This window comes from Zonotrichia leucophrys, chromosome 6, assembly GCF_028769735.1.
Source record: "Zonotrichia leucophrys gambelii isolate GWCS_2022_RI chromosome 6, RI_Zleu_2.0, whole genome shotgun sequence".
In the NCBI taxonomy this organism is placed as follows: Eukaryota; Metazoa; Chordata; class Aves; order Passeriformes; family Passerellidae; genus Zonotrichia; species Zonotrichia leucophrys.
In genome coordinates this window covers 18532244-18669687 of record NC_088176.1, presented here as the reverse complement: position 1 = coordinate 18669687, position 137444 = coordinate 18532244, and the positions used below count along the sequence as shown (strand labels likewise).

General features: G+C 45.7%; 6 protein-coding genes across 7 annotated transcripts; 3 read left to right on the top strand and 3 right to left on the bottom strand.

Annotated features, from left to right (window-relative positions):
• Positions 1 to 3972: 3972 nt before the first annotated feature.
• On the bottom strand, positions 3973 to 15867 carry WNT8B (Wnt family member 8B). The gene is made up of 6 exons (XM_064716637.1): positions 15809 to 15867; positions 9702 to 9735; positions 8610 to 8748; positions 7152 to 7277; positions 5035 to 5177; positions 3973 to 4641 (listed from the first exon to the last, which is right to left on the bottom strand). Exons 1-6 carry the CDS (start codon positions 15865 to 15867, stop codon positions 4084 to 4086), a joined length of 1059 nt encoding a protein of 352 aa, XP_064572707.1. The 3' UTR covers positions 3973 to 4083.
• A 23181-nt stretch (positions 15868 to 39048) lies between these two features.
• SCD (stearoyl-CoA desaturase) lies at positions 39049 to 60080 on the bottom strand. The gene is made up of 6 exons (XM_064716519.1): positions 59716 to 60080; positions 55707 to 55992; positions 48988 to 49118; positions 45443 to 45648; positions 43981 to 44213; positions 39049 to 42757 (listed from the first exon to the last, which is right to left on the bottom strand). The coding sequence occupies exons 1-6, from the start codon at positions 59740 to 59742 to the stop codon at positions 42558 to 42560; spliced, it is 1083 nt and encodes a 360-aa protein (XP_064572589.1). The 5' UTR covers positions 59743 to 60080; the 3' UTR covers positions 39049 to 42557.
• Positions 60081 to 75186: 15106 nt separating this feature from the next.
• Positions 75187 to 91416, top strand: PKD2L1 (polycystin 2 like 1, transient receptor potential cation channel). Its single transcript, XM_064716651.1, has 15 exons — positions 75187 to 75680; positions 79457 to 79570; positions 80913 to 81040; positions 82156 to 82412; positions 83266 to 83490; positions 83871 to 84099; positions 84468 to 84638; positions 85349 to 85530; positions 86502 to 86622; positions 87202 to 87300; positions 88016 to 88137; positions 88455 to 88572; positions 88800 to 88936; positions 89683 to 89830; positions 90801 to 91416. The coding sequence occupies exons 1-15, from the start codon at positions 75386 to 75388 to the stop codon at positions 90984 to 90986; spliced, it is 2532 nt and encodes an 843-aa protein (XP_064572721.1). The 5' UTR covers positions 75187 to 75385; the 3' UTR covers positions 90987 to 91416.
• Positions 91417 to 94973: 3557 nt separating this feature from the next.
• LOC135449961 (broad substrate specificity ATP-binding cassette transporter ABCG2-like) lies at positions 94974 to 120177 on the top strand. 2 transcript variants are annotated; one of them, XM_064717496.1, is made up of 16 exons: positions 94974 to 94992; positions 103362 to 103639; positions 104214 to 104273; positions 105529 to 105643; positions 107870 to 108022; positions 108728 to 108885; positions 109948 to 110099; positions 111248 to 111364; positions 112208 to 112473; positions 113027 to 113109; positions 113468 to 113557; positions 115007 to 115131; positions 115479 to 115633; positions 117056 to 117145; positions 118302 to 118414; positions 119289 to 120177. In XM_064717496.1, the coding sequence occupies exons 2-16, from the start codon at positions 103362 to 103364 to the stop codon at positions 119434 to 119436; spliced, it is 2103 nt and encodes a 700-aa protein (XP_064573566.1). In that variant the 5' UTR covers positions 94974 to 94992; the 3' UTR covers positions 119437 to 120177. The 2 variants fall into 2 exon arrangements, with proteins under 2 accessions (XP_064573566.1, XP_064573567.1); XM_064717497.1 differs by lacking the exon at positions 94974 to 94992 and adding an exon at positions 101706 to 101858.
• A 591-nt stretch (positions 120178 to 120768) lies between these two features.
• BLOC1S2 (biogenesis of lysosomal organelles complex 1 subunit 2) lies at positions 120769 to 124375 on the top strand. The gene is made up of 5 exons (XM_064717499.1): positions 120769 to 120909; positions 121695 to 121811; positions 122598 to 122717; positions 123211 to 123315; positions 123843 to 124375. The coding sequence occupies exons 1-5, from the start codon at positions 120858 to 120860 to the stop codon at positions 123872 to 123874; spliced, it is 426 nt and encodes a 141-aa protein (XP_064573569.1). The 5' UTR covers positions 120769 to 120857; the 3' UTR covers positions 123875 to 124375.
• Positions 124376 to 126999: 2624 nt separating this feature from the next.
• On the bottom strand, positions 127000 to 134650 carry LOC135449962 (cytochrome P450 2H1-like). The gene is made up of 9 exons (XM_064717498.1): positions 134350 to 134650; positions 133232 to 133394; positions 132218 to 132367; positions 130312 to 130472; positions 129917 to 130093; positions 129347 to 129488; positions 128875 to 129062; positions 128273 to 128414; positions 127000 to 127787 (listed from the first exon to the last, which is right to left on the bottom strand). The coding sequence occupies exons 1-9, from the start codon at positions 134524 to 134526 to the stop codon at positions 127606 to 127608; spliced, it is 1482 nt and encodes a 493-aa protein (XP_064573568.1). The 5' UTR covers positions 134527 to 134650; the 3' UTR covers positions 127000 to 127605.
• Positions 134651 to 137444: the final 2794 nt, after the last annotated feature.

Here is a 137444-nt window from a genome sequence, read left to right as displayed (position 1 = left end):
AAGGTTGGAGGACTTCAAAGGAAGCAAAGGCTTGAAAAGATTGTTTGAATGGTGAAAATTTGAAGGGCTGTTGCTGAGAAGGGCCCAGGGGTTTCTGAGAGTTGTGGGTGTTAGGGACATGCCACATGCATTCAAGGAAAACAAGCTTTAGTAGTTCTGCTGCTGGCAGAGGCAAATACCCAGTGTGAAGGCGTCTTGAAGAGCTTTTGGTCTGGAGCAGTTAACAAACAGCCTGGCCTAACAGCTATCCCCCCAGCAGGGACAAGCAAAGCGGATTTTTAAAGGTAACACTGGAGCAGCATCAGAATGGGGTTATCACACAGGTAGCCCAGGTGGCATACATTTGCTTAATGAGTATATAAGGGAAGTCCCAGCTTTCTGAGATCACTTAATAAGCCTGGCATTTCTTAGATTCTGCCTTTTTGGATTCAGTTACAGTACTCTTTGCAGTCCAGCCCTTTGCTCTCTTTAACTCAGGCCACTTCTACTGCTGAGAAATAAGCACAGACTTTCCACATATCTCTCACATACATATGACATTAGGTCCCTCCAGCAGGCATAGCTACTGCTACTTATGGAAAGACTGGCTGTTTATCCTGCCTTTGATGTGTGTCCTTCCCACCTGCCCCTCTGTTGCTCTTGTTTTGCTTCATGTTTACCCCTGTAAGCACCATCCCTGAAGCTCTTTGCTTTGAAAGCAAGCAAAGAGGAAAGTGAGGTGACTCGCTTGACAGGCTTGTGGCAGAGGCCCTGTCTCTGCAGCCCTGCTGTGGTATATTTCCCTTCAAACCCCGCTGGAAAGTGCTCTCCATTTATAGCACCATCTCTGCTGGCTGGCAATATCCCAGTCTGTGGGCAGTGAGCATTGCCCCCTCCCGTGTGGGCACATGGCTTCACAGCACCCGGGCACCAGAGAAGGCATTTCAGTTGGGTGAGAAGGCCTTTGGGTTGACAAAGAATTTGGGGGGAAGGGGGCAGCAGGGAAGGATCCCTGGGCACAGAAAGCAGAGCTCTAATCCTGTGGCAGATAACATCATGTCTGCAGGCTAGGCTTGTGTGTGTTTGGGGGAGCTGGAGGGGCAGAGATTGTTAGGCAGTATTTGTTTGTAAAGCCACTTGCTCTGAAGATAATGCTTGCACTAACTTCTATTGAGGGAGCAGTGTGAGTCCCCACAAAGTCCTTTCCCAAAGTGTCTTTGAAGCCAAGAACCCATTGAAAGGAAGAAAGGCCAAGAGAGGGGATTAGTTTGTTCAGCAGCTGTGAATTTCAGTGGGAGGCTGATGAACTCCAAAGTCTTTGTTGAGATGTTTTTTGTAAGGAGCCCTGCTGGAGGGAGAGACCCACACCGGGGCCGCGGCCTTAGACAAGAAGGAATCTGAAGCGGCGGGGAGCTGTAAACGGGCCACAAGGACTTTTCCCAAACACTTTTCGGAAAAGGTGTTGTAAAGAGATCGGAGGGGGATTAGCATGTGAAATGACACTTTCCATTGACTCCACTGAGGGGAGGGGAAAAGGGCTGGCTGGCTGATTTATTAGCATTTTGTTCCCTTCTCTATTCTGCTCGCCCAGCAGCCCCCCCTCCGCTGTCTCCCCTCCTCCCGAGCCCTCTAAAGAGGCTGGGATTGGAAAAGGGAGCGGGGGGCTGCCTGTTTGTGTGTCATCTGGGCGAAGGTGACCACCTGGGAAGCTGAATGTAAATATTTCTCCTCTGAGGAATGCGCCTTCATTAAACCGAAATGAATACATGGAAGCATCCAATCCTGCCCACAATGGCAGCAGGGCCTTTACCGCTGAGGGCTCCGTGCGCCGGGAGGGGGGACCCGCTGCTGAGGTCAGCACATTCTGCAGCTGCGGTGTCGCCGTTTCCCCGGCGGAAGCAGCGTGTGGCGGTGCGGCTGTCGCTGAGGTGCCCCGCATGTCCCCTGCGCCAGCAGCCGCCGCAGCCGGGGCTGCGTGGGGAAGCCGTGTCAGCCGGAAAGATGGAGTACAAGTGGGAGGAAGAGGGAAGCGGCTTCTACAGCTTCTACAGCTGACTGTGGAACGGTGGGAGCCAGAAGGAAAAGGGAGGCCTATGCTGGAGCTTTCCCTGGTGGTCGAGAGGCTCTTGCTTCCTCCTTCCTTTCCTGGCCACCCCCAGGGACATAGGGCAACTGCTGCTGGGGATGCAAGAGACCTTGGGCAGGGTCACTGTGCTAGTAAGAGCTTCTGTGCTAACAGTGGTGGTTTGTGTGTGAAGGAAGTGTTTCAGTTTTCCCTGAGAATGGGCCAAGGTTTCTTGCAATCTTTGAAAGGCCAGATTCTTGCTTCACAGGAATGCTCTTGCTCTGATGAGATCCTAGGTCCAAATTCCTGCTCCCTGTGAGGTAGTCCTAGAGTCAATGGACTAATTGATAATGGAGAGACAAATACAGGCTGCTAAGTGTCTTGCATATATCAGCTGTGTAGTGGGCAACTGGGCCCTGCCTACCCCCCCTCCCACTCCATTTCTTCCTGGCAGTTGCATTGTAGTTGGATGCGTCCTCAAGCCAGCTCAGGAGAGAGCACATCCTTTCCCCTTGTGGTAAGGGCTGAGGTTGTGCTGGCTGGAACTGATTAGGTCTTCCTGGGCCCAGATGAGTAAGCAGTGTGTTTTAATCTCTCAGGCAATTAAATTTCTACATACACATGCAAAATGGGACAAAAGAACACCCAGCCACTTAGACACAACAGCATTTTGCAAGCACTTGGCTACTGATTTATTGCATTGGCTATTGGTTTACAAATATTGGCTACAAGATGGGTCTAATGGCCAGAAACAGCTCTGCTGGCTTCTTGTCTGGCTAAAGGACACTTCAAACAGCAAAGTAGATGATCTTATCGCAGCACAGGGGAAGATTGCTGTGATGGTGCAGTGAGCTTCCCCAAGCCCTGCAGCTGGCAGCTTCTTATCTCCCTTCCCTAGCCTCAGCAAGGGAACAGAGATGCATCAACCAAATCTTCCTGCTGCTTGCTTAGCCTATAGAATATATACAATAAGCGGTAGAGGAAAAACTGTTATGTATACATCACAGTAACTGTGCAATAAATTAAACTTCAAAGTGCTTCACTTTCCTATTTACACCACCATTAAATAGCAACTGACATTATTTTCTCAGACTAGGAAGAAGTATTTAGTTAGTTAGCTGACAGGGTAAGAGTGCTTGGCAAGTACACCAGGACATGGGGAGGAGGCTCAGCTTGGCAGCTCCTCTCTGGGAGCAATTTGGGAGGAAGGAGGTAGTGGAGAATGTGAGGACATCTTTATGGCATCAGTCAGGGGCTTTGATAGCAATGCTGGCCCAAAAAGGGAGACCAGACCTGGAGAGTTGGAAGACACAAAGCATGTAAAAATCAAGTGATGGGACCCTTGTTTTGGACAGCTGTAATGGGCAGGTCAAGCAGCAGTTTCAATCTTGCTGCTGCCATTTCAAATGTAAAGTAAAGCACTGGAGAGCTTAGCAAAGCAGTCAAAAGGTGGGAAGCAAAGCTGTGGGGTCCCTGGAGGCTGGCTTGCTGAGAAAGGAATTGCATGTCTTTTGTATTTCCTCATAGTGTGGGCCTGAGGCCATATCTGTTTTAGTACCTATATTTTTTTTAAGCCTCTTCTCATTTACAGATTACTGAGTTGAAAATGAGTTGCCCAATTGTTGGTGCCATCTCAGTTTCCTTATACCTTTTATCTCACTTACTCAAAAGCCCAGAGCAGGTGCTTGTTTGGGGAACAGACCAGCTCAAAACCACAGGAGCCACCAAAACCTCCTGTGCTTTCAGAGATAATGCCATAGTCACTGGATAGAGTGACACTGAGTTGAAGGGACTGAGTCTCACCTTGTTTTGTGAACACTTGGAAGGTCTCCCCTTCAAAGGAGACATTGCCCGCTGCACTAATGCCCTGTATGGGCAAGGCCTGAGCACTCATACAAAGCTCTTTTGCCTTGCCTAAGCCCCAGTGAGGCAGCAGTGGGAATGAGACAAAACTATGCCAAAGAGAAATGGTGCCAGGAGCTGATGGGAAGGGCAGGAGAGGAGAGGGGCAGGCAGGACCGTGGAGGAGCAGAAGCAAGTTAGAGCTTTCTCTTGAGCTTGCGGCTGGCTCCGCCACCCCCGCTCCGCTCGCGCTTCTCCTTGCGGACACAGAAGTACTTGGTGACCCGTTTGCGGCACTGCTCGCAGCGCACGGCGCAGCACCAGTGGAACTTGCAGTTGCAGCTGGACACCATCTCGGCTCGCCTCTCCTCCACCGCCAGCCCGCAGTCCCCGCACAGCCGCCGGCAGCTCCGCTTCTCCCACTTGCTGAGCGCCTTGCCCCTCTTCAGGCACTCCCTGCCCTCCGTGCCCAGCAGCCCCAGCGTCTTGTTCTCCAGGCAGTAGTCAGGAGAGTCTTCCAAATGGACCAGTTCCTTCTTGGAGATGGAACTGAAGGTCTCAGCGATGGCACCCCGGCTGGCAGCGCTGTTCCCTGCTCCCTGCAGCAAGTCTACCTTCAGGGCTTTGTGGTACCTCTCCTTGAGGTAAGTGCCCACCTCCCGAAACTCAGGCAACTGCAGCCAGCAGGTCTGGGTGGTGCAGCTCCCTGACACACCATGGCATTTGCAAGTCCGCTTCATGGTCCCTTTCACTGCCTACAGGGTGATCAGAGAGAGGAGTTCAAGAAAAAAAAAAAACCCAGAGGGGCTGTTTCTGTGCTGCAATGCATGCAGAACCATGGCTCCAGGCCTGTGGAGGAGTTTGGCATCAATTCTCCCTGCACAGTAGTCCTGAAGCTCACAGATTTGCTTTTCCACAGGGCTCCCCTCCTTGAACTGGGAGGAGGAGGACTGCAGAAAGTCATTAACACTGTAACACAGAAGCTTTGCTACCTTAGAGCAGGCACCAGTGTACTGCTGCCATCCCCCCCAGGAAATTGTTTCTTCTAGACATGTGTTTTTAGCCACATCAAATTGTGACTCTCCACAGTGAATGCTCAGAGCCAATTTGGTATGCGCTGTAAGCTCTGGAGGGAGAGAGGTGCTTACCTTTCTACCTGCCTCGTTGTTATGCAAGTTCATAGCAGCTCTGGCATCTTGTCCAGTCTCCAGGGCATCCACAAACTGCTTGGAAATAGCTTCCCCAAAGCCCACATTATCGCTGCAGCCTCCCCACAGCCAGCCTTGTCCCCCTAAGAAAGGAGATGAGATGTGTGCTGTCAAAGAACCAGAAGAGGTTTCAGAAGTGATGGGAGGGAATGGAGGCTGTGGGGCAAATCCAGCCTTTCACCACACAGTACTCCCATATTCCCTGCCATTGAGTTCATGACATTTCTCCTGAGGCCTGGATAGTAAGTGGCTCAGGCAGGCAGCAGAGGGGTATGTCCTGTACAGCAAACACAGGGCTTTCCAGGTTTTCCGTAGAGCAGGATTTAGAAGCTGTCAGTTACCGTGCCTTAGCAGACATGCAGATAAGCCTTTGGGTCTCTAATCACTTCTCAAACCCTGACTTCAGCTGGTTCAGAGTGACTTACAGGAACAGCATCTTGCTAACTTGGATTAACAAACTGGTGGAGGCATCTTGGTCCGAGGAACAGATCCCACTCTGCCCAGAGCAGCCCAAACCTGGCACATATGCATCAAGGAGGCTGGGGTTTTGGCATACCCAGAATTCTGAGATGATGTTTGGCATCTTAGAAGGGTCTGATTTGCTAGTTACCATCAAGAAACAAAGGAGTCAGCAAAGAACTGTGAAATTACACAAAAATATGTGAAAGTACTTTTCTTAACTGAGTGGGAGCTGAGTGGGACTGGAAAAACATCATGCCGTATTTTTCCTCCTAGAGAAAGATGCCAAATTTTTAATGAAGATTTGAAATCTGGAACATTCTGACCCTGACATGCCACATTGGTACATGTTGGGAGTCATGGTTTAATGGCCTTGTGCCTCTCTGGAAAGGCCTGGCCTTTGCCTGGACTTCCCCAGGGCATCGTGATCCCCTCTCCCAGGGAGAGACAGGAGTGCTTCATGGGAGGTGGGTAATTGCAGTGGATGATGCAGTCCAAATCAAGAACTGGGACTGAAGGAATAGAAAAACCTTTCACCAGCTTGGATTCAGTCCAATGGCTAAATTGAATCATGCTGTTTTAGTCAAGCCCGAAAATTTCCTGTGCCTTACAAGGTTTTAAGTCCACAATGGAAAGTTTTGTATTAAAACCAGATATATTTGGGGGAAAGGAAATGTAGCATGACTAACTTGGTTTTCCAGAGAAGATAGAATTTGATGTGTTGTTACCCAAAAGTCTTGCTCTGCTAGAGACAGGCATTCACAAACTTTGGACACCTCTGCAGTAGTGTCTGTTTTCAAAATTATCAGCCAATAAACTAAATACTGGACACTCCAGAGGAGTTTGTCATAAAGTGACACATACTGACTGCCTAGTGTAGCTGGGCAGGGCATGGCTTTTACAAGATCTTGATAATTTGAAATTTGACCTCTTTCTATTCAAAACAAAATCCCTAAATGTCAATGTTTTCTATGAAAGCTGAGCAGACAACTGAAGTGGTGCAGCCTGGAGTTCCCTACCAGGGGTCCTTGGTGGCTGAGGGCCTGGAAATCACTGCCATGTGGAGGGTGTGATGGCTGTGTGCACCCACAATGATTCTCCTGTATGCCTGTCATGCTTATGAGTGCTAGAGAGGTTTATGAATGCCACCCTGCTTTTTCTCATGGTCATTCTGCTGTGGGGCCAGCCTGGTCCTGCAGACCCTGGGAACCCTGAGGTCTCTGACCTGTGCTGCTATACCAAGATCATTTAGGTGCATAGCAACAGATCCACTCCTCTGCCTGTATGATATAGTCATTCTCTCCAGCAGCTTAAATAGAGTTCTTGATTTGAACCAGGAAAACTGCAACCCCTTCTACTTTCCTGCTCATTGAGGAAGTAATGGAAAACATCAAGAGCTTGGCTGGTGTAAACTGGAAGTGACTCCATTAGCTTCCACAGAGCTACTTTGGTTTGAACCAGGGAAAGCTTTTCTCTGGGCATTATTCCCAGGTGTGGGGATCAGGATGGGGAGGTGTTTCTGCAGGCGTCAGTGGAGGAGAGAAGAGCTTCTCCTGCCACCTGGGATGAGTGAGGGGCAGCAGCTCATCCCTCCTTACCCAGCTGTCCATTGCGGGAGTCGTCACAGCCACAGTTGTCAAAATCGCCCAGGCTGCAGTTCCGGGTCAGCGTGTACATGACACCTGCAGAGCTGATGGCGTGGACAAAGGCTGTTTCTCGGTTTGCTGTCAAGGGGGAATACAAAGAGAGCAGATGTGCAAAAGATTTCATGGCAAGGGCAGTGTTAGTAATTGTTCCTGCCATGCAGGAGTCTGCACAGGACATCTGCAGTGGGGAAGATTTTGAGGGGTGGAGAAGAGGCCCTACATGTCAGATTAGCTTAATTTGGGTTTGAACTTCATGAAGATAGAATCTCCCAAATATGATCCAGACTGACTCGTCATTTGAAAGGGTGTGGAGGAGAAAGTACCTGGCTGTCCTTGTGGGAGCTCAACAGTGGTGATATAGCACAGACAGCCAATGTTCCCCACTTGTCACTAACACACCCCAATGGGAAGGGGTTCTCTCCAAGTATCAAAGAACTCTTTCCCCACAATCCCCTCAAGCCATACCTTCTGCTGAAAGAGCTCTGAGCAGTGACCATACCTACCCACCAGGATCAGTCTGGGAATCATCAGCTGACTTCCCTGAGCCTTTAGCTTTCCTTTAATATGGTGTGGATAACCTTGACAGGACTGGTTCCAGGACCTGCTTCTGGTCTCAGAGCAGGCCTTGTGCTGCAGCTGTCTCCTCAAGGCCCCGCTTTGAAACCTTAGTCCACCTCTGCCTGGGGCTCTGGTCTCTTGTCTGCTGCCAGTACCACCAGAGGCCTGAGGCTCTCCTCCACACCCAGGTCCTGCTTTTACAAAGCAGGTATATCAAACATAGGTCTAGAGGGCCAGATATGCACTGAAATATTTCTGGGCACCTGCAAATAGGTAAGGAATAGGATACAGTGACAATGACCACAGCCCCATGCTCTACAGTGGCCCAGGTCAGCGATGCTGGATTTCTGCCTAGGGTGTTCTGACATCTGGAAGATGTAGGAAGACTTATGTCCTGTCTCTTGGCCAGAGCACAGCAGCTGATGAACTTTCCTGCTCCCTTTAGCCTTATCCCTCTGCTTGCTACCCAGGCAGCCTGTGCTGGTTCTCAGCCTCCCTGGGGATACCCTGGGACACCATCTAGCATGGTATCTAGCAGACCATGTGCAGGTCAGGGGGATACATCCTTTTGGGGAGACTATTGTGTAAGGTTTGGTCCTGTGCCAGTTGGAGTTCAGCAGGTCCATGGGTAAGGCTAGCATTGCAAGGAGGCCTTGGAGCTAGATCCCACTGTATCTGGGAGCTGATGGGTGAAGGGGTCTCCTGGGGAGATCCCTCTGGGTGATTCCTGTGAGAGGCTCTTCTCAGGTGAGAATGGGGAAGAAAAGGAGGCACTTGGGAAGAGAGGATGAGGCCATGGGCTCTAACCTGTAGCAAGGGGGTCCCAGTAGTGGTATCCAATACTTTCCTTACCACTGCGCAGCCCGCCGTGGCTGGAGAGCTGCAGTGCCCTCTCCGGGCAGTTCCAGCGGTCCCAGGCGAACTGGAACTTGCACTCCTCGATGCCGCTCTGCGCCCCGGCTGCCACGCTGCTGGAGTAGATGAGATAGGCCTAGGAACAGAGCTGGGCGTCAGCACGGGAACAATGCATATTTTCAACTGAAAGTGACCTGTGTGCCATCTCACAGAGACAAGACGTACAGAGCTCAGAGGGTCTTCCTGGCTTGGCTTCCCTGGGAAGCTCACCACCACCAGCAGCACACCCATTTCCTGCTGAGCTGGGTCAGAGCCTGAGCCTCCTGTGGGAGAAAGCTCAGCTCTTGGCTGTTAGCCACATTAGGAAATGTGTCAGCCAGTCTCTGCCATGGGGAGCCCCTTATCTCTCCACCATGAGAGGAAACAGCTTTCTGCTCAGATCAGGGAGCTCCAGGCTAGCAGATGCCTCAACCTGCCTTCTTCTTCTTCACCACCGCCCATGGGGGAGAGCTAGTGCTTTGGGGAAAGGCTGCTCCACCAGTGTATTAGGAGCTAGATGGGCTTGGAGGTATTCCTGGGGAATAGCCAGAACAAAATCTGGGTAAATTTTACAACTGCTCCTGGCTAAGAAAAAAAGCCTCCGAAAGAGGAGTACAAAGGTGTGAGGGGTCAAAAATATGGAACAAAGTCCTGGCAATTCAAGATGTGCTCCTTGAGGAAGTATGTTTTACATATCCCATAGAAAATACTTCCCAGCTGTTTCAGTGTGGACCCTGATGCTAACCTGATCCTCAGGAAGCAATAGATGTCAGGTGAGAGCCTTGGCTGGCATCAATAGACAAATCTCCAGAATCTGGCCCCAACCTGTTTAAAAGAACCCCAGGTCAGCATTGCTCAGTGTTCATGCAGCCCAAGGAGCTCACAAGTTCCTGGCCTTTCTCTTTGCCTTATTGCTTGAAGCCTGGGGGAGAGAGGAGCTCTGGCCAAGGCTGAGTGGAGAGGAGTGGGAAGGAGGAGCCCCTCTCTCTCTCTCCTTCCCTCTCTGGGTTTAGTGGAATCAGGGACAGAGATCAAAGGGATTTCGCTTACCTTGGGGCCCGTCATCAGGAAATTATTCACTGACCTGGAAGATAGAGACAGTGTCAGCAGGGAGGGGGTGATGGTGGAGGGGCCTGGGGAATGCCAGGCATCCCAGGGCTCTCCTCTCGCTCCCCCACAGTCTGCCTGTCTCCTGGCTGCAGGCACCTCTGCTCTCTCCCCCATGTCCCTTTGCTGCTCCCTAAGGAACAGGACAGTGCTGTCCCCTTCCCTCCACCCTGCTCCCCTCAGTCAGGCTGTACTGGGCTGCAGTTCCTTCACTGCTCCCTCCTTTTGCTTTCCTCTGCTCAGCTACCCTTTGTACCAATCTATCCCTTATTTAGCTTTCTGGTTCCCCTAGCCTTGCTTTTTTACCTCACTTGACTGAAGTCAGGATACCATTTCTCTCAGCCCCCAGGAGCGAGACCGTGCTGAGGGAGGGAGGGCATCATGCCACTGCTTCTTTGCAATATGAGTCCAGATGCATCTCTCCACATCACAATCCCTTGTTTTCCTGTGGTGCCATTTCTTACTGCCCACACTCTCCTCTTGGTCAGGTTATGGTGATGGCTGAACACAAATATACCTGTCCTTCCCATCCTCCAGGACACTGTGCAGGGCACCCTGAGGGTTTGGGGTGGGTGGGAGGTCCTAGACAAAACTAAGCTTTCTGCTGTTCCCACTGAAGGTGTGGAGGGATCGTCTCCAAGGGTCAGGCAGTGTGGCTTGTCTCCAACACTATGGCGTTGCAGAATGGATGCTGTCTGGTCTGAGTCTTTCTCCAGTAAGAAAGACTGTTTCTGTGCAAATGGTCAGACAGCGTTGGGACTCCATATGGTGCAGTGACCACCTGCAGAATTTGGAGAATTCTGGGTGAATCCTGCTTAGCTGCATCATGGCAGAAAGGACTGACACTTTGAAGAAGCCCAAGAGCCAATTCGAAATATCCCAAGTCAGAAATGAAGTAAGAAAAGAGAGGGTCTCCTAAAAATACCTAATTTTTATAAAATAACATCATTTATAAACACACTTTGTATATTTTATATATTTTATATAATTTATAACATATTTTATAAACCTAAGGTTTATAAAATAACATCACTATTTCTGGTGAGTCTGTGGAACATTTTCCCTGCTGGAGCTCAACACTTCAAGAGAAATGAGTGACTGCTGTTATCACCCAGAGAGGACACTGGGACCAGAGAGGTAGAATGAGTGGATTGAGATCTTGCAATGAGTGAGTGATTGGGAAGATGACAGAGCACGCACTGATGGAAACTTGGTTCTTCAACTTCTCAAAATTATGTTCTGCTTCAAATGAGTCACAAATATTCCCACATAAGGGAGAGAAAGATACTGTCTTTTTGTGCTACAAACCCAGCACAGACACTGTGGGGGCATCCCAGGATGGGCTCCAGCACAGTCAGAAGCAGGCAATGTTGTCCAAAGCTGAAGGTCAAAATGCAGCCCTGCCATCGACATGGGACAGACAGGGTGCAGGACTGGTGCCCAGACATGAGACACATGAGAGATTGAGAGAGGATGCTGTCCTGCCCTGGAAAACCACTTGCACAGTTAGCAAGCCCACTTCACCTCCACCAGAACTGCTCCCACAGAGATCCTTTCCAAAGTACACCACAAAAGGAGGTCTCATTACTTTAGCTTGATCAAAATCACAAGAAATCTGATCTTTGCTGTTACAGTTTAGAGTTAGGAGAATGAGTTTGCAACATTTCATTCTGGCAAGTCTAGCTTTCTTTTGTTTTGCTTTGGTTTTTATGGGTTTTTTGGTGAAAATGTGTTTACATTTATGAAGCTTTCTTTGGGAAAGATTCCCCTGGGTCAAAACAGGAGTGGGCTGTGAGAACAGGAGATTCTTTCCCTTTGTTCCAGGCTTGGGATTCAGACCCGGCTGTGCTCCAGCCCCCATGGGCACTTTAGCACGAAGTTGATGGTTGTTTTTTTGCAGAGGAATTTTCCTTTGGAAGCTGCTTCTGCATTGTACAGCTAATTAAATATTTCCTGGGACTTGGAGAGACGGCATCTGTAGCCGAGTGATTAGAGCATCGGGTGACCTGAATCACACAGGGCCATGAACCTGGGGCTAATCAGACTGTGCAAGCTCCATGGGTCCCCATCCTAACGCAACTGGATAGCAGCATGAACAAGTCATTTTTCCATCTGGTTTCCCTTCTGTCCATTGCCTTGACCTTAAGTGCTTTGCTATGGGGACCACACTCAGGATGGTGTGAGTGTGAATCTGGGGCCCTGGTAGCAGCTGTGAGAAAACTCTGGTAAAATGCTCCTGCGTAGGCAAGAGCTAGAAAATTGCAAGTCCTCGCTTATCTTGTTTTTGTCACCAAAAAAAGAGATAAATCCCATCTGCATTGTTTCCCATGTGGGTAGGAAAAGCCAAATTCACAGTATATAGAAAGGATTTGCTTCCTAATCCAAACCGTTGGATTAGGAACATCTGAGAAATTGCAAGGACGGCTTTAGGAGGAGGATGGTAAGCCACAATGTCAGTTTACAGCAAACCAGCCTGTTAGCAGGAGTCAATTGACATGACTGCATTGAAGCAGAGGATCTGTTCCTTCCAGGATAAACCTCCAGGATAAAGGTCCACAAAAAGGCCAAGTTCAGGATATGCCAATTCTCCATCTGCAGCTGAGCAAATGATACAGTAGCATTTTCCCAGCAGGATATTCTAAACAGTTTATAAAGTCAGAGAGACTAAAGGCATTTTCCTTGAGCTCTCAGATCAACAGGCAGGCAGGCTGCTGGCTGGGTTTGTAGGACTTAAACAAGTAAAGGATTCACGAAGTTTCAAGTATTTTGTGCACTTGACACCCCAACATTTAACTCTTGCAGCTTCAGGTAGGTTCAGGAGAAGGGAAGATGGGACTATCCTATGACTAGAGGCTGGCTGAAATTTTTCTTACTTGTATTGAGAAGGAAGGAAAGGTAGTAATGGAGACAGAATCTATGTGCTTTTCTTTGCTCTTATAATTTAGCTAAGAAAAATGTATTTCCATTCTGTATATAGTCTCCACTAAGGGCAGAAAGCAATTAAGCCACTACTTACACAGGTACAATACAATAGTGACAGTGTCTCTAGAATCATCTCTGTACTACAAACAGGAATCACTACCAAAATCTCTCTTAATTGTTTTGTCTGTAGTGTGATTTTTAAAAAGAAATTATGTACTTCTACTAAATTTTCATTCCCTTGTAAAGGAAAGCAGAATGTAATACTAAACTAACTAAGTAGTTGCATTCATAGCTGGTGTTAACCAGCCCAGTTTCTATGACATTGGTGATTTTTTTTGTATCACACACATGAAAAGAGACATTTGAAGTAATTTCTGTTCTCAGAGAAAGCTCAGGGAGTTTCTAGCTGTGTAACCCCCTTTCCCTCCACCTGCAAACTGCAGGACAGCATTACACGGGCTGAAGCGGAGCAGGCTCGTAGCCAAGCGGGTCGAGGGGGGACAACTCCGAGTTCCTCTGCCCCCTCCCCAGGCTGTGCAGGGCCCTGGCCAGGACACACTGCTTCCCTCAGCACAACTCTATGTCTCCAGGTAAAAAGTAAATCTAGGGCAAGAGATTTTCATTGGATCCAATATTAGAAAATTATGTCAAAGCTAGTAAATATCTTCAGCAGGAGTTTTCTGTCACAGTTTTATTGAATCTGAAAACAAAGAACCCTGCCAAGCAGCTGTCCCATTATATTTTACTCATATCAAATACTAATAATACTAATAGCCTCTGATAATTCTGTCTCATTTACAACTTTAACCAATAACATCACACTCATCAGTTTAGCATCACTCTCCTCAGTTTAATATGCCCTGAGAGCCTTACCTAATCTCTCATTACAATATTTGTCTGATACCTTACCACCCACTCAGGCTACTGTGCTGCTGGTTCTGCTCTTTAGAAAATTATAAAGCTGGATTTACATCTTCACTGTCATTATTGTAAATAGAGAAAATGGATAGAATTTCCTTTTGGGTCTGAGTTTTGTTCTCAATATGAGCTCCCCGAGGTTATTAGAAAATCAGGGAGGCTGAAAACCAAAGGCAGTCCCACAGCTGAAGTGTAAAAATTACATTTAGGAGAAAACTACTGAGTTAGAGATCTTTATATTATTCCCACAGGAGAGGAAACTGGGCAGCAACTCAATAGCATTTGGAACTTTACTTATTTTTTCTTCATTTTTATCTATTTTGTTATATTTATTTTGAAGATTTTGTTCCTAAATGCAACCCTAACATTTTGATCACCTAGAAATAGTACATTGGTTGAATGATCCATTAAATGGTAAAAACTAATCCACATGCAAAGAAAGGAAGTGGCCACATATATATGTAAAAACTTTTTTTTGTTGTTGTTCTATATTGCTCCCCCACCATGTTCCCACTCCCAATTCTTGTGATTAAATCATAAAGAAAAAAATAACGTGTTTTAAGCCATTGGATCAGATAGAGAAAACCAGCACAAATTTCAAGCAGAATTATTTTATGACTCTCACAAATTTGTTTTTCTCCTAAAGAGTTAAGGGAGAGTGTCTGCAAAATGATAATTTCAATTAAAGTTGCAATTTTCCTTTCTCTATGGAACTCATGACCTATGAGCAACATGCAGTGAGAAGCGAGGTTGTCTTGATCTATAAACTTTTCTCTTAGATAAAAACTACTGAGAGACAGGAATCTAAACATCCAACTTTGGACTGAAAATGTCTTGGATTTCCATATTTAGCTCTACTTTGTGTGCTGAAATTTCTCTTTGAACTGTTTCTTTAAAATGTTGGGGTTTTTTCTTTTAATGTATTCTAAACCTGTTTTTATTGAGGAAAGCAAGACATACACAGGAAGAGCAGAAAAATAACAATAAAATCAGCATGAGCTCTTGCCTAGCCTTTCTGTAGAACATACATATTACCCTTGTTCCAGAAGGGAGGTTTATCTTGAGTTTGCTCTTTTATAGTATTTAGACATATACAAATTGTTGTGTATTCTTTTAATGAAAGGAGTAGAAAATCTCTGAAAGAACATAAATTTCATTTCCAGACTAACAGGAATGAGTTCCCATTTACTCTTTAGTTTCTCTTTTTGTAATTTTGATTTCTCCATCCATGGTAATAACCCTAGAGATCTGCTATGGAGAAGGCAGGGGATTTTAGTAATTGAATGGTAAAAGACTTTGCTTGCTGTTGGAGATAAATCTGTAACCCACTGAGCAGATTCCCCAGGGCATCACTGCAATTGAGAGAAAAAATTGGGTACTCAGTAAAAATCACATAGGAAAAATACCTGCAGAGATCATTTCCCTTTGGGAATGGGACTGATATATCCCACAAGGAACGATACAAGATTCGATGCAAACATAATCTCTTTCTGTTCACCCTTAAAGAACTTTTTGGGAAATAAATATAACACCCTCCTCAGGACAAAGCAAGAGGTCCACAGGAGATGGCCACAGATTTGTGCACAGCAGAACTGGTCTGATGGGACTCAGGTGGTTGAAAACCGAGCTGTAGCAATCGCCGTAGCAAAAGCAGCTGCCCAGGAAACCCTAATACCTGAATTTCTGACAAGAAATTCTGCCCCTGGTGCGTGCCAAGGAGCTGGGCTCTCAGGCTACTCATCCAGAGTGACACTCCTGTGGATCTAACTCACCCCTGCGGGCTCTGAGCTCTTAATCACAGACTGTCCTCTTTGGGGAGCGCGAGAGAAGCCCCACTTCATTTAATTAAGACAAGACAAGCTGACTGGGAGCCTTTGGAAAAGCAGAATTCTCTGGCTCTTCCATTGGGTTATCTTCCCACTTGAAAGTGAGGGGCTAGGTCTCAGCACCCACTCTCCCCTATTTTACTCCAGCTTACAATCTGGCCCCTAGTTATTTTTGGGAAGTGCAGGGAAAAAGAGGGACTTTCATAGATCTAACCTCTCTGCCAATGAGTGTGTAAGGACTTGGTTAAATATCTGATTCCATTAAAGACAGAACTTAGCTAAGTGAGAAAGAGGAGACATTTAGGAAGGCGAAGAGGAATTTCCTTAGGGTATCTGGGAAGAGCACCTGCCTGTGACACAGACTGTGATGCTCTTGATACTCACCAGGCATAGCAGGACTGGAAGAAGGGAGTGAGGAAGAAGATGCCCAGATAAGGGTCCATGTGAAATATAAAATCCAAATAAAGAGGGAGAAAGGAGATCCTAAAAAAACCCCAAACTTGGTTACCACCACCACCAGAAAAAAGGAAAAAAAAAAGAAGCACAACTAATTTAGGGAAGGGATGGAGTTATTTTCCACCCGGCAGTCCTGGTGTGATGAAGAGGCGGATGCCTCCTGAATCCCACCTTCTGCAAAGGATAACCAATCCTAAAGTAAGAGCTAAAGGGGGCTGGTGAAATGGAGCCGCAGAACTTCCTAAGAAGAGATTATCTACTTAATTAAAGATTTTTTTTTTCCCCTAAGTCCTTCAGCCAATCAGGACTCAAGTGCCAGAGAGAGATTGAACTGATGAAAAGAACACCCCAGGTTCCTCGAAGACAAATGCACCACGAAAGGGATAAGAGGGAGGGAAAAGGGGGGGAAAAGAAAAAAAAAAGAGAGAGAGGGATAAAGAAAGAGACAGCAAATCCCTTATAGTAATCACTAGATTCAATCTCCACTAGCACTGCTCTGGCTTTCCGTTCTCAGCAAAGGCAACTGGAAGGGCTGCTTTTGAAGTGTCTTCTCCTCCTCCTGCATTGGAGATACTGCTGAGCTGGGGTGCACTGGGTGCTCTGGGGTGGGGGGATTGGGCTCAGGCTCTCTGCATCTGCTGCTTGGGTCACAGATATGAGACCATTGTCTCTGCCTCAGTCTCCCCCAGAAGTTTAAGGAGGATCAGGGCCAGTTCCTACCTCCATCTGCTTCTCCTTTATCATGGTGACCTGCTCTTTCTTCCCACCTCCTGTTTGCATCAGGCCATCCTCACCCCAAGAGAAAGGCCTCTGGCTAAACCTTCCTATTCCCCCTTAATTTTTTGCTTTTGGCATTTCCTATAAAGTCCATGGGAGACAGTCTTTGGTTTGGAAGGGTTAGCAGTCTCCCACTAAGGGCTTATCCCAGGCTAAGTAGCTGCTGGAGCTACTTAGAAGTGCATCCAGTCGGTGGCATCTGGCCACATGGGACATCCCAGTTACTGTCACAGCACCCACCACAGATACCATGACTGGCCTTATATCAGCATTGGACCAGTTGTATCCCATGTCCCAAAGCCATAGGAAGAGCTTCTCCGCACTATGCAGTTGAATTTTGTGCTGTGGACATGATCAGCCAAAACATGGGCTGAGGCCAGTCAAACTCATTTCATCCAGGGCACAGCTAGCAAGCAGAAGTGCTGGACCCAGGCAGGATTTGAAGAGGACTGAGATCCTCTGGCTGAGCCATCAGGCAGGGCTGGCAGCCAGTTGAGCTTTGCTTGGGGACACTTCAGGTGGACCAAAGTCCCTCCTGGGTTCCAGAGTCTCAGGAAAGGAAAGCTGCTCAGCAGAGATTTGCTCTCTGATGGATTTTGGCTATCTCACACTGAGCCCAGCTGCGCTCAAGTGAGGGAGCCCTGGCCAGGCACAGCACATAGGACACTGCTGCCAAAACACTACCTTTGCCCAGAGCCCTGCCTGTTCAGCCAGGGCACTCCCTCACCCCAAGGGTGGCTGCGCAGTTTCTGGGCACCTAGAGGAGAAGAAAATGCAGTGGCAGCAATTTATTCCAGGGCCAGCTGTGCCCCCAGCTGTGTTCTATTACAGCAAGACTGATGGTATTTGCACTCATTAAAGCCCCAGGTCCTGGAGCCCCAAGCATTTGAAAAACTAAGATGTTACGTATGGTGAGAAAAAGCTTGAGAATTTACCTAGTAGAAGATAAAACACCAAAAACTGAAAGGTGAGGGAAACAAGCCCTTTATTTATTCTTAAATTAATTTTTTTAAGAATAATGTTTTTAATTATTAATTATGTTGAAACAAAATTTCAATGATGTGGTGTTTAGCACAGTTTAATGGTTTTGGTGGTCTAATTCAAGTAGTGGAGGTGGCTGTGCTCCCCCTCCCAGGCTGAACTGGACTCGGTGTAGAGAGCAGCTGCAGAGGCTGCTGCCGCCTCAGGGGAGCTGAGGGTCTGCCAAGGGGCTCAGTCCCACTGGGACAGCATTGCTGAGATGCAGGAGATGCCACCATCCTGCATTTGGCATCTATTTCTGATGGTAGAAAGGGGAAGAATTTTCAGTTGTGTCTTGTAAGTCTCCAACTGTCTCAGGATTCTTGAGCTGGAGTTTTCACATTTCTCAGGTTCGGCAGCAACAGCATTTTGAAATCATGCAACACTTCAGACATTTCTTGACCAATTGAAAAGGAAAGACACCATTGGGTTCTCTGGGGTGAGCTGTATTTGTTGCTCCATGACAAATTAAGTAAGAAGATTACAAAAAGTAGGAAAAAAATAATAGTAGGTGGATCTAAAATAAACAGATGCAATTAATTGTTTTTATTAACTGTTGCAAGAGGCACCCAGGCTGTTTTCCAAGCTCACAGAAGCACCAGCAGCTTTGGAAACATCAGCCTTCTTTGCCAACATCTAATTCCAATTAAATGCAATACTTACTTTCCTGGAAACAAGCCTGTTTTTCAAACCAAAGAAGCTGGAGGCAAAGTCTGAAACAAAACTGTCCCAAACATATTTCAAAGTATTTCATTACAATTCTCAAAAGCTATTAAAAAGAAGCACTATATAAAGAATTGAGATGCAAAATTGTTTATTATGTTCCTCAAGTTTTGTTATTGTTACTGACAAAAGCTCTGTTCATTTACTAAATGGATGCAGAGAGAAGTAAAAAACATTTTGTGGCCAGAACAGGTACCTCACTCCACTTGAGCCACTGGCCAATACAGATCTCTTCTGACCTTTGCACTGAGTACTGTGATGTGTGTTTGACTATTTGCCCATTTCCCAGAATGGCAGGCAGGGCTTGAGGAGAGCAGCAGATAGAGAACCTGCCACCATCTGCAGTAATTACTCCCAGTTTATTAAAAAGAAAAAAAACAAACAAGCCACTCCAAAACAAAACAAAAAACCCACCAAATTTGAATATAATATGTTGAAGTTTAATTTCCAGAGTACAGAGAAAATCTTAACTATCCTAAAATAACTTGTACAAGTTATCACAAAAGTCAGAGAAAAAGTGAAAAATAAGGCCTTTAACACTCCTGCTTCCTTCCACCCCAGTACCAATGGGGATGGATTTGAAAAAAGAGGTTAAGAAGTGGGGGTAATAATTCCAAGTCTGGCTCACAGATATCTTAAAAGTTTACTGGTGTCAATGCAAAGTGTCCAAAGAACAGATTTGTTAAAACAAAGTGGGCATTAAAAAGGTCAAGAAAGAATTTGAAATTTCTTCTGTTAAAAGATATATAAAAGGTATGAGATCAAAATAAAAGGAAATTAATCTTATGTAGGCAACATACAGAACTCAAACCTGGAACGGCTGAAATAGTCTCAGGAAGGTCCAGCTTCCAGTGCATTAAGTGAATTTCAATTGTTTTGACCATAGCTTTGCCTTTTGGACCGACTAAATGCATCTTTAATAGTGCCTAAAGTCTGTCAAAACATCCACCAGCACCCCCAGAAGGAGTATGTGCTGCTCACAGTCCTGTACTGGACATACCCTGTGCTATTCTGCTTCTTCAGTCAAGTGGCTCTAGAAACAAAGCCAAATAAAGGCTGGGGAAATGCTTTCATGAGATCAACTAGCATGCAATGGAAATAAACATGGAATTTTTAGCATTTTGGCTCTGAAAAGGCAAGAAAGGTGCTGGTGTGCCCAGAAGCCTCTTTGTTTATTTTTGTGTTTATCTGTACCAGTCTGAGACTGTGCCATTAAAGACAGTATTGACACACCAGCAGATGCCAACAGTGGTGCGACCTCTTTGCTGTAAGGTGGATTTTGTAACCTAGCACTGTTCCCCCACGCTGTTCTGTGCAAGGGTGACGCACGCAGAGCAGCCTCCTGTGAGGTCTGCTTGTGCTTTGCCAGTGCTGGGAGGATCCTCACATTTGTAGGTTCTCTGTAAGGTTCATGCAAGGACAGCTCAGTGGATCCTTGTCCGCTGCAGTGAACTGTGGGGATGGGACACATCCATCATACATCAGAGGAAGTGACTTGACCTGAGGAACCCAAGAAAAATCTACTTGGGAGCTGCTTAAACAGGCCCACTGTTGCACTGGAGACATACAATTTCTTTCCTTTTCAGGCTCTCAATGCCCCCTTCAGTATCATTATTATTGGGAATACTTGTAAACAAAACTACATTTTGAACTGTAAGAATGAAGAATTTAAAAGACTGCTCAGTGAAATGCTTCAAACTTCTTTAGCTGAAACTCTTTGCAAGCTCTGCAAGAGCCCTAAATAACTCCAGCTAACTTACAAGTGGATCTCCTTCACCCAAATCAGTTTGTTTGGCTCTAGTGCAGAAAGACTGACTGGTTTGGAGCCCCTTTTGTGAGGCTGACAGGAGGAGCTTTAGCTGAGGGATTTGTCCAGCCCTGTGATTTTTTCATCTCTGATTTGCTGTGCAGTCTAATGACTGTGCAGCTCTGGGTTACCCTGTAATTTGTCCCTCTAACAAGCCAGCCTGCCGTGTCAAAGCCGGCAGATGGTGCTCCCAGCCTGGCCTGCAGCTGGGCTGCGGCTCAGCACTCCTGTGGAAGAGAATCCCTGGATTGCAGGGGTGCAGGGAAATGCTGCTCTTCTAGACATGGCCATGTCCAGCACAGACAACAGGCTGTGCACAAGATGCAAGCATAAAAATTCTCCTTTTCTCCTTCCTGTTTCTCCAGACCAAGTATCTTGAGGCCTCGGAGTAGGTAAAGTCCAAAGATGAGTCAGACTGGCTGTGTCACGGCAGTGGTGTGGAGCTGCTGGTGGCTGTGCGCACAGCTGGAGGTGACAGCAGTGCCACAGTGCAGCTGCCACCTATGTGCTGCAGCACACTTCCCACAGCCAGCCACTGTGGTGGCCAATGAGACCCCTACCAACATCTGGCCTTAGCTCAGGGATGAGCAGATGCTCCCCAACTCTCAGCAGGAAGGTGGCTGTAAGGCTGTCAGCAGTATGCACAGATATGTGTCCACACTTTCTCACTGATGTGCCCCTTAACAGGTCCTGGGACAAACCCAGGATCAGGGACCAGCAAATCTGGCTCAGCTCTTTGCCCGACAACAGCAATGGAAACTGCACTGGGGTAAGTCCAGTGAGGTCCTTCCTCTTTGTCTACAGCTATCATGACTAACCTTCTGCATTTATCCGGAATGAGTCAGACCTGTAAAATCATGAGACCAGCTTGAAAATAATACACAGTGCAAGCTATTTGTGTCCAAGTCTTTAATGTACTCTTGGGGCTTGTTTCCTCTGGAAATGCAGAGCTGGGAACATGCTGTTCTCTCGTAAAAAAGGCAAGCTGGGCTCCAGGCAATCGGACTTTCCAATGAACACCTAATGTCAAAAGGCTTGCCAGATTATGGGGGTAGTGACACTGAGCAGGCATATAGGGCCTCTCTGTGTTGAGCCAAACTTGCTGAGTGTGGGTCCAGGCTATTTGCCTGAGAGATCTCACACGTTCAGTGTTTGTACATTAAAATACTGGATCCTTTTTGCTCTGTCCTTGGCCAAGGACTCCTCTTGACCTTGCATGTAATACTTGTTGCTACTCCTCACGTTGGGAGTGGCTGCATTTTAGTGGTGAGCATCAGATCAGCCCATGGGGTGCGGTGGCTCCCAGCAAGCTGTAAGGAAAGCTGAATCATTTCCCCATAAAACCCAGGGTGCAGGATCTGGCTCCAGCTCCAGCATTCCCCAGTGTCATCTGCATTGACTAGGACTATTTCTTTTGTCAAAATAGTCAGCCAGTCCCAATAAATGGTGATGATGATGATGATGATGAGCTTGGAGGCTGAGTCAGGCAACCAAGATGAAGAAACAGCTCCAAGATGGTCAGGATAAACTGGCACCACAAAATCTATCACCAATCCTTTGCAAATGTCATTGCTGACAGAGCCAATATCAGGCTTTCTGTCACAATCTTAAACACGAAGCACTTTTAATGATGGTTGTTGGAAAAATGTTACAGACAGACTGCCCTGACCCCTTTTATAAGTGTCGCAAGAAAGAGGCATAAACAAAAAACCAACACTTTTTTGCCTGTTTGGAACAAGCCCCTTGGCTTTCATACTGCCAGCCTGGACAAGGTTTCACCTCTGATGTGGCCACCACAAAGAGGTGCTTTATTGAAGCACAACACTCTCTGAAGGAGATGTTTCTTTTTCCATCTAAAATGAACCAGATATTTCAGTTGTAAGTTAAGAGATGGTCTGTGTCCTAATCAAGATTTTCCCTGAGTCCTAAAAACTGCAGATGCAGAGAATGAGGGAAAGAGAATTGTGGCTAGAAATAATAAGCTTTTTTTGAGTGCTTGAATCACAGGTAGGAAAGAGAGCTCTGTGCTGTCAGGTGCTGCTGAGGGGAGTCAATACTTGGTAACAAACTTTTGGCTTGTTATGTTCATTTGTCACAACTGACAGCAGTCAAGCCTACTTTGTATAAATCTTTTACCAAGTCATTCTTATCTCATCTCCATCACTGCAGCATCCCAGGACATGGGCTACTGAAACCTCTCAGTATACTTATGAAGTGTCAGCTGTTGACTAGAGGCTGGTAACTGAGGCATGACATAGATAATGACTTGCCCAGACTCAGGCAGCCCAATGGTGTCTCATATGGTACATCTGAGCTGAAAACAAACCAGGATATAGCCTGTTAATAGTGAGAAGAGGGAGCTGAGGATGCCCATACAACAAATTGCTGCTCAGAATGAGCAGAAGATGCAAGAACATCCTGGCTTCCGGCCAGAGGTTGCTGTGAGCTGAGACCCAAGTACGCTGGGATGGCACTGCCTCAGGAGTACAAGAAGATCCTGAATAAAGTCAGCTTTTCCCAAACACTGGCATTTATATGGGGACCTGTATCTGGTGTCAGAATGAAAATCAACATCAGAGCTTGCACTGGTTTCACATTAACATATGCAAAGTAGGAATGAGCCCTACTTTGTGGAGGACAAAGCCATGAGAGAAGGCAGCAAAAAACCCGAACCACCACATTAGAAGACACTATTTATATAGTTTCTTTATACAAATGTTCATATTTATCCATCACAGGGTGGTATTTTTTGGAATAAGGTACTTTTTGTAGCTTTATCCTTACCCATTGCCACTGTGAAAGACTAGCTAACTCCCAGACTCTGTCTTGTCAGATTGCAGTACCTGTTTGGAGACAGAGTCCAACCATTCCTCTCCTCAGTTTAGAGAAATATGGCAACATAATTCAGACTTCGTGCCATCTGGGTGACCGAAGGGCAATCTGTAGGGCAGACACATCGCGCCTGCAGTTCCCTGTCTGACTCCAGGGTGGCGATGCTGCCTCAGCTCTTACTCCGGCTAATAATGCACACTGCACTCTGTGAAAGGATTTTTTTATTAGCACCCTGGGTGTGCTGAAAGATGATTGCATATGGCAGGAGTCATTCTTACAACCACGATCTGCCTGTTTTTGCTGCATCCCAAGCCTTGCATGTAGCTGCAACAGCCCTTACCTGCCCATTGATTGTAACCAGAGGAAGAACAGAGTGTCCTAAGAAATTACATGTGTCTTGTTCCTGGGATGTTCTTATTATGAGTATTTACAGATGGTGTCAGTAGTTGGTTATGCTAAGAGGAGATAACAGATCCCACCCAGGACACAGGCTCTTCTAATTCCAGCTCAGCCTTTGATCATGGATAAATTATTCCTCTTTCACATGCTTCAATCTCTCTCCCCATTCAAATGTCTATTTAGACTCTAAGCTTTTGGAGACAGTGCGTGTCTCATAGCGTGGAAATACAGAATGTAGTACTGATACTGTGCAGCACCCAGAACAATGGTGACCTTGATCTTGATGGCAGCCTTCACTCATTATCTTAATAAAAGCATCCGAGTCTATATTTGAAACAATTTATCTGAACAATCCTTTGGCCATACTGACTCCAGATCAGACACATGATAAGAAGTGACAGAGGAAACTGTGTATGTAAAGCCATTTAATGTCTTTGAAATGACCGAAGATGTAACTTCTGCAGTCGGAGTGGAGGTGGGTGCCCTCCAAGAGGCAGCGCTGCACCTCAGACACAGTGTATGTGCCATTTCCATTGCCTGCTAGACGCTTGCTGCTGAGCAGGGAAAAGAAATTAACTCCAAGTCTTGGATCCCAAAGGGCAATTTTGTAGCAATTGTGGCTCTGCAGGGAGCAGCTCCTTAGAGAGCTGAGTAACTCACTGGCACCAGAGAAGGAACTGGTTCCTCCCTTGCAAGGGAACACTCTACCCATCTGAGGAGGGGCAAAAACGCAGGTCTGAGGAGACTGGACCCTCCAGCCCTCCAGTCCCTTTTCCATTTTTAAGTCCAGGCTACAAATACCACAGGAGATAGGAAGCATCAGTTCTTAAGGAAAACTCCCTTTTGACTAAAAAATCTCACAAAGGACATTTTAATGGAGAGATTTTGAGCACAAGTAGTGTAAGAACCATTAATGTTCTTGTTGATTTTCACTGTCATTAAGAGAGTGAACTTCCCATCTTGTGTGGCACAAGAGCACACCCCCAGTGTACCTCACCTCCAAGAGTGTCTTCCAGCTTTGCTGGGCTGCAAGAAGCAGGTCTGTGTGCAGCCTATACCAGAGAGTTTTTTCATTGGTGTACTACTACCTCTCTTAACCTAGATATCAGTCAGTCATTCAATAGACCTGGTAGTGCTTCCTTAGGCCAGTTTGGTGCCTTACGTGTCCCCTCCATCCCAGCTCAATACACACATATCCACACTGTGCAGGATCCTCCTGGCAACAGTAGGCATACCAAAGCAACAGTGAACCTCTGTTCCTCATTAGCCAGCCACTTTCTAATCCAAGCCTTGCTATTTTTATCCTGTTCAGATTTCTTCACTCCGTTATTAGATAAATAATGTGGCAATCTCTCAAATGCCTGGCCAAAGGCAAAGCAGTTTGCAGTCATTTCTGGCCCTACTGCCAGAAATCAAATGGCATTTTGCTTGCTAAGCTGACCCCAGTAACAGGTTCTCCTCTCAGAAGAAGTATCTGGATATCAGGACTTTATCAGCATTTCCACTAAACAAGGGGTCTCTTTCCCCTTCTCTCCCAAAACAACTGCATTAATGATGTAGTCGAGGAGAATTCAGCAGCATCCTGTCATGTCCACCATCTTCCCAAACACCAAAGGAGCAAGTGCCTTATGTGCCTCAAGGGAGGTTGTAGGACCTCCAAAAAACCATTCAGTCCTCTGAGATTTCTTCCCTCAATGTTACAACAGATGGAAAGAGTGTCCAGTGCCGTGTTCTCTTGTGACCTTACCTCAGTGTGCCCTCGATGTGATACCTCTCATTGAGAGCTGAGTGATTCTTCTGGCTTGGACCACCAGCAGACACAGCTGGGGCTTCATCTGAGGCGTGTCAAAGCACACACATTCAAAATGTGCTAAGCCCTATAATAACAGGGAGAAGGTGGCCCCAAATATGTTTGTAGCATCAGCTAAATGCTAATTTGGAGCTGGTTTTCGTCCCACTTTGCTGGGCTATCTTGACAGAACAAAAGCCAGAATTCCTGAGGAACTAGCAATTACTACCAAGTTTCCAAGGGCAAAACTCAGAAAACATCTTAAAAAAAAGAAAAAAACCACAAAAACCAAAATCAAAAACAACAACAACAACAAAAAAGTCATAAAAATCTCTGATTTCTGAAAAATAGAATCCCTCCCCTCTGAAAACTCTGCTTCACACTGTCTTTGGTAGGATTTCCAAAATCACCTGTATATAAAAGCCTTGGGCTGGGTGTCCTTTATGCAAGGCTAAGATGGTGGATCATTCTCTTATGGTCAGTCAAATATGTTAATAAATTTCTTTCAGGCCTAGTTGGGGGCTTAGCCTGTGCATTTTAGAGTTTGTACTGAAAGTGGCACAAGCTGGAAACTACAAAAAGTAGACTGACTCCCACTGAACTTCAGTTATGCCCTATCCCTCCTTTCAGGTGGGAGGATTTCTAGGGAAGAGAGGGCAGCTGAGCAGTTGGACTTTCCTATAAAAGGGGACTATGGGGATAGAACTTCTGGAAGACTGGGGGATGTGGGCATGTAGGGTATTGATGATATGTGCTAGGGAAAGGGTGGGTTGTAGCAAAACTGTAATGCAGGTTTGGAGATTAGGCCTCAGAAACTCTGTGGTTTAGGCCATTGGTTAAGGTTAAAGCAGCTGCTAGAGAAAAGGGGAAACAGATGAATTTGAATACTACTTATTCTAACTGGTACCGTGGAGGGGAAGGGGAGCAAAGCAATGCATGGTCTGCTCTCAGGGAGGGAAGCATACTTGGATGAGTAGAGCCCTGCTATTTTAAGTGCCTTTGTGCCCTCTTCCAGGGGCACAGGAAAGCTATGGCTTTTAGGTCTCTGAACGTCTTAATAGTTCGTTGGTAGGCTCTTCCCTATGCCAGAGCAGGTCTGCTGTGGGATCTCTTTGGGCAAGCCGGGAGTATTTCTCAGCTGATGACCTCTCAGATACTGGGGTGGAGGGGCAGAGCTCCAGGAAGTGCCATCAGAGGTCTGGAGACTGAGGCCATCCTTGGGTGAGGTCTGTCACTGACCTGCTGTCTTGGCTGGGTAATGTCATCCTGAGTGAAAGTTGGCGTGCTGGCAGTGCCTGGTCAGGACATTCCACTGAAGTAACCCCTTGTTCCTCACATGTCAGAGAGTGTGGGACTGCATCAAACAGCCATTTGCCTGGCACCACTCTTATCTGAGGGTCACTGTTCTCCAGTTGCTGTGCTCAGCCAAAAATTGCAACTCCCTGGTGCTTGTAGCCAAACAGAAAATCTGGCACTTGTGTTAGTGTGACCATGTCCCTGCAGGGCTTGACAGGAACTGGTCTGAGGGAAAATGAGAGTTTGATTTTCAAACAGTGTCCACTGGGACCCCTACTAGATCTGAACAGATATCTCTGATATCTGAAAAGCAGGTATTAAACTGGAAGGCTACCAGTAGCTATACCCCTGCTCTTTCATCCCTTGGCAAATAAACAGTTTGCAAATCTTTTATTACTTACTGATGTGAAATTTTTAAAGGTTTTTGGGACCACAATTGATTTTTTCTTCATTTGCACAAAAAGATCTTAATCAAGATTGCAGAATCAAATAGGCTATGGATGGTTCAAACCCAACTGCTCTGCCAAGCCTCTGGCCATATAGGATAGGTCCAGTTATTGCTTTAATGGGTGCAGCAGGATCACAGGCTGCAGCAGGCGTTTGTTGCATAGTGCTAGGTGCAGTGGAATTAGTACTTCTTGTGAAGAAGGAACAGGAAGATATGGAAGAGGTTGCTCAGCTGATCAGTGGCAGAGTGGGAATAAGCTTCAGTTCGTGTTTTATGCATCAGGGAGGAAAAAAAAATCACATTTTAAAAATTCTTATTAGACTTTTACAGGGGTAAAGGGGAGTGGGAAATTTCTGCCCTATTGATGGAGAAGCTGATATGCTCACCTTGTTGCATACAGAGCCAGACCAGAGACACTTCTCTGAGGGGAAGGAATTGATGTAACTGGGGTTTAACTTGAGTAGGTGTATAAATTACCTCATACAGATTCCCTTGCTCTGTAATTAATTTATGTTCTAAAGTGATGGGATTTAATCTTAGTGTTCTTGCTGGCTCCCCTCTGGCATTTCTGGCAATATAGCCTTGGAGAACTCTCACTTGATGCCCTAAGGCTTTCTAAATGCCACAAGAGGTGACTTCTGTTTAGGTTGCTGGCAGCAGCAGTGGGGAAGCTTTAGAGGGCACTGGAGCCATGCCATCAGCTGCCATACTTGCTGGTGCACGGGCAGAGGTGAAGGCATGTTGCATTCTGAAGCTGGGAGGCTTCTGCTAGAAGAGTGGGGATTTGACAATGTTTTGGCACTGGTAGAGAGGATTAGAAATTAATTCCTGTAGCTCTACAGGTGCTTACACCCCAAAGGCTTTCCTTAAAGTCTGAGGCAGAAGTGGAAGTAACAAAGCTAAGCAAAGTTTTCAGGACTGTCTCAGCAGGACTGATATCACCCATTTCACACACACAAAAGAGATTAGAGGAAAAAGGAAAGCAAGAATTGAGAACATTGAGTGAATAAAAATTCATTACTAATATCATTAAAGCATAGCTGAGCCAGCTCATTTTCCCTGTTCTTCGATCACACATTATTTGGCTTCTTTCACTTGAGCACTAAACAAATCCAACAGCTGTAGGCAATGTGTAGGCTCAGGAGGTCCCACAGCCTGGAGGGCCTTCTTTTGCCCTCAAAATGAGGTACTGGCCACAAGAGCAAACATTTCATTATCAGCCCATGCAGGCAGGTGACAGTGGGAAGTCAGCTGCTGATTGCAAATGTTTGCTGACCACAGCTTGCCAGCTCCAGCTGCCAGCACCCAGAAAACTCTCAAAGCCAGAACCTCATCAGTGAGGACAATGGTGGGGGAGGGAAAACACTGGAAAAATCTGTTGCATGTCTTAATAAATCATAATGTCGCTGATATCAGTGTGCTGGTACTGAAGGAGTTACTGGAGGCAATAAGCTCATCAAGCAGGAAGTTTTGCTTCAATGGCTGGGCATGAGCTAGCACTGTGCTCCTGCATGCTTGAAGGTCAGGTGTGCAAGAGGGATTTCAGCGATCAGGCTGAAACAGCCCCAGAAAATCTGAAAGGAGATTTCATCTGTCAAAGCTTTTGTTTCTTTAGTTTAATCACTCTTGTCATGTTTTGGACAGATAGTTTTGAAAATATAACCTAGTGGCAAGAGACTGCATTTGATTCTCAGCTTTGCCATGAATGCTCTGGGCTGCCTCTTGCAAGGAAGCTCTGTGCCTGTATTTGTAGATGGGGATTTTGCCACTTGGGTTATAAACTTTCTCTGGAGAGGAGCTGCAAGATTGTGTGATCTGCTCAAACCTTTCAGTACTTACATGGAAGGAGTGCTTCACAGAAGGTGAGGTTATTGGTAGTTATTAAAAATAGAGGTCCAGATATAATCTGGCTGTTCTTCTATAGCATCTTCAAAGCATCTGCTGCTGGCTGTGGTTAGTCAAAGGATACCTTTGGTCTGACACAATAAAGCTAGTTTTGGTGCAATAGGTAGTCAAACAACCTCACATTCTTTTTATAGATGGAAAAATCTGATTGTTGCTTAATTGGAGGTACAAACTTCAGAGCCCTGGAGAGATGGGAATGCAGATTACCTGGAGGCAGATTAAAAGGGAGGGTTATTAAGATAAATTGTCAGGGGTCCTCATTTATTTGCATCAGTGTGACTTCCAACACTTGTTACTTTTCTGCTTTAGAAGTGATGAGTTTGCACAGATTCTCTGGACATCTGTGGAGGCCACAAGGCATGTGGAGATACTTTAGTAAAACAGCAGATTCGAGCAATGCCCATGTTTTCAGAGTGACAAAGTGGCAGAGTTGGGTCTGCCAGTTCATGGTCCCCAGCCATGCATTCAAGCATGAAGGGAAGACAACTTGTGGGTGGTGGAGCAGAAAACCCTTAGCTGGCTCTTACGTGGGACCTTCTCCTTTTGAAGAGATTTTGCCCTTACAGACATGCACGTGGTTCCTGTCAAGACCCTCCACAGGGCTGAATTTGACTGAATTTCCCATAGTATATTTCTGGGGGAGGAACATGTTCCCCACAGCCACCAATTCTCTCTGGCAAAGAGTAGCATGTGTTTCACTGAGCTTTCCACGTGGTTTGTTTTGTTACAGAAGCTGTCCTGTGCTAGTACTCTCTGTCCTAGCTGGATCTGCAGGTGCCACCATGAAGAGTTATGCTTGCCACACTCCCTTTAACATGTTTTTCCCAAACAGGTAGTATAAGGTCCTATTTTCTTTTATATGGAATACTCTTGGGGGAAAACTCAGATTACAACTGCTATTTCTTAAAATATCTTTTATTCATCAGCTGCTGTTAATAGAATCAAGGTGTTATTAGTGAAGCAGATAGCTATTCACACAACACATTACTCATTCATGTTCACTTGTTAGTGGGAGCAGCCATCAGAAGGCCAATCCCAATATGAATGCTTGGAAGCAGAAGGTCATCCTGGCTCACCACTGCCTTCTGGGCAGGTCTTTAGAAATTCCTTCAGAGGGCACTTTGTTTCATCACCTGCATACATAACTCTGTATTCTTAACCTGCGTAGAGCAGCTGCTGCCCTCCTGGGTGTAATCCAAGTTATACAACCTGTTGCAGGTTCTAATGTGTGCTGGCGGCCTTGCAGAGCATTAAACACTGGCGGTCTAAGTTTATAATTTCTTGCATGAGGATTAGTTATCTCTGAAGCTTATCAGCACCTAGGAAACTTTCACATAATATCTTTTAGCATATATCTGTCTTGACTTTGTCCTGTGACACCTTTTTCCTGGTGACTATTTCTCCACCTGAATCTATAGAAGCACACAAACTTGTACAAAGGGGGCTTCTATGATACCAGGAGATCGCATTTAACTGGGGTGGTGGTGGAACATGTATGTCCTCTGCAGAGTATGTGGCACTGTGGCCTAAGGTGGGCTCAAATTCATTTAGAATAAGCTGGATGGATACCAGTACTTGAGCACACTGATGCTGTCATCTTTCCATGGATGGAGTTGACATTTACCTGCTCCAACTGGTTTAAGAGCCTGTATGTGACACATAGAAAGACTCTCTGCCACAGCTCCTCTTCATGTTTTGCAGGCTGGTTGGGGTTCCCCTGGTGTTCCAGCTCTCTCATCCATGGAGCAATGACCTCTTCTGACAGCTGAGTTGTAATGACCAGCATGGTGAAGAACAGAGCTCCCTGCAGACCCTAGAAGGGTTAGGGAGGAGCAGTGTAATTGCATAGCACCCAGTAGATACCAATTTACATCTCTGCCCTGCATGGGAACTTACCAGAGCAGGATGGCCCAAGCTTTCAAACCAGGAGAGAGCTCTGTGGATCCCAGCCATATGGCATGCAGTGCTGGTTACTCATGAATAGGTTTGCTTGGGGCTTTCCTATATGTGTGGTTAATGAGACAGTCTGCTCCTTTAGCAGGTCTCAGTCTGGCTCCTTTTTGAGCAGCGCTGACACACACTTATGCTTTTGCCAGTGCTCCGGTTGGCTTTCTATGGTCTTGCCCAGATGAGTCTTGATCTTCTGCTGCTGAAAGAAAAAACCCTATTCCTGGCTGCACAGCAAGCATCTCCAAAGAATTCTGAGCTGTAGATGGTTTAGAGATGGCCAGCCTGCATGTTTAAAGATGGCCAGCTAGCCTGGAGAAAGGAGTATTACCATCTTGGGTGCCCACAGTGAAGGAAAAGGGTAAGTGCTCTGACATTCTTCCTAAATCCAGCCTTCCCTTTTCACATCCATAGAGTCTGGCCCTCTGAAGAGGCTCTGGCCATGAAAAGCCAAAGTGGATGGGAATAAGGGTTGGGTTAAAGGAGCACTGAGATAATGAAGTTTTAGGGTTCTTGATCACAATTACATGGGCCCTTCCCTACTGCAGGATCCCTCAGATCTTGTTCCCTGTCTTACCTGGAGGGCTGGCTTTTAGTGCAGCTGCAGCAGACCCAGTGCCTCTGATCTATCAGCAGCCTGATGCTCTGATCCACATCACAGCCAGCAGCAGGGCAGCCAGGATGCATGGGGGAATCTGACTACTGTAACCAAGGAAACGGGAGAAGTGGGCTTTTTAGGAGGAACCAAAATGGAGAAACATTCTGAGCTAGTAAATTCATTCACCACATAGCCCAGTGAAGAAAACCGAGAGGGTTGTGCTGCTGTGTGTGACAGCTGACTGTGTAGCTATTCCTTGTGATGGGGGAGGTGAAGTTGGTGCAGGTGTGCAGGTTAGCATACATCCTATGTCTTTCCCTCGCTAGCATTTGCTGTCAGTTTGCAACAACATTCAGAAGTCCCCCACACAACTATAAATTTAAAACATGGGGTAGCTTGTGTATCATATGATAAAAAGTACAAACCAGGAGGAAAGTGTGAAAAGGCCATACTGACATGTCAGTGAAGCAGAGTCACTAGCTGTGGATTTAAGTGCTAAGTGAAGTGCTACAGGTTGTTTCACAAGGCTGAGTTTCTTACCCAGCTTACTACAGAGCTGTCATTTGGGAAATCAGAGCAGCCCTTCTTGACAGACCGTGCTCTGCATTGACTTCAGTGGGGGTTTGCAGTGCCAAGTGCCTCCGCTTCTTTATTTATTTGTCACTGTCATAGACACCCTGCCAGCCATGGCAACTGAAGCATTTGCTACCAGTCATGCCCTTAACTGGAATTAGCTTCCACCCACTTTTCCCTGCCGGTTCAGTCAAACAGTTCTATGGCAGCCAGGTTATTTCTCAGCCTCTGCTGCTGGTTTCTCTGCAATGGTACTCTTGTAATCGCTATCTTGCAGTAAGAACACTTTTGTATCAGTGTCCCTATCTCCCCCAACAGGAAGGGCTGCCTAACCCTGTCCTCTAAGCCATGTAAAAGCTATTTGCAAGTACACCAGAAAGGAGGCACTTTTTCAGTCGTTATACATCTGAGCTTTTACTGGGAGGTGCCTTATCTATGCCAGCTTGTCTACAGTGTCTCATACTTTACACTGAGGATGAGGGTAATTATCTTTAAGCTAACTCACTTTCTAAGTGAGCACTGTTCTCTTTTACTGCTGCACTGGGGCCTCCTCATGACCAGGAAACAGTTCTTTCTCTGCGGTAGTCTCCTCACAGAATGGAACTGAGTGCATTTAATAAGCTAATGTCCTCTGAAGGGGTTTGTGTTAAAGATGCAATACCTGATCGCAGACTGATTTTATAAATATTTACTATTTTATATGCTATTTTATATGCCTGGAGCAGTCTTATGCATTTGAACACTGATAGTGAACAGCAAGCACATTTATAAGGATGTGTGTGGTACCACCCTTGTGCTAGAGCTGATGTCATGAGGCCAGGAAAGCTTTCTGCCCTATCTCTTGGGCACCAGAAGAGGCTGGAGGCCATTGGCACTGATACCATACACTGTGCCCAGACAAACATTTGGGTTGGAAATGTCTGTATGTGCTGGCCACGTGGGAAGGAGGTGTATCTTGAGGGTGCAACTAAAGGGCAAAGAGGCTGAGCTTAGAGCTTTCCTGTGCCCCAGCTTAGTGGCTCTACTGGTGCGTGGCAGAGCAGCACTGGGCAGGAGATGCAGAAGTGTTTCTCCAGCCAAACAGAAATCTATCACAGCACAGCCCATACTGCAGCTCAATGAAAGTAACTCACCAGGGCAGGGAAAACTCAGCTAAGAGGTTACTGACAAAGATGTCAGGCAATTAGTGATCCTTGCAGTATGTCCTGTACCAGCTCAGATAGAAGAAGGAGCTAAGAATGTTGTTAAGAAATCAAATGTGTCCAGTTCTCATGCCAGAAGCATTTATTATCAGTCTGTGCTGTTCTGTTAGCTCAAGGCATCCAGATAAGGATGAGGGTATAGAACAAGCTAGGAGAGCTGTGCCTCAATCCATCAAATCATTCAAAAGCATTATGTATTTAAATGTGCAATTGGAACTGATTTGAGTCTCTTGAGAAAAAAAAAAAAAAACTCTACATGCATCTCCTGGGATAAACAGCTTCACTGTTTCAGTGTCTTTCATTGCAAAGGAGTTTTGTTATGGCAAGGGTTTCTTGTAGCAGCAAAGGATGGGACACTGTGCTCTGGTTTTCCTCAAAGATTGAGGGATGGCCTGAGGACCTGCCTTGTGAACTTTGGAGAAACAGGAATGGCTGAACTCTGAGTAAAGCAGGTAATATGAAAGATTTCTATGATAGCTCTTTGTCCTAAAACATCCCTCACCATGCTCTGGCTTCCCTGTTCTGGATGTGGAACATGAAGACTTTTGTCCACAGAGGACAGCAGAAAACCTGGGAAGGAGGAAAGCAGAATTTTCCCGGTTCCTGGAGGATTAAGAGACCTGCACATCATTACCTAGGAAGTCAACAGCAGAGTGGGAACCAAATAAATTCACTAGTAGTGATTCAGACTAGAGGCTGGCCCAGCCTGTATAAAACTGCATCATCCTTCTGACTGGATAAATTCCACTGAGAGAGCCACCTGCCTGCAGAAAATGTGGTCATCATAGTTGAAACACTGTTTGAAACCAGAAGGAGAAAAAAGATGTTCTGGGCATTTTGAAATTTCCTGGTTTCAATATTTTCAGTTTGCTATTACATGGAATGGACGGAGTCAAGTCAAAGACAAAGGAAGGCAAACACTTAAGGCTGAAACTGCCTCATGAGCAATCAACACAGCTGAGAGCTTTTTGTCTATTTTCAGATAAATCCAAAAAGTTTTTGTAAATTTTTCCTTCATTTTTTCACCTTCCTGAATCCAAATTAAAGCTAGTTGTGAAACAAAAATTTCCCTTTTTGATGCTTCTCTATTATAACCTCTAATGCTCTGCCAGCATATGACTCAGCTTAACTGGCATTGGAGAGACTAGAGACAAAAAAAAAAAAAATCTCATAAATGCAGAAAATAAATACCCCACAAATATTAAAACAAAGCTACTGCATTGTTACTTGCAATTCTAGAGATGTCTTTCCTGAAAACTCTCATGTCTGCAGAATCTTCCACAGCATCAATTCCAGTATGTTACGTGGCCATTAGTCTGAAGGACATATTCATTTATGAGTCTGAGATGGCTTTGTTAGTCAGGAGTGGCAAACTCAGTTATGAGCCTCTTTCCCAAAGATGCAGTATTTATTTTATGTGCCATCAAACATCTTGATAATTTGATGGCTGGCCTCCTTAGAGGCTTGGAGTGCTCAAACAAAGCCTGGGAAGAGACCCAAAAGATCTGGAAGGAATGACATAGAGGAATGGGAGTGCTGCCTCCAAAGCTGGGTGGGATCCTGGGATCCACAGTGATTCCAGCCCTCTGTGTCCCCATGCTGTAACAGGAGGTGTCATGAAAGCAGAATTTAGAGCAGGGTAACTACTGCCAACTATTCCTGATCCCACTGTACATGCCCGACATGTCATATTTTCCATCAGTGGCAGCCAGAGAGGCTGCTTAGGAGAGCCTGCAAGCTGTGTGAGGCTGTTCCATGTCTGCTCCACTCAGACCTGTGCCCATGAACCTTTTGTGTGTGTCAGAGGGCACATCTTTGCTTTTACCATCTGGTTATGGACCTTGTTTGCTGTGAGTCTCCCTAAAGCATTGGGAAGCTGTTGATGCTCTGGAAATTGGAAACAATTTCCAGAAGTTAATCACCACCAGCAGGAAAAAAACCAAATTATACTTATATGTCAAGTGCATTTCAAATTTCCAGTAATTCTTGGGGCATTTTAAAACTCCTTAGCTACAAACAAGGAGCTTAGTCATAGGCCAAAGCCACAAGATGCCTCAGATGACGTTTCTCACTCTGAGCACTCAGAGCCCATGCTTAGAGTTGAGGGCTCTCCTCATTAATATCCAGGCGTGGAACTCATTGCACCAAACTCATGATCTAAAAGGCATCCAAAAACTAATCCAGGTATCCGTATATAGAAGTTACAGATGCACCACCAGCAGATGATTCACCCTTTTCTAAAACAGGTGTCTCAGATTGCTGCTGTGAGTCACTGTGAGCACCACCTCCGTGTCTCCTCTGACTAGAGGATGCTTATTTAACCAAAGTGGATTTCACACATGTTTAAAATTGCTGAAGTTAATTGAAACCTGTCCCCACCATCTTTGCCCTGTGAAAAGAGACACATGATCTCTGAGTCATCTTGAAAGACTTTTGGCTGAAGGGGGATAGTGGACAGGTGAGTGAAGAGCAGCCTGATGTTTTGCACCTGCTTGAGGTGAGAAAACATCTTCACCTCAGTCACAGTTGTAGTCATTCAAGGCTTTTAAAATAATTATCTTTGTTTTCTAATGATGCACTTACCAGTGACCACCTGGGAACAACGTATCCAAGCATCATTTCTTTGGGATTCAGGATCAGGCCAAATCTATTTTAGCTGATAATACGGAGTAAAATGTGTGATATTTGAATCACCAGTATGTAATTAGGCAACTCAAAAAGACAAGGAAAGAGAGAAATATTATGATTGTGTAAGTCTCTTCCTGTTTCTGAACATTAAAAGTCACATGAAAGGGGTTACCAGAATTATGTTATTAGCTTAGAAATTTTTAATTTTATATAACTTTGTAAATGCGACAGAACGTTAGACCTCTCTGTAGATGAAAGAACACGTAAGGATCACGTAATTAGGATGATTTTGTCAAAATGATAACTTCACCTAGCATATAAGGTGCCTGAAGGTCATAGCTATTTTCAAAAGGGATAAGCATTTTTTTCTGTTTAAGTGATAAAGACCAGAGTTTTGTAAAAAGCTATTTTAGGATAACTGAAAAAAAAAAAGTAAAACAAACAGCTGTATTTGTTACAAAGCCAAAGTGGCATGTAAGAGCTGTCGTCACTGTGTTCTCTCTTATGAAATACTATTTGTTCTGCAAAGTGTTGTATCTTTCCATGCAGTTTAAAAAGAAATGCAAGACACAATTTTACAAGGGTTTTTTCCTTTAGTTAAGAATTAATTAATGAAAGTGAGAGAGGATTTGCTTGTTTTCATGTAATGCTAACTTTCAAAATACAGTTACAAAACTACCAGATTATAACACAGTTAACGTTTATCTGCATGACAATCGTACTTTTAAGCCTCTCTTCCAAATCTAAGTATTCTGCTTTATGAGTGATACTTTTATTTATGTATATGTACATATAGGTCCGTATTTGAGTGTGACTACATGCGTCCACACGCATACTGAATTACAATGATTTGCCTCCCGGATTTTTTTCTACTGTCTTTTTAAAGCTAAACCCAGAGCTCATTTTTAAACACGACTTGAAGTGCTCGCATTTCCCACGACTCCAGCATCTGGCGCTTTTTTTGAGAAAGTCCGACGAGGGTCAGGGGCGGGGCTGGGAGCTGGGAACGGGGCCGAGGCAGGGCGGCAGCGGGGCCGGGCCGGGCCGGGCCGGGCGGCGGGGCGGGATTGGCCAAGCGCGGTCAGGCGCCGTGGGCTGTTGCACACACGCGGCTCCGGGCCCCGCCGACCGGCAGTAACCCCGGGGAAGCCCAGCCCACTGCGGGTGTTCCCCCCGATCCCGATCCCGGCCCTGCACCGTCAACTGGCCCGGGCTGTGCCCGGCCTCCCCGCCTACGAGGGCGCCTGCCTGCGCCGGGGCCTGCGCCGCCCCCTCAGCGCTGCCGCGGCCCCCCGGGACAGGAGCTCCCTCAGGGGCTGCGCTGGGCCGATTGGCCCTTGAGCACATGCCGCTCCGTCCATCCCTCTGCTCTGCACGGCTGCTGTGGTGCCATCTCCTCCACGCGCTCTCCTGGGACTTTGTTCCCTCTTTCCGAAAGTCCCCACGGGCTTGTGGGGCCCGCATGGAGGGTCGGCAGCAGCTGGTGCTTTCTCGCTGTGGTTGGAGCGCATGGCTCGGAGCAGAGCTGGTACCCAGTCCTGCTCCTGGGGGCATTGCTGCCTCCCTTGGGCACCCTCCCTGGTCCTGCTCCCAGGGCCCTGGGCTGGATACACTGGGTTCCCCACAGCTGTGCTCACTGCATCCCACCCCTGGGGAGTGAGTGCATTGCAGCTGGAATCTGTTTTCTCCTAAGGATCACGTTGGCATCTTCAGCATGGTGTGTTCAGACCAAAAAGATGCAGCAAACTCTCCCCTGACAGCCTGCAGCCCTCCCTGCTCTCCCCTCCCTTGGGTCTGAACAAGCAGGCACTTGTTTGCCTGCTCTCTCCTACTCAGCAGAGCTGGCTTGTGCATTAACTCTTCCTTTCCCTCTCCTCTGGTGGGTGGGAGATTTTCAGAGGAGCAAAGTTGGAGTGCACTGGAATTGCAACCCAAATGTGCAGATTACATAGGAAACCAGGAATGATCATGCGTGAAGTCCTTCTAGGCAATGATCTAAAATGCTGAGTTGGCACTGCTGAAGGGCTTGATACTGTAGGAAAACATATTTTGGGCAGGGGATTTAATAACAGTCTTTAACGAAGAGGGAGAGGTTGCGATTGGAGTTGCACTCATGAAATCCAGACAGAGGGATCATTAACTTTATTTTTAGGCTTGGCTGAATAATCAGGAGTTTTGAAGACTTGCCTTCTCTGTTTCACTTGTTTTAGGAGGGGCTGTGCTGTCACAGCTGGGATCAAAAGTGCACCAGATTACCAGAAGAAGCACCTCTCTGTCACTTGTGGGGCCATGGTGCTGTGACCAGCTGATGAGCAGGAGCATTTGCTTTGCTTTTTTCTATAGCTCAAAGCAGCCATGTGTCAAATTGATTCGGCTGGTCACGTACCTCCATGTGGAAGAACACAGCTGCTGGAAGAGCCTCATCCTTCTGTCTTGAGTAATTCTCTTTTTGCCCCCCAGTCCAGTTTGCAATGCTGGCTCTGGCCTTCCCACCAAAGGGCTCTGCAGCAGCAGAAGCTGCAGCTGGAAACCAAAGCATGGGCCTGTTTTTCCCAGGGATTCAGCATGCCCAGCTGCACGGGTCTGGCGGTGCCAGCAAACATGGGCTGGACCAGGGGTCCTAGTGTGCTGCAGGTGGCAAAGATGCCACAAACAAGGCCATCCCCTCTGCCTGCCTGTGCACGGAGCAAGCTGGTGCCACACAGAGATGGCCTTACCACTGTGATCAAAACGCGTTTGGGTGGGGGTGCAGGGAAGCTACTGTCAATAAAGTGCTTCTTGGTCTGGGGATTTCCCCCTTTTCCTTTCACTTCCCGCCAGCTGCAGCAGGGGTGGGGATAAGCAGGGACACTCACTGCTGCATGAGGAAAATTCCCCTGCTGAGGCTGATGAACCCGCCCGACGGGCGGCTGCCGGTATTACGTGTTGTGCCGCATGTGTATCCGCCAGCCGCAGGGCCCTGGCAAGGGGCCCCGGCTGGAATTAACCTGCAGTAACCCCAGGCACAGGGGCAGCCTCGGCGGGGTGTGCCTGCCTGGCCTGCGCTGGAGTATGAAAGCCATTATAATCCACTCATTCATGATGCTTAAAGAGCCAGAGGCGTTTTTCCCCTGGTTCTCCTGGAAGAGAGAAGGGTTTGGAAGCAGTAAGGCACAGCATTCCGGTCCTGATGGAGTATCTTGTGCTTTACCAAGCCCTGCCCACCATGTCATCAGTCAAACAAGTTTTAAAGTAACATTTATCATTTTTATTATGAACAAATAAAATTTCAGATCAGCACAACCAGATGTCTGTTTCCATATTAGTAGAAATTATTTCAAAAAGGTTTTTTTTTCCCGTACACAAAACAGAGATACTACTATGCAGAAATCCCTAAGCTGTGAAAAATTGTATCCTACTCACATTTCAACAGTGACAGAGCTTAGACAATGTGCAGATTCAACTTTCCAATCTTTCCCTGAACACTCAACACTTAGACTTCTGCTCTTCACAATACCAGCAGGGCTGGGAACGGTTTTGGAAAACAAACCAGTCCATGCTTCTGCCAGCAGCGGTGTGTGTGGTTCATACTGTTCCTTCCTGTGCTCGGCTGGTCGGCAGCGAGCCTCACCCACACCTCTGGGAGGCAGGGTGTAACACCCCGTTACAGACAGGGAAACTGAGGCACAGAGTGTTTTTAAGTGACTTCGTCCCAAATCACGCAGTGAGCAAGTTGGTAAGCTGGGAGCGGGTCCCAGCTGCTTTAGCCATAAGGTCCCACTGCTGCTTTTTCTGCTTCCACCTTTCACAGACTCATTTAAGCTAAACATACAGACGATGCGTCCAGGACACAAACATGCCACCAAAAATATATATATATTTATAGGTATATATATATATATCTCAAACAAAGTTCTACTTAAAGTGTTGTATCTGTTTCTTAATCTAACAAAAATTCTAACTCAAATACATTCAAAATCACCTGCACCCACAGTTCAATGTAGGCAATTAAATAATTAAGAAACCCCTTGAATGTTCATAACTCAGAAAAAAAAAAAAACAAAACGGCAAATAGCTGTCAATACTTCTATGTATCTTAAAGAAAGATTTAAGGCACCCAGAGATATTTGCCAATCTACCTTTAAAGTGACTGGACAAACACCAGGACTGTTTGGTTACTGCTCCTCAACTTCCACTCTCATTCCAGATTCTGGACCTGAATCAGCACTTGAAATTTGAAAGGAACCCTTGATGTCAAGCCGTGCTTCTCTGCTGAGAGGATGTGAAATACTGCTGCATTTCACAGCACGCATCTCTACTGCAGAGTATGTCACACTACACCTTTAGGGCACCAGGAGCAAGGAAATCATTCTCCCCTTCTCCCCTCCCCTCCTCCCCTTTCAAATTACTGGCTGGAGCAAATTCATCCTCTGGGGACTTCCATGAGTTCAGAGGGGTTTACACTAGAGCAAAGTCAGCCCACAATTACAGAGCTAACAGTGTTTCTCTTTTTTTGGAGGGCTTTTTGGTTTTTTTCAAATGGTAGGATACAGCTCTAGCCACAACACCCTTTGCTCCAGCCAGCACCCAGGCAGTCAACAGCGTCAGAGCAGTAAGGACGCTGTTACCAGGAGCTGAAGGACTCTCTTCTCCATTTGTCCTTGTTCCTCTTGGCTGGAGACCACATCACTCCTAATGGCTCAAAAACTCAAAGGGTCCCATTGCTGAGCATAAACAAGGTCATGATGGTGGCAGGGAGGGGAAGGTGAGGAGACAGGCTCATTTTCTGAGTAACAAGCTTGTTCTTGTTAAGGAGAACATCACAGAGCTATCCTGGCTCCTGGCGAGTTTCACTGCAGCAGGAGGAAGCAAAGCTGCAGACACTCGCTCCGGTGAAGCTTCCCTGGCTGCGACGTGGCAGAGCTGAGGTGAGGAAATTGGCATCTGCACTGTCTCTGCCTTCCCTGGCCTGCCTGAATAAGGGAGATGCTGCAAACCCCACTCCAATGTCACTTTGTTCCAGCTACCTCTTGTGCTTTCCTCCAGCTCCGATTGATGCATTGAAGCAACAAAAACAGTACTATTGCTACAACTAATAACAATAATAGTAATAAAAATTAATAATAACTAGGAGAATTAAGGGGGAAAAAGCATGTTCAGCTCAGTGAGAGGTGTGATGCCATAACATCCAGAGTGTAACCAACTGCCTGAACTCAAGCTGGTCTCTGTAACTTGCAGGAAACAACACCCACATGAACTTTTTCCCCAGCGCCCTCCAGCTGCATGCCCACATGGCTCGGTGATGTAACTGCCCTTTCTGCAGGCTCAGCCGCCCTCGCTGCCTGTCTCACTGGCAAAGAGCGCGGTGGCAAGATGGCTCGCCGAGGGGGCTGGGAGGCAAGCTAAGGGACTAACAAGGAGCTCCTTCCCACTCCCTCTGGGCAGCAGGGAATGGCAAACCAACACAGCACACCTTGGGCAAGAAAGCACAGAGGTAGCTCACGCTGGTGGCAGTTTCTCACTTTGAGGCCTCAACTTCCTTGAGCCCCCTGTGCCACCTGGCCCCACATTGATGTTTCTCAGGCACTTGTTGAGTGGAGCCCCCAAGGATGAAAATACCTGGTCCTGCAGACACTTTCACTCCTTCCTACACCTGCAGGTGCTCCCTTGTCCTGTCTCTGTGCTCAGCAAAGATGTGGATCTGCCTGCTACCCAGAAGGGACCCTGTTTTTCCAGCACATAAAGCAGCTTAGCTCAGAGGTGGAGCTTTGGTTTACATCCTTCTCCTCCTCTCCATTTAGACAAAGTCCCATTTGCCAGCAAAAATCCCAGTGGTGAATAAAACTCACTATGGGCTGGTCCTCCCCTTGGCAGCCAATGGCACACCCTTCCATCTGTCCTCCTCCTCACTGTGGCTCTCCAAAACAGCTGTGGAGCTCAGAGTCATGCTCTGCCTTCAGTCCCTCGTGGCACAGAGGGCAGTGCAGGGAGGGAGGCTGTGACACCAGAGGGAGTGCAAATTAAGGCCACCAGCACTCCCTCTCCAGTGCTCACTGCTGTTACAGCATCCCCCGGCGAGTGGTGGGGATGTGAAAGAGTCTGGGCACTCTTCTCTCCCCAGCCAGAGTGGCTAGGTGGTGAGGAGCAGTGGAGAACACTTTCCAAGAGACATCTTGGAAAGAAACAACTCTTCTTTCTGATGACAAGAGCAAGGGATGGGTCTGCTTTTCCCAGGAAGAGCAGTTGAGCCATGTCATGTCTGTCAGCAGCCCTTGAGAAAAGAGAAGGGACAGTGGCAGAAACTTTGGGGGGAAGGTAGTGGGGAGAGGGTCACTGACTTTGGCTCAACTCTTCATCTGGCTGGTTCAGGCTTCCCTTAGCTAAATTGTACATAGCTGACTGCAATGGGCCTCCCCAGGCCACTTCCTACCAGCTTCTCTTCCAGGTGTAGACTGGGAAAATGTAAAGCAGGAGACAGGTTAGAGAGACTGGAGAGGAAAACAGAAAGGGAAAGGAGAGGAGGGAAGGGGTGGCCTTGTGTTATAAGGGCAGAGTCCTAGGTCTTAGATACATCCTGCAAAATGCAGCGTGGGAGGGGGGCGTTAAAACTCATTATCTTAAGCAAACTGGTAGCATTATTCAGTAGTTAGTTAACAGAACATTAAACTTTTGTCCAGCGTGTTTGGAGGGGGTGGGAAGGGAGAAAAAAGGAGGAAGGAGAGGTGTGGATGTGTGTGTGAAAGGGAGCGGGAACTCAGCCACTCTTGTGACTTCCATCTCCAGTCCGCAATTTCCGAGCCAGGATGACCTCCTTGGAGACCTTCTTGCGATCGCTGGCCAGCCCCAGGAGGCACATGAGGTCAATGAAGGCTGTGGTTAAGTTGAAGCGCCAGCCAAACTCACTGGTGGAGTAGTCATAAGGGAAGGTGTGGTGGTAGTTGTGGAAGCCTTCTCCTGAAAAACACGACCAGGGAGAGGATGTTGCAGAGCTCTAGGTGACAGACCCTTTATCTTACCCAAAGCACCATATTCTTGTAATAGGCTCTGGATTGAGTCCAGGTTCCTTTCTCCTCTCAGCCCAGTTTCACCCTTCTGCAATCTACCCCATCTCATTTGGGCATCACCCAGCATGCCAGGGCTGAGACAATGACAATCCCAGAGGAGTTTTGGTTCCTCTTGGCTTTAGAGGAAAGTAAGCATATGGCAGGGAACAGTGAAAGGCCCTGGTTCCCCAGCTGCACCAAAAAACCAGAGGATTCCTAATAGTTTTTCCCGTCCCATCACAAGAAATCTTCCAGTATTAATTCAGCTACCAGCTAGACCAGCAGCAAGCCCCCAACAAACCAGGCTAATGAATACTCTCACAACACTGGCAATCCTCATGTCAAATCCAAAGGACATTTCCAGATGAGGAAAAAAGCAGACACCAAACAGACACTTCTACTAAGCAATCTACACCAGTCAGCCACTATCTGGTCTGGACACTCTCAACACTGGCTTCAGTGCTCACCCCTTCAAAGACACTGCCTTGACTCCTGCTCCTACCCCTGAATCTCTGCAGTTCAAATCCCTCTCTACTAAAATTCCACAAGCAGATCCTTTGGTGGTGGAAATCAGTGGAGCCCCACTGAGATACAGTGGTGCAAAACAGATGAGGATTTAGGAAAAACCAATAAGAGCATATGCTGATCCTGGAATGTACTTTACTAGATCTCCAAAATTTCAGTAAAAAATATGAAAGCATCTATCTTGTCTTATCCTCAAGTACCCCCAAAATCACCAGCTGTCCAGAGAACGTGTCAAAATGTGAATCTGCTGGTTTTCAAGTTGACAAATCTCAGAGAGATATGCAGTGACGGCAGCACACGTTTTTTAGTCTAGTGAACATGGCAGAGACATCTGAACAGGGTAAATAAAATATTGCCATTGAGATAAGAAGGTGCTAAGTGTGGCAGAGTCCTTTCCAGCCGGGAAAGAGTCTGATGGGAGCTGATAACCCCACTGCCCTTATGTACTCACTGGCTAGCACAGGAAACATCCTCAGATGCAAAGGCCGAAAGGTGCAGGGGAAATAGGGACACCTGGACTGACAAAAATTCCTAGAAGCAGTTGCAGCCCCAAGAGGCAGTCCCTGTTCTACAGTGCCCCTGAAGCAAAGACACAGATGTTGGACATACCTATGGCCCCCAAGCTGACCAAGGGGTTCTCCCGCGGGTTGATGTTCTGGTCATACGGCCGGTTGCCAAACATGTGAGCAGCACTGTTCACTAGCCAAGTGCAATTGAGCCCTACGGTGTAGCGCAGGATGGCTGGAATGAAGAAGCTGATGATGATGGACTCATCCCAGAAGTACCAGGGCACTACAGATGGCAGTGTGAAGCACAGCAACACCACTGAAGGCTTGTAGTATCTGGAAAGGAAGGGACCAGGAGGAAGGGGTTCAGTGGCAGAGGCAGGACAGGAAGGACTGATTCAGTCCTCCATTTGAAGGATTCATGCTCAGCTATACAGGGAAAATCAAGTGCAGAAATGCCTCACTCCTGAGCCTTGTATCTTTTGCTCTGGATGTGCAGAAGCCATGCCTGGAGATTCCCAAGTCCTATCATCAGGCAAGAGACTCAGACTAAATCCTGCTCTCCTCACATCTGCACAAAGCAATGCTCCCATCACCATGGGGGTGAGTGAGAGTCTACACACTCAGACACCCAGAAAGCTGCTGCTTTTGGCTTCATCTGTCATTTGCTTCTCAGCTGTATTGGTCCCCATAAAGGCAACCCCGTGCTTTCAGAGTCCCACACATGGTCCTTTCTCTGGCTTTGGCCCAGTGCTGCAGCTCCTCCTTGCAGACTTGGCTCTGCCTACAAATACACCCCATCAACAAGTGCAAGCAAGTGGCACAGATGAGCATGTGGGCTCTCTCACACTAGAAGAGTGGGAATAGAGGAAGGTGAACCGCTCTGATGACCCACAAGAAAAGTCAGTCTGGGACTGTACTAGGAACTTCCTGACTTAGGCTGGTTACCTATTTGGGTTAAGTCCCACATCCCTGCAGCCTTTGTGATAGGCTCACCTTCTCTGCATCCTAGTATAGCTCCAGATGGGTGAGAGATACCCTACCCAAGAGGCACCAGTGAATGAAGACTGTTCTTCCCAGTTGCTGCACCTCTCACATCTCCATTTTCAACCCTTCTTTCACCATACTGTTTCCAATAGACTGAGGGAAGAGGGGCACACACATGGCCTGGAAGGTGCACAATCTCCAAGGATGTCTCAGAGGCACCTGTGTGTGGGCTCTGGGCCAGCCAAAGCAGCAGCTGGGCTGTGGGGTGAGCAGGTGTGGAGTGGCTTTGTGGTGGGAATCTCAGCCTGCTGCTGGCAAGATGCTGCAGGATAGGCAGGCAAGAGAAGGGAGTGGGAGGGCTAGAGGTAGCACTGGATTCTAAACATTTCTCATAGGAGAGGAACAGCTCATTTCTCACAGCTCATCTCACAGCAAAGCCTTGAGCATGCTGAAGAGTCACATTTCTCACATGATGCCCTCAATCCTTTCACATTCCATCAAAGCCATTTGAGTTCCCAGCCCATTTGTCTCTGCCCCATTCCCCATGGCTCCCCACTAAGGCTGACCCCACTACTCACCTGCGCTGGAACATCACCACTTTGTCAGCCTTGATGTCACTGAGGTCCAGCTTCTGTCCCTTCTCGATGACATCGGGGTGCTTGCGCACAAGCAGCCAGCCAATGTGGGAGAAGAAGAAGCCGCGCATGGCGTTGTGTGGGTCTGCGTCTGTTTCAGAGAACTTGTGATGGACACGGTGGTCCCGGACCCACTCGTAGATGTCATTCTGCAAGTCAGCAGGAGTGAAAACTTAGGGTCAGGGCTGGAGATGTTCCCTCTGAATTACAAAGTGGCCCGAAATGCTTAAATACGTAAATCCTGTTGACCTGAACTTGTATCAGTGGCATTATGTCTCAGTAGGGTTTGGGATTTCTGACCTTTAAAATAGAGGTTGAGTTTTGGCTGCACCTCTCCTGTTTTTTGGGAAGCAGCTCCAGGGGTGCCTCATTGCTGCTGCTCTTTGATTGGCCAACTCTGGGCTGGGGGGGGGGGGTGGTTTGCACCACACCCATAGTGCTGCAGGCTCTGATTGGTCAGCCTGTGCCCCACCCCTGCAGCAGCCACTCTCATTGGCTGGCTGGTGCCTCCTCTCCTATGCTCGGCTCCTGTCCCATCCCCATCCCTGTCCCCATCCCCATCCCTGCACAGTGCCAGGCGAGGCTGACCTGCCCCTTCCCTCTACCTGACATTTCCCATAGGTCATCCTGCCTTGCTTGTCCTGGGATTGCCTAATCAGATGTTTAACTTCGGGGGGGCAAGGCTTTTTTCAACTTTTTTTTTTCCGCTAGAAATCAAACAGTCTTAAAATTAAGGTCCCTTTTTAGAAGGAGCACAAACACACCCTTTCAATGACATTTCTCAAAAATACCTCTCTTCAGCCCCATTACTGTTCAATTTAAGCAGCAAAATCAATACCATTTGGAAAATGTAAACGCTTTAATCATTTGTATTATGAAATGATTGCTTTTGCTAGTTTTAAGATTAGATTTTCATAAGCCTGTGATCATTTATTTGTATCAAGATTTCAATGAGCTTAAAGCCATGTATTACACCATCCTAGAAAACATGAAATAGAGATCTAACCATGGCTCTATTACCTGTATTACACAAGAGGCTCCTTAATCACCTGCATAACCAGGACTTTTCCTGAAAACACTTTGAAGACAGGGAAATGGCATAACCATCCCTATTTCTTGCCTCGAAAGACTAATGGACTTGTACACACAGGGAGCCTGTAACAGAGACTCAACTCCTCAAGTCCTTTTCAGGTATTGTAACCACTCCTCCTTTACCTGAGATAAAATGATTTACCTGCAGGCCATTCAAGAAGGCAATGATAGACATGGACCAGGGTTAAAGTCTTGCTTGTTTCCTAATAGTGGGAACTGCCGCCTTCCTTCCAGCCAAATATCTCCAAGTATCAGCAGCCCTTGCTGATCATGGCCAGAGCCTGGTCACTCAGCATTCCCCCAGAAGAGGGTGGCCCAGCTGCCCTCCTTATCTAAGTAAGCAGAGAAACTCAACCAGTACCTATGCTGGAAAAGTTCCACCCGTGACCCAAAGTCTCTTTCACATCCCAGACCCTACACAGCACCATGTAACATGAGCAAGCCCAGTCTGAAAGTTGACAGACAACTCGGGCTTGCACATATCGGAAGGTTTTCCCTGTCCTGCTGGAGGCAGGAGGCACAAATTTGGAAAGAGACCATGTAACACAGCTGGATCATGGTATGACTTCATCTACCCCATCATCCTGTCTACAAACAAAATCAGGAGTCTCAAACCTGAAAAATCTGTATCTTGACCCAAACTTTAGCTCATTAACTTTTCTACAGCTCTTATTTTGGGCCCACCTCTAACTGCAACCCTGACTGAAAATCATGACTTTCTGAGAAGAGCAAGCAAAGCCAAGGAGAATGTCTTCTTCCCTGGCATATCCCAGCTACAGGCCATAACCATGAGACCTTCTGTTGTGCTGCAGCTGACAGGTCTTGCAGGTGAGTGAAAAAGCCAGTTAGATGCAGAATTCATAAATTCTCTGAAATTACAAGTCACAGGTCTCTGAGCAGCCAACAGATGTTTTCTGGAGGACCTAAGATAAGACAGTCCATAAACTTCCGTGATCTTAAAAGTTCCTGATCTCCTCTGCTGCCACTAATAGGAATGAGAGAAATTCAAAATAAATCTTCTCTTGATCTCACTGAAAGTAACTACTAAAAAAATCCATGGGGAATAGTATCGAATTTTCACTAAAACTTTGGATTAGTTCCTATTGAAGCGGAAATATCTCTCTGCCTCTCATCTTTGTCTGTTCCTATCCCCTACAGCAATAGCTCAGCAAATTCTTTCCCCCTCTGCCCTATAACCCTGTGAAAGATGGTCTTTGTACAGGACTGGCTAATACACAGCAACCCATCCTGCTGCCTTGCTGAGTGCTGGACCACTGGCTGGAATCAGCAGCTTGGTCCCTCCCCTTCCTCATCAAAGACAGCTGTTTGGTACTATCAGAGAAGAAGAAATTCATTGATGTTTTAGAAAGTTTTTCAAAGCTTAGAAAACTTTACTCTGTTTTGATTACATGTAAAAAAAAATCATATCCTCTGGAGAATTACTTAAGAGCACAGCACTGATATTTTTGTGTTCACCTTTTTATAGCAGAAAGTGCTGCATTCTTACACCTTCCTGAGTCCTTCCCACAGACAAGCAACCCTTCAGTACAGTTGGAGGATGGAGTGTTGCTAGAGCTGACTTTCAGCAGCACGCCTGAGAGGATTTATTTTTCTGTGCCATGCCAATCTGGGTTTTCACTCTGACTTCCACAGATTTGCAGTTTTGTTTGTTTTGGGGACTGTGAAGTACTCTCACAGTAGTTAGGCAATATCCTGAGTTAAGAGCTCTTTGGGAGGTGAAGCAATCTCCCAAGGTGCTTAACAGTGCCTGCAGTCACTTGTGCCACTGAATGGGCCCAACCCTTCTCTCCTTAAAACATCACTGACCTGGGACAGCTCTCTGGAAGCCAGTGGAGCGATTTGTAACATGATTAGTCCTAAATATCACTCTTCTGAATGAGAGAAACATCCCCTAAATCTCAACAAGTTCTTGGTCTTTATGAAGTAGCAAATTCTACATCCTGCAGAATTCTACAATCCTTGGCTTAGCAGATGTCTTCTCCTTTATCAGCCACACAGCAAAAGGAGAGTGAGGCAACACCAGGAAAACACTTAACACTTCCACACCTCTGTCATGGGACCTGGTGCAAGCACAGGGAGACCACACCTTAAGACAAAGGTACATTCCTGCTTCAGAGATTTCCTACCCCTGTCTTTGGCCTGTTGTCCTCTCAACACTGGGCTTGTCTCAGAGTCAGCCTCTGATGGGACAAGGTAAAGACAACGAGACAGACTCCAGCATTGCAGTGTTAGATGGAAAGGGCTGTCTTCTTCCTAACAACAGGTAGTAGATAGAATAGAGGAGCCTCTTCATCAGATTGTGTCCCCTATCTGGGACAGGGATTCATGGGAGCACCTCCTTCTGAGGAGCAGTGGGACACTGAGGAAATGCTTACCTGGAAGGCCATGGAGTTGGCAATAGTCAGGAAGATGCGCAGGGGCAGCGTGGCTTTGTAGGAGCGATGACTCCAGAGGCGGTGAGATCCAGCTGTGATCCCCAGGGCACTCACCACGAAACACAGAAGAGCTACAAAGGAAAAGAAGGTGTTTGAGCAGTTGGAGCAAAGCTTCAGGCAGGGCAACACAAAGGTGGGCCTTCCCCCAAAGCTGTATAAGCAAGAGAGGAATCCATGGAGAGCAGATTGCGGCAATAAAACTCCATGTGAGATTGACCAAACTACCACTGGCCTCCTAGGCAATGTGGACAAAGCAATTCAGTTCTTCATCTCTAACAAGGAAGGAGGCTCCCCCTTAGAAGACTCACAAGGGCTGGTTCTTCAGCATAGTGCCATCTGTCATAGTGCAGAGTAGCCAAAATTGTATAAACTGGCTACTTTCATAAAGCACTGTGGTAAAAGCACTGCAGTCCATCAGGGAACAGTTTCTCCCTTTTCTTCCACCCCAAATACTCCAGGCTCTTGCTTTCCCATCTCACCAAACCCCAATAAATCTCTTTTGCATTATTTCCACCCTGAGATGGTAGATAATCTTAGCATTCTTGAGTGGGACAACTCAAGCCCAGGGTTAGGTTTTTTTTCTGCTCCCTTTCTCAGCAGAAGCTGGCAAAAAAAAGATCTAACCTATCCTCCCACTGAAGTCTGGGTTTCACCTTCAGCTCTAGCACTGGTTTAAAAGCTGCCCAGAGGCTACTGTTCCTAGGGTCTTTTTGATCCCTCCCTCTGCTCAAGTCCTGCACCTTTCACAGAAGGAAACCCCAAGGCTAATGATTCATTGCAAGTTGTGCCCATGGCAGATGCAGATGTTGCTGTGCCCTGTTGAGCTTTGAGGCTGCTTCGTGTGTTCCCTCTTCACACAGGGCAAAAGGAATTCCTTGCCCCTCTGGCATCTAGTAACAAACCACATCCCTCTCCCAATACATCATGAATTATATTTGCCCTGGTCTGTGTGCCTGTTTGCCCTCCTGGGAATTCCGGAAATTAACCTCAGCTCCAGCACCTGATCCTAAAACGGAAATGGAGAAAAGATCCCAAGAGTTTCATAGCAGCATTACACTAGGAAAGTAGGGTAAGAAGAAAATTGGTTCTGCAAATTAACTCTTCCTCTAGAAGGAAGGGTCAGGAAGTTTGGTAGAAAGAGAGCATTCAACAGCTGGTTTGCTCTGCAAGCTCAGACACAAAGAGGGAAGGGTGCACATTTGTGAACAGGTCTACTGATCCACCTCTAGTCCTCTCATGGAAGCAGTGCCTTCTTACCAGTCCCCCAGGGCAAACTTTTTCTGGTATAAATTTGCATATTTCAGCCAATTGTATCAATCATGAAAAGAGTTCCTTATTCCTTCACATAAGTGCATGGATAGGAATTGCTGGTAATATGCTTGACATTCAGCCGTTCAGTCCAGCCAAATGGCTCTAATCAAGTTTGTCTTGAATCCAGAAAACCAGATACTCTGACAGAAACTTGTCTGGAATCAGAAATCTGAGACCTCTGCCAGGCATGGCCCGATTCTTTAATTCAAAATAATACAGGCTTTATTTCTGCTCATCTCCTGCTTCATCTTCCTTCTGTCACCTCCTTTTTGTTGTTCTACATTCCCAGCGTAATCACTTATCCACTAAAAGCCTGTCTTGGATGTCTTCTGGCCCCTTAAACTTGCATGAACTCTTCTCACTTCCATCCCACTGCACAAGAGTGTCTGCTGATCTGACTGTGATTCCCCATCTTCATCTTCTCCCTTGGTTCCCTGCCTGCTGCTGAGTGCAGCACAAGCCTTGGACCAGCACAACTCTGCCTTGTGTCTCCCAGCACCATGGCAGTCTTTCAGAAGAGCCAAGCATGCAAATACAGCAGGATCCAGCCTTTCCAAGAGACAACAGAGCTGAACAAAGCTCACAAAGCTGTCAAATGCAGACAATTATACAGACAATTCTCAGAATTTGCCTGTGGATACCCCTCTTGGGAAAAGATGACACCAGCAACAATGACATTATCAGCAAGCACAGGGAATCACAAAAGAGATGTGATGGGGACACCAACAGACTCCAAACCCAGACAACCCAGTATCTGCTTTTGGGTGTCCTGTCCTGGAAGCTTTTGTAAAAAAATTGGAAAAGTACCCACTGCTTTTGGGTGCCCTGGCATAGAACAGACTCAGCCTCTATCCAAAGCCTGTGAACCTCAGCAGCTCATGCTGACTTCTCTTGGACCTGCATCCCAGGTCACTACAATGGCCATAACTCTCTAATTATAATCTTGTGCTGCCTGGCCTCATGCCCGTGTACAGAAGCTGTAGTTTATCTAAGAGGCAGACACTTTCTGTGGCAAAGCAACTGATTCTCAGTCTATGCATTGATGGCACCAGCCCCACAGAAAGCCAGACCCTACCTGGAGACAATTAGATCCATCATATCTAAGAGTTTATGTGACAGTGACAGGACATGCACAATGACTGAAATCCTTGTGGAATACAGAAGAATCCAGTACCTTTATGATTCAGAGAGTTCACCCCCACAAACAGATACAGTGATGATCAATCATTGCATAGTCAGGGAATCAGCATCTCACAGGGAAGAAGAAAAACTCCTCCAAGATCATTCACTAAGAATTTAATTGAAAAGAGAGTAGAGAAGGTGAAATAAAGTAGCACAGATTTTCACACCTGCCCTGTGACGCTGCCCCAAACTGAAGGACTTAGGGACTCCATCAGCTGAGGATTCAAAGTCATTTTCCATCCTTTGAACTACACGAGATTCAAAATACTGGCAACTCACAGGTAATATTTCCAGTGACCCATTCAACTGGAATACAAAGAATTATGACCACTGACAGTAATAAGCACTCAATGCTCCAAAAATTAAACAGAAAACATTCTGCATTCAGTCATAGCTATGACTCATTAAGCTTTACCTCTTTAGGGCTCAGATTCAGACCCAAGCTATGATGAGAAACCAGGAATGTGCTGAAAGCATTGCCACCTGCAGTGAACACCAAGGATGTTTACATGTAAAGAGGTGCTCCTGATGCAGCATGTGTCCTTGGGCTTTTGCTCTGTGCACGACTGTTCCCTCCTTGCTGCCCAGTCTCTGTTAGCCAGGTGAGTCCTGCTACTCTCAGGAGAAAGATACCAGGGGCAATGAAATTTACAGCCTGCACAAAGGGAAGAGTGTTTAGGAGGAGCAATAGGATCTGCTGTCACTGAAACCTAACTTCCCTGCCACACTCAGAGAAGCACACCACCTGCTACTTTAGCCTGGAGGGAGCACTAAGTGGTAAGGTGTTGCCAGCTATAGTCTTGATGGGAAAGTAAAAAAACCACTGTAAACACTTTGCTGGTCGTATCTCTGGGGGTAGTATTGGCTGAGATTTTCTGACTGTCAGTTGCCTAAATTACCCAGCAAGGTTCACCTTGGTCCAAAGATAATACAGCAACAACAAAATATGGTATCAACCCATGCTCCTAGAGCCTCTGGCACTGCAGGGATCTGAGGTGTTGACAGAGCACCATGTCGAGAGGAACCATTCTTGTTTACAAACACTGCGTCCAGGCCAACAGGAGCTAGGACAATTACTGACAATTACAAATACTGCTGCATCCAAGGGCTAAAAAGCCTACCCACAAATCATGTTTCCAGCGAGGATCTGAGCAATTGGAGAAGAAACTGCCCATCACCTTTGCATCCTGCCCTTTAAGACGCAGTCTCTGTGCCATTTAGCAAATGACATAAAATGTGCCCATGATCCTTGAAAAGACTAAGCAAGACTTTGAGAAGTGCAGTGGAAAAGACAATAAATAAAAGGGGACCTGACTAGAAAGCCAGTGCTGGACAGGCTCGGAGAGCTCTTGTGATGGTGAGCTCTCACCTGATCAACAACCCGAGCTCATTCTGGGAGGCTCTGTACCAGAAAGAGATCAGGGGAGACAATGCACACAGCAACGCAGAACAGCAAACAATGATGAAGGCAGGGCTGGGGAGCTTGAGAGACAAAGAGGAATCAGCACACAGAGAAACGAAAACAAAAGAGGACAGTCACCAATATAACTGGTTTCAAAGGGACAGGAACATCAAGGAGATGGTGGCCTGGATGAAGTAGGTATAAACAATAGATAAATTACAGAAGGTAGATGAGCCACCAGGCCCCACAGCTGCCTGTTGCAACACAACAGAGAACACCCGAGACCATGCTAATTTTATATTATATGTAAACAATCTAAGGAAGAAATTATCTGAAAAACAAACAAAGAAACAAGCAAAAACTCCAGCAGCTCCAGAACTACCATTGCTAGAGCTGGCCTGCCATGAGCCCATGGTGTACTGCCACAAGCAACCCAAGTCACTGCTGCACTATCCTTGTGTGTAACATGGGAACTGTAGTCCTCTCCCTGCTACCAGAGGGTGATGGGAAAAAACACCAAGTCACTGACATGACATGACAGCCACAGATGCCTTGTATATGCCAAATAAAGGTATGAGCTGAGAAAAAGGCAATGCAAGGAGCAAGAAGCCTTGTGCTGAGAAGGTAGACATGTGGAGGATCAGAGTATTCCAGTTCCAGTTAGTGCTGGAGGACAATGGACTATAAGGGAACTCTGAATTGGCTGTAAGGTGCCACAAACAGTGGTACTTTCCTGGAACAGGAGTGCAGGACAGGGAGCTTCGTGGAGCTACTCCAACTCGGGTAAAGCCAGATAGATCTTCAGCCAGTCCAGAACAGTGCAGTTCCCCCAAACACCATGTCCTTCTCCCATTCCCAGAACATGTCACTCCAGAATCCACCATGGAATCTTGCAGTGCCTCATAGTGGCAGGGGAGCAACTGGCACTTCCCATCAGGGGACTGAGCGAAGAGAGCAGGAAAGATTGACATCAGATAAAAAGCAAAGCAGATGCCTGGGAAGTGCCATGAGATGCCATACAAACATCCTAAAGAGGTGCACAGTTGCAAAGACATTGCCTCAGAGACCATTTTGGAGTAGGGTGGGGTTTAGCAGAATGCAAAACAGCATTAACTTTCTGGATAAAGATGCTCAAGCCCTCGTACGTATCCCAAGGGCACTCAAGGGATAAGGGTTGGATGGATTTGGAAATCATGGAGCATATCAGCAGCTTGAAATGAAGTCAGTAAATTCAACTCACTTTTTTTCCTTCTCCTTGCCCAAACATCCTGAGGTTATCTGACTGGAGTTGGAGGACTCAGGCTGTCACTTCAGTGAGTGAGAGAAGCCAGCAGTCTTTGCTTAGCCTCCAGCCCAGGGATGGGACACACAGAACAGGACCAAGAGCCCTGAAATGCTCCTCCAACATCATGCTGAGGCTGCATGTTCTGCCCAGCTCTGACAGGCCAGGGGAAAGTACAGCCTGTCAGGTTTTAACAAGGGAAAGGCCCAGAAAAGTCTTCTTTCACAACATCCCCCTGAAAGGCCATGACTGCACAAGGGAACACATCAAGGCCTCTGCTTTTGCTGTAGCCAGGCCCTGGCTGTTGCCTCCAGTGAGGAGGCAGACCCCTGCCTGTGAGAGGCTGATAAGGATAAGAGGAACAGCCTGGCCATCCAGGAAGCCATCTCCTTCCCAGTTCAGCTGTGAAACTTGTTGCACACAGCCATCAGGAAGACAGACTTTGAGAGGGTGACAAACCAGGTGGATCGCCCCAGGGCCCTTCCATAGCCAGCCTGACCAGGAAGCAGGAGCACTACTGAACCCAAAAGCCATCCCAGCAGACCTCAATCTAGACTGCTGCTTTTTGTTTCAGGATGTTCTGTTTCACAGGGAGGCAGGGGCTGGATGCAATCTCTCGACCTCCCTACTGGGAGCCATTTGGTTTCTGGACTCCTCCAGGGGTCCACACAAAGGCTCATGGAAAGCAAAGCTCTCCTGCAGAGTGGGCCCTGGGCCCAGCTGTCTTTCAAGCAGTCAGAGGAGAAGTTTGGTTCCTACCCAGGGCAAGATCCCTGAGAAAGCAGAGCTTTCCCTAGCTACCTTCTGCTGGGTTGTGCTTTCCACTGGAATTTGCTGCCTGGAGAGATGCTTATTTATTTTCTGAAAGTCATCAGGCTTAGTTCCGGGATGACAGTGGCTAATCTGTGCTTTTTTAAGAATGATAAAAGACCTGAGCTTCAGACTTAATTCTTGACTTTTATCTTCAGCACAACTGTATTTTGTCTCTTTTCCCTCATACACACATTGAGGCTCTGTGGGATTTACACTTCCCTGGTAAGGACAGGAATGGTTCTCGTGTCTCATGCCAAGTAGTGCTCTGTACCTGGCCTCCCCAAAAACCCGTTCAGGTGCTCTTGCTAGCATCTTTCTTCCTAACTTTCTGGCACTGTCACAGTACTCTATCAAACAGTTTTTGTGCTTCACCCCAGAAGCAGCTACACATCCAAGGATATTTCCAATCCTAATGTCTGTGAATCAAGTTTGTTCTTTGAGCAGACAAGCCAAATCCCTGCCAAATCTTTCCCTCTCATGTGTGACCTTACAAGAGACACTAGCAAGTCCTTCCACAGCTTGCTACAAATCTGGCTGAAGAGCTGCTTCTAGAAGCCCCCTGCTTCTTTCTCTCTCATCCCCAAGTCTATGGCGCTGGAGGAAAAAAAACCCCACCCAACAGACTGGGGGGTTGCAGATGCCCAGAAACAGACAGAGGAATGTGCTTACCCCACGCCAGTGTCTGGATCTTTGCAGAGGGTATCAGCGTCAAGGCGAACAGAGCCCCGAGGTGCAGCAGGCTCATGAGGATAATGTTCCTCCAGACGTATCGCAGTGGGGGCTTGGGGCCCTCTTTCTCCCGGTAGGTCTCATCAAAGATATCGTCTACCATGCCCCGGTCTGCTGCCAAGTCCTCATGGTTGAGTAAGTCCTTCCCCGTGACGGCGTTTCCATTACTGGTCACCCGGGAGGTGACTGTGCCACCAGCAGTGGTGCTGGAGGTGGAGGAGAACTCCTTGAAGAGGTAGCAGTGGATATTTTCAAGAAAGGAAAGAAGGGAAAACAAAATAAGAAGTTGGTGATTATCAATTCAAGAAATATAAACACATGCATCTAGGCAGACAGTGTAAAGATTCACAGCCTGTAGTTTCCCTGGAAGGCTCCATTCTTTCAGCTGAGCCCTTGGCACAAAGATCCTGCTCTGGCCACATGGAGTCATGGCCTGAGAGGACGGGGACCTGCTCTTTCTGGAGAGGAGGTGAATGGTAGGTAGGGTGCCAAAAGTAAAAAAAATACTTGAAAGCCAGTCTCTTTTCCACCAGTGCCTTTGGTGAGATCATTTGCAGACTGCAAGGATTTTTATTTTCATTCAGTTTGATTAGTGGATGGTTTTAGGTGGGTCTGGGCTTGTGCATAAATGGACAACAAAAAGGAAATCTTGTGAATGAATAAAGAGGTGGAAGAGAAATATGGTCTCAAACACAGTTTTATAATAAATCAATGGGCTGCTCCTGAAATCCTACTTATTTGTCACCCCACCTGGGATCACAGGGGAACATCAGGAAGATCCGCAGGGGGATTCCTCTGCCTCCTTATCTTGCCCGCCTCACCTTCCAAGATGGGATGTGGCAAGACCAATATGCGTGAAGATCAGTGGACGGAAGCAGTCAGGTGAGGTACTTCTAGTTAGAACTGCAGCTACTTATCCTGTGCGTGCTGCTAAGACTCTTATCCCTCTCTCATTTCCCACCCACAAGCAAACTGAGGCAAGGGAAGACAATCCTCTGATCTATGGCCACCAGCATGTAGAGAGGAAGTTTTAAGCAGCAAAATTGGCTCAGCTTGGCTCCTGGCTCCCTTCTGTAACTGTGACACAACATTCCCTCAGAACACGCTTGTTTGCCCTGGCTGAGTGACAGCCTGCCCCATCAGGCATGCATGACAAAAGGAGCAGGCAGGACTGACCCCAATGAGACAGGTCAGTGAACCCTGAATCACCGATTGCCATCTCCATCCAGACAGCCCGTGCTTGCTGGTACTGTGCCTGCTGCTACTCGCAGCCCTTTGTCAGCCTCAAGTGCCCAACGTGGCCCCACCCGGGGCTGCCAAGCACGTGGGATGCAAGGGTGTGTCCCACACACATCACCCCATCCCCTGCCCCTTGGGACACATCCCTCTGCCACCCAGACTGCTGCCTCCATGGGTGAAGGGGCACTACAGGTCAGCCAGCAGGAACAGGAGGGCTGAGACTGCGGGACGGAGCATGGTCAAGCTGAGAAAGCTCCTTTCCCTATAGAAATCTCTGCTGAATTAGCAGCAAATTCCCACTCAGGTGTTCAGAATTCATAAAAGACCACCATCCTGCCATGGCCTAGTTTCCTGAGGGAGGCATTAAAATCAGGCCAGGCAGCTGACGTGGCCACCCCAACTCCTCCCTTTCCCAAGGGTTGAAACTGGAGGGTTACAGACATACCTTCCGATGGGGAGGAGCTGGCAAGCCTGACAGATTCCCCACATTTGGGAAGTAAAATGATCTCTACAGAGGAGCGCTTTCAGTTTTTCCTCGGGGAATCAAAGGTTTGAAAGGAAAAAAACTGGACACAAAGTATCCTGCTGCCTTCACTGCACACAGGCAAGCTGCTGAGCTTGGGACTAGCTCTTCTGCATCCTGGCTATCTCTGCCTGCTTTCCCAGTTAAACGTTTTAAGGGTAGGATACTCTCATCTCCTAGAGAATTTAGAGGTAATCCCCACACCAAAAGAATCATGAGAAATGGCTGCTAATCCAGAGATTAGGCAAGGAGAAGTCCTGCCTGTTCCCAAGTGTTAGATATTCTCATCTAGCATTTTGGCAGAAAGGTACAATTTTCTTTCTTGGCTGCAAGACAATCTACCAAAAAGACCCAAGACTTGTCTATGCAGGAAAAATTCCCAGCAGTGATTGGTGGTATAATTAGACAGGTAACACACCCCATATGGACATGCTGCTTCCAGAGTAAGAATGTGGGGTTGGAGTTGCATTTTTCTCCTCCGTGATAGCTTATGTCACCGTCAAAGTTACACAGAGGCAGAGGAGGAGGAGGGAAAGTGCAAAGAAAACAGCAGAGAGGAAAAAAATCTCTTCTGGAGTTGTAGTAGCCACATGAGGAATTTTACCAGCATACCTATGCTGCTGGAATTACACTGATATAATCAGGCTGGTCAATTCTCACATGTAAGCTAACCTTGAACAAAAGGGCTATAAAGCAGCTGTGAAACAGCTCCACCGTTACAAACTTGGTGGGAGGAGCATGGGGGGATGAGGGAGGGAGAGAGGTAGAAACGGGGGAAACGAGGAAAGAAAGAGGATTTTTGTCCCCTTATGACCATAGTGGCTCCTACCGAGGAAAATGGGATGGAGATTGATCTGGAGTTTAGGGCTGAGAGAGGGAGGAGGCCAGCTAAATAATTTTCATTAGCTTTCCCTCATTTCTGAATGGCTTTGCAGCTCTCATCTGCAGAACAGATGTGTTTCCCCATCTACACCCCCACCTCCCCAGCACTGAACATGCCATAGGTGATCCTGGCACCCAGCCAGCTTACACAACCAGCTGCAGCTCAAAGGCTCCTGCAGCGGGCACGGTGTATGGGCCCCAGGGCACTGAATCTCGGGTCCGGCATATTTCAATATGCCCAGCATGACCCAGGGACAGGATTCTTTCCAGCTTCCAGGATATGACCCAAAATACATGCCAAAACCATGAAACATGGTTTGAACACACTGCCTTTGACATCCGTTTTGGAAGGGGGGGAAAGTAAAGTTCTTTACATCACAGCATGCCTGGAAGGTCATGGCACCTGCACAAAAGCACCAAGGGAGACCCTGGGTGCTGCTGACAGGAAAAGAGCAGGGGTATGATTTACATCCACTTCTAGGCATTGGCAGAGGGGGGAAGGATGAGAAGGTGGGAGCACAAACACCAGAATCAAGCGCCTGCCTCCTCCCCTTGGGCAAAGGGTGGCTGCCGTAAGGGTCAAAAATAAAAATTAAAATCTTTAAAAATCCAACACTCCACATGTCTTACTGGTTATTATTCAGACCTCCTTATGCCAAAAATGGGCAGTCTCCCTATTGTATGCTTGCTTGGCTCAAGCAATGCAGTCACAGTTATTCATTTCATCTGGGCAGCCGGCTTTCACCTTGCGTCTGTCCTAGAGACGCTTCCTGCTGCAGTATTTGATTTTAAAACACTGCGAGTAAAACCCCTTTCTTATAAAAAATAAAATTAATTAAGAAATGTTTTTTTAAATCCCAGTCTGAGCATTATAAAAAAATCTATGACTTCTTGGCACAAAAGATCTTCTTGAATAGCCCTTCATGCTATTCAAGCACCCAGGATGTTTCGATGGGTGTTTTCAAAATAACCCTGTATTTTATACTCAGTCTACCTGAGGCCACAGGATCCAGGAAGATCACCCCAAAGGCGGATGTCTCCGCTTCATCCGCGGGCTCCCCACCAGGCTTGGGCGATGTTTTAAGTTCCCACTGAGCCCCTTCGCTTCCCCGGCTGCAAAGCGGTGCGGAGAGGACCGGGCACGCACGTGTGAATACGTGTGTGTGTGCACGCACAGACACGCGTGGATGCCCACACCTTCCTCCCCAGCACAGCAGCAGCGCAGCAGCGCTGTCGGAGCCGCGGAGATGAAGGAAGAAGGGGCGAGGGGAAGACAAAGCACCCGCACCCCGGGGCCCCGCTCACCTCCTCTTGCAGCAAGTGCGCAGGCATGGGGCGGCCCTGTCTGTGCTCCTCGGCGCGGTACGCGGGCGCGCAGCTCCCCGGCTACGTCGAGAGGCTGGCTCCGGTCGGCTCCTCGCTCGGCGAGCTCTGCGGCTGGCGGAGGCGGGTGCGGAGCTATTTAAGGGGGGCTGCTTGCTCGGATGCTGGCGGGGCTGGACTCTACGCGCCCCGGCCTCCCGGTGACCCCCTGCCCGCGGCTGGGATGCGCGGGGTCAGCGCGGAGGGCGGCGAATCGCGGCGGGGGCCCGGCTCTCGACGTAGCCGGGGGGAGAGGCGGGGCGGAGCGGGCAGGGGGGCGGGAGGGAGGAAGGATGCTGAGGAAGAGGAGGATGACGAGGGCCAGGCTCTCTCATGATGCCTGGCTGCTTTTTTCTTTTTTTTTTTCCTTCCTTTTTTTTTTTTTTTTTCTCCCCTCCCTCCCCCTTGCGAGCTGATTGGTTGCGGGAAATTTGGTGCCACCTCGGCTTGCCGTCGCCATTGGCTGCCCGCAATCTGCTGTTCGCTCCCCGCGGCGCGCACCCTGCGCGCCCCGCTGCGCGCCCTGCTCCGCGCACGGTCCCGCGCCCCGCTCCGCGCCCGCCGGGGCTGCTGCGGTGCCCCGGGAGCCCCTTCCGCCCCTTCCGCCGCCGCGAGGGCCGCCCCTCATGGAATAAGGGGCTCCCGAGGGGTGAGGGATGTCGGGAGCCCCGTTCCCCTTCCCCGGCTGGATGTGGGTTACGGCGGGGGAATAAGGGGATTCAGCATGAAACATTTGCTCTGTAGTGGGGATCTGTCTGGGGCGCAATCTGCACGTGTGTGCGCGTATGGAAAGCACACATTCCTGCAGAACAACGTACGTCCCGATAAGCATGTATGTCTGTGTAGATGTCCATCACGATATGCGCAAATAGTTTGGAAACTGTTGGCTGTAACATTTTAAAAAGAATCCTGTCTGTTGTCCCCAGAAAACAGTGCCTTCAGCAGAGGATGGGAGGAAAAAGTAGTAGCTCAGTTTGCCATCAGCTGTTTTCCTTAACAACCTTCCTGCTAGCCAGTAGTGCCAGCAATATTCAGTCTTTATCCAAAACCCAAGATCTATCCGAAATTCAAACTCTATCCCACAGAGACCTTCACTATTAAAAGTGAAAACCAGGGCTCTTACAAATCAAACCCTTTCGGTGGCAGAGCCGGAGGCAGCTTTCCTAACTCCACCGTGTGGTCACTGTGCCAGACGCCTCAGTGATTTAGCACCAAGGCTTAGGGTACCCTACAGCCATCACCCTGGCCAGGACCTCGTGTAGCTCCTTCCCCTACTCAATAGTGTGTCCCGTGTTCAGTTTCTGTCCCCTGCTGACACATGAGTCATTTTGGGAGTGGAGCACGGACGTGAAAAGCCAAAAGTGTGCCCATTATCCTCTGATGTATATCCCGTCTGGAGCTCTCCTGCAGTGATGGAGCTGACCACACGAGGTGCAGATAGACAACCAAGATCTTGCAGAGTCCATCCCTGGGCTGATCCTGCTCAGACATATCGAGACTTATTCAGTGGCAGCTGTCAAAAGTGAGTTGCATTGTAATCACTGGAAGGGAAAAGTGACAACGAAAAACAGTAGCCCATTTGTTCTCCAGATACAGAGGTGTCCAGCAAAGGCAAAAATATGTCCCTGCTTTTTCATTACATGATCATGGACAAAGAGGTGTGTGAGGAGTATGTGTTTAAACTTGATATTAGGATCTTGAGTCGTGCCTACCTTTTGAGACACAATATCTAAACTGAGAGCCCAAATCAGAAGATGTTCCTGGATGGTGAAAGCAGACATGAGTCAGGGAGAGACTTTCAACCGTCTCTTTTAAGACTCTCCATTAAATGTTTGGTTAACAACACTGAGGATAAATTATGTTTGAATTAAAGATTCTACCTATTTTCTATGTGAGTGCTGAAAGAACTACAAACTGAGCTAAAAACTACCCCAAGGAAACCCAACTCCTGCTATTTCCAAAAGAAAACAAGAAAATAAATAATTTTTTAAAAAAATAAGGTGGTACTTGATGATTTTAAAAAGGTACTCTCCAGCTCATAACACATGGGGAAAATAATCTCAATGTCATGAACCAGGGGCAGACCTGGAATTGCTACTGATGGATGACAGTGAAGCTTTGGGGAATTCAAGGTTTGCAGTTTTGCAGATACTCAGACCCACCAGAGCTCTTTCCTTTTCCACAGGTTTCTTTCCTCAGACATGGAGTACAACTATGAGGCATTATACAGGGCAGCTAGACTTTTACCCTCTAAAATTGAGAACACATTTGGCTGCTCCCTCACAACATGAATAAGTTTTCTGCATATTCCCCTGCTCAGTTAGCTTGGGGGGTGGCCATCACAATTTTATTTTTTTTTTTTTTGCATAGAGGGAAAGATGGATCTTTACCATCGTTGAGGCTGTGCTCACCTGGCAGGTTTCAAGTGTTCTGTGCCAAGGACAGTCCTGAGAAATGCCCTGCACAGCTTGGCCAACTTCTCCAGCTGCCATTTTCATCACCTTTGCAACAGGTTAATGCTCCTGAATGTGGCCACGAGGTTCAGGCATTGACACCTTGGTGAGAAAGTGGAGAGTCTGCAGTGTGGTTTGCTTTTCCAGTGCTTGGACTGCTGCAGATCTGGCCTTGCTGTTGAAAAGCATTTTGGCCCTATGTGGGCTAGAGGCTTGGCCATGCTGTGCCAGCCAGGCTCCCTCCTGTGGAGAGCTGTTGGCCATGCCAGTGGCCTGCACCCTGCACACCCCTGGCCCACCATCCAGCCCTGCCCATCTGAGCCCCAGCTGCAGACTTCTGTCTCAGCTCTGCTGCTCAAAGGCTTGAGACAAAAGGGGGTTCACTGGGCAGCCCAGGTGGGAAAACAGACATGTTTACATAAACACAGAAATACAGCTTAAATCAGGCTTTTCCACTCTAGTTTGTATCTCTCCAGACAGGTTTTTCCCTCCTTCCAGGGAGAACTTCCCAGCTGAGCCTTCAGCAGAATTACATTGCTCGTGGTGTACACCAAACTGCTTCACGAAGATTTGGCTTCAGCCGTCGTCCTCAGGAAACTGATTCAATTTTTCTGTATCTGGTGACTGCTGCCCAGGGTCACAGTCTTTCATAAAAGAGCTGATGCAATGCCAGGGCCATGGTGCATGGCAGCAACGAACAGAGCCGTGTCATGGGCAGCACAGGCCATGAACTTCAGCACCGGATTTCTTTAGAAATACATGGTCTAATGCAAGGCTTTTTCCACCTTCCTAAGACCTCCCCACAGATACAGGACTCAGCTGAAGCACTGGTGCTCAGCTTTCACACTAGTGAAAAATTCTTGCAGAATTCTTTTTGTCAGAGGGTCTCACAGCTTTTCGTTAAGACTGGGGACAACGAGGCACAAACCAGCAGTGAGGTTTACCACAAGAGAGTATCAGTGAGCAGACCCTTTAAGAGAAAGAACTGTCACATTCCAGTCCTGAGATGCACTAACCACCCTGGTTTTGCTACCACAGTGCCAGAATGCAGATAAAAACATCAAAACTAAGCTAAGGTTCTTTTACCATAACACATTCCTTCCTAGTCTCCCCTTCAAAAAAATAAATAATAAAAAAAAAGCTTTTCCATTTAGCAGTAAGTTTTGCAAGGGGATTTCATCTATTTCATCTGGTGTTGACATCTTGGAAATTTTATTGGATCTCCTCAGTTACCCCCTAAAACTGTTGAAAAAGCCATGTACTCAAAAATGCTTGCTGCAAGGGCTTTGCAAGGTTTGTTCAATGTTGTTTATTTATCTTCTTTAACAACATTCCCTGTCTCCCACTTTGTCTTGCATTTCACAGCTGGAAGTTGAAACAAGAAGAGGGGACTCAAGTAATGAGGGAATAAGCTGAAAACTGGGGAAAGAAATTAACCCTATGCCAAAAATAAAGGCTTGCAAAAATTGATTTTCTGAAGAAGCCTGAAGCAATTCCAGCTTTAGAGCTTTTTCTGGAGGTAGGAGAATCATGCTGTGGGTGTGGGTGCTCTGGGTGCTCCATTCAAAGGGCACTGCTGGGGTGGCTTTCCATCCTTTCACCAATGCTTTCCCTCCTCCTTACCCTCATAAAGAATCTGCTCTTCAAAGGTGTTGAGCCCACTCTGCAGATCAGATGAACACTGCCATCATTCACCACTGCTGCCAGCAGTCTCTCAGGTTAATGGTGCCTCTGGTTTTGACAAGCTGACTTTTGGGCACAGTTATGTGTTGCAGAGAAATAGGGTAGGGGACCACGGCTTCAGAATGAGTTGGGACAGGACCTGGCTCAGTCTACAAGAGTTCAGAGTTAATGCCTGCTTGAAGGATGATGGCAGCTGCAGGTCCTTAGGGCTTGTGTGTTTCAGGAGTTCAGGTGCCAGGGATCAGATGCCAGCTTGTGGGATCACCATCCTTGTTTGATGTTGTTTTCTCCCCATGCTTTATTTTCGAAGGTGATGATTCTTTGTTATATTTTCACACACTCTTCCTTGTCCAGGAGAGGTAGCAAATGGCTTTCATATTTGAAATGGAAAGCTAGGAATTGTTTAGTCACCTGGCTCCAGACACAGTGACTTGAGGAGCCTGGTATCATGGCATTTACCAAAAGTGCTGTTCATGTTTTCAAGAACTGGCAGCATCCTGGTCACTTGCTTGCTTTCTGTCATGTTCTCCCCACTATACACACACCTTAAAACATCAACTATTGCTCTATAAATTTCCACAAATTCTTGAAGATCCCCTGCTCCATCCTCACTCTTCAAGCATGGCTAAGCTCAATATGTGTTACCTGGGCTCCTCAGGTGGGAGCACCCAGAAGAGTATCAATGGCCAAACCCCCAGCTGCCTTTGGAAAGGCAAGGGCTGGAAGAAGAAGTTGATGCTTACCTGGCCACCCTGCTGATGCTGAGTGGGAAACGTGGGGTTAAAGGGAGTCAGTAAAGTAGCTGAAATCACTCTTGTCTTATTGCCAAGGTTAGAAGGGAATGCAAATGTAACTGGGGTGATGGCCATGGCTTCAGGCTATGGCCAGGATGGCTAAATTCCCTGTCATTGATGAGAGAATAAGCTGTCAAGATAATCTTATCAGCATCAAGAATTAGACTGATAACTGCTGCTGACTGGGATAGGGTGCTTATCTCTGCACTTTGCTCCATCCCTTGCAGTCTGACTCTGTGCCACACACCCTGCCCACCCTCCTCCCCTCCTGTTACCCCAAACAGGCTTTGCTCCCAGTCCTCGGGCTGCCAGCAGCAAGAACCCAGCCGATATTGTCTAAACAGGGCCATACAATGGGCAGCATTGTTGATACTGGATTTTTGCCCTCATTGAAGATGACCTCACAGCCCACCCCTTGGCCACTTCAGCCAGCCCCTCGGGACTGTGAGGCTGTCTTTTGAACTCGGGTAAATAAATTGGGAGAGGAGGGGGAGAAGGGGATGGGGACCAGAGGAACACAGCAGTCTTTGTGTTGCCACCCTCTCTTCAGCACTGGTGCTCTCTGGTGTCCTTCTACCCACATCAGATATGGCAGGCCAGGTGCCAAGGAGCCGCATGCCGAGCGCCCATCCCCGCCCTGCGCTCGCCGGGCAGCGGCACCTCTGCACTGCTGCAGCCTCCCTTCCCCGGGGGGCAGCGTGCTCGGCTCATCTCGGCCGGCCTGTCTCCTCCTCCAGGCCTTCCGTGCCTTCTTCTGCCCATCTGCAGCCTACATCTCCTGCCCCTCTCTTCAGGCTGGCACCGTCCTCCTCGGAACCCCATCCCCGGCTGCCAGCACCGTGGGAGTGCCGAGCGGGGATCTGCAGGAATGCCACCTCCTGGTGGCAGATCTGGCCCGGCTGAGGTGGCGGGGGCAGTGCCGCAGTGTCCCGTGCTCCGCGCTGTCAGCCCGGCTCAGATGCGCCTCACACGTCCGCGACACCCGCTTGCGTCTGCGGGCGGCTCCCCAGCCGTGTGGGGAGAGCGGTGATGCTGCGTGGCTGTGAGCGTGAGCCCTGGGGACACATTGCCACATAGCCAGCACAGGGGGGAATTGCAGCACCGGGAATGGCGAGGGCGCATCCAAGGTCAGTTTGCAGCTGCCTCTTGGGCAGAGCACAGTGTCCCATGCCGCTGTTTATCCTGTTTGTGTGCGTGCTCTGCATCATTGCCATCCACCCTGTCTCCTTGCTGCAACAGCAGCCTGACCTTTTGATGGCTGTCCCAAAATTTAGGAGAACAAAAATAGTTTACCAAAGTTAAAAATAGCCTGGGGTCTAAAGATCTGGGAGGCATCTCCCTTACATACTTGCTGGCTGAATCTCAGATATTCATTTTTATCCTGGAGAGGTTTCTGATAGACTCCTGTTAGGGGAGGCATACCCTGGCACGGAGACTCTGGTGAGGTTGCCCTGAGAATGCACACATGCTGCTGGGATGAGAAGCAGGAAGAACAAACTTCCTGGACACTCAACCCAATGCTCCCTACTCTAGGCTTATCAATGGCACACAGATGAAAACCTCAAAGATGCGGTGTGTGCCTATCCCTGTCTGCTGCTTCCAACTTTGTCTACATCCATACCTCAGTTGCTTTTAAAGTGAATATTTTGTTTCCTCTTGGACACCAGCACTTGAGCAGAGAGCTTTGCACTCCTCCAGAAGCCAGCATTGCTTTTCCTCTTTTTGCTCTCTGCTTTTCCCAGTGAAGACCTACACATCGCCAGCAGCATTTTATTGGTTTGGGGATTTTTTTTTTTTTTTTTTTTCCTACGGGGATGGTGCTCCTGTCTTTGTCTACATCCATTTGCAACTGAAAATCTTTCAGGATTTCCCTCTGAGCAGAGTGCCTCCCCACCATGGTGCATAGGCTGCAGCAGTGTGCATGGCTGGCCCAGTAAAGGACATTTAGAGTCCTTAAGGAGAAATGTCCTACAAGTTGTTACGTTTCTGCCCAGCAAAAGGTCCTACAAGCTGTTAGGTTTCTGGCCAGGAACATTTTTAGATTTCCTTGCTTGCTCCTTTAGTTGTCTGCCTGGTTTTGCTGCCTTTTCAGGTCTTTAAAGAACTTGTCTACCCTGTCTCCTCTAAAAAGTGGAGCTGAAAATACTCTTGCCTTTCCATGTCTACCTCCTCACTTAAAGTGAAGAGCTGAAGACTTCTGGGTTACTGTTACTTTTGGTGGGTAAAAGTGTCCCATATTAACCTGGTGTTTGTGTCTGGAGTGTTAATAGAGAGAAAGTTCTGTTGCAAGTGTAAAAGAAATCCTGAGCAGGTAACACTGAGGGGACCCTGCAGCCTGAGCAGATGACAATCTTTTCTTAGCTACTTCTGCTACATTTTTAAAGCATCCTCATTTTGTTTCTAAAATCTTGTGACAGTATTGTACAGTACACACACATTCACACATTCACTCAGCAGGCATTTGGTGTGTTTTGGAAGGTGTGTGTTTTCCTTTGTCCGAGCTGTGTTTGAATGGATCATGTTTGCAGAGGATTCAGATATAAACTTCAAGAACAACCAGTATTGAAAATTACTTCAGCTTTCTCTAATTGATAATTGATTTTATTCCTGATTCTTTGAGAAAAGAAAGCAAGGTAAGGGTGAAGTAGCAGAATTTTATGGCTTTTGGTGTAGAGTTACATGACATTATCACCACTGTTTTATGTTCCTAATTTTACCTAGATGAAGATGGTTGTGGAGGTTTTGGGAAACTGGGCTAAGAGCCCCCACTTTCAGTCTGAGGGTTGCTGTAACAACTCTGGCAGCCATAGGTACTTTGAATTTCTCTGCTGATACACATGAAGAAAGGCAGATCAAACTTCTTCCTCCTGTAGACTGTCCTGGACTAAGAAGAGTAGAAAATATGTTGGAGGTCACCCTGCTTAGATTTCCAATAAGATCTTAGCAAATGGGATACATGGACTGAACAAAATGATAGGATGCAATTCACTAGACAAGTACAAAGCTCTGGTTTGAGGTGGAGAGTCAACTATCCCAACCTGCACTGGGAAGGTAACTTGGTGAGACAGCAGCTCTGCAGATAAGAGTCTGTGGACAGCAGTGGAGCGTGTGCTCACAGTGCCACACTACAAGCAGGGTGAACTGTAGGTGTACAAACAGTGGCATACTACAGACACAGGGAGTGACTGTCTGGTTCTGCTTGGCACTGGGGGCACCCAAGTCCTGAGGGATTTCTTTGTTTGTCCACTGTGGCCAGTTTGCTTTTTAAATAGCCTGCTGACTCGGTGGTGTGCCTTGGGAATAACAACTCTGAAAAAGGATTTGCATGTAAAGATTAGCAACTCTAAGACTTGAAGAGCCTCCCTGAAAAGTAAAAATATTACAGAGGAGAATCCAGACAGAATCCTTTGCTGCCTGATATTCCAGGAGCCCAGCTAGCATGAATGCTAACTGGGATCCTGAATGCTGAGATAGAATGAGTCTGGAAAGCACTGGAACACAGACAGGAGCTAACTGGTGTGCGAACACACAATGTTGCCAGAGACTGGTTTGGCCCCAACTCCTTCTTCGCCTCCTCTTTCTCAATTACTCAAGTATAACCTTTAAAAAACTAGCTTAATCAGGTGATGGGCTCATCCCTGGATATCAATCACATGCAGCACCTAATCCCAAAACTGATGACAGACTCCTGGTGTTCAAACGGCCACCTAAGCCTTTCCCATCTTGTCTTCCTACCTATAAAATATAAACTTCATGGATTATTTGGAATTACATGATGAGGAATAAGGAAAGAAAAATACGTACTGTGCAGCATGGGACTGTGCAAGTTGAATGGATATAACTGCATTGAAGACAAATTATTTTCATCTAAACAATGATTTGATTACAGAAAACCAGAGAATCATTTGCAGCTCCTGAGGAATCTGCTTCTCTGGTCTCTAGCCAGGACTTGGCCAGAACCTTTCCCCAGAAGAACAGTGGAGTGAGCTCAGGATGTGCTGAGGTAAAGCTAGAGCAGCTCTAGTGTCCAGAGGATTTCTGTCTTGGTTTCCAAAGATTTCAGGATTCCTTCTTTTGCATTTCCTCCCTGGGGCTCACAGCTGCATCTCAGGAGGTGCCAGGCCTTCAGATGCAGGGACACTGTCCTCCTTCTGGTGCTGCTGGATGTATCACAAACATTTCTTTCACCCCTGGGAACAGGGTATCTCCTCTTCAGCATGTGTTCATGTGAGCCTTAGCCATAGACTATGGGAAAAACAACATCAAAATGTCAACTGCTGACACTTGACAGCTGCTAGAGGAGGGAGAGCGGGATACTACTGCAGCAGGTATCAGAAATGCCTGATATTTTTCCCTGGATGACCCCGATTGCAGTATCTTTTATTGCTAAAGTTTGCTCCAGGCATGACAGGAACAGGCAGGGTGAGTTTCCCGTCCAGGAATGAGTTATATGACAGTTAACCAGTGCTGAGGATTTACGTTTGAACTGCTAATCCAGTTTTATACCCCCAGCCCCACCCTTTGGACTTTTCCTTAATTATTCCACATGGGATATTGGCATTGCCTGCCCCTGCCAGAGGCCCTGAGAGGTGGAAGTATTCCTAAAGTCAATGTGCAATGATTAAACTGCAAAAAGCCTGGCAGCTTTCAGCAGATGGCTGTGGTATGTCCTCCATAGCATGTGTCTGCCACTCGTGCTGTAGCTTGTGCTGCATACACAGATCCGTAATCAGCTAGAGAAAGTTTCCCAGGTGGAATAAATTGCACTCCCTTCATCACAAACACCTGCACTGTTCCTCAGGTGGGATTGGTTGATAGTGAGTGCTCTGCTGAGCATTAAAGAAGGCTGGCTGCCTTGTTCCTGGCTGTAGGATATTGCTGCTGCTTTGTCCTGGTGAGGACAGGCCGGGTCTTGTTGAGGCTGTGCTGGCTCTGCCCGTGTTGTCCTTGTTAAGCGGGGTGACAGGCAGTAATTGACTGAGTTTGGACAAGCCCAGTGTGGTATGGCAGGTGAATGCTGGTGGGACTGCGATTTCGAGCGCTTGTGGCTGCTGGGGAATGCAGTTCCAGGCAGAAAGCCCCTGAGGAGGGGGCAATGCCGCACGAAGGGCACAAGGGGGGCGCGTCCCGGGGCTGCGCTGCCTGCCCGGGGGAGCTGTGGCACCAGGGCAGCGGGGTCGGTGCGTGCGGCCAACGGGAAGGCACCGAGCGCTCGGACCCGGGCAGCGGGCACCGGGCCCTGGAGAGCGAACACCGCGGACACTCGAGGGGCCGCGGGGCGCTCCGGCAGCGAGGCCGTGACGGCCGCGGGGCGCTGGGCCCGCGGAGCGCTGCCGCCCCCTGGCGGCCGGGCCGGGCGGAGCGAGCGGGACCAGGCCCGGCCCGGCCCGGGCGCTCCTGCGGGGCGGCGGCGGCAGGAGCGGAAGGGTGCGCGGGCATCCTCGGGGCATCCCGCCGCGCTCAGCTGAGGAATTTCACCCCAGCTGAGACCTGTCTGAGGTGGGCTGGACTGCCATCGCTGAGAGACTTGAGCACTATCCTCGTGGGATTCCTCCAAAAAGGCAGAAAAGATAAGCTCGCTTGCAGCATCACTGTTTCAAGCAGGGCAACCCTGTGCCAGTTTGTAGCCTTGTGCTAAGCACTGTCCAGCAAACCCCGGTGGTCACAATAGTGAGTTTTAAGTGCTTTACTGAACTCATAAGCATGCAACTAAGGAGTAGATGAAAAGCACTGAAGTATAAATAATAGCTAATGAAACCAAACAATATTTCAGTGCAAGATTTCCTGTGAATGAACTGAAAAAAACCACAGGCATTACCTACGCTTCAGAGATTAAATGCTTTGAAAAGTGCTGGTGCATCTAAAAGTTGGAACACCAGCAAGCATGCAAATTCTGGAGGACGGAAACAATTCCACAGAGACCTTTTTACTAGTCTCCCATTATATGAATTGAGCTATCCCATCAGAAAGCTGGATGTAGTACTGTTATTCTCCATCACACTTGCTTCTGTTAATAAAGCTGATGGCAATGACAATCTCATCTCTCATACCTGATGCATCCTGCTATTTTTTTCCCCGATGTGTTAATGCAACATGTATTAATGCAACATTCTCCAAAAAACAAATATTCTGGAATCAGCATTCCTTCTTCTCATTGCACTTATTCAACACAAGCTTGCAGCCTGCTGTGTTCTCAGGGATATTATACAGAAACTCTTGCATCTGGCAGATAGCTGGATTGGGGGAGATATCTTTGGTCTGAGTCCTGCTTTGTCTTTGCAGGGACAGTGGCAGGTGTTTGCTTGAGATATGCCATGGACACAGACTGTCTGTGTCCCTCTTCTTGCTGGCTGTGATAAATCTGGATAAAAGGAGCAGCCTGTATCCAGACACCCTGGTACTGACAGCAGCCCAGCTTATGAGAAGTGACTCCTTTAGCCCCTTGATGGAAGTTTCCTGACTTGTGACAAGTGTGGGTCACCTCTGGGCGTAAACTGTGGGTTGGTTGCCACCGCAGAGCAGGTTTCATTGCACAGGAGGAAATACCTCTTGTTTTGAAGCTGCTCCTCCTGAGGCGCTTCTGTTTGTGAGGCGTGGTGCTCAGCTGGGCGTTCATCACTGCCCACGGTGTGTCAAGCACAGACTTTCTCCCAGCAGTGCCAGTTGGCCCAGACAGTTCCTGGGAGCACAGAGCGTGTCTGCTGCACGTGTCTGGGGTAACATGCCCACACACGGCCCTGCACAGCTGCATGGATCGCAGTGAAGTCTCGAGAAAACAACACCCTGCAGAGTGACAGGAAATGTTCTTTGTAATCAAAATTGTGTTTAGAGATCAAGAAAATTTAGTTCTGTGTTCTAAAAAGAGGAAAAATCAATAGTATCTTGTAAAGGACCTGATAACTTCCTTCTATACCTGCTTCTTTCTGCTCAGGTGGAGTTGCACACACACAGTCCCTGTGAGTTTGCAGCCAGCCAGTGAAGTCCCCACTGAAGGCCACTGCATGGATACGTGAATGTAAAAGAGCTCTCCAATGTGTTAGGAAATATGTAAGTGTTAGTAAATATGTCTTTGTACAGATGTTTATGAAAACTTACTGCAAAGTTGTACATCATGGTAACAGGTTTTTATAGATCAATTTCAACCGGTCCTGAGCTAAAATGTCCTTCACTCTCTCTTCACCTTCTCCTCCTCAGGCAGATTTATCTTGATAGATTGGAGACGTGTAGGGCTGCTTACTCAAACAGTTCTTATATCTTGGTCTGCAGAAAGCACCTTTTGTGCTGGTTCCTCAACAAGTGTCTCATGAGATGGTCTCTCTAGCCTCTGGACATAACTAGAATAAGAAAAGTATTATTAAAATGTAGATAAAATCCACCTGTTTGATGCAGGAAAAGAGATCAACAGAGAAGACTTCATTTAAATGAAAAATAATGAAAACACCTGAACATTAATACACTGTGCTGGGAAATTTTTCAAAATGTCTCATAAACAGTTTACTCAACACCAAGGTACTGTGCTTGGAAGTCTGGCTTTTTATTTCTGATGTTTAACAGTTGATTAGTGCTGTCACCACCACCACTTTCCCTTTCCCTATTCCTGATGCAATCCATAGAGATAACAACTATCTCTAGCTCTGTTTATGTTGCCTGGAAGTGGGAACCAAATGCTTGTGTTGATGAGAACCTGCTGAAAATGGATTATTGCCAAGAGAATTAACATAGCACCCTAAGTAAGAAAACAGGAACTTGGATATAGAATTGTTTATGCATGGTTGTGTCTCTTTCTTTGTTTGTTTCAGTTGCAGTGAAGAGTGACTATAGAATACTTTGTACTGCTAACCTTGTATACAAGATTTCTCAAGGCATCTGTAAATCTTTAAATCTCAATGATGATGATTAAGCTTCTGGAAGAAATTAAAAATATTGTTCAAAATGTGTGCCAAAACTGATTCTGTTATAGAGCTGGATGCTTCTGTCCTGGTCTTCTACCAGCTCTATTCAGCACAGAAAGTTGGTCTGTAACTGGTGTTCCAGCACCATCTCTAGCTGGTGAAAACGTTCCCACCAGGCAGGGCCACTTCAGCAGAGGCTGGTGAGCTCCTGGACAGCGTGACCTCTTGGGCCTGGTGAGCAGATTTGCCTTCAGTCCCAACAAGTGACTGCTCTTATTAACTGATAGGACTTTTTCTAACCATGACATCTAAACACTTTGTAGTTCTAATTCAGTGTTTGAGAGTGCTTTTTGGGGGGGAGTTTATGAACTCTTTGGTGCTCTCTTCTCTTTAAACAAAGGAATTAAGTGTGAGATATTGTTTAAAGGTCTGTGTGCTTGGCACACTGACAGAAACACTTCAGTGGCTGTGGCACTTTGTCTTATTCTAACATGCTGCATCCTGTTGTGATAGTGGTTTCTGGTTTTAGAACAGTCTTCCCTGGGTATCTCTGAAAGGTTTCCTCTAGGCCTGCTGAAAAATGGATATCAACAAAGAAGGGAAAAAGAAGAATGGAGAAGAGAAATTCTGTTGGCTGGTTTTCATAAGAATGAAGGTTTGGCAAATGAGGTCCAAAGCACTGTAAGGAAAAGAGATGTGAGGTAAGTGCTCACACATGCTACCAGACCTACACTGTTCCTTAGCCAGGAAATACTGCTGCTCCACATGGGCTCACATCAAACACCACAGAGGGCACAGCAGAGTGATCTATGAGGTCCTAAAGTCTGGATCATATTCTCCCCCAGCTGACATCTCCTATCATTCAAGTTTACTGGCTGAAAAGGAGTATTTTAGACCTACATAAAAAATTGAGTCACCTCATGCTGCCTGTAAAGCATTGCATGTGTTTCCTTAATTATAGAGTGCTCTTGGTTCTGCCTTGTGTTAGGCTCTTCAAAATCAGGTGACACAGACATGACCTGTCTTCTGGGCTAGGTGGGTGACTTGGTCTTTCAATACAGGACAACATCACCCCTTTCACCACCTGCTCTGTGCCCCATCCTCTGAGAAGGCAGATCTGCCCTGTACCTGGCTCCTGAAGGATGGGGTGGGATGTGCTGTGCCACAGGCAGCAAGAGCTGCTCTGTGAAAAGCCCCCACACTCCCCCAAAGCAGCACTCCACATGTAAGTCATGCCACTTGTGCATGTGCAGGGGTGTCTGCTGTGTGGTCCCAGGAGGGATGGCTGGCTCTGGCAGGTGGCCTCTCCTGAGATTGCTGCTGCCTGGGAGCTCTGCAAATGCTTCCCATGCCACTGCCTTCATCTGGCAAGGGAGTAATAAAACACAACAAGCCCAATAATACCAAATTCAGTCAAAGGATCCAACCCAGACCTCCAGTGCCTTTCCAGCCACGAAGGGTGCCCTCTTAGTGCCCTGTGGCAAGTTAGGTCTTGTCTCACTGTTGTTCAAGCAGCTGCTTAGTGCCACAATCTTAGGCCACATCTAGGGGACATCTCTGCATTTCCTAGCTGGCTTGGCAACATCAGAGTCCAGAGAAAACATCCTCATCTGGGCCTACAGGAGTGAGAGTCTTGTTGCTTTCTTGGGTAATGCCAGAAAAATAGCAACCCTCAGTACCCATGGAGAGGCACCTCTTCTGAATTCTATATTCAGACCTGAGGAAGGACCAGGCTCAGGCTACATGTTCTTTTATAGTCTCATCACCAAGACAAGTGTGGTGTCCTGGGGTTGAGCTCTGGGACCCCTCAGGGTACAGTCACAGACCTGCAGGACCTGTGGTACCTGGGATGACTACTCGCTGGTGGCCAGTGGCAAGGTTGGTGCAGGCAAGTCCCAGCCACTGTTATTGCCAGTTTTGCCTGCTTTTTATCTTGACGGGGTTTTGGTTTGTTAGGGTTTGGTTTTGGTCTGGGGCTTTTTTTTGTTTATTTTGGGGGGCATTGTTTGTTTGGGGTTTTGCTTGGGTTTTTTTTCCTTTGCTTGTGTTTTTTGTTTGTTTGGGGTTTTTTATTTTGTTTTGTTTTGTTTTTGTGGGTTTTTTGGTGGTAGTGGTGCTTTTGTTTGTTTGTTTGGTTTTTTTTTGTTTATATCAGGCTTGCCTCAAGGCTGGCAGGCACTACAGAGCTTGTGGAAATACCGCGAAAGCAGGAGATTCCAGCCCCTGGTTTCCAAAACGACCACTCCAGCTTCTCCCGCGTTTCACCCCTGCTTTTGCAATCCGCAAGGAAGAGGATGCTGTGCCGCCTGCCCGCCTGGGCGCTGCCGCTCGGGGAGTTTCTGCCCTTGGTCCCTTGGCTGCAGGCGCGGGTCCCGCCGCCCCGAGCGGAGCTGCCCCGGTCTCACGGGTGCCCCGAACTGACCCAGAGCGCTCCCCGCTCCCCGCTGCCTCCTCTTCTCACGGCGGCATCTGCCTCTGTCATTGCCGCTGTGAAGCAGGGAAGGACTCCTGGACCTGCCGGTGTTCCCAGGGTGACCGGGATAATAGGGCTGACGGTGGTTCCTAACAAGGGGCAGTGCCACCCCTCTGGTCGGTGTCACCAGCTGAGCTGATATAAAAGAAAGAGAGGATGCTTACTGTCTGTGGGGAGCTGCTGGTGTGCCCTCTCCTGGCTGCTGAGGCAGACAAGCTGTTTGGCACTGATTATCTCTCTGCTAACTTTTAATTCCAGTCTGGGCAGGCAATCGTCACAATTCCAGCTAAAAAGTACTTCTGCTGGCAGTGAGTAGTCATGAATATGTCTCACCTAAAGAACAGAGCTGAGAGCCACCTTAAAGTATCAGAGGTGCATGAACTGGAGACAATGGGGAAGAAAGCTTGGGACAATCCTGTTTACAATGGCTCTCCCTCTACCTCCTTGAAAATTCAAACCATCTACAACCCCAAACCTGTCCTGGAGAGTCCCTACGAGAATTTTGAAGAGGTTGGGGATGCGCTGCCCTACCAGGAAGAACAGAGAAAAGCTGTGAATGGGAGGACAAGTCCTTTCCTCAAGTGCTGCTTCTACATCTTCCGAGGCATCCGAGGTAAATCTCTATCTCATTAGAAGAGACTTATTAGCCCTCAGAGCAATGGCGAGGGGAGGAAGAGAAGGGATGCAGATGGCAAAAACCTCATAGTGTCTGTGTAGCCCAGGGACCTGTTCAACATGCAGTAGCGTTACTCCAGAGATCATCTTTGGCTGACCTGAAAGGAGCATCCTTGTTCTGTGTGCCTTGCTGTAGCTTCATGGTCTGTCCTGTTACCTTTACCATAAGAGACTTAGTGGGTCTCATGCTCAAGGTCATGCAGTGAATCTGTTGGCAGATCTTAGGTGCTCTGAATCCCCAGAAGCCATCACTGTGGTGGTGAGACTATTCTGTCTTTGTGTGCATTTTCTAGATAGAATGGTATTGGCCCCTGTGCTACAGTAGCATAAGAACTTATAGCCCTATCTACCAGAGAAAATCTAGTACTGTCAGGGCTGAAATGCAGGGGATTACAGCAATGTGTCAAATAATGTTTTGCTTGAAGATAGCTGAAAGAGGTGCTGTTTTCCAGTTTAAAAGACAAAGGGGAATAAAATATTATGTAGGCTTACTCAGAGACAAACAAAACCCTGGGGGCAAGATAAGTCTCCTGTCAGAATACAGTCCTGGGTAAGGGCATTATTTGAACAGTTTCTTATAGAAGGCATAAAATCACAATATTTTAAAAACAGGAAAGATAAAGCAAAGAAAAAAATTTCTTGCCAATGTGTCTTTTTTTTTTTCCTCACTTGGAAGGTAAGAACCCCTCTCAGAGCCATACCCTCTAACAGTATGAGTGGGTGAATAACAGTATAGCTTGGTCCTGAATTGCACAGCCCCTCTGTGATCAATGCTTTTGCCATTGCCATTACAGTCTAACACTACTATTTCACCTGGAATTCAGAGCAGAGGCTTTAGAGATTTCTCCTGGCTAAGGAACAGTGCTGAGTGGGTTTGGTAGCTAATTGCATATTACTCTTAGGCAGTGTATCATTTACCTGGCTTATTCTGAAATGCTTTCTTCTAGGCATTGTTTGAGACTTAAAATGGAAAACCATATCCATACTTTAACATCAAATTTCCATTTGTGAGCTGCCAGAGTTGAATTTGGAGCATGCAAATGATGGTAACTCTCAAGATACCACATCATTTTCTTCTTCTGACTGTTGCAGCAGTGTGTCCTGACACTAAGGGTGGTAAATAGGGCTGAAGGAAACACCAAAGCTGGGAATCCAAAGGCCAGTGCAGACAGACCAAAGGTCTCTTTGAGCCTCACAGAAGTGGGGACGTTTTCCTCGAAGGATTTGCTTCCTTCCTTTGCATCTTTACTAGGTGCTCATCATTTTTCATTGCCTCTCCATTGCTGGCTTTTCCCTTTCCATTTAATCACCTTGGTGTCTCACATGGAAAATAGAAGTAGTACATACAAGTTAGTTAAACAATGAGAGTTTAAGAGGTTGGGTTTTTTGCTTAAAAACCATTTCCTGGGATTACATGTTCATAGCTAGAGACAATAGTTGGATTATTAAGCTTTTTTCTTGCCCTCATCAGTTACTGTGCCGGGTTAGTAGCGAGTAGCTGCTGCACCTAGTGCCAGTGCTCAGGACTGTTCCTCTCTAAGCAGTGTCCAAGCAGCTCTGTGTCCTGGTTCCTGCCTGCCTCCTGCCACCTCTGCTGGTTCATGGCTAGCCCATGGGCAGACTTGGCTGGGTATCTGGGTGTATGGTGGTTGATGAGGAATACTCAGCTTCCCGCTGCCTTTGGAAGAGGATCTCCAGCTGCACCTGAGACCGTGAGCTAGTCACTCACCTGGGTCACAAATCTGGTGATAATGTAGGTGTTGCCAGTAATTCTTATCAGTTACTTGTTAACTATCGGGAAGGTGAGACTTACAAATGGATTGCATTCATAGCCTGTTTTCTAGGTTCTGTTATTTTTTCTTTGCTCAGCCACGTGGGTTCTGGGTGGTCATTCAAGGTGCCATAAGGAAGACTGGATATCTTCTAGCCTTGAGTCCTTCTACTCCAAATGTCATGTCCAAAATAGCTGCATCCCCAAGAGGGTAGGTGGTGCCAAAGGAGACAGATGGGGACATGCTTCATGTATGAGGTGATAGATTTTCCTGGTATGTTTCCTAAAGACATAGCTGAAAATAAACCTCAGCTGATACAGTATTACAACTAACGCAATCTGGAAGGACTGGAGCAGCCTCATGGTCCTCCAGGTATCATTTTGGGCAAGAGTCTGAACCAAGTTCTCAAGGATATTAGAGTCTCCTTGAATTTGGGTGTTCCTGAGTACACTACTGTTCTAAAAGTAAAGAAAGACTTTGCATTTGCTCCAAACATATGGATAGTAGGCATTTCCTGCTTATGGAAAAAACCCCAAACAAACCTGTTAAAAGATTGTGGTGTAGTCATATCTAAGGATGAAGGTAGTAATTTAAAAGTGATTTTTGTCCATTGTGAAGATTCCTGTAGATCACATGATACTTTCTCCTCCACAGGAGTTAGTCCAGATCATCTCCAGGCTGTCATTTCTGTTGCTGGTCTGGATTGTCCAGAACAGGCTCCTGCTTTGTCTGTCCAGATACGATGGCAGATGCTGCAACATCACTATGGTCACTATGGCAGTTAATGGTGCAGAAAACTGTCTAATCTCTTGAGATGCCAAAGAGCTGTCAAACTGACAGGATAAATGCACACAGACACTAGAACACTTTTGCTTACTCCAGACTAAAAACAAGTTTGTCATCTGCCGGAGATGACTTCAAGTGTGGGGCCTTTGATCAGCTTTGATCCTGGTTTGCAGGAAGAAGGTTGTTTCATCCCACTGGGGATAGGAATCAGGGCTGAGCTCTCTAGGAGCTGCAGAAAGCAGCAAGACCATGGCAATTATTGACAAGGCTTTCATCACCAGGCTTTCAATTGAAAGTTCTTATGCCTTTCAACTTCAGGGCATTCCAGAAATCACAACAGAAAGCCATTACAAAAAGAACAAACAAATACGCTAATGGTATTAGGTGGTTCATCAAACACAAAATATCAAGGCTTCTTTTAAAAGAAGCATTTCTCTCTTATTGATAACTCTGGTGACATTTAATGAGTTGTGTGAAGAAATAGGATCTTTAGCTGGTGCAATTAGTGTATTGGATTCAGCTAAGCTCCATTGTTAGATGTCCTGAAGATAATTTGGCTCTAAATGTTGTGCTGAAAATACTGAGTTATTTGATTGAGTATTATGACCAATAAGAAAACTGCAAGGGTTTTTAGGTAAGCAAGAGACAAGTATTTGGAGCCTAATGGTTCAGTATACAATAAAAGGAGCAACAGTTGTAAAGCTAACACCAGATGCAGTTCTGCAATGAAAGACCTCTCAGAAAGTCAGCTGTTGGCACATGGGTGACTGAAATGAAATATTATGGTTTCAAGAGCATTTGTGACAAAGACTGAACTTCTGCAAAGAGTAAGCTGAAACACAGTCAGGAAAAGATCAGGCTATAATGAACTGAAAACAGAAGAAACATAAAACTAAATAGTGATTTAGCAAAATAAAAATCCAGTATATTTCAGTGTTGGTTAGCTAAAAATCTTTTATGCATGCTGGAATGGTGCTTCTTAGGGGTATTTAGCAAATGTTTTTAGTCAGGTTTTGAAATGAAAAGTGACTTGGCCTCAAAAAGCCACAAAACTTCAACTCCCAACAGTGCTTTTTTGGAACACGACTACAGCTCCTCACATGGCCATCGAGAATGGCCATGAAAAATTCTACAGTTCCTTCTTTATACCAAACAGGTCTGTGGGGCACTACGCTGACTGAGAACACAGCTGAAAACAGGGAGCTGTATGTGAAGACCACCCTGCGAGAACTGCTGGTCTATGTTATGTTCTTGGTGGACATCTGTCTCTGTAAGTAGCTGTCATATCTCATAGGCACCATTTCTGTGTGCAGCATGAGGGGAATAATGTGAGATTTCATTACTAGTCTTCCTTGCTCTGCTGTAAATGTTACATTTATTGTATGGGTGTTCACAGCAGCAAGAAGTTGTCATTAACTTACAGAATTCATACTGCACAGAGAAGTAAAATTAGTGACCAGTGCTAACTGAAGCTGGTTAGACTTAAGCAGTACTTTCTGATTGGCATAATCAGTTCTAGCCACTGACTCCACAGTCCTAAGAGAATCTGCCCAAGGTCTTTTCTCAGTTTCTCAGCAAATGCTCAACCCCCAGAGAGTAGCTCTAGAAACTTGCTGCTAGCAAAGACAATTCAGGGAGATTTTCCCCTCTGAGACTGGATGGGTGGCTGAGGCGATAAAGCAGATGACAGCTCACCCTGTTGTTATTGAGTGAGTGTAATGTGTCCCTGTAGTGAATGTCAATGCTAATATGGACTTTGTGCCAGTAGGACAATGGCTGTTTGGTTCTGCTAAGGTTCATTCCTTATCACCAGTGAGCACCTGTGGCATGGGACAGTGAGGAGGGTTATATTTCATGGACCCAACAGCAGGAGAGATGGACAGACAATACCACCCTAAGTTACTATCATGCTGTGCCAGGGAGACAGTGCTTCAGTCCCTCTTCCTAAAGAACCAAGACACGCACATGGACGTACGCGTTGTCGCACACAGATGTACGTGTTGTCGTGCACTGACTCATCCAGGAGGTGTGGGGGCTTGTGTCTTGAATGTCAGGTGCTTTATTCTCCTGGCGTCCTTTCAAGAGTAGGACATGTTCTTAGTGATCACCATGATGGATGTTTTCCTGAAGGAGGGAGCACTGGAGAGTTGAAACAACATGTTTGTGGAAGTTAGAGCCTGCTTCTCTTGGGGTTTCTTGGTAGATGAAAACTTACCTGGAGCTTTTCACTTGGGAAAATAAGGTGGTCTTTGTGCCCTCATGACTTCACATCAGAAATTCAAAATATAGGTCATGGACTTTGTTCTGAGAAATAAAATTTCCCTCAGAAATTCTGTCTGGGAACAAAAACTGTTATCCAGAATGTTCAGTTGTATCCTCCAATGGTCTTCTCTTACAACTTAACTCTTACATTTGGTCAGTCTGACAATTTAAACTGCAACACAGAGCAGATAAGTTTGTAAATCTCTAAGAAAGCAGAAAGCCCTAAAATTTATTCTCCTGTGTCTTGTTCAGCTTACCTGTGAAAATATAAGGTACACAGGAAGTGAATATATAAACGCAGTTATATCAGTATTCAGGTATAAGAAAGGACCCTCCTCTTGTTCTCTTAGTGACATATGGAATGACAAGTTCCAATGCCTATTACTACACCAAAGTGATGTCTGAGCTCTTCCTGCAGACCTCTACAGATGGCCGTGTCTCCTTCCAGTCCATCAGCAGCATGGCTGACTTCTGGGTGGTGAGTACCAATCTGGCCTGTCATGGGAACCCTGAAACTCAGCTGGACTGGGATATTCAGTTCCCTCTGAAGTACTATCTAGTGATTTCAGCAGATGTTTTGCTGCCACAAGCTTTTGCCAGCTACTAGCAATAGTCACAATAACATTTGCATTCAAAATATTAACTGATTTCAAGTATAGTGTATCCCTGAGCACTGTGTCCAGAATACTGGCTAGGCTAAGATTTGTGTGTGCCCAGAAGAGTCCATTTCTCAGTAAAACAGGCAGGATATAAAAAAATTAATTTTGGTGATATTGCACAGATAGGAAGTACTGGCCTAGAGAAGCCAAGGGATTTACTTCAGATTTCCTTGTGACACAAGTGGATTTGAATCCTAGAGTTCAATGTCTTCTAGCTGGTGTCTTAGTAATAGGCCATGTCCATTTTCATGATATTTTGAGAACATCAAAATTAACCTGCCAGTAATTCATGCCTGGGCTTGTCTAATCTATAGATTCTTTAGGAAGAAGCTGGATTAAAATTTGCAGTGACTTTTATCAAAGAGAATGAAGGGGACAAACATCTGGGTTCTAACATATTTCTGTGAAAGAATGGGTGAAAGAATAACAAGAGCCTCAGTGAAGGCCATTGAGGTATTGCAACCACTTATCTCTGACAGCCAGAAGTTATTTGTCAATTAGAGTTGTCTTTTTCTGTCACATTAAAACACTCCAGCCAACAATGGCCCTATTGTTTCCCCACCACTGTTTCCAGGACACTGGCACATGCACTTTTCATCATTCGCAACTTGTGCCAAGGCAGTTCCTTGAGACTTGTGCTGACTGAAGTAGAAGAGACAATGAGACTTGTAGGGCTTTTGTCTCTTCATTAGGCACAGAAGGTGCCACAGACACATTACAGGCCTGTGAGAAACCAATGATGACCCTGCTGCCCAGCATCCCTCCTCTACCACCAGCCCTGATCTTTCCTCTCGTTAACGTACATGCAACACAAACTTTGGCTACTTTCCATCTTGGGGACCAGAGAGGGGTGGGTCAGGTCTCACTACCTCAATCCCAGACTAAGAGAATGTGTGAGCTGCAAAGGAGTTGTTCTCCTCTGCCTCCTTTGCAGTATGCACAAGGTCCCCTGCTGGACAACCTGTACTGGACCAAGTGGTACAACAACGAGTCCCTAGCGGCGCACAGCACACAGTCATACATCTATTACGAGAACCTGCTGCTGGGCGTCCCACGCATGAGGCAGCTGAAGGTGAAGAACAACTCCTGTGTGGTCCACGATGACTTCAAGGAGGAAATCTCTGGCTGCTACGATGTATACTCTGAAGACAAGGAGGAAAGGGTCTCCTTTGGGCTCATCAATGGAACGGCGTAAGTACATCTAATCCAAACGAGGCTCTTCTCGTTCAAATAAGAACTGCTGAGCTGCAGGATGCCAGGGGTGAGTTTCTCACATAAGGCTGGAATTACCCTTGCAGTCAGAGGCAGAAATTCCTTTTTGTCTATCAATAATGTGTAGTGTCTTTTTGGGGGAAGTACAATAGAATGAGTTTTCATGTTGGGAAAGCCATGAAAAAATACAGTGGGAATATAGGAAGAAATTGTTGCCTATTTTTAAGAGAGCGAGAATAAATGAAGACCTTTGGGACCGGATCCATTAAATGGCAAGCTGGCATTTAGCTGGCAAGTTACTATTTGCTTTCCTCTGGGATTTCAGGAGCCAGAGAAAAGGGAGTGCAATTCTTTCATCTTGACAACCTGTTTCTCTATAATAATGTGAGGTAACTGCAGTTTAATATCTCTGCTCACTTCTCTCTGTGTGAATCTTGATCCATGAATGAGAAGTTATTCTTCATTAGGAAATACGAGTACAAGAGCATTCTAAGCAGATGGCTGTGTAGGATGTGGTAGAAGGTAAGAGAGTAGATGCTGAGAATAACCTCCATGAAAACAAGACTGGTATAGCCAACAAACCTCAGCATTTTCCCTCCATAGTACTGCAAATCATGTTGTGTCACTGCTGAGAAGCACTAAACCGGAAAACTAACCATAATGGTTACCAGTATTACGTAGGGTCAGATCAGGAGTAGGAATTAAGTGCCAATTCTTCAATTGCTTCAATTGAAAACTGCTCTGCCCCTTGAAGATATATTTTTTTCCAGGGCACAAGGCCATATTCAAGCCTGGGCAGGTGAAGCCTTTCTTTGTGCCTTGTCTGTTGCAGGTGGAGGTACCATTCTGAGGAGGAGCTGGGTGGTTCATCTCACTGGGGAAGACTAACCAGTTACAGTGGGGGAGGATACTACATAGACCTCAAGATGACCAGAGAAGAGAGTGCTGAAGCCCTGCAGGTCTTGAAGGAGAAACTGTGGCTGGATCGGGGAACACGAGTTGTCTTTATTGATTTCTCTGTGTATAATGCAAATATCAATCTGTTCTGTGTTCTGAGGTAAGCTGAGTCCAGATGAAAATTCTTCAGCCTCTTGCATCTTCCTCAGTGCCTCAATTTATTTCTCAAAATACAAATATTTTATTATGGTCCACCGGTGGGGTAGTGGCCACCCCTCTACTACTACTGAGTGATGTCAGTAGAATTTGCATGGTTTAGTGAGAAGTCTTGGTCTTCCTGAAATAACCAGTCACACTTCTTGTCATCTTTTACCCTTTCCTATCACAGGCAGTGAAGCAGCAGAGACATGGCTGCACAAACACATACACAATGCTTCCACTCATGGTCTGGTGGATAGTTCATGCTCAATTTGATTCCTCTCAAAATTATCTCTGAGCTTCCATCCTCTAGTTTGAAATTGTTTCCTTGTCCCTCTCAAGGTTAGTGGTTGAGTTTCCAGCCACTGGTGGTGCCATTCCCTCCTGGCAAATCCGGACAGTGAAGCTTATACGATATGTCAGCACATGGGACTTCTTCATTGTTGCCTGTGAAATTGTATTCTGTGTCTTCATCTTCTACTATGTGGTGGAAGAGGCTTTGGAGCTCCGTATCCACAAGTTTAAGTACTTCACCAGCATCTGGAACATTCTGGATGTGGTTGTCATTCTGGTGAGGATCCTTGCTCACTTTTTGGGGGAGGAATGGCAGGAGTGTGTAAGAGCCAAAATAAATGAAGGAAAGTGGAAATTATTCTAGATAAGACAAGAACTGGCACATGTTTTGCTCTAATACTAAAATGAACAGCAGAGTAAATGGACACATGCTCTTCTGTCTGGAAGAACTGCTAGGAGAAAATTCTTACAGATGCCCAAGAGACTGAAGTCAGGGTATCATTCAGCACATCAAGGCGATATTTTCATAGCCCACCACTAGACTGCAGTTCTGAAGTGGGATTGCAATGAGTTCTGTGACATTTAATTTCCATGGAAAGCACAGAAACAGCGATTACTGCAGACTACTCCTCTTCCTCTTTGCAGCTTTCCATTGTTGCCATTGGGTTTCACATCTTTCGCACCACTGAGGTGAACAGGCTGCTGGGAGAGCTGCTGGAGCACCCCAACACCTACGCAGACTTTGAATTCCTGGCGTTCTGGCAGACCCAGTACAACAATATGAATGCAGTCAACTTATTTTTTGCCTGGATCAAGGTACTGTAAGGGATCTGGGAGGTGCCAGGTCTCCGGTCAGGCCTCTCTTTCTGCACAGCTTGAGGGTTGTCTCTTCCATCCCTCTGAGTAAATGAGTGTAACAGCTATAGAACAGAGAATTTTCCTTGAAGTCATATGGTCTGTTTTGCAGTTAACCTGGGCAACTTTTCACCCTTCATTCTGGGGTCAGCTATTCAGAGGTAACCGTCAGGGATATGAGCTCAGACACTGTGGTGTAAAAGTGGTTTCAGAAAATGCTGAGTACCATGTAACTTTGCCCATCCTATACTATTTTGGTATTCTTGAGAATAATCTGCAAACCATATTTTTTTCCATTATGATCATTCAAAGAGCTGGAAATGACTCATCTGTTGACATGGACTTTGCATTTCAACTAAAGCATCTTGGTGTGGCAGAAAGCCACCAAGGGGCTCCTCATCAGCCTTAAGAGATTTGTTCTTATAGCAGTCCCTGTTTATATTTAACTTGGACAAAGGGAACAAAGTCATATGTTTATGAACCCAGAGAAGGATGGTGGCACACCTGGGATAAATGTCCTGAAGATTAAGCCACCATTCCCTAGCCACCTTTCTTTTCAGTACTTTGATCCTGTAGTGAACCTCTTGTCTTAGTAAGCGCGTGCATGCGTGAGAGGGACTGACCTAGCTGGTGGTTTGGCCTAACTTTGTCCCCATTCTTCCATCCTGCAGATATTCAAGTACATTAGCTTTAACAAAACAATGACCCAGCTCTCCTCCACACTGGCACGTTGTGCCAAGGACATCCTGGGCTTTGCCATCATGTTCTTCATTGTCTTCTTTGCCTACGCCCAGCTGGGTTACCTTCTTTTTGGGACACAAGTGGAAAACTTCAGTACCTTTGTTAAATGCATGTAAGTGTGTAAGTTAGTACTGTGTTTCCATAATTTTATCAAAATAATTTTAGCTGCTTTCCACTCTTCCCCCCAGTTGCAAATCTCAATGACAATCAGACACCTGTTGTATCTCATTGTAATAAAGCCACAATAGTTAATAAGCTGCTCACAGCCTTCTGGTTGTGACTGACATTTTCATGGACAAAAGAACACAAAAAGAACACTGAGGGCTACAGGCAGATTTCTGTTTTTCTGGTGTTCATCAGTAAGGACAAGAGATATGGTGGATATTGGTAAGGATGTCTATTTCCGTAGAAATCCCACAGATACTGATCAATATATCTGAGATGGAGGTGGGTGCATGAGCACAGTGGAAGGAAAGGAGTGTTGGGGAAGTGAGTTAAAATCCCATCTCAGACAATCCTGCAGTCCATGGGCCTGCTCAAGTAATGTGCGATGTTAATGGAGGTATCTGCTACAGCAACGGTTTTCAGCTTGTGTCCCACAGACCTCTGGGCATCCAAGTCTTGCCTTTGAAGGGTCTACAAGAGAAAACAGAGATAAGGAAGCTTGAGATCAATACACTTAAACACCCATCATTATAGGGGCTATGAACTACAAAAGGTTGAAGAGCACTATCCAGTTCTAATGTCCCTCCAGAGTCTCACAAACTTTCTTGTAAGAGATGGCTTCATTGAGTCAAATGCCTTTAATCAGGGAAAATTCAGATTGTTTTGGTTTTGACTCCTATTTATACCAAAACACACTTTGAACAGCCTGAATTTATGTGGAAACCATGTTTTATTTTCCTCTTGCTCTAACCAGATCAGCTCACTTCACCCCTGAAATACTATGGATGCATTTAACTTGCCACTCTGGAGTGACTTAGACCCTGCTCTGGTTTGTGCCTGTGCTCATCTGGGCTGCAGGGAGGTTCAGGACTGTTTATGTGTGCCTTTGTGTGACCCTGTGCTCTTTCTTTCCCCCAGTTTCACCCAGTTTCGGATCATTCTTGGTGATTTTGACTACAATTCCATTGACAATGCCAACAGGGTCCTTGGGCCTCTTTACTTTGTCACCTATGTGTTCTTTGTTTTCTTTGTGCTTCTGGTAAGCAAAAAAGTCTTCCTTGTGCCTGTATTGAAAGCAGTATTTGAGAGACCCCTCCTGACAATCCCTGGGTTAGGTGAAAATGCTTAGAAAAGGAGTTTCAGTTACAATAGCTTTGCAGTGCAAATAGACCACAGTAGGTAAAGAGTGTGTTACTACAAGTGGGGATTTGCTTATTTGGGGTGATTAAGGGCCAACATCTCTTAAGGTGAAAACTGAAACTGACTGGCTTCCTAGGCAATGGATGCAGAGGAATGTTCATAATAACCAGGTTAAACACTCAGTGTCAGGAGTCCATATGTAACCTAAGATTTTGCAAGAGAAACCAAAGGTAGTATTTGAGGTAGGAACAAATATACTTTCAGCCACTGCTTTAACTGCAAAAACTTTAGAAAACATGGTGTGGCTGAAGCAGGCCTTTACTTGACCCTCTTTAATTTGCCCAAGAGATATCCCATAGGGAAACAACTCCTTGTTTAACTAAGTCTTGCACATCTGTGTCTGTTTCTTGCTGTTTCAGCTGCTGGAGCAGGCAGGATGTCTCATGCATATTCATCTCACTGCTTCCCCTTTTCCTAGAACATGTTCCTGGCCATCATCAATGACACCTACTCAGAAGTCAAGGAGGAGCTTTCAAGCCAGAAGGATGAGCTGCAGCTCTCTGACATCTTGAAGCAGGTGATGAATAGTGAAAGCTGTGCTACTTTCTAGCTAAATCATGAAGCATTTTTTGGAAGTCCCTGACCTAAGTGGAATTTACTGGAGAGAAACAGTGGCTGCCAATCCAGACCCCCCTTCTTTGTGTGCACAACAGTCACAATTCCTTTCTGGGATAAATCAAGCTCCCAGACCTTTGCCAATGGGAAGATGAGAATGCAGGTATTGGGTGAATCCTGTTACTTTATGTAGTGTTTCTGAGAGACTTTTCTTCCCAGTATGGTCTTTGGACAAAGCTCTTTCAGTCCTTCATAAAATGTACTTTGATAACATGGCAAGTCCTGCTGTGCTAAGTTGAGCCTATTACAGTGGCACAATTCTAGCAGGTTAAATCTGTCTTTCCCATGGGCAATTCCAGAAAAGTTCCTGGAAGGTCACAATTCTGCTGTGAGATCAATATTCTACAAGGAATAGTATTTGAGCTGATGTGTTGGGAAATCAGATAAAGGAAGAACTGGGGTGAGAAAAGCAGAAGATTAGCATGTTAGTGTCACTTTGAAGGTGTGATTCTAGTTTGGAAATGAGGTTTATGCTGCAGTGCTTTATTTTTTGCTTGTGGAGAGCTTGAAAACTCCTGCTATTACTTAGCATATGCTCACCTGTATCACACTGCCCACTCTGCTCTACTTTTCACTGTTCTTTGTGCATGATTCTGTGTCTGTGTCTTTGGTCACAGAGCTACAACCGGACACTCACGAGGCTGAAGCTGAAGAAGGAGCAGATTTCTGATGTGCAGAAAGCCCTGCAGAATGGAACAACACAACTGGACTTTGAAGACTTCAAGAACAGCTTGAAGGAGTAAGTGAGTCAGTTTGAGGGATGTCCACTTAGTCCTTTCTCTTAGTAATACAGGTAATTTAAATTTTCTGCTTTTCAAGACAAGAAGAGTGATTAACTCAGATCTGGGCAATTTAAGAATAAAAAATTATCTTTTCTCAAATATTTAATTTCCTGTTCTAAATAGGTTTGTATAACTATCTCTTGCTCTTGCATTTGGGATGTTTAGGTTTATCAGTGGCAGGAGGAAACAATACACTTATTTCAAAATTCCCACTCTGTTACAGCTTAACTGTATAATTCTATGCTTTGAGCTTTCTCTTTCTATTCATTTGCAGACTGGGCCATGCAGACCATGAGATCACAGCAGCTTTCTCCAGATTTGACAAAGATGGCAACCGCATCCTTGATGAAGAGGAGCAACAGCAGATGAAGCATGACCTAGAGGCAAAAAGGGTAAAAAAATGGGCAAGGAAAAAAAAATTTTGTTTGGCAGACATCATGCAAAGTGGCCTCAGGAATCTTTGGGTTTATAGTATGAACTAAGCAGGCAACTAAAATATAGTTCCAACTCCACCTGCATGCAGCTGAGTGTATTGTTGCCTGTGAAGCTCTGTGTCATTGACAGTAAAGCCAGCCACAGAGTTAGTATCCATATTTGCAGGAGTTTCTTTGTTTTCCAGGTTGCTCTGAATACAGAGATTGAAAATTTGGGGAAATCCTATGCTGACAACAGCCTGGATGAGAATCTGACCTACATGGAAGCAAGGAATAACCACAGCAATAAGGCCACCTGGGTCTCCAAAGAAGAGTTCCAAGTGTATGTTTGTGCTGTCAGTAGTTTAAACACCCAGCAAATGAGGGGTCCAATTTCCTGCTGCTTCCTTCCCTGATGTAACTCTTTACAGTGATGCTGAGCAGTTTCAGTAAGATCTTGTCCCTTTTATCTTGCACATGTGTAAATAAGCAGGTCAGGAGATAGCTGGGACTGTTCTAGTAATGTAGTTTATTTCTTCCTGTAAAAGACTCAATTGAGGAATTTTGCTTTCTGCCTCTTGATTAACCTCTTCAGCTGTCATCTAGCCACAGGCAATATGCTGGCATGTTTCAAGTCAGAAGGTGGCCCAAATAACTGGGTGAGAGAAAGCTGGTACCTTTACAGAAGGTCCTGTAGCAATAAATATCCTTGATTTATAGCCTATTTGGCCTTTATCCTTCAGTTCCAAGAATAACACTTGACTATTTTCTCCATAGGAGGAGCACAGGATAAACACAGCAGAGTGAATCAGTATATCTTGATTCTGCTACTGAGAAACACTGAGCAAACCACATAGGGCCATATCAAAGGAGAGGCAGGTGCAATATTTAATAATGGAATTATGCTGTGTCTAGATCCATCCTAAAGAGAACCACTGATTACAGATGAAAACATAGTGTAGCAGTAGGTGACATAATCAGTGATCTGGGAGCATTCACTTCTGTTTGAGGTCTCTGGGAGATGTCTGCAGCAAATCCCTTGACTCATCACAGGAAAAAGCTTACAAATGCTCTCCATGTCTCCCTCAGCCTCCTGCATCGTGTGCTGCAGCTGGAACAGTCCATAAACAGCATTGGCTACAAGATTGATGCAGTGGTAAACAAGCTTGATGTGCCAGAAAGAAAAGAGCTGAAGAAGAAGGATCTGTTGGGCAAACCACTGGGTGATGTTAGCAAGGTTGGTAGCCCTCCACCACGCATTTGAACCAGCTTCAGATCAGGTGACTAGCTCTGCTGGGAGAAAAGGCCTGGTATCATCTTTGCTTTCCCAATCTTCATTGACTTCAGATAAAAAGGCTTGGGCAGGGTGTATGATCAATCCTTTTCTGTTTAACCAAAATGACATAAAGCCTCTTGTTTTCATGTCCCCACGATTAACCCTAATACCTTTAAACACATCTTCTGGCTCCTTTGAGACCAGACTCAACTCTATGGGAGTGGGTAAAATTTGCCTATTGTCAGTTGCTTTCTAGCTGCTCATCTTCAGGCATTAAAATTATTTCCAGCAAGAGCAGCTCATGGCTGTTGTGGACTGTGATCTTAACATCTTGCCTGTGGATCATTCATCACATGTGTGGTGGAAGATTGGCCAACCGTGTGCTTATAGCATAACACTGTGACTTTTGCCAAAGAGTGCCCATATTGAGTCAACCAGTGTATTTTGGATCTTCAGCTTTAAAGTCAAAGGCAGCAAGGCATGTGGGAGCCATGTCACTACTCCATGGTTTTGTGGCTTCAACAATGAGAATAGCCAAACAGCACAAAGTGACCTAGCAGAGTCAGAAAGAAGTCTCCCTTTTGCAGAGTAGTCTTGCTATCCCTTTGCATTTGAAAGAGTGCTTTGGGAGGTCCTACTCCTTTGAACATGCCCAAAATCTTATGCAAGTGTTTGCAGATTTGCTGTGCCACAGCATTTCTGTGAAGGTGCTCATAAAGGATGAAAAGGGATGAATCTCTCCTTGTTTGTCTAAAGCTTGAATGTGCATTCATCAGTGTATTGGATCTTTAATAGGCAGGCTTGTTCTAATTTCTGAGAGAATGTGGGAAGATATTTTAGTATCATGCACACCTTGCCTCTCTCCTACAGTGTTGCTAGACTTCTTGGTAGCTTGCTGACATTGCAGGTCACACTTTCTTCTTGTTCACAGGAGGAAGAAGCCAGTCAGGAAGAGCTGCACCTCCAGAGCCTAGACCAGCTGGGAAAAGGAGGAGAAAGTTGGGGGATGGAACACATACAGAGAAACAACATGAGTGGCAACTCTTCCCAAAATGGGGTCTATCACATCTTGCCCAAGTCAAGGGTGCTGGGGTCTCAGGTGCCCAAGAACTTCTAGCCAGTCTAGAAGAACTTCCAGCCAGTTATAGCAGTGCTCAACGGCCCAGTGCTCCCAGTCTGGCTGCCATGGTACCAAGTCATTGTCAGTTGTTCCCCCACTATTAGGATAATCCAGAGAGCTGGACACAGACACCACTCTTGCCAGGAATTCTTAATGTGAAAAATCAGGGATGCTATTCTCCAGTGTAATGATGTATGACATCACAGAGCTAGAACTTCTGTCCCCCTTCACCTTCTCTCCTGTACCATATGTCAGGAAGAGGAGAAATTTGGCACTAGGTGATATATTAGGTTTCTGCCTCTGAACAGGCTGGCACAACATTGTCTATCTAGCCTTCCCCAAAACGTAGGGAGCCCAGAATTCTGACCGTTTGTGTCCAGATAAGCATATTGCAGCTTGCTCCCAACACACGCTGGTCTGCAGGAGACAGATATGGCTGTCATGTAAAGAAAGCAGAATGTAGTCACCAGTGTGAAATGGGAAGAAGAAATGTAGTTTTTTCTACCTGGTTATGGCCAGTTTTGTTCCGTTGTAGTTTGTTTCCATATTACCTTGGTAACCCTCTCTGTACCTTAGGTTCAGGTGTTGAGGAAAGAGGTAACTGGTGCTTAACTGGATAACAATAAGATACAATAAGAGTTGACACCAGTGTAACTGGGAGAAGGTCTGAAATATTCTAAAATGAGAAGCAGTTGGTGGAGTCCTAGGTCTGAGTGTTAGGGAACAAACTTCTAGTTATATGATTTCTAACATAGCTGTTGACACTAAGAAATATGTCATTTATTTTCACACTCCTTAAATTGCACCTTGCAAACTAGCACCCCATTTATGAAGTTTGATGCTTCTTGTTTTTGTGAAGGAAACAAATTTGCAGTTATGAGCGCTGACACCATTTGCATTGAAGAATATTGTGAAAATGAGTGTCAGTTTTTTTACCACATGCAAAATACTTTTTTTCCAAGCATTTTTCTGTTTGCTGAGGCTTCTCTTTTTCCTTGTAATTGGTGCAGGCTATCGCTGCTATTACAGGGCCATTGTAAATATATTTCAAATACCTTAATGACTGATATTCTGCCACAGTTAACCTCAAATAGGGTCCATAGGCTTAAAGCCAATAGAAATGTGAGCTGTACTAGACCACTGCTAACAGTTCTCATTACTGCTACACTGTTGAGTGTGCTGTGCAGTGACAGGTTTAGCTGGGACCTTGTGCAGAAGCATCCTGTATTGCCACCTTTTTTAAGATGGATGTTCACTGCATTCTGGGGAAAGCCTCTGGCAGTGTCTGAAGGGCCTCAGGGTGAGCCCTGTCCTCAGATGGGCCAGGTTTCAGGGCTGCCACAGCCACAAGATAGTCTTGGTAAATTGAAGCAGACTGTCAATCAACTCCAAGGGCCCGGCAGGAGCTGTGAGAAGGAGCTTGTTGCCCAGCCCACAGGGAGCTTAGATTTCAAACAGGAGCTATAGAGGCAGGAACTGCAGGGTCGCATGATTCACTTCCCATCATCAGCTGGTCCTGCTGTTGGGGCCAAGACTGTGAGATATTGCCATGTTTCTTCACTCCCAGTTCCACTGAATTCAGAATTGAGCAGAACGTCTTACCTTCAGCTTTTCTGGCTGAAAACAGAACAATGGTGTTGCTTACATCCTCCTCTCTGCATTGAAGCTATTATCTTGTTCAGAAGAAAACAGCCTGTCAGGAGAACTTCCTAAAATAGGCTTTTTTCCCCTCCAAATTTTAATTAAACAGAAAATTCATATGCTAAACTGTGACTGAACAGAGGAACTATGTGCTCTATAATGGGCTCAAATAGTGCACACAGCCCTTTTTAGTCAATTCATCAGGTCTTCTGTGATTTGAAAGGCACAGAGGAAGGTTCTTATAAATTAATTTGTAAGACCTTGTTTTAGATCCTGGCTCCAGAGTAGACTACAAGTATACCAAGGCATAATTGCAAAGCAAGAAAAAAAATGGCTGCTCTTTTGAGGTCTCTGAAAGTGTCTGCCTTTGCCATGGACTCAAATTACTGGATGAAATTCTGAGTCTGTATTACTGCACAGATAACAAATGCTTGGGATGCTGATCTTTTAGGAACTAAGTCTGGCATTTTTGGAGAGATCCAAGCAGCAGTTGTCTGCTTCAGGTGGCTGAACCTGTGCTAGTAGCCAGTGTAAGATATGTTGCTGGCTGAGGCTGAGCTTCTTAACCCAGAAATAACTACTGTGAGGGTAACAGGATCCTGAAATCAGGTTCTGCCAAGAAAATGAAAGTAAAACTTACGATCTGTAAAGCTTGGCTTTACAAAGCCTCAGATTTCTCACAAGGGAGAGCGTTGTTTAGCTACTCTGTTCAACAGAGAAGGTGACTCAGAACCTCCCTTTCTGCATTGCCCAGTGTTTCTTTCTGTTCCCCTTCTAAGCCAAACCCCAAGACCAGCCCCACACATAACATCCCACTGTGGCAGGGGTGCTGCAGCCACAGCAGCACAGTGTAAGAGCCCTGCCTGTCACTAGACACCAAGATAACCTTCACTCCCTGCTCCTTTCTGCAAGGGACTCCCATAACTATCAGGGAAGGCAGGTGAAGTGCAGAGGTGTGACAGCTGAACTCAGATCTGTGGGACAGTGACCAAGAGCATCAGACAACCAGCTCCCAAGCACTGAGTCTGTTCTTTAGTCTGCCTGAAATTTGGGATGCCAGTTTTCCCCTGCAAAGGAAGGACATGGGAGTCTCCACAGGCCACTGCAGCTGTGAGAGATGTCTGCCTCTCACTCCGCCTGTCTCTGGTAAAGGCAGGAGACTCTAGCCCGGTTTGCCAGAGCTCTCCCCTTCTCTCTGGCAAGGACAGCCTGGCAGCTTCCTCTCCCTTGGACTTGGGAGGCAGCACTCAGCCTGCCATGCTGAGGAGCCCTAAACCTGCTCTGACTGTGATCAGACAAGAGCTGCAGGCTATAGTGGTCTCCCAGGTCAGCTGTTTTCCCCCTTCCTGGCAGAAAGACCACTTCCCCCTGTGGTGTGATTTTAGTAGTGCTAGTGCTTCTCAGTGTAAAACAACTTCTGTTACTGGCGTGTGCCTGCATTAATCTCATATTTCATGTACATTTTTATGCCACTAACTGTGCCTTGTCTGTCAATTGTGTTTTCATGCTGGTTGAAAAATAACATCAATACACCAAATGGTAAGTTCATATAGCTTTTCTTTCCAAATACATGTTGTCAGGCCTCCCATCAGGAGCTGATATTACTTAGATGATACATGTCTGATGGGTAAAGTAAAGTATTTGTTCCTCAAAAGAAAAGGTGTGTGATTGTGTTTTGGTTCAATCTATAGAGCGTAGCCTTCCAAACTGCACTGGACCAGCTGTGCCTTGAAGTGGTTAAAATCTTGGGGAAGAGGTTTGGAGAAGCATAAAGTCCTTTGAAGAGATTCAGCAGTTATCACTGTTATTTATGTTGGCACTAGCAGTGGATGTAGTCTGAGGCCCACTCTGGCAGGTGTGTGTGCTCCTGATCCAGAGCCAAGGGGGAAGGAAAGCGTGTCCTAGCCATGATTTCAAAGCACAAATGAGGCAGAGCGAGATTCATGGATGTGTGCAGGGAAGGACATGGCAGTGATGTCCGAGAGGAGGCTCAGGCATTGGCAATAAGCAGCCCCAACCAGCTGTGGCCATGAGCACGGGAAGCTCCTGGTTGTGTCTCCCCAAGAACATGATGCCAATAGTCTTAACAATGAGCAAGCCTAACTTTTCACGTTTTAAAGGAACACAAAAGAAATCCCCCGACCTCCTACAAATACAGCCAAGCTTATCAGCCTGGTTCGTTTTACCAGCAGATGTCAGTCAGCGCTACTCACAACCTTTTGCACCTACAGTCCCTTCTCTTCCATTTTCAATGTACAGAAACAAATCTGTCGTTTGTTTTACTGAAAGAAATTGAGATACAGAAACACTCCGTTCCTGGTGAGAGAGAAAAGACAGAAGCAAAATCCATGGATTCCAACAGGTAATTTACAATACTAGACCCTCACACTTCAGAACTTGTTGCAAGCTTTATCTATCTCAGGCAGGTTATAATTCTCCCTACAACCTGTAAAAAGGATTTGTACAGGTTTTGCTAATTTTTTTCAGTCTTGTGAAAAGCTCTTAGTGAGTGCTATTATTAGCCTGGAGCTGCTGCTAACTGGTCTTTAGCACCAAAGGTTGTTAGCTGGAGGCTGCCCTGCCCCTGTATGTTTTACAGACACACCCTAGAAGGAGTTCTAGGAGAAAAAGAGCAACACTGGGGAACAACTATCAGTATTCAGAGTTTTTCAACAATAATGAAAAAGGGAGGGGAGTAGTCAGTACCTGATGATCTAGCAAATTACGAGCCCAGATGATGCGCCATCCTTTTGCTGGTCACACAAACCCTAATTCCAGGTCTCCAAACATGAAAGCAAGGAGCCTGGGAGTGAAGAGCAGTAAAAGTAGCAGGAACTTCAGTGAGTGCCAGGTCCCCATCCCCGGCCTCAGAGGTTAAGGGATGTGATAACGTGAATGTGCTGGGTTTTGGAGAGGCATGGCACAGTTCAGCACCTCTGGCCCTGCTCATGGCCCTTTTTTAGAGGTGGCAAATGCCAGGCACAGCTCATTGCCAGCCAGCCATGCTGTACACATGGCAGGCACTCAGGCAAATGACAGAAGGGTGCCAGCCCCGCGGGGTGTGGTGAGATAAAGCCCTGGCTGAAGAGTGCTGAAGGAGGAGTGCAAAAGTTCAGTTGACAAAACAGAGGCTGTTCAGCCTGGTCTCCAGCCTGAATCAGCCAGCTTTGCTGAGGCGTGCCATAGCAAGTTACCAAGAGAGCCTGTGTGCATGGCAGTAACAGGGCTGTAGAGCACAGGATGCCCCAAACTGCTCTGGATGGTGCTGGTTCCTGGCCACTGTGTCCCCAGAAGATACCAATCAATACTCTAATGGTACGCTCACTTCTAGGTGCCAGAAGGCACAGCAGCCTATGAAACAGCCACTCAGAGCAAGATGCAAAGCAGGAACTTGAAGCTGGCTTTGCTTATGCTGCCTGAGAAGGGACTAGGAAGCCATCCCAAGTGATCATTTCCAGTGGCTGTGAGTCCCTGTGGGGTCCTCTTGTGCAAAAAGCATCAGAAATAATAGTAAAGGGCAAGCTCAGAGAGAAAAACTCCATATCTGTGCACACACACACCTGCAGACCTATTGCTGGAATGTTGCAAACCACCCAGGTTGTTCAGACATGTTTGGAGCTCAGTAATAGAGCAGGCTTTGAAAGCACATACAAAGACTTCTGGAGCAGACAAAAAGGGCAGAGCTTCTTCTCAGTTTCCTACACAACTGAGAAGTGTTACAGCAACAAGAGAAGTAGGCTTTCTGAATCCTTTCAGGAATACTGCCTCTTCTGCTTCAAAGAGTTTTATTCTTTTCAGGCCTAGGAGAGGCCATGCCACCAGCAGGCATTCTTTACCATGAAGAGAATAGGATGACCTTATTGTAAAACAGAACAGATTGTACTTGCTTCTGTTCTCTTACCAAATACTCATGAGGAAGGAGAGATGTGCCCAAAGGAACTGTTCAGCATTTGGACATGAGGACCTATGTCCAGGGGCTGGGGTCAGGGTCCTTGTCATGACATAGAACAAGGAACATCAGCTAGAGACCTGTCGTATCTCCTCCATCCTTAGCCTGGTGACCAAGGGTTGTTTATGAATGTGTCTTTTCGCATGCTTTAGGAGATGACAGTGATCAATTTCTTGCTCTGTCCCTCTTCTGTGAGTCATTAAGATTTACTCATTGTCCCTTGTCTCCCACTCTGAGTGCCTGGAGGAGCTACATGTGCTGCTGTCCTGGTGAGAAGCTAAGCTCAATGTCATCAACTCTTGCCACTCCTGGTGTTCTACACCCAGGCTCCCATTTACTCTCCATTCACACCCACCTTGGCATTTCTGTTGTGACTCCACCTGCCCTGCCTCCCCTGATTAATGAGTACTACCTCCAGGCCTAGGACACCTCACCAGCCTTCAGTGGCTCCCGGGTGACCCTGGGCTACCCCTGCCCCTTTTGTGTGCACTTGTCATCTCCACTTACACAGCCATTTCCAATATAGGAGAGAAAAATTTAGTCTGGAGAGGAGCAGAGCAACACAGTCAGAAAACCTGAGCTGCCCTGGCCAAGACAGACTCCAGGCAGTGGCTTTACTGAAAAAGCCAAATATAGAGATGAGTTGGAACATAGTGAAACATAACCAGAGAGGCCAGATGGAAGGTGAGTACAAAGAACTCTGGCATAAGTATCCTAGGAGTGTTCTGCTTTTTCCTGTGGCATTACTGGGTGAGTTGTGCAACCAAGTGCTTCCTTCTCTTTGTTCTCCTCTTTGTTACTGCCTTCATCTTCAAGACAAAAATCCAAACATTTAGTCTGGCTTTCTGGTTTGGGTTATCTTTGATAACACTTGCTACCTGGTTCCCTGTTTTTCTTCCTCAGTTTACTTGTTTACAAATGTGATTTTCCTGCAGTCTGCATTAGAGTAGGGGACAGCTGAGATTTCTGAGCCTTTACACTTTTTCTTTCACCTACTGTGATGCTCTACCTTGTGTCATGGCACAGTAGTTCTCTGTCAAGGTCACAGAGCACTAGTGAGCCTCAAGGAAGGCACAAAAGAAGGGACAAGTCATGGATAAGACAGAGCTATTTTTTATCTCTCCTCCAGAATGCAAGCTGTTTGCTATAATGATATCTCACACTCTTACAATTGTGTACAGTCCCTTGGGGGAAGAATACTCTGCAACTCTGGGTGTACAACACCTACTGCAAAAAAAAAGTCTGAATGTGTTCAGGGCTGCCACAACAAATCCTAATGGCAGCAGCCCAGGCCTTGGGAGTGGATAAAAGTTAAACAGTTTTTAGGAATGTCTCATAGGGCAACCTGGACTTTGCTCCTGAGGAAGGAGGTGAAATGCCTACGTAACAATGTGTATGTCAACATTCATGTCTAGCAAGAGAACTGACCTCTGCAGAGCTGAGTTGGGACTGATAAAACACACTAATCCCGTTAGCCTCCTGCAGGCACTGAGGCCCTCAAAAGGGAAGCAGAAGGATGGAGTGCCCATTCCTGACTCACTAACAGCAAGACAAATTGTACTTGAAGGAGTCCTGCACAGGAGTTTGGGTTGAGTGTGGGAGAAAATTGTACTGGGGATTGTGTGTTATGGCCTCTGTGCTTGGTGCACTTCTTGGTCTGAAGTCCTAGGCCCTGTCCTAAAGGCTTGAGAATACTATAGGGGCAGTCAGAGCTGGTGTCTCTCCCAGACCTGCTTGGCTAGAGAGGACATGGGAGCTTTCTTTCTCCTTAGCAGGCTCCTGAACACATTACTAACAGCAGCAGTAGGAGCTATAAAAATCTCAGCACATTTATGATGTCATCTTTTTAACTCCTGAAGAACTGTCATGCTGGTTTAGATGTACTAGGTGCTTTACCTATGACATTCTTGGCTGATTACTTGCTTCACCAGATAATACTTAATTGTGTTGGTCCTATATTTTAATTACTCATTATTTCTGTCAGAATGAAGCCTGTGATATCTCAGTGTAGTGTCATTAGTTAAATACTGATTTCCTTTACTCTTAGATTTGCTTGAACCCTTCCTTATCTTTTACCAATTAAGGATTTAGTGCTACTATGAATTCAGATAATGAAGTAAATGATTAACAAAACTTGACAGAGTCAGACTTCTACATAATCTTGCAAGTCTTGCAAAAGTCAACTTCCCCAAGGCAAGCAACACTTTAACCAAGTAAGGGAGGCTAGTCAGCACTAGCTTTAACATGATGAGCAACAGGGTGGAAAAAAGCATAATGAGTTTTTTTGTGCCTAGAGTGCTAAATTTGTAGATGCACCAGATTGAGTACATGTGTACAGATCTGTACAGGGTGTGTGTTTTAGAGTGGTTTACTGGAGCTTCTGGAAAAGAAGAGCCCAGAAAGTATCACTCAAGCACCATGTCTAATATTGCTATCTTTTGCATTGATCTCAGAGCTGCTTTTATACAGTGAGCACTGGGATCTGCTTCTTGATTCACTCATTAGAGAAGGCAATTGCACTTATCATCATACATCTCCTCCTGGACATATTCCTTATACACTCTCTTGCTGGTTCAAGTCCCTGAAATATTCTATGAGCTTTATGAAATTCAGCATTAGGTAGGATTAAAAAACACCCTGGATCCTCAGGTCAATGGGAGCAGCATGCTAAAGAAAGTGGAGAAGCAGCAGGACTCCTTGAAGCCTCACTTTCTGCTAGATCCCTTCCTTCATGCCCAGGATGATATCATGGTCCCTCCTGCTCTGCAACCTTGTAGTGGCAGCCAAATCAGAGGCTCAAGGCAGCAGGAGTTCAGGACAAAAGGAAAGATCTCAAACCTGTGCTAAAACCTGCAGGAGATCTGAAACATGACCCAGGCTGCTCTTTCCTTGCTATAACAACATGTCATTTCAAAGGCTGCAGCATTATTTGTTTAATGTCACTCAGTAGATGCACCAGGGCATTGGAGCTTGGTGCTTTCTAGGGCTTTACACTGGGCTTATGCTTTTGGTGTCTTTCTGTGAAGACCACATCCTTTAATCTGCATAAAGCCTGACAGTTTACAGGGCAAATGCCCCTCTCAGTGGATGAGGAGCACAAAGCTTTGCTGGCATACCTATCAGCCTGCAGAGCGGTGAGCAAGAGAAAAGTACAGTAACATCAGGCTGTCATCAGGCTTGTTGTATTTGTCTTCAATAACTACAGCCCTGGCCACTGTTTTCTGTCCCTGTACTGGCAGATACTTCCCTCAGCAACAGTATGAGTTAGATTGACTGGACTAGTAACATGGTACAGTTGAAAAATACTCCTAATTGGGGTGGGAGATGAAATAGGCTCTCCTTGAAGAAGCCTAGAAGACTGCTGCTTGAAGAATGGGCTAGAGAAAAGCCAGAGCCTCCAGCCAGATGCAGTTCCTCCCAATATCTGGGGTCTCTGCTTATTTCTTTGTCATTGGGATGAGTTTAGGCACAGGGGACAGAGAAGTGGATTTTCTATTCCATGAAGTGTGGGAGGAGCAGTATTATTTCCCAAAATGACCAGCATGAAGGCACCTACCACCTTTGTCTGAGGAGCAGATGTGCAACTGAAGGTGTCAGAAATAACCTGAAGTTTTTAATTGTGCTCCTTGAATGAGCTGTTCTCCTGCACCACTGTGCAGGCACTATGTGGAGCAGCAAGTTCATGACTCAGAAAATACTCACCTTTGTTCCCAAGCACACAGGCTCTGTTTGCCTCACTGTTCCAGGCACGTGACAAGAGACTGCCTCCACAGCTTGTTGAGGGGTAGTGAGTATTTGGGATTGAAATATTTTTGGAGACAGAGATGTGCATGTTTGCTGAAACGCTAGGGCAAAAGTCTTCAATGTAGGCAGATTTTCCCCAAAAGGGGAAGTTAAATCACATTGGAAACATGAACTCAAGTCCACTCAAGACCCAGAGTGACTGAAGATAGCATTCATCAAGCTTGTGGCAAAACCTACTCTTCTGAGAGATCTCTAGGGCTATTTCAATACCCCCATAAACCCATCTGCTGACCTGTCAGCCCTACAGAGCAATACAGCTTCATAGGATGTGGGTGTCTTCTGCCTAATGCATCAATGGCACTGAGTTTTATCACCATACCCTAGGAAGTATGGTGAGGAAAAGAGAGAGGTGAGCCTTTGGAGTTTCCATTATTATTGTAGATTGGATAGACAGATGACTCTTTGAGGAGTCCTGCTGCTTCTCCACCGCTTTCTTTAGCATGCTGCTCTCATTGACCTTAGGATCCAGGGTGTTTTTTAATCTTACCTAATGCTGAGCCTTAAATTGATCTAGCAAAAAGTGTAGTTAGGAAAAAGAGCAACGCTGTACTGAGCTGCAAAAGGCAATCAAACCAGAGGCAATAGGACTCGACAGCTTTGCCATAAATTGTATTTGTAAACCATAAAATTGGGCTTTCCTGCATTCACAATATCAAGGAACCTGGGGAGACAGAGCTTATTTGTAAAGACAATAGTGCTTGAGAATGGGAAGACAAGAAGGCTTGACCACAAACTGAAGGAAATCCGATATTCCTGATTTCACACGTTCCCCTAGCTGGGAACACATGGCAGCACGGAGAGGCAACCTGATGGACAACGGGTTGTCAGGCTGTCCTGACGCCCTCCGGGCCCACCAAGGCGCACCGTGCCACGGCAGGGGTGAGGTCCGAGTGGGAGTGTCACCCTGGGGAGGGCTGCTAGGGCGGCCAATGGCCCCGGCTGACCCGGCCGGACTGGCCCCATGCCCCGGGGGTGATGACTTTTCCAGGAGGCGGGAGGGCAGGAGGGAGAGTGTCCCTCCCGTGCCGCGGTGCGCAGGGGCCGCGTGCATTTCACGGGGCTCCTCGTTTCCGCCGCCCGCTCGGGGGTTCCCAGGGGCGAACACCGCGGCTTTGCCCGCTGCTCTCTCGCCCCGGAAGGCGGGCTGACGGCGCCGGCAGCCCGCGGCACCCCGGCTCACAGGGGCTGCTCCGCGCCGCCGCCCCGGGCCCAGCGCTGCCGGCGGGGGCAGCGCTCCCACAGCGCGGCCCTCACGCAGCCGGGCTCGGCCCCGCGCGGCGCCGGCACCGCCCCGGGGGTCGCGCCGCCCGCGGAGCGGGGCTCCATCACCGCCGCCTTCGCCCGCGACCGGCGGGGCTTGCGTGCCACGGCCGGCACTCCCCGCCGCCGCTTTATGTAACCCGCCGCTCGGACCCGCTTATAAAACGCCGCCAAGGCAGAGCCGCCGCCACTTGGAGCTCCGCGGCAGCCGCGAGGTAACGGCGCGGGCCGGGCCGGGCCGGGGCGGGGGCGGCCGAGCAGCGCTCCTGGCGGGGCCGGGGCTGGAGCTACGCTGCGGGCGGGCGCGGGCTGCGGGAGGAGAGAGGAGCGCAGCCGGCCGGGTCGGGTCCGGGCTCCGGTTTAGTGGCGAAACCGGCCCGCTGGACGTGGGTGGGAGACACAGGGCGGGCACCGCCGTGAGGTGCTGCTGCAGCCCGAGCCTACCTGTAGCCTCTGCTAGGCTTTTCTCGTCCTCGTGCCCTCCGTGCTTCCAGTGCTAATCGGTAGCTTTACAGAACCCTGCCTAAAAGGGTGTACGGTGAACTAAACCGCAGAACCTAACCAGGACAGATACAAGAAAAATGTTCGAAAGTCTAACAAGGTCTTTGTCCCTAGTGTCACTATCATCCCGTTGGTTTTTTTTTTCTCATCATCTGTTGTGCAACCTTTCAAGTGTATAAGCCATCTCTTGCTGATGTAACCAGCATATCCTGTGCTCTTTCCCATGGGCGACTAGCCTTAGAGTTCAGTATAGGTTCAAATTAAACAACCCTTCCTTTGCCCCTGATTTTTATTTTACTTATACAGGAGAAAATTTATGCAACTTGTTGAGCTTTCAGAGATTGGAAGAGGTAGAGAGGAAAGGACAATTTCCATTTCTTTAAACCTGGCTTTTGAGGCTCTAGTTTCCTAATAGGGTGGCCATCTCTCTATCCCTGAGAAATCTACTACTGCTGTAGTGGTGGTTTTACTAGTTACCACCCTCTCAGACCTGTGAGGAAAGAAGTGCAGATGGTGGGAAAGGGGCGGTTCGTGGGATACTTCTACCTTCACACAAAATTCGAGGAACTAGCAGCGGGTGTGTTTGTGGACAGGTCTTTCTCCTTGCTCTTTTAACCTGATGAGCACCTTGGCTTTCTGCATCATCACAGTAATTTTTAGCATGTGTAATTGTTATTTTAATCACATTGATATTCCTGAAACAGACTTGTGCAGCGAACAAGATGCTTGTGACTGGCCTTCATTTTTGTAAACACAAACATTTTTGTTGCTGTGGTTCTTTGTATGGATTCATTAATAGGCTTTCTCTGCTATCTTTGTTGTGGGGTGGAGGGGTAAGCATGTTATGACTGAAGAAGGTGAGCTTGAGTCTCTACAAGTGGTCGCAGCTTCCTTTAGTAATACTGACTGTGTTGCCAAAGATGGTGACTGTCATAGGTAGGCTTGGTTTTGCCTCATTAGATGCCCTTTGAGCAAGCATTATTTACTTCAAGAACACACTTCTTGTCCTTAAAGGTTAGTTCTAAATCTGTAGGTTTCTGTGCCTTTGGGGACTGACTACTGGATGTCTTCCGGTGCGGATGCCCATCCTTTTGGAAACTTGGCATGTGTACCGATTGCTGTGGTGTCATGAACTTGCTCTTCCAAGGCACTTTCTGGAGAAATCTTTGTTCACATATCTTCTTCCCTGCATGTTTATGTGTTCTTTGCCTCAACAGATGGGAACTGCTCAAAACAGCAGTGACCTCCGTGCAGTGGAGCTTGGCCTGTGTAACAAGAGCATGATGTCGGACACAAGGTTCGATCACAGCGTTGTTTCTGTTGGAGAAGAGGAAGGAGTGGGCCATTTCCAACGTTCTGTTCCAACACAAGAGTCCCTCCGATCTCCTCGTGGCTCCGTTGTGAGTTTCCATAACATCCAGTACTCCGTTAAGCAGTCCAGTGGATTCCTTTGTAAACGGAAAATTGTGGAAAAGAAGATCCTTCACAATGTTAAGTAAGTGTTTGCTTAAATGGAATACTAGAGGGTAGGAATTAATCTGCTGCTGTGAACCAGTGACCTCGTGTCACCTTCCAGATCCAGCTGTGCTGGTACAGAAATGACTGCCCTCCTGCCAGTCAGCAGTTCTTGTAAGCACTTTGATTTGCTTTTAGGCAAAATAGCTGGGATATAGCTGAAGCAGTTTCAGATATTGATCTGAGCAAATTAGGACCAAACTTGTGTGAACTCTTCTGCCAGAAGATCTGAGGGTTCTCTTAACTATGGTTCAAGGTGCAGTCAGAGGAAATGAGCAACAGAGAGCAGTTGCTGCTTCTTTTCAAGACCCTGCTGTCCAGGGAAGACAATCTGTTTTATGTAGATTGCTTTTTATGTCCAGTTCTCATTCTGTTCTGACTGGCAGTCTGGGACAGAAAGGAAGAATGCTTATTGATTTCAGATTTAAGAAGTTTTTAATCTCTGAGGTTTTTCTTTCAGTAACATTTTGTTCACATCTCACATCTACTAAAATCTGCAAATGTGTGGTCCTTGTAAATGTCCTTATTTGTTAACAACTCTTTCCTTCTTCCAGTGGCATTATGAAACCAGGCTTGAATGCTATCCTGGGGCCAACAGGGAGTGGAAAATCTTCGTGAGTACCTTCTGCTCCTTTAAGTGGACAATCAGCTTTTCAAAGTATTTTTGGGATTCTGAGGGTTAGGGGAGATGTGAGGTATCTGCACGCTTAGACCTTTGCATGCCTTTGAGAGATCTGGTGATGCAGCTTGACCTCCTGTCCCTCTGTCAGCCTTGCTGAAGTTCTTGCACCATGACCGTGTCACACACTTCATCTGCTCCAGTTGGTGCTCCGTATTACTGCAGTCATCTTTGGTGGTGGCCCAAGTTAAGGAGAACTGGGGTGTTTGGAGCTCAGATGTAGGTTCTGTCCGACTGTGGGGATGGGCACAAGCTCCCCTGAGGCGTGGAAGATGTCACCCCCTCTGAACTCTCTGCAGCAAGATTTCCTTGAAGCTGCTAGGCCAGACCCTTCTGTGACAACTGACAGTAGTATGGTAATGCAGTCGGTGGGATGCTCTGGATCCTTACCCCAACTTGGCTGTGGCCTGCTGGTGGGGGTGCACACATTCTGAGTTGTTTGGATGAAGGCACAGAGAAATGCCATGTAGACTGTTTCCATCCAGTGCTAATGCTGTTTTCTCTCCTGTGGTAAGAGAGCTCTTTTGTCACACTCTGACTTTAAGAATGTCAGACACTTGGAAATATGGCCAGGGTTCACAAAGACCTGTCTTTGTGGTGACCATTGATCTTCTTTTCTAAGGAGACTGCTGGTTAATCAGCATGCTTTCAAGAGCAGCACTTCGTCAGGGCAGTTTACTTATCTGGCAGACAGGCTGGCCTCTGCACTGGCAGTAAGGAGAATTCAGTGATACGTTAAAAAAAATTACTTTCTAGAATTAATCTTAACTCCTGTCTTTGCACTCATATGGACTAATTTCCTTGAGATAAGAGGAGTTAGTTCAGTGCTCCCCTGGCTGGAGAGCAGCCTGCAGCGACGCAGCAGGGTGCTTTTGTCTCTGTGCATTTGAGGTTATCTGTAAATACTCAGACCAAGTTTATGTCTGTAGGAGGTTGACTGTTGTGAATTGTGAGCGTCTGTACACTGCCATACTGCTGTGGCACACCGTGTGCTGGAAAATCCTGGATGGACACCAGACTTTGTGTACAAAGAGCTAAAGCATGCAGAATAGGGGAAGCCCCTTCCTGTGCCCTCTGGTTTGCAGCACACTGTGAGCAGGCTGTAACTCAGTCCTGGCTGGTGGTACTTAACCAGTCAAGGGTAAAAGCAGCAGTTATTGCAAAACCTAATGCCTGGTGTTTGTCTGAAGTCTCCTAGATGTGCTGGCTGCCAGAAAGGACCCAGCAGGTCTGTCTGGAGAAGTGCTTATAGATGGCATCCCACAACCTCCAAATTTCAAGTGCATCTCAGGATATGTTGTGCAGGTGAGTAACTGCCTTCCTGGGGGCCTGGGAGATCTTGGGATGGAAGACCACATAAGAGGAGGAAGCATCAACTACTAGTTTAGGTAATTTTTAGTGATCCCTACAGAGCCTAATTTGAAAACTCAGCTGTTACAGTTTTTAGTTTTAATCTGGGATATGGAAGACAATAAGATCAAACTCTTACTCCAGCCTAGTCAAGAACAGAGGTGTGTCTTTCCCCTAGCCACATGGATGCCCAAATTGCTGGACTACTGTGACTTGGCCTTTGGGCTCAGCCCTGAAGTGCTACCAAGATTTTTAAAAAAAGGAGAAAAAAAACATGACACCCAAAATCTCTTGTTGTTAAACTCAGAAGCTGTTCTAGCTGGCAGAAGTAGCTTCAAACTATCAGACAATAATTCTAGGAAATAAATAGATCCCTGCTGTTCTTCCTCTGATTCTAGCTGGCTGTGACAGAGGTCCATTCCACTCGGAGACAGGAAAAGCCAGCTGAATCTACGGAAGTGGGTGGAGGCCTGGACCAATAATAGACCCTCAAAGCCCTGGGGAGCTTGGGGGAGAAGGGGATTCTTGGCAGTTGTATGAGAAGCCAAATCTGGAAACCATCCAGGGTTTTGACTGCAGGCAGATGTGACACAGGCAGCTGAAAGCTGCCAGCTGGGGGGCTCTGCAGGATCCATGGGATGAGACTGATGCTAAATCTTGATCCTGCAGGTCAGAGATCCCCAAATCCTCAGTGGCTGGTGAAAAGCCCATAAGTTTCTCACAGGTGGTCCCAGTTTGAGACCTTTGTCTCTCAAATGTCCAGAGCAACCAAACATAACTTTAAAATGATAAGCAACTTGGTCAAATGTTAAATGGTCTCTCCCCCTTCCTACCCCATGCAGTACTCCCTGGATCAGTAAAATGGACCGAAAACTATGAACAACATTTAAGTCCTAAATACATAATTATAGGATCATTTTTATGCAGAGAAGCATATAGGCATGCTAAGTCATATGTTATCCCTATAAAACTGCTGGTGGTCTCTCCATTCATGCTGAGAGTGAAGGTGTCATGCCACTGTTGGTTATGTTTGGTATTAAGCTTAAATTCACAGTTCAGTTTCCAGTGGAGTGACTCAGCAGTTCTGTTGGTGGATCTGAGAGTGGAGAATGGGAGGCTGGGGTCAGAGACTGAGGGGCTGTGGGAAGGGAGGTTTGAAATGCCTAAACCATCTTTGGCAGCGAAGCAGCACATTCTTGTCTTCCTCTGTTAACTCCAGTGCCAAACATGGTTGACTGGTAGATCATGTGTGCTAGTGATGCACTACATCTGATGTGGGCAGAGTCCCAAAGCAGGCAAGAATCTGCTGCCCTGGAGCTTAGGGAATGTCTTCCAAAGATGGCTGATGTAAAAGGCATCTTTCTTAGCAGCTACCCAGTGTTGCAGCCCTTTTTTCATCATATTGTAGGATACAGAATTGGTGCAAATACCAAAGTGGGGGTGATGGAGACGCATGGAATTCTGAATGGACCTGATGACAAATCTCTTATTTGGCTCATGGTTGTTGCACGTTGCTGTAGGATGCCCATGTCTGTCAGCTGGATAGATTTGATTCTCCCTTAAAGGGCATGTGACTGTTAAAGCTCTTGTAGCCCTTAGAAGAAAGGTTTAGGTCCAAGAGTTGTACATAGCTGAGGCATGGCAGGAGTGTCTTGGTGCAATTTCTTCTCTGAGAAACTGCTGCCAGTGAGGAGCTGGGGAAAGCTCATTGTTGGCAGCTGAACTCATCAGGTGCTCTGGACCACAACTAGGTATGGCTTGTAACTGGGAACAGAGCTGATCAGGGTGGTTCCCTGAGTGTCTCCACCTTGAACACTGAGCGCTAGCAGTGTCCTTGGGGAAGTTTCACTCTACAAAATCACTACCTGCTCTGCCCCACTTTGGCTAGTAAGAAAAATGCACATGCAGTACACAGCAGCACTGTCTGCACTTGAACTTCTCAGCCTGAAAGGAGGCTGAGCGGGTGCTGGGTTTAAGCTGTGGAGCCTGCAGAGCTACAGTCTCCCTTTGACTGCTACTGAACGACTTTGAATTTCATGTCATGTAAAATTTGAAGGAGTTGACCTTTAGTCTGGGTTCCACTGTGGTACGCAAGCAACTTATGCAGTAACAGCCACTAAGGGACTCCTATGCCCACTCAGCAGCTGAGGAGTCTTTCCAACTGTCCATTTGTACTTTCAGGATGATGTTGTTATGGGCACAATGACAGTGAGGGAGAACCTGCAATTCTCTGCTGCACTGCGACTCCCCAGCTCCATCAGCATTAAAGAGAAGGAAGAGCGAGTCACCCAGATAATCAATGAGCTGGGATTAAGCAAAGTGGCTGATGCTAAGGTGAGCAGCAAGAACACCTTTCTCAGAAATCCTGCTACCTCTGGAAATTGAACAACTTGTCTCTGGGCAGTATGGTGTGTGTAGTGCAGTTACAGAAAGCCAAACAGGAACCTGACTAAACCATATTGCATGCGAGAAATCAGTCTCCAGCTCAGGAGGGAGTTTGGAGAGAGGTATTTGTATTTGCTACTAAAAGGGGAAGATTTTGGACCATGTCCAGAGTGTTGTATAAATTCAGAAGGGAAAGAGTCGCTTAGTCATTGCATCTTGGAAAGTTGTTCAGTCACTTCCTGGCTTTGTGAAACAAGACAAGAAAATTGTTTTCTCATTTCTGAAAGCTCTGAGGGATGAAAAACTGGTCTTCGATGGAAAAGTTCTGTGTAGAGCTTGTATTAACAGGCAAGCTACCAAAAAAAGGCATCCCCACACACCAATGCCCTCCTCTGATTACTGTGGCCTCACTCAGTCTCTTGTCAGTGTCATCCTTGTTCCCTGAAGTCATAAGGCACCTGGTACCTCTGAAAATCAGGCTCAGCATACTGCTACACAGTCCCTCACACTGAGTCAAACTCCCCTGCTGTTGGTCCTAGAGTTCATTAAAGGGACTCTGAGAGCGAAAATGGCTGCTGGATGTGGAAAGCCCACAAGTCCAGAGCATGTACTGACTGGGTCTTGTTGCAAATATCTGATTTCTTCTGCATGCAGGTCGGAACTGAATTGATCCGGGGAGTGTCTGGAGGGGAACGGAAGAGAACCAACATTGGGATGGAGCTCATCACAGAGCCACCAGTCCTTTTTCTAGATGAACCAACAACTGGCCTTGATGCCAGCACAGCCAATGCAGTCCTCATCCTTCTGAAGAAGTAAGAGTCAGTGCTTCAGTGTGTTGCAATTTGGTTGTCAAATCATTAGTAAAAAAAGGAATGTTCTTATGACTGAGTAGTTCTAGTCCTCCTTTAAAAAACAAAAACATAAAAACTAGACAAATGTACTCAGAAGTAGTGGTAAATTATTTGTTTGGGTCTCTTCCAAAGCCTTTTTAAGCTTATGGGAATCTTTCCACAGCATGCATTGGATTGGAGCCCAAAAAGCAGATGTAGCTTGGACAGCTTCCCTTTGCCACAACAAAGAGTGGACTGGGAGGTCAAACCTTGTAATCATAATTTCTTGGCCTTCCATCTGAGTCTATTACCCAACAACAGTCTTGAACTCAGATAAAACTTCACCTGCAAATTTACCCTAAGTGTTCTGTGTTTTGGAGATGAGGTGTCTTCTGACAATTAGAATAAAGTTACATGCAAGGAGGATGAAAGAGGGTAATTTAATGAGAATGGCTTTCTAATACTGCTCCTGGTTTGTGGCAAGTTGTCTGATTTTGCTTGTGGGCGTTGCTTTGGTCTGGGGTTTGTGGATATAGGTCTTTGATCATCAAGGGTCCTTGTTGGGCATCAGTGCTAAAGCACTTGAAAGAGCATCTGACAAATTTCAAGGAAAACTTGGTTTGAATTTTCTTTAGAGTAAATCTTCAGCAGAAGAGCTAAGAGAAATCTCATCTGGCCAGACTTCCACAGCCTGATAAGTACCACCTGGTATTGCCATTGAGCGCATTAGGACTGTTGCAGTTAGGTGGACATCTGGTATAAAAAACACATAAGGAGGGTTTATACACAGCTGTGGCCTCAAGCTTTGCTACCAACAGACAACATCATACTTTGGCTACCTGGGCTGCAGTGATGGTCTCCTGTAATGATGGGTGCTGTCTTGCAGGCAGCATCTGATACCGTGACAGAGAAGGGAGGGAAGGTTTTTCTGGGTCAGAGCCCTGAGAAGTTGCCAAGTATTTGTCTTGGATTTTGATACTTGGGGTTTGCCTTCCTGAAACTCAAAGTGTGGTGTACTTAAGAGATGTTTTGTTTCTATGTCAGGCTCTCAAGAAGAGGGAGAACCATCATATTTTCTATCCATCAGCCCCGCTACTCCATATTCAAGCTGTTTGACAGTCTGACATTACTGGCTTCAGGAAAGGTGCTGTACCATGGTCCTGCAAAAAACGCCCTGGACTACTTCAGTTCTATTGGTAAGTCTTCCATGCCAAGAGCAAAAGCAACTGGCTCCTGTGTAGATTCTTGCCCTAGCATGGGATAATAGGCCCATGCTTTTCTATCACTGGGATGGTAGAAAATGTACACAGTCTAAGCAGTGTTATGTTAGAACAGGAAAAAGACACAATGAGAAACCTAAAAATTTTCAGACAAGAGACCATGCTCTCTCTTGCCTTTGTTTTGCCTTGCATGAGGATAAAAACCAAGAATCACTAGATAATGCTTGTAGTTGTACCAGGCCTCGGTGGCAGATCCAGTGGTTTTCGAACCACAGCCTGCAGATTAGCAGCAATGTGTACAGATTGATCCAAAAATATGCTCTAGACTGAATGCAGGTGGGCAACCAAGAGGACAGAATTTGGATGTGTCTTAAGATGGGTTAATAGTTGCATTGCTGAGTGGCTGCCCTCTGTTCAAGTAAGCAGAGTGAGGGTGTAATGAACAGAGAATGTAGAGTAGACTTCCAATCTTTAGATGCAACCATGGACTCATTAGATTGTAAGCTTTCCCTGGTTTGAATGGGGGGGCTTTAACCAATGTCAGTACTTCTACTCCTCCTCCTTGTAGCCCACTTCCTTTCTCTCAGGGAAGATGTAGAAGTGTCTTTGGGTTTGTTTGTTGTTAATTTCCTCCTTGTCCCATACTTAGAACTGTATTATAAGAAGCTGCTCTCGGACAGCCCTTCCTCATCCTTGTGACCAGGGAAACACCAACAAGAGTTGAGCCTCTGGAGGAAATATCTGAGGCTGTAGAGCAGACATCCAGGAACCTCTGCTGAGGACCTGTGTGTCTTTCAGAATGGAATGTGGTTGAACAGCAATGGCAAGGAGGCAAGAGTTGTCCATATTGAGATGTGGTAGAAGCAAGTTAGAGATTCCTCCTCACCTGAAATCAGTAAATAAGCAACTTAGAAGCTTTTTAGATACCCTGGATTCACCATCTCCTAAATCCTGTCCTCCATCTTACTGCTGTAAAGTTACACTTAGGAAAAGCAGTGGAGCTTTCTGGTAACAGGGTTATAGAAAAGTGATATAGTATTAGACCTGACCTTCTGAGGTGTGCCCTGTGCAATGCAAACACGTTGCATGTGTGGTTTTGGTTTGTTCTGGTTTTGTTTTTAAAGGATATCAATGTGAACCCTTCAATAATCCAGCTGACTTCTTCCTTGATGTCATAAATGGTGATTCAACTGCTGTGGCAGCCAGCAAGGATGATCATGGACCTGTGGACACAGGAAAAGGTAAATTGCAGAGGAGAAATTCACTGCTGGCTAGTGTAGAGGGAAATTGTATGTGGTGATGGCAAGCTTTTATTCTCTGGGTTTCCTTGAGTCTAAGGGCATTTCTTTATCTTTTCATTGTTCCTACTAATAGATATACTTTGTTTTGGCTTCTTTAAAGAGATCAGAAGACTTCTTAAATGGATTTTTTTCACTTCAGTAGTATAGGAGAGCAATGACAAATACCAAAATTTTAAAAAAGCCTGTGAGGGAAAGACTGGAAAAACTAAAACTGCCTAGTCTCAAGAGGCAGCTGACAAGCTTTCAGTCACATAAGAGGCTGCTGCAGAGAAGACTAGGTAGATGGCTAAGGAGTGTTGGATTTGGAGGAGAGTGAAAGAGATTGGAACTTTTAGGGAAGAAATTCTCTACCAGTATAATGAGTGAAATGTTTGGAAATACTTGTTAGGGATCATGTTGCTCATCGTTAACTGAAGGACTATAAGGGAACAGATCTTGCAAAGCAGTTACACAGCAGTTCACACCACTGAAGTGATGTGAATCAGAGCAAACATTGATTTTTTCCAAATTCAATGAAACAAAAGTTTTCTGGTGCCATGTTACAAGAATATGACCATTTTGTGCCAGTAAGAATGGGCAGATTAGCTAGTTTCAATTAAAAATGTAGGACAAACCTCTCATTCAAGCTAGCCTCCTAAACTCAGGCCTAAGGCCTGAACAACTCAAATTCTCTGGGCATTTCTGCCTTTTTCTTCAGCCTCCAGAATTGCTGAGCTTATTGATGGGCCATATCTGAAGGTCAGGTTCATAGGGAATCACAAGCCATATCTTTTTCTCACTCAGAAGCGAGCAGTGAAAATGGAATGACTGAAGACAACGTGGATAGCAGTGTGGTAGACGTGCTGCACCAGAAGTACCTCAGCTCGAGCCTGTATAAGAGCACAAAGGAAGCACTGGGGAAAGTGGAGCTTGGACGGGGAAGCAAGCAGAGACCAACCAAGCAGGAGCATGAGATCACCTATGCAAATGGATTCTTCACTCAGCTCTACTGGGTATCCAAGCGTTCCCTGAAAAATCTCATCAGGAACCCACAGGCCTCCGTTGCACAAGTAGGTAACAATTGCTAAAAGTCTCAAACTCTTGCTGCTCTCGGTCTCGTAATCTGTAGTTTGTAGGGCAGAACATGTTTTCAAAGGCAGTTAGGGAAACAGAAAAGTCCTGTACCATTGCCATGTAAATAGAGTGAGATGCTCAGCTACCTTTGTGGCCTTTGGAAAAAATCTCCAGTTTAGTTTAGGATAAGAATACTGCATTGAAGATTGGGGTGGGGGGGAAGGTGCTTCATTCTCTGAGTCACACAGGGATCTTCTAGGGTGATACTGATTTTATGCCTCACTTTAAAACTTAAACTTGGTTACTCTATAAGCATGTTTCTACTAAACTCTCCTAGCCAAAGAATGAAGTAGAAAAGTGAAAAGGATAAAATCTGAAAAACTGTCATAAGAATTTTAATTGGGTGTGTCACAGGTATACATTGCCTCACAAGAGCAAGGCTTTAGGCAGGTGTGAATCTTAAGCCCTGCATATGACTTAATAATGTTAGTTCCTGATTTTTTACTTATCTGAAGGATTTCATTTTACCTTTCTTCTTTCCACTTCCAGATTGCAGTGACTGTAATTCTAGCCTTGGTTGTGGGTGCTATCTTTTTTGGTGTAAAACTGGACCGAAGCGGCATTCAGAATCGGTAAGATGAAAAAGCTTTGCTCATTTTTCTATCTGTAGCAGACAGGTTTGAGGCACAGGGAAGGAAGGCCTTAGAATCCTCTTGAAATACAAAGGAGGGTTGGGTTCACAAGTCTCAGTGCACTGCAGCATGGAATTGCCAGGGGTCCTAAAGGGGCCACAGTTCTGTCAGGCTTGCACATAAGTACAAAGGGGATGTAAAAGGGAAGATAAGGATACAGTTAAGATTTACAGTAGCGATTAAATATCTCCATTCTATGGACAGAGAAAATCACTGACTCTATGGAATGGTGTCTGAGGCTGCCACTGTTTGATCTGGTTGTTCCCTCACTTTTCCACTGTTCTGTTTTGCCTTCTAGGGTTGGATCCTTGTTTTTTGTCACTACAAACCAGTGTTTTTCCAGTGTCTCTGCAATTGAGCTATTCATCAGAGACAAGAAACTATTTGTGTAAGTAGTAAGGCACTTGGACTGTCTCATACCCTGGAGTGAGATGGGGCAGTATCTTACACACTGAACAAAATTATTACCACCGAAGACTTGGTTGCTCCCTTGCAACATCAGATTGTAATAGTAATGCTAAGTGAGTCTGTAGAGCAGGGAGCTGAAATGCTAAGAGCTGGGGGAAGGAGGAAATGTTTTTTCTTGCTTCCTGTGTGACAGCTTACTGTTTTTCCTACCCACTTTTGGTAACAGCTGGTTTTGAGGTCTGCGTGTGAATCCTGCAGACTGTGAATCCTTCCTGCCCCCTTTCTCGCAGGGGCTGACGCACAGTCTTGCAATGGTCCTTAAGTGGCAAGACTGTACAAAAATGAAGGGAGAGTTTCTCCAGGAACTTTGGAATGGATGCTCAGATAAAGGAGGCCACTGTCTGGCTTACAAGAGATCATTAATAATCAAGCACATCTGTGTTCCTGATTATTAATTCTGTGTTCTTGATTAAGAGGGATGTGCTTGATTATTACATTGTTGTTAAAAGTAATTAATATATAATTAAACACAGTTATTTTCTTATAATATTATTTATGCATAATATCTTTATAGTTATATATATATATATTTGTATATGTTTTTGTATGTGTGTATACATATGTAAATGCACAGGTAGGTATGTATACCTACAGTATACACACATGTATGTATACATATATATTGAAAGTGTAGTTTGGAGGTGCCTCCAGCTCATGCAATAGAAGAGCAACAGAAAGATGCTATGCAGTGAAACAGAAACTGGAGATTTATGCCTGGAATGTCCATGTCCACCCACAGGCTGCTCAGAGCAGCTTGATATTGTCCATAACAGCTGCTCAGGAGTGAAATTCCCCCACACTGCCATTTCTTGCTAGTCTGCCGTGCTTGCCAGTGTAGTTTACCAGCTGTGTCAATGGGGATTTAGGCACATCACCGTTAAAGCATCTTTTCATGAGCTCCATTAAGCAACAAAACAATCATAATGCTCTGTACTGGAGGTGAGTTGGTGTCCCAAAGGTGTTTTCCCATTGTTGGGTATCATTCCTTCTTCCCTGGAAGCAGCTGTATGAGTTAGCAGTGGATGAAGTGTTCCTCCAGTTTATAGAAGTCTAATGCTTCCCTGTGCTCTTGTATTAAGGATCTTTTCCTTTGAAAAGAGACTTAGAAGTTTTTTAATGATATTTTACTTAGCAGTCACACAGTGTTTCATTCACGTTCCTTGGTGTGCTGTTTGACTGTCTGAGAGACAGATCAGCCCTTGCTTCATAGAGTGTCAGTGATAGCACAGAGAATATAAGCAATTTACATAGAGAGGAGTCAGTGGTAGAAAAAGCAGAAAACAAATCAGGATAAATCAAACACACACTCTGAGCCTGCTTCACAGAGAACCTCTAAACCTGTACAACTCCCTCCTTCCTGTTCTCGCAGCCATCAGTACACCAGTGGATATTACCGTGTGTCTGCCTACTTCCTGGCCTTGATGATAGGAGATCTGCTGCCCATGAGAACTACTCCAGCCATCATATTCTCATGCATCAGTTACTGGATGATTGGTAAAGAATTGATGCTTTCATTGAACCTGTTGTCTTCCAACACATTTCTGACTTAGCCAGATTCCTGTATCTATAACATACTGCTGCTCGAACTTTCAACTGATTTAAGTGCTTGGCATCATAACTTTGGAGGACTCTGGGGCAGGGGCAGAGACACCAGCAATCTAACACAGGGACCTTCCTGACAACGTCTTTTGGTAATGCTCTTTGGGCCTCTGAAGCATGCAAAGTTCCTGCCAACTCCACACTTGGTCTTTCTTCCTGATTTGCCTGTCTTGTATCCAAGGGTACCACTCTGGAATTCATGTGGTTGTTTACTGGACTCTCACCTTTCTGCTTTTTGACAGGATACCAAGCTGTTGCAGAGCGGTTCTTCTTCTTCATGCTGACCCTGATACTGGTGTCCTACACTGCCACAGCCATGTCCCTGGCTATCAGTGCTGGGATGGATGTGGTGGCTGTGGCAAATCTGCTCATCACCATTTGTTTTGTCCTGATGCTTGTAAGTATACTAGGGGTTGTGTGCTCCTTTCGTGGAGGGGAGGGAAGAGGTGAGACCAGCTAAGAGGACTGAGTTGAGCTTATCCTAGGCAGGCTAAAATATCCATAATCCAATGGCATGTCAGCTCCATGCTTGTGATTTTATTATCACTGTGGTAGTCAAAGATATACTTCTGCCAGCTTGTAGTCTAAGGGTTGGGTGCAATTCAGTAGTTGTGATGCCACCAGAGCTTTCCAAACAGTATGCCCCAAACATGTGTTGCTTTTTCTTAAATTAAACTGTCCTTACAAAGATTGATTTTAAAAAATCTTGCATTTCCAGTATTAGAAATCTAACTGATCAACTAGATAATTTATATGGAAAAAGCCTTGAAATAAACTTTAGATCTGTTGATTTTTTGCATTATTTTTTGCTGCCCAAGTGGTACAAAAGTCACAAACCCTCTCTTGTTTTGTAATTCAATATTACCTTGGGGTTCAAGAAATTACTTCAATACTCTTCCCTGAGGATTTTTTTAAGGAAGAGAACAAGAGAGAGAGAAAGAAATTTTGACCACTTGGAGATGAGAGCTGTGAGTTCTTTTTGAAAAAGGTGATGTTGATGATGAAACATCTTGACTGTGAAACCTACCAAGTTACATATTTCTTGTTAGATGATTCCTGGTCACTGTCTGTGTACATACTCCGAGCCACAGTACCTCCCTGATTCTTTGATTTGCAATTTAAGCTGCTTTTGCAATAAGCCAAGTGCACTGCTTTAACTGCTCACTGTGGGTGAGAAGTGTGCATGTGTAGTGAAGGGGAAGGTGTACGTTGAGTTAGGTCACAGTGTATAAGGAGTGACACATGCATGTCCTGAAAGTCAGTGGGGTAAGCACAAGATCACTTGTGATGAAGCAGAGGATGAAATATCGTGTTTACCTATGAAGACCACTTGTGATAAGAAGTAAAAGCAAATATTTTTCCAGATGAGAGAAAGCATGGATAAAAGATGTAGGACTGAAATAATAACAGCTCATAAGGCTCCCCATTTTTCTCCTTTTTGATTCTCTACTTTCTCATCTCTCCAGTCTCTCATCTCTTTCTTATTTCTCCTCTCTTCTTTACCCTCTGCCTAGCTCTACCATAGGATAGTCCTCCTGGGTAAGAAGCTGTGATCATGCTTCTTAGCTCACATGTGGGTGTAGAAAACCTTTCTGACCTCTTTGCAAGCAGTTCAGCTGGAGTACTCGGGTGTGCTGTCAGGCCAGTGGCATGGGAGTGCTCCAAGGCTCCAGCTCGTGTCTGTGGGTGCAGGGATGACAGCAGTAGCAGATCCATCAATCCCTGTGAACCTCTGCTGGGAGCTGCAGCATCTGTGCAGGAATGGTATTATTTGCAGTAAACAGTTTGTGACTCATCAATCTCCTGTGTTCTATTTCAGATCTTTTCTGGCCTCTTAGTGAACCTCCCTTCAGTAATGGGCTGGCTGAACTGGCTCAAGTACTTCAGCATCCCCCGATATGGCCTCACTGTGAGTAGAAAGTAGCATTGGTCTCCTTTGAGTAATGTAGCCACACTGCTGCTTCCTGGAAAGGTTTTGAGTATAAAGTTTGAAATTCTCTTAAAAGCCAGATTTGGTTTGTTTCATTGCATGAACATGGTAAAAAAAAAAAAATAGACCAGCCAGCCTCAAAAAGGAAGCGAAATTTAGAACTCTGTTGAGAGCTGGAAGTCTCAGGGACTGAACAAACATTTTGTGCTACAGAATTAATGCAGCTTGGACAGCTGCAGAGCAAGCTGTCCAGTCAGGCACTAATTCCTAGCCTGAGTAGTTGATCCCTGTGGTTTAGAATAAAATCAAATATTGTCCAGCCTCTCCAGACACTACTGTATGGGTGGCCAGCTGGGGCCAATGACTTTCCAACTGGTTAAGAGATTTACGATAGTGCACGAGTGTCTCAGTCTTGAGTGGCTTCCTCTGAAATGAAATTTGACTTTTCTGAATAGTAAGGAGCTGGGGTACCAGAATCTAAGGGTGCAGCTGCTTGAAACACAGAAAATAGAGCAGGTCACAGGTGGAGTTGTTTCCATCTCCTTGTTTGCATCCTTGCCAAGCCTCTTTGGAAGGAATGGTGTCCTACTTCAGGTAACAATGACTGAAATGAATGCTGGAGCTGGTGCAGGGTGGGAGATGTGTGAGACCTCATTACTTGGGTATCACTGAGATGGTTTATCAGTGCTACTTAATGTAAAAGAGTCCTCTGAGATAGCAGTGAGTGCAGAATGCCAGTGCTGAGGAACCTTTCACCTCTTGCTTTGGCTGACTTTGCCATGCCTTCAGTGTGGTAATGCTGGGGTATCTGCATGCAGCCACATGATTTTCTGGATCAGTAGATTGACCCAGGTGAGTGTGGATGAACAGAAACTTGTAGCTGGCAAGACAGAAACCCGTGGCTGAGTAACTTTGAAGCTAAGGCCTGGGACACTGAACCACCCTGCATGTAGAACTTGGAGCAGTTGCTAAGAAAAGCAGTGTCTAAGAGCTTGAAAATAAAAAGGAACATGAACATATGATTCCAAGAATGGTGGTATGTGTATTCTAATAATCAAGTTCCTTTGAAGTGTTTCAGTTTTAACAGCCCAAACCATGAACTCTGCAAAAATCTAGTGTCTTCCTCTTTCCCTAGGCCCTTCAGGTAAATGAGTACAGAGATCTCTACTTCTGTGGTGAGAAGAATCCAAATACTACAGTGTCAGTGGGATACACAGGCAGTTGTCCCCCCAATATTACAGAAGAAATGTAAGTAACTCATGATGGTTCTGGGCCTGAATAGTGTTTACTTGAAGGGAAGTCTGACTGTGTCAAATTTTTATACTATTTTCAGAATAACCACTTACAAGCCAGTCTCAACAACATGTCCCGAAGTAATGTATTTTAGGATTATACAGTAAAACTCCACAATTACCCAAGAGCGAAGCAGAGATGAAACTTTACTTGTAAAAATAGGCAGATTAGCTAAATTAAGTTTTGTATTTGTTAACCTAGCCCTGATTGATCACTTTTCCTAAACAAATCCAGAGTCACTTAACAATGGAAATGGCAGTGTGTGGACAGCTACAGAGTTGCTGGAAAGCAGTAGACCTGTGATCAGAAACATGCCTCTCCCACAGAACTTTTAAATACTAACCTCCCTGCAGATCCAGAGAGAGCAAAAGTATCTCTCTCACAGTGCTTCATTTTGCCCTATTTGAAGTGCTCTTGGCTATTGATGTCTTAAGCTGTAGCAGTGCAGCTATTTCGTGATTCGTACTAGAAAAATGGCAAGCTGAATATTTTGCAGGGAGCAGTGCTAGAGTAATGTTTCCATGGCTTTTGGACTTCCAGTGACTGTTGAGGGGAAGCTAATGCTTCTGTACTTACCATGGTTTAAGATGGTTCTGAGGTTTCCTCATAAATTGCCAGTTATCTATAAAGAACAATTAGGTTGCTACTGAAAAATTATGAGAGCTAGAGATCTAGATTTGTCCCTTGAGTTTTATTTGGTGATGGATTGTCTATTTCCATCACCTGTTTTGCAGAGTTGAGGGTAGAAGGATCTTTGAGAAACAATAATAATTACCTGAGGATGTGTGCTACATAGTAACATGAACTTCTGCCCTGTGCTTTTCTGCAGGTGTTCTGGTGAAGCATACCTGTGCAGCCAAGGAATTGCACCTACCAGCTGGGCAATGTGGGAAAACATAGTGGCTCTCTTCTGCATGACTGTCATCTTCCTTATCATTGCCTATGCAAAACTCCGGTTCATGAGGAAGTTCACATAGACTCCTGTGTTGCCTTGCCCTGCAGCTTCTCAGGTGTTAAAACTGCAAAGTTTGTTAGGGCCTACTGGAGATTGCCAAAATGTTTCAGCTGACTTTACTGCACTTCAGATGGGAGGCCTATTCCCCTGTTTCTGGAGCGTGATCTCCACAGGACTGTGGGTTTTAAGAAGAAATGCATTAATGTACATTGCGTAAGTGATTTTCCTAAGAAAATACAATTCTCGTAATTCCTTAGGTACATATCAAACTTTATATTGTAAACCATTATTATTCTGTGGCCAGCGTATACACAAAATATTCTATTGGACATGTGAGCTTCTCCATCCCAAAAGGTGGAAGGTGATGGTGGCATTTATAAAATGGTATGTTGTTCCTTGTTAGTGCTTGTCACATCTGAGGAGAGACAGAGACCATTCACAATGTGTTGGAGATGTTTGAGTTTGAAGTCAGTAGAGACCAAGCACTCATTACCAGGAAAAAACAGTTGTACTTGTAGTAGCTTCTCAGTGGAAGCTACTTCCAGAAACAACTTTAGCTTAATTAAAAACTAAATAGCAGTGGTGTTAGACATCTCACCTAAGAAGAGAAATATGTACTGTTGTACTGCAGGAAAAGAGAAACCAAAAAACCTCCCCTCCGCACCATGAACAGCAAGAAATATATTTACTACTTAAAGGATGAGAGGGAATGCCCTTTTTCTTTATTACTTTCTAAATAAAAATTTGTATACTTACTACTGGCAGAAGTGTTTAACAACAGACTCAGTTCTTAGCTGCACTATCTGTATATAGTGCTACTTACACTATGGACTGGAAAACACCTATGTAGCTACGGCTGTGGCAACTACAGCAACGTGTACCACAGTCCCCACAGTATCCCCAAGTATCGGCTATCGTGCCGATACTTGTTTCCTGGCCACCTCATCAGCAGCAGAAGAGATGCTTTTAAATCGCTTGAAGACCTGCAGATGTAAGCGGATCAGCTAAGCCAAAGGAAAACATCCTCAAACACAGGACTGGAGAGTTTGCCTGTGAGGGTCGGGCTGGCCTCAGTCCCTGGACCGGGCTGCGGTGTGAGAATCCTGCCGGTGCTCCTGCAATGACGCTCCGGTTGCGGTGGGAAGGGGGAAATGAGCGCACTGACAGCGCAGCCGCATGGAGCACAGACCGGGCGCTCTCGGTTCGGCTTCACTGCCTGTAACGCCTGGAGCAAAGTAACCTCGTACACCTTTTACACCTCGGCATTCGTCTCTGTCCTGCAGCCGCCTCCATCAGGGCCGGCACGCCGCACACCTGCCGTGGCCGCCCCTCAGGGGCGGAGGCTCCGGGCGCTCCTCCTTGCGCCGGGCGCGGGGCGGGCCCGGCCCGGGCCTGGCGTGGCCCGGAGGAGGTGGCTCCGGCCGTGGAAGCGGCTGTGTGCCCATGGCGGCCGCGGCGGAGGGGCCGCCCGAGGCCGGCGCGCAGCCAGCCAAGCGTAAGGGACCGGGGCCGGGGTGCAGGACGGGGGCCGGGGTCGCCGTGCGGGGCTGGGCCCGGCCCGGGGAGGGCGCGGCACGGGCAGGAGCTCCCGGCGAGCCCGCGGCCTGGCGTGTGTCGGCCGGGCCGGGCCATACGCCTTCTGCCGCTGCTGCCCCGGGGACCGGCCGAGTCCTGGCCCTGCCGCCGCTTCGGTCGGAGGGAGCCGCGGGCCTCGGGCAGCCTTCGTGTGCGAGCCGGCGAACGCTGCCGACGGGGGAAGGAGCGGCCTGCCGGGCTGGGGGAGAGGTGCCGGACTGCTCCGGGAAGGGGCCGAACAAGGGCAGATTGTGGCAGAAACGGGTTTGAGAAGAAGGCGGCGATTGCCGCTTTCCGCAGGTGGGGATCTGTTGTAGCCCATATGAAGCGGGCTGGGGCAGCGGTGCTTCTTTTCCGAGTCGGTGACCAGAAATAAACAGCAGTGCCGTGCACAGCCACTCAAAAGTTCTCCCCAAACTGCTTTGCTGTCTAGGCGCGAGGGGGACTAATGCTTGTCAGTGCTGTCAGGCCGGGTGCCTCTCTCTTGAATGCTCCCTAAAGTATTATTTGGAAATAATGATGCTACTTCGAAGAAGCTGCCGTGGTTTGTTACCCCTTAACAGTGTAACGTGTAAAGAAGGCAATTTACATGGAAAGCAGCTGTAGGCAGCTTAAGGGGGGGGGAAGGGAACCATGTAATCTTTCTGTTGTGCTTCCGGACTTGCTGTAGTTTGTCTTAACCCTGTTATGCCTTTCCCTGAGTAGAGGATCCTGCTATTGAAACTGCAGAGGAAGCTAAGGAGCCAGCAGAAGCAGATATCAATGAACTCTGCAAAGACATGTTCAGCAAAATGGCCACTTACTTGACAGGTGAACTGACAGGTAAGGCACTGCAATACTGACCTGCAAGTTCTTTTTTTTCCACTTTGTTTGAAAGAAATCTCTTGGATAGCTTGTCTAAACTGTAACTATTTAGATTGCGTCTCGTAAGACTGGCAGTCCAAATTTGGCACATTGCTAGGCTGCTAAGAACACTGAGATTGGTTATAATAATTTAATGAAGTCCCAGAATATTACAAATATTTTTCAGAACAATTCAGTGTGATGTCAGCAGCTTAAAAATATTTCTTTTTCATCTCAAAGAAGTTTGTACGTGGAAAGTCAATCTAACAAAAGCATCTAGGTTAAAACAGAGTAGGAGGGAGGCACTACAGAGAGTGGAGTCATTTTTTTCTTGAGAGCAAGGATCATATATATTTTCCAACATTTATGCTTTAGAATAAACTGCTGTGCAAAATTAACTGGAGCAAAGTAAACTGTTCATCAAGTTAATGCATGTCCTAGGCTCTAATTTTGAAAGCACTCCTGATTTGCAGACTATAGGAGGAATATATGTTACAAATTACAAGTCTGGATTTGTGCTATCAGTTTTGTAAACATAAGTGTCTAACTGACAGAGTTAAGAATAGAAATGTGAGGACTTAGTAAATTTTTTGGAATTCACAAAATGTCATCTTTTTGTAGAGTGTATACTAATAACCTATATTGCCATCTAAACTGTTGTGCTTTATTTGGCTGTTGGATTGAAATCTCTTGTCCTCTTGAAGAGTCTGCGCACAATTCAAACCACATCACCTTTAATTAAAATATACTTTATATTTTTTTAAGCCACCAGTGAAGACTACAAACTCTTGGAAAACATGAATAAGCTGACTAGCTTGAAGTACTTAGAAATGAAAGATATTGCTATAAACATCAGTAGAAATCTGAAGGATTTAAACCAAAAATGTAAGTACACCAAATAAGATAGGGGTGTCATAAATGGCACACTTGTTTGGGAAATAAAGTATCTTGGAGTCAGAACGTTCACACTCCATTAGTGCTGAAGGAAATAAAACTCACTGATATAGATGTGCTGCTATGCAATGCCAGTCTTGTATATTTCTTAACAGCTTTAGACTCTGTAGACTACTGTAAGAGAAAATACATCTGAATTTGTGTCCTGGTTTACCCCAGACTCTGGATCTGATAGGTATAACACTTCTTTTAATTAATGTTCTCTTGTTACTTGTGTTAGAGACTAGACAGTACACTTAAACATTTAATATTTTCCTGGAACATGGCTCTCGGAGTCACCACTTAATTTTGGGCTGAGAGAGGGCACCTTTTGAAGTGTCCCATCTGGAGAATGTAATAAGAAATTCTAGTGTTTCAAGTGTGAACTGTTTCTTGGAAGTGCATTACTGAGAACTGACAGATAAAATTTTCATGCTTTTTTAAGATGCTGATCTTCAGCCATATCTGGAACAGATAGACCTAATTGAGGAACAGGTTGCAGCTCTGGAGCAGGCAGCTTATAAACTGGATGCATATTCCAAAAAACTTGGTAACTATCATCCTCCACTTTAAGACCTGGAAGCATAGTGCCTTGCAAGAGGATTAAAAAAGAATGAAAGAATGTAAACTCTGTTTTGTTTAACAAATCTGAGGTGCAGAGTTGCCTGTGCTGCTTTTGAGCACAAACATTGTCTGTGAAGTGATAAGCATTGGGAAAAGATTCATGTCATGAATTATGTTACGGTGGACCAGTACAGATGTTGTTAAACTATTGCTTATTAGTGAGGCTTGGTTTTTTTTTATGGTAGGCACTGACTTATAATTTAAAGTCTGCTGTTTAACCTTGCAAGTTAAGGTGTTCATAATGTTCCACCAGCAACCCAAGCCCTCTCGGCTTAAATTGCTTGAATTAATATTATTGCCTGACTTAAGCACTGGGTTCTTAAAAAATTATTGTACAAATTTATCTGCCTAAGTGCATTAGGAGAAAATGATCCTGAATGATACAGTAAATTAGCTTACAGGTTGCAAAGCTTTTTCCTACCAAGTACTAAAGTACTATTTTTCCTTCTGCAGAAGCCAAGTACAAAAAACTGGAGAAACGATGAAATTACCATAGTCTGTAAGCTGGAGCTGGGCATGAATCCGACTGATCTCTGGTTTTGCACAGCAGTAATTCTGTATGTTGGCAAGGATTTGGTTTACAACTGACATGGAGACTGGGACTTTTTCCAGCTATTGGTAGGCTGTGTTCAGGCATAAGGCTGAATAATATTTTCCTCTTCTCAAGGGGTACTGTTGCCTCAGTTCTGCAGTGAAAAGTAGAAGCCTGTCTTTAACTCATGTCAGTATTGGCTATATGTGTGTTAGTCCTGTTCTCCACATGAAATACTTGGTCTAGGGAAAGTCTTCCATAATCTGTAAAGACATTTTCCCTTAGTAGCAGCTGGACCTAAACTTCAATTTTTCTTTCATTGGGTTCTGTGTTGGGAAGATACCTGGAACTTTGGACTTAATGGGTGGGGTATTGAAAACACTTCATTTTGGTGTCCCCTTTTATCTGTTTGAAATAGAGAGACAAATTTACAATAAACTTGCTGTATATATTTCTCTGGAATCTCAACTTCTGTTGGAAAGATTACACAAGCTGTTTTTTTTATTTTCTAAAGGGCTCTGTTAATAAAGACAAACTCCTTCAAACTGCTAGGGATGATAGAAGAGAACGTGTTTTAAACCTCTGCATCAAGTATTCCTGCCATTATATTCTTTGACTGTTGGGACTACTGGTGAAGTTTCAAGACATATTACTTTTATTATATGCTCAGTTGACTTAGCAGACCTTTTCTCTACTTCACCAGTGAATTTTGATCCTAGTAGTTTTTGAAGTGGCATGCCTACCACAAAAATCTACTTCTCTACTAGGTTAACAACATTCCAAATTGCTGATTTGGCAGAACCCTTTGTACTGAACAGTTATTCGTCCTACTCCAAGGATATTTTTTTTGTACCTGCTGACCTTAAGTAATTCAGGCTGCCTTTTAAGTGAGTTGTGGTTGAAGACAGTGCAAGTGCTGTATGTAAGAAGGAAGTGGTTCAAACTTAAGAGTGTTTACAAGTCAGGTGCTAGTGTGATAAAGATCATCATGCTGTCAGGCTGTGTACAGCCATTGTTTAGTCAGGATGGACACTTTTCCCTAGTGCTCTTTTTGAAGAGTGAAGCAGATGACTTTTGAGTGCCTTCACCATCACTTTGAAAATCCTGGCTTTGATATAGAAATAGCATTTCTGTGCTCATGTTGTTACCTGGCAGGACTGCAGGGGAACACAGGGAGTCACCATTCCAGCAGGGAAAACCACAGATCCCACAGGAAAGGCACAGGATGGACCATGGGCTGTTCCTTTTGAAAAAGTTGCTTTTCTGTGTGTACAAAATACAGTGCCATTTTAAAACTACAAGGATGAAAACCTCCAGGGGCTCTGAAGATGGAAATCCTTCTAGCCATACACTGTCATCAAGTGCTCAATGTTTTCAGGTAAGAAAGGTAAGAAATAGTTCCTTCACAAACTCTTTGAGTATTCCACCTCCAGAAAGCAAAAATGAGAGAAGGGCTTGTCCCACAATAAACTTTCTTTTTGAGAGGAAATTTTAGAGATGGACTTCCTGGCTGGCTGGAAGACTGTGAGAGTGGCATCCTAGTTAGGCTAAGAGCTGACAGCTATGTTCCCAGTTGTGTCTCTGAGTAACTGTTACCCTCCCTGCCTGAGGGACCTCTGGTAGAATCCACATCATGTCAAGGGTGGCAGGTCCTTGGAGAGTAGCACCATGGAGGAGACACAGGTGTGTGTGAACAGCATTGAACTGGGGAAATGTATAGTCAGTCTAAAAGCAAAGCCACAACTTGGTTACTGCTCAGCTACTGAAGAATCCCTGAGAAATTCCAGAGGAGATAAATCTCAGAGTTCTTTGCAGCATTTTCTGGTGGAAAATAGAGTAAGAAAATAGTGGATTCTTAAAAGGAGGAACAGGAGGAAAACAGAAAAGGGAGGGCCGATGGATGAGAGTCCAGGGGCAAAGTGAGTCATCAGAATGGTCTGCAAACCACTTTGGAGCTGAAGCAGTTCTTGATGGCTTGGACTGCCACTGCAAACCAGGGAATGAAAATCAGCCTAGCAAATAACAGCTCTTTTAGAAGAAGCAGAAGTGTTCAGTTCCAGAGATTTTTTTTTTCCAGCATCTGAAGACAGTTCTGCCCAGCTGCTCTAACAGGTTATGCTGAAGTCATTCAAGTTTCAGAGCAGTACTTTGTGGAGATATCCACAGTGTTCAGAATCAGGGCACATGGCTTTAGTCCTCTAATCCCAAAGCCCACTTCATACCATGGTGGAGTCTCCAGGCACTAAATCTGTTTTGCTGATCTGCATTGGCTGCCTCCTTGACTTCTCAGCATGAAGATAACTGGAATAAGAAAGCTGCTCCCTCATTTGCTTTGGCTATTTTTGTCATGGCACAGCTAAAGTGGAAGTACAGTGCTTTCTTCTTTTTATCTGGTGAGGGAATTTATTTCTGTGATTCTGCTGAATTTGTGGCTTTTTGTCTTTGTAATACCATGCTAGTAATGCATAGTATATCTAGCTTATTAATCTTTGAAAGGAAGCAAGTTCTGTCTGTTTCACATAAACAGTTAATGGCATTGTGGTAATTTTACAGTTCTGTCTTTTCCCACATAATATAGATGGAGCTCTCTCTCTTCACTGTAATCACTATACATTGAAGGGAATGTGATCAAGGCAGGAAATGCCAGCCATTGATCTGTGCATATATGCTTAGCAAGTCATATAAACTCTATTAATTATTTTTTTCCTTATTGTAACATTGCTGTAGTGATCTTTATGTACTTCATAAAATATTGGGAAGATGCAAGCTGGCATTCATCTAGAAAAGGTACTGGGGGGATCCTGGTATGATTTAATTTGTCCTTTTCTCCCCAATGAACAGCTCTGTAACCACAGCTGGGGTTCTGATGGGTCCCCTAGGGTCAGTGCAGCTTTATTCCAAATTGGGAATGGATGTTTATAGATCATTAACCAGCTCATTCTTCAAGCCACAGTACATTTCATATGAGTGAAATGAAGCAGTCAAATGTGTACAGGACTTTAAAGAGATTTTGGAGCATAAGCTTTGTGGACACTGGTTTTTCACTAAAAGATGTTCTGGAATATCAGAAAAACAACAATTCAGTATACTACTTCTTTATTTTGCAGTATAAATTGTAATTTCACAAACCCACATTGTAATCACAGAGGATAACCCATCTGCCCAGTCATTGACAAGCTCTATCCCCACTACAGTAGACAGTAAGTTTTCGGGAAAGAAGTCTATATTATTTACCACAAAATACCCTTATGTTTGTCTTTACAAATAGATTACAAAGAAACTGAAAGTACAGAGAGAGGTACTTCAAACAGAGTTTGTAAAAACCCTGGAGTACAAGCATCTATTGCTGGTGGAACCTGTCACGTGATAGGGGCAGCAGCAGCAGGGCTCTGAGAACTCGTGCAGGCAGCCTGGCATGTCAGGAGCCAGACAGCAACCACAGCTGGGTGAGGTAGATGCAGAGGAGAATCTGTAATTTTGCACAGGGTACTGTGTCCTTCCCTGTGTGATTGCCTACTCTGTTAAGAGCTGGCTGTGGTGATTATAAAAGCACCATACAATTTTCTTTTCTAAGCACTCCTGTCTCCATAAATGGTTTGAGTGTTTCATTCTCAACAGACTGGGGAATGACTGTCATTCAGCCAGAGCACTCCTGAGTTTGGGAGCTGGAAAATCCTCACTTGGCTAACGTGGAATGAAAGAGACCTCATAGTCTTGGGGCATATTTGCCAGACTGGTGACTATTGGGGTGATGTCAATGTCTTTGTGATCCACAACAGGCTTCAAAGTGAAGTTCTGCAGGATGGATGTTAAAAATATGAATATCTCCATTCGGGCCAGACCTTCTCCTGCACAGATGCGTTTTCCTACAATAAAAAAAAAAACAGAAAAAGAAAGAGGTCACAGTGGCGTATTTTGCTGATAACTGATTTTAGCCACAGTTCCATGAAAACTGAGACATCTCAGACTGCACAGGCAGCACTGCAGTATTTTGGGGAAGCATGAATAAAACTAGGAACTAAAGGTCTAGACCAACAAGAGTGCTCAGTGAATGAAGGCAGTTTGAAGGCTTTGGTTGCTCAAGTGCTGCTGCTGTTTGATGGTTTGAGAGACAAGTTGTGTGGTTGAGTCCCACATCTTACACATCTTGTAGAGGGCATTGGAGGAGTTCTTGTGTTTGCTAAAAAAGGAAGTCAGCTGGAACTGTAGTACAGGGGTTAGAGCTTCCCAGAAGTGACTCTAGCAGATGTCAGCTGACACTGTTGTACAGATAATGGTGATGGAGCCATGAAATCTTCAGAGAGATTGCAGGACAAGATGGTCTGGGATCAGAAATAGCAAGAGGTCTTACCTGTGGAAAATGGCATGAAGTAGTCACTCTTTTTAAAGGTACCATTTGCATTCAAGAAATGTCCTGGGTCAAATTTTTCTGGATTTGGAAATTCTTTGCTATCATGTAGGACAGAACTCAGCATAGGGAATATCAGAGTGTCCTGAATTAACAAAAACAAAAGATACAATGGAGATATGTTAAAGCAAGGAGGCCCTAAGAAGTTCCCAGAGCTAAACAAAAGGGTAGTCAAAGTTTAACCACTTTTAAATGAACATTTAACGCACAAAAATATATGCCATTGGTATGGCAAAGATGTTTTTTAGGGAATTTTCATAAAGAGTCTGTTTAGAGTATTTAATATTGTGTCCAAATAAATTACAGCTTACAGTGATGTGAAAAAAAACCCCAGAAATATCTCCCTCTTCATACAGAGGATGCAAAAGTATTTTCTTATTTTTTTCTAATACAAGGGCTTGGACTCAGCAACTTCCAGAATCCCCTTACAAAAAAAAAAAAAAATTCAGTATCACATTTCAATGCTTTTGAAAATAAATACAAGAACAAAACTCAATTGTTGTTTTCAAGAGATTATGACCTTTCTCAGATACAGTGTAACAGACCTTGGGGATAAAATAGTCTCTGAACTTGGTGTCTCTGATTACAGCATGTGGGACATTAATAGGAAGGAAGTCAATATATCTCTGGATTTCGTGGATCACAGCATCTGTAAAGGGCATCTGGCTCCGATCCGACATGCGAGGGCTTCGCTCTCGGCCAATCACGGAATCAATCTCCTTTTGCATTTTCTCTGTTGAGAAATAAGTAAATGTTGAATGAAAAAATCCCCCATCTGCTTGCCTGAACCTCTCCTTATATACAACAAAATATGCTTTTTAGCATGCCAGGAATATATGATTATACTCAGTACTAACATCTGCTTCTTGTGAAGACAACTAAGACTTACACACATCTCCACACTGCTAAAACATACTTCCTTAGTCAGGGGAGTATTGCCACATGTGGTAGTGACAGGATTTGTCCAAACTGATCCCACAACCTATTAAAATTTTTTAAACTATTTATTTCCATTACCTACTATTTCCGGGTATTTATGAAGAATCAGAATTGCAAATCTCAGTGTGATGCTTGTGGTCCCTGTTCCTGCAAGGAACAAGTCGAGTGTGGTTCTGCTCAAGGTCTCAATGGTGAATTTTGAGTCAGCATTCCCTTTCTCCTGCAGGAAGATTTGGCAGAAGGTTTTGAATGACAAACCCAAGAAGTTTGCTTAAAAAGAAAAATTCTGTACCCATAATGTAGGTTTATCTTTAGAAAGAACATCTAGTGTTCTTTAAAAAATCACTTACTCTCCAGAGCACCAGCATTTATATAGGTTTACTAAATAATATTATGATATGGAAGGAACATTGAATTATATTAACCAGATTGGTCTTCAGCTTTCATCACTTTGGTTCATGCTGTTAATTTTGTGTTTAAAAATCCTTGATAAAAATATGGAGAGGATAAAATGACGTCAATGTGTCATGAAGAGCAAGTTTCTCTCTGTATTTGCAAAAACCCAGTGTCCCATCACAAGTAAAAAGAAAAGATCTGATTCAAGTAGTGATTTCCATGTAATCTAATACATCTCTACTCTTACAGTACCTGTTCCATTTTATTAAGAAAAGCATCAATAAAATCTCGAGGACAAGTGGGATCCAGGGTTTTCTGGTGTTCCATTACAATATCTGTTGTAAATTTATCAACTTTTTCAAAATTTTTTATCAGTCGTTGATGAGGTCCAGGTAGATAATCCATGACAGTTGGGAAAAAATTATATAGCTGTAAAAATAAAGGGATGAAAAAGCACATTCTGATTAATGTGAATAAACTAAAATGTTCCCCTGATTGTAACTATGAAAATGGGGCAGTTAAACTGTTTTGGAACAGTAGGTCTTTCTTACTCAGGATTTTATGGCCATTTACTTTATGGTTTGACTACATTCAGGGATTTGAATATTATAATAACTAACAAATACATTAAATAAAACCAGACACACCTGTGCTTGTATAGCAGTTTGGAGCTTGTTGTTTTCCTCTATCCAATCAATTAAACTTAGAAAACTCTTGTCCTCATAGTCAAACCGATCCCCAAAGACGATGGAGCAGATGATGTTGGAAACAGCATGGATTAGGAAACCACTGGGGTTCAGAGGTTTCTCTGCAACAGCCATCAAAAAAAGGTATCTTGCTTTCAGTATTTCATGGATCAACCCCTCCTCTGACCCTACAAACTAGTTTCACATTATCTGGAGATCCAGAATTTTGCACTCCTTTGAAAGGACAGTGAAGGGCCTACCAACTTATTCTTGAGGTGAACTAATTTCACTCTTATAGTGGTTTATCTCTTCTGTCTTGTTCTCGGCAGAACACTGGTCTGAGTGCCTTTGTTGCTCTTCAGCTAGCACATGCCTGTCTGTCTTACAGACTGGTTATTAGAAACAGCCTAACATTCCCACAAAATCCCAATGAAACCATGGAGACTTTGCCTGAACCAATTCTTTAGGTTATTGGACTCTCCTTATTAACTTTACTAGTGTAACCTCAGTTACATAACCCTCCCCTTGGCGTTCAAATGCCTGTGATCAAAGTCTAGTTTTGATAGCACAGCTGCATGACTCCTGTGCAGAGAATTATGGTGTAAGCAAACAGCAAGATCAGACCAAAGAAAGAAAGGAAAGCTAATTGCAGACAGTGATAGGGTGCATCTCAAGGGTTCAAGATGAGAAACAATAACATGAAAAGGTACAAAATCCTGAAAGAAAACCACAGAGTGAGAAAATGTCAACTTGGTAGCAGACTATTCCGCAGAGCAATAGCACCAGTTCTCTGTTTGACTGGTGACTCCATGGCCATTGAAGACTCAGTGGATATTTCAGAGGTGGTGAGTATATTAATGCTGAATGTAGAAGACACTAGTTATAGCTATTTATTAATTGCATTAAGGATAAATAATGGATTTATGCTTTTTGCTTGTATATAACTTGCTTATAAAACCTATTAATACACAGTAAAAGATGGTGCAAGAAGGTGAGCCAGAGTTAGAGGCTTGCATAAGGGCATAAGAAATATAGTATTACTGTGATAGTCAAAAGATAAAAGCAATGCAGGTGAGAGTGTTTTCTCTGTTTTATAAAACAAATGCTTATCTGAGAAGCCAGATTGAATTGTCTAGTGGCTCATATAAAACAGTGATGCTTAATCATTCTTTTAGATCTGTCTGCTTTTCCCCCTTGCAGAATAGGCACACATTGAGGGCTGGCAACGAAAAGGGTGGCTGGTACTGTGCCACCCTCAGGGGACACATTTAGAAGTAACACTGACTTACATAGTACTAGAAAACACATTTACAGATTGGAAGCAAGTGGGTAACGTTATACCCTGCCCTCAGAAGCAGCTTATATACCTGTTCCCATTGGACAGCCCCATCAATACTGGGATCTATTGTCTTGCGTTCAGATGGACCCAACCCCAGATATCTGCAAATGAGTTCTCTGGCCACCTACTTCTTCAAGATCTGTTTACACAGAGTTGCAGGAGACTGGGTGAAGAAGAGCATACTTGATTACCTGACAGCATCCAGCACTGTCTCCATGGCTGAATTACATCAGAGCCTTGGCTCTGTGGCAAAGCCATTCCTTTTGCCCCTTCCTGTCTTGCTCCTCAAGCACAATAGGTTAAAAGGTGCTTTCCAAGCCTCTCTCTCCTACTTTTATCCTCCATACTGTCACAGTACCTTTGACTGATAATTTTCCCTACTGATAATTTTACCTACAGAAGCAGGGAGCAGAAACAGCAGCCATACACCCACTCCTTGGGTCATAGATTTTGTGAAGCAGCCCTACACCCCTCATTGTCTAATTGCAGATATGCAGTGTCTCAACGGGCACAAAGTCCTTGTCCTACCATGTGTGTTCTTGAGCCTCTCCACCAGAAAATGAGCTTCCTCCTGGATTCGCTCCTCAATGCCCTTTTTCCCCATCCCGAAATCCCGCAGGGTGGTGAGTGCAAATCGTCTCAGCTGCTTCCAGGTCTCCCCATTGCTGGTCACAATGCCTGACACAGGGAAGGAAAACAGACCTTCATGATGAAACAGGTTTTTTTTCCCTTTAATGGGAGCAACACAGTAAGTACTCAGCATGCAAAGGCACCTCTCTGTGGAGTTACACTGCAATTGCTATCTGCCCCAAACCATAACTTCTCTGCAATTCTGAAGGTGACAAATTTGATCCATCTGTCACAGCCTTTGAATAAAACTGACTTTATTCCCAGGATAAGAAAAACTATGTTACAAAGTAAGTAAGAAGTAACACTGAATTGGTCTTGGACACAAGGCCTTTGCGCTGACAGAACCACTCAAATGTTCTGCTGTGCACCTGCAATAGAGCATATTATTATTGACAATACCAATGGTACTGCCCTGTATATATAACATCATGGAATATGTGCTATAAAGGCCATACCAGGGAGTGACCTGGTGAATAATCTCATGACCTGATCTGGACTGTGACCCTTACTGGGTCAGCCTATATTATCTTATCTTGTTGTGCTGTGGACTTTCCTTTTGCTGATTCCTTAGCTGTGTCTATATTCAGAATATTTTCAGAAATGAGAGAATGAATGTAAGACCTTAGAGGCACATATAATGTACAAAATTTTAGCCAGAGCTTGGAGCACACTGGCAATAAAAAGGCACTCAGTGAAGCCATCCTGGGACTTTAAATAGTTCTCCAGGGGACCAGTTTGCTCAAGAGTTCAAGTAATGAGCTGGGTTTTTTGCCTTTAATTGCTGATTTGTCTGCATGAAAGTAGTAAATTAAATCTACCATGCCCTGCTGCACTGCCCTCTCAGCTGTGGTGGAGCTCTTTCTGAAGCTCTGAAAGCATCTGTTTTGCATGCTGGCATTACCAAGAACATACCTGTGCCTTGGAAGAGTTTTTTAATCAGTGGTAGAGAGCCTCTTCCACTGAAGTCATCTCCTTGATCAACCAGGGCTTCTTTTACCACATCATAGCCATACAGCACCACAACCTTTTGTGGGCCCAAATGTACCGTGAAGACAGGACCATACTTCTCACTGAGCTGCAGGAAAGGTGAGCACAATGAGCAACATCACAACACCAATGATAATCTTGTGACATTTGTAGCAAAGAGGTGATGTGTCATTGTCCCCACACTGTTGAGACATGACATTGATTAACAACAGTGCACTGATCTTTCAGTTATGAGTTATAGATGAAGGATGAGGGAAACATACAAGAAATAAGGAATATGAATGGAAATGGCAAGTATCCAGTCCAAATCTGAGAAAATAGCCCTTCACAGGGCTGGCAAAACAGAATAGGTTTGTGCAGGGCATAGTGGATAGCAATTTACATGAGCTCTAAAATCAGTTACATAAACAACATGGAAGCAAATGCCTGAAAGATTTTTGACCACAAACAGTGAAACTGCCTCTTAAAGGGGTATTTTTGCCAGTCAAAGGAGGGAATGGACAGCACAATTCACCTCCAAACATTTTTACTTCAATTTTTGCACTTGCTACTTCCACTCCCAGGAGATCCTACATATCTGCTAGGGAGCCGAGGCAGCAAAATGGAGCAGGGCTCTCCCCCCCAAAAATGGCTAGGCTGTGTTGCCAGCGTGGTGAGGAATTAAGCACAGGAAGATCATACTGCAACAGCATCAATGCCTTGATTGCAAATCCACTGCAAATTGTAGTACTGTGGTACAAATTGTGAGGCCAGCACATAATGCATTTCACTATGGTCATTGCCAATATATAGACTGACTTATAATATATAGACATATATATATATTTATATATACACACCTGTAATATATAGGCTTAAAAATACAATAGATTACTGTGATTTTATATAGACTTAATAAGCATGTATATCTGGGAAACCTTTTGTTTCTGTATAACATTTGCTCAATGCAAATTAAACTTGTGAATTTAGCTGAGAACAGTGGGATTGGACTTTGTTTTATATGCCATGAAGAAAACATAGGAAAGAATAAGACAGTCCCTTACCTCTTTCAAGCTTTTAGGCAAATTCCATGGGTTTATCTGGAGCAGGTTTCCAACAATGGGGAATGCAGTGGGACCAGGAGGCTCCTTCCCTTTTTGAGATCTGCTTCTCCATGTGGCAAAGAGAAGGCACGAGATGCACACCAGCAACAAAATAGTTGTCACTCCCAGGGCCTCCATGGTGGGCTGAGGAAGTCAAGTGTCAGAAAAGCCCAGTGCTGGACTTGTAAATCCATGCTTATTTATATGCTGTGGTACCAAACCATGTGGTTGAAATTAGCCAATAGTGCCTTGCCATTCCTGTTAGAGATATGAGTTTACTTATTAATCTGCTAATGATAAGAATGAATGTTATTAAAGCTGACTTTGTTAGTTATGTAATAGTCCTAAAGCAATGGTAATTAAGACCTGGCAAAGCCCTGGTAGGGAAACAAGTAAACAAGGGATGAGAACGTGTAGAGAGCAGAAGATGGTAAAAACTGTAGCTTAAGAAGGGGAATAGAAGTATTAGTGGAATAAAAAAAATAAATAGCTTTCATAGCTTCATTACCTTAGGAAGTCTCTGTGTACTAAGAAAGAGGCATGACATTACTCTTAAAGTAATCCTGAATGAGAATCTGCAGAAGAAGATTGGTTATCTCTGTTTATCTCTGATCTATGAAGCTAGCGTTTAAAGACAATGCAGTGGAAAATGCTGGCAAAAGAAATGGAGTGTGTCGAACACTTACAGAATATTCTGAGTTGGAAGTGACCAACAAGGATCATCTAGTCCAACTCTGAAGTGAATGGCCCCTACAGGGATCAAACACACAACCTTGACATTATTAGCACCATCTCTATCAGTTCAGCGAGGCTCCGTGTGAGTTCTCTGTAGCAAAATCTCTCTGGACAGTTCTGTTTGAAACAGCTGTCTCTCTTTTATTCTCCCTCCTCCCCCTCCCACCCTCCCCTCTGTTTTTGAGAAGCTTTATGTGCCACAGCCCCAGACCCCAGGCAGGGGATGCTCCCTGGGTAGGACTTGCCCCACAGGAGAGCCCTCACCTATCCCCCCACAGGCGCTGGTCACACTCTGACCACTCTCCTGCTCTTTGCTTCAGACACTGGGTCTCTGTACAGCACCTATTGACAATGGATGAGCCTTAAATCGGTGTCAGTGTCCTCTGGCAGTGCCTGTTTCTCTTCACACAACAGGGAGGGAGCTCATCCAGACAACTAATGTCAGATTAGGGGTATCCCACCCAAACAACCATGTCAGGGACCATTTCAGTCAGAGAAACAGGTTCTTCCACCTGCCAAGACATTTCCCACCCCATTCCATCATTTGACACGTAGCCAAAATGATACTGACCCCTTAGATGCTGTGATGCTGGAAGGATATGTTAAAATGCATATAATCTTATATATCCTATATGTAAAAATACATATCCTATACATAAGAATATATATGGATCTTAATCTCTACTTTGTCTCCCCGATATAATGGAAAACAATTTGTCTTCGTGCGTGAACTTGTTGGCTTAGAACTTGAGTCCACATTTGTTCAATTAGTTTTTGAGTGTTCCTGTGCACAAGAATGGCCAGACATACTGTAAACACCACACTTTGTTCTCTACTGAGTTGTCAGAATGGGGTTTAAGGATGGGTAGGTTTTATCTTTAGCCCAGTTAGCTGAGTACTAGCAGATTCTGCAATAGCGAGGAAAGAAACATATCCAGCTTAAATTTAGATATTAAAAAGGTGGATGTACAAATGAGCTGACAGTCTCACCTGTTAGTGGGGAAATACTGATACTTCCAGAGAATAGGACATCTCACTTTTCTTATGAGCTTGTTTTTGTGAAATGAGCCAGTCACTGAAGAAGTTTGTTTTTCCTCACTACAAAGGAAGGCTCTGGAAGCATACAGATTTACATGTCTGTCTGCTAAGGATCTGTTTTGAGGCAGATGATTCTAATTCCCTGACCATTTCTCCTGGTCTTAATGGGTTTTTTTATCAGCAACAAATTCTACAAATTCTTGTGCAATGGGCATTACTTTGAATATTGCACGCCAGGGTATTTAAAACCAGAAGTAGGCAGATGAGTGAAATTGAAAGAAACCTTATAGGCTTTGGAGGGGTGATTATATTGCTGAAAACAGTCAGTTTTATTGTCATGAAGGAAAAACTCCTGTTGTTTGCTTTTTCTTTTCCTTTGCTTTTGTAGATAAAGTGCCTTGCATTCCTCTATTGGCAGCCTTGAGGGTGAACAACTGCTGTGAAGCCTAATGCACTGGAAAAGCAGAGCTTTGCTTGCAGCATCATCCCACATCCGGACATGGCTTTTTTATTATTTATCTAATTACTCACATAATCCCCAAAGGGTTTCAAAATGGTGTTGGGAATAAAGCCAGAGCTGCATGGAGGGATCCATGAGTTTAACCGGGAAGAGATTTAACTGCCAAAGGTCTCGGGTCACCTCTGATGACAAAAAGACAGGGATTATTTGAGTGTGAAAGGCTATTTGAGTATGAAGTGTTTATCTGCGTCTGAAAGACCCATCTCATATAGTTCACATTCAGAGGAAGCACCTAAGAGACTCTGTTATCTTCCAAGCTTTCTTCCCAGTGTGGTAGGAAAGCAGATGCTGGGGCCTCTGGTCTTGTTACAAATTGGCACCATTCTCTAGCTCCACCTGTGAATTCAAGCTCAAATTGACAGGGTGGGATGCTGCTGTATGAACCAGTGTTTCAAATTCCAGGCCTTCCTTAGAATGCCTTCTGGAAGCTGCTGCTTTGCTGGGCCTGCCGAGGGGCATGCGTGGGCCAGCTCCTAGGACTCCATCCTGTGTTTACACGTAGCCTTTCATCTGGGACCTGCACTTAATCAGCTTCTGTTGTCCTCCAGATTAGGTCTGTGAGAAAACAGACACCTTTTTCTCCCCAGGACAGCCCCTACAGGTGTATTCCCAGCCTGCTCAAGCATACTGGATCTGGCTCCCTCACAGCAGCCAGCATGGTGCCGCAGTTCAGATTTGTGACCGTGGAGAGGACACAGCAGCGCTTTAGCTGCTGCTGAACAATGCTTGCACTGCACTGAGGCTTTGCTGGTTGCTTCCTTTG

What these genes read in the sequence shown, in the direction of transcription:
- WNT8B (XM_064716637.1), bottom strand. Translation starts at nt 15,867, where the DNA reads ATGGACCCTTATCTGGGCATCTTCTTCCTCACTCCCTTCTTCCAGTCC. An exon ending in CCACGGCGGGCTGCGCAGTG is followed by an intron (nt 7,278 to 8,609) that starts GTAAGGAAAGTA and finishes CCCCCTTGACAG; the next exon opens with CAAACCGAGAAACAGCCTTT. An exon ending in CTCCCGCAATGGACAGCTGG is followed by an intron (nt 5,178 to 7,151) that starts GTAAGGAGGGAT and finishes CTCCTTTCTTAG; the next exon opens with GGGGACAAGGCTGGCTGTGG.
- SCD (XM_064716519.1), bottom strand. Translation starts at nt 59,742, where the DNA reads ATGCCTGCGCACTTGCTGCAAGAGGAG. An exon ending in CGCACTTGCTGCAAGAGGAG is followed by an intron (nt 55,993 to 59,715) that starts GTGAGCGGGGCC and finishes TACCTCTTCAAG; the next exon opens with GAGTTCTCCTCCACCTCCAG. An exon ending in GGTCAGCTTGGGGGCCATAG is followed by an intron (nt 42,758 to 43,980) that starts GTATGTCCAACA and finishes CGTGTTTTTCAG; the next exon opens with GAGAAGGCTTCCACAACTAC.
- PKD2L1 (XM_064716651.1), top strand. Translation starts at nt 75,386, where the DNA reads ATGAATATGTCTCACCTAAAGAACAGAGCTGAGAGCCACCTTAAAGTA. An exon ending in CATCTTCCGAGGCATCCGAG is followed by an intron (nt 75,681 to 79,456) that starts GTAAATCTCTAT and finishes TATACCAAACAG; the next exon opens with GTCTGTGGGGCACTACGCTG. An exon ending in AATCTGTTCTGTGTTCTGAG is followed by an intron (nt 83,491 to 83,870) that starts GTAAGCTGAGTC and finishes GTCCCTCTCAAG; the next exon opens with GTTAGTGGTTGAGTTTCCAG.
- LOC135449961 (XM_064717496.1), top strand. Translation starts at nt 103,362, where the DNA reads ATGGGAACTGCTCAAAACAGCAGTGACCTCCGTGCAGTGGAGCTTGGC. An exon ending in CACAGGCCTCCGTTGCACAA is followed by an intron (nt 112,474 to 113,026) that starts GTAGGTAACAAT and finishes TTCCACTTCCAG; the next exon opens with ATTGCAGTGACTGTAATTCT. An exon ending in TTTGTTTTGTCCTGATGCTT is followed by an intron (nt 115,634 to 117,055) that starts GTAAGTATACTA and finishes GTTCTATTTCAG; the next exon opens with ATCTTTTCTGGCCTCTTAGT.
- BLOC1S2 (XM_064717499.1), top strand. Translation starts at nt 120,858, where the DNA reads ATGGCGGCCGCGGCGGAGGGGCCGCCCGAGGCCGGCGCGCAGCCAGCC. An exon ending in CGGCGCGCAGCCAGCCAAGC is followed by an intron (nt 120,910 to 121,694) that starts GTAAGGGACCGG and finishes TTCCCTGAGTAG; the next exon opens with AGGATCCTGCTATTGAAACT. An exon ending in CTTGACAGGTGAACTGACAG is followed by an intron (nt 121,812 to 122,597) that starts GTAAGGCACTGC and finishes TATTTTTTTAAG; the next exon opens with CCACCAGTGAAGACTACAAA.
- LOC135449962 (XM_064717498.1), bottom strand. Translation starts at nt 134,526, where the DNA reads ATGGAGGCCCTGGGAGTGACAACTATTTTGTTGCTGGTGTGCATCTCG. An exon ending in TGCCTAAAAGCTTGAAAGAG is followed by an intron (nt 133,395 to 134,349) that starts GTAAGGGACTGT and finishes CCTTTCCTGCAG; the next exon opens with CTCAGTGAGAAGTATGGTCC. An exon ending in GAGGCTCAAGAACACACATG is followed by an intron (nt 130,473 to 132,217) that starts GTAGGACAAGGA and finishes TGGCTGTTGCAG; the next exon opens with AGAAACCTCTGAACCCCAGT.